Below are 133267 nucleotides of genomic sequence, written 5' to 3' on the forward strand. Positions count from 1 at the left end.
GAGTTGTATGTTATGCATGGGGCGGTGAGTTAGCTCAGTCAGTAGCGCGTATGCCTCACAATCCAAAGGACCCTGGTTTGATTCCCGAGTCCCACTAAGCAATGTTGTGTAATCATACTCTTCCTTCTAGTAAGAGGCAAAACACTCTGTCCCTCGAATAGGACAAAGTTGAGGTCCAGTGTGTGAGAGAGTCACAACTCATGCACGTAAAACGTCCCACTTCATTTATTAATTGCAAAGAGCAGAGTGTTTAACCCTGTGAAGTGGTCCCTCCGTACATACATACGCCTGAACCCCATGGAAGACCAGCTACTGCAGCTGAATATGGGCTATCCAGCCATCTTCTCAGATGGAAATGAAACAAACAAACACACAGATTCTATTGGACACACTACAAAGGCAGTGACCAATGTTGCTGGTGAACTGGTGGTAATGGCACAAACTTATACACTGGAGGCTTATAATACATGTAGCAATATGGATACATGGAGCAAAATGTTAGAAGTTTCATTTGTTTGATCACTGAAATCTAGTTGTGAATGTGCTTTTGAGATTGTTTCACCCACCATACACAATGATATGCATATATGAGACAATTGCACTGTGGTTTTTTGGCCATGGGCTAGTAGGGGTTAACTTGCACCCCCTTTGCACCTAACATTCATTGGTGTTTCCATGTAGCCCTTGGTCTGGAGGGTCAGAAAAATGATGTTAACAAAAAAAAAAGTTGGGTCCCAAGACCCGCCTCGTGACGTTTTGTGACGTCACTTCCGGAACGAACTTTACGCGAATATGGGGGAATAGCATTTGGGTATCATCCTAATAAAGTGGTCCCCATGCCTTTATTTTTCAATGATAACCAAAGATTTTGGTATTTCTAGATTCTTCAGAAGATGGGAAAAATGATGCAAAGCAAAGTTTGGCAATATAAGTCCTCAGATTGCCGTCATGGACAACGAAGTGGGCAATGATGTCGACAAAATTCAACAAATTTTTGCAAAATTTGTGCAATTTTTCAAGTTTCAGCCTTTAAGTTTGTATATTTTCGTGAAAAATTTGTTAAATGACTTGCAATTTGGTCTGGACACTAAATGAATATCCCTTTTTAGGAAAACAAAAGATTTTGGTCTAATTGTAATGCTATCGTCTTTTGTAGACATTCAAGTGCGCATGTGCGGTGTCTAGAAATAAGCCTCCCAAATGCCTTTTTTTTATGTCCAGTATCAAAAATTGGTTACAACTCATCTTTTTATCATGTACATTCACAAACTTAATCGTATTTTGCAATCAGCAATCAGTTGCCCCAAAATGAGAAATCAAAGGTGGCCATGGTTCTTTTTGATGATGACATTGGTCACGACATCGAAGATGAAGACGACGTCAAAGACTAGAAATACAACATAGCAGGGATTATTTTAGATCTCTATTAATCTCTGTAAAACTTTTCTGAAATATTGTAAGTCATGTTTGTAATTGGGTCAGTCATATATGTACATTACTTTTAATTCATTGTTGGTAATGATTTTATCAACATCAGTGTCTGATGGTTTGTTTATTCATTTTATTTCACTGAATTGATATTCATTGGATTAATACACTGTATGACCTAAACTATTTTGATTTTTTTTTACCATTTTCTTTCGAAAATTTGGCAATAGGGACTTGCAGGTCATTGACAACGAAATGGGCATAGATGAGGTCAACAAACTAAGTCAACACAAGTCTTCATGCTGATTTAGATATTCATTACCTTGTGGTTAATTGACTATATGAATTGGAATTTATTTTGGATATTAAAGGATAAGTCCAGCCTCATGTACATATGTACATGTAGGTTAAGTGAATGCAGCAATATTAGTAGAATTCCACATCGGTAAAAGTTTGGGAAAAAATGAACAATCCATTCAAAAGTTTTGAATTTTGAAAGTATCTGCACTGTCACTGTTGGATGAGAAGACTACTACAGTGCAATGTGTGATGTCACATTTGTAGAACAATGTATAAAATGTAAGGAAAATATAAAGAGAATTTCACAAAGTCTTATTTTTTGAAAAATGTGCATATTTCCTCGACATGTCAGTGACGTATATTAAGTAATTATTCTCCCTGCCTTTTGAAAGAGACAAGTCAAGTGCTCTTTACTTTGTAAGAAAAGTAAAAGTATGTTGTTTCTTTATATTATTTCTTTATATCGTTCTACACATGACAGTGACATCACAAGCTGTATTTAGTCTTCTCATCCAGCAGTGAGCGAGCAGAAACTTCAAAAATTCATACCTGTTAAACGGATTGTCTGAATTTCCTCAAACTCTCACTGATGTGTTCTACTGATATTGCTGCATTCACTCAATCCACATGTCTGTGAAGTTAAACTTGCCCTTTTAATGAATAGCCATCTTTGATTAAAAAAAAAACAGAAACAAATTAGACATTATTTTAATCCTGGCGTCTTCTGTAGACGTTCAGGAGGGCATGCGCTGAGTGTGAAATAAGAACCAAAAAATGTCCTTTTTGGTGACTAGTAAATTGATATATTAACTTGTCTATTTGGAGTAAAATCAGAATTTTAATCAGTTTATTCTAAATCATCGAACACCTGCTAAAATACAGTTGACTTCAGTGATAACGGCAAAGAGAGTGGCTCGATGACAAAATTCACATTGTAGGGGGTGTCGTTTAGGTAAATCCCAAATTCAACTGAATTTAGAAATTAATTCAAAATGACACTTAGAGATTCAAACCATTAGCTATAAGGAAAAAAAAAACCATCTGCATTTTGCCTTCTCAACAAACTCAAATCCTTTAAGGGGAACTTAGTGTATGTGTGTGTTTGTGTGCGTGTGTGCGTGTGTGTGTGTGTGTGTGTGTGTGTGTATTTGTTTGTTTTATAAAAGAGCCTGAGAAAGATCTAGAAACAATGGAACACCAATCTAAGTCTGCGCAAGTTGTATGATCAAATGCTTCATGGCAAAATCGAATATTCTAACCAAGCTCCAGGGGGCTTCACGAGCAAAGTTGGTTGCACTATGTACAAATTCGTATGCCAATTGACAACTTTAGTTGCCCCATATCGATTTTGAATGCCGATTTGCGATTTTGGCGGCCCTATATTCACGAAATTGACTGACCTATTTGTAATCTTTCATGCACTATGCGCAAAATAGATTTTCTTTAGTATACAGTGTACTTTTGCGTGCACCGAGTGTTAACTTGAACTGAAAAACCTATGTATTTCTTCAGATTTTGGATACGCTCACAAAAACCCCGCCCATACCAAGACTGTCAATGACAACATCTGTCAATGATTGATAAATGTTAGATATAACAAAAGACAATGAACTGCACCTTCCCGCATATTAGACTGAGCATAACTTTTGCATTTCATGTTGCCACATTACTATTGGGAACATACATAAAAGTTTCAATTAGTGTGATAGGGAAAGGTGCATTCCAATGTCTTGTTAATCATATTAGTACTTACAATAATTGACATCATTATGGTGACATTGACAGAATCTTGGCATATCCAAGTATAATCTGAAGGAAAAAGTATAGTAGAAAAATTATTACGTAATATATGGCATTCTTTTGTGTATTCTTTTAGTCACATATTAAGTGATGATCAGGGTGTTTTTGTCCCCGCCGAACGAGTTCGAGCAGGGGACTATGAAACGGGCTCCGTACGTGTGTGTGTCTGTCCATCTGTCCGTGTGTGCGTCCGTGCGTGATCAAAATCTTCAATTTGCTACTTCTCTGTCATTTATGATCCAATTTTGATTCTGTTTGCTTTATATGATAGCACTACATGGGAGCTTTGAAACTTCTACACTTCAACTTTCCAACAGTCTTTGGGTGCATTTATCAACTCCTTTTCTCGGCAGAAACAGGTTATCCAAACAGCTTTCAAGGAATTTTTACGAGTTGATAAACGCAAAGCTGTTTTGAAAGCCCTTTCGGAAAGCCTTTACGAAAGGGTGCGTTTATCAACTCTCCTTTCTTGGCAGAAACAGGTTATCCAAACAGCTTTCAAGGAATTTTTACGAGTTGATAAACGCAAAGCTGTTTTGAAAGCCCTTTCGGAAAGCCTTTTCGAAAGCTGCAAATTTGTGGCTTTCCAAACAGGTTTCGTAAACAGGTTTTCAGAAACCTGCACGCGTCCACACGTACAGAATTATCCCGCTAATTGCCGATCGAGATAACAGCAAATCGTGCAAACTGGGTCTCACAGCGCCCAATTCTCTATCACTGCCTGCGCGCACTTCCCTTTGTCCTTTGCAGGCAGAGCCTCGCTGTTGTGATGTGCGCATTGCATGATGGGATATAAAAACTCAAGATTCTAATCCTGACCGTTCACACGTACCAGCGCGGGGTGAATTATCCCGCTAATTGAGGAACTAGCGCAAGATTTCTTGGGATTAGCATCGCGATGCTTATCGCGCTAATTTTCGGGTTTTTTCTGTCCACACGTGCAAAAAAACTCGAGATACCGATTGCAATGCAAATCTCGAGATTTGTATCCTGCTAACTGGTGTACGTGTGAACCCCCCTTGTAGGCAGAACTTGGAGAGAAGAGATTCCTGACATGCTCTACAAAATTCCTCATTTCTCTTTAACTACTGAAGCAAATCAAATGGGGTTTTCTGTAAGATATGGGCAATGGTTTATAGTTTCATACCCTGTAATTGTATTTGGATTGATTTACTATTTTAAAAGCTATTGTTGTGGCGGGTTCCGTTGTTGTTGTTTTTTTTAAAGGACATACGATGTCCGTCGGGTTATCATGGTTCCGCATGCACTGTAAGTGAGAGATAAGGACGTGGAGAGAATTATTAAAGGAGATGAGACGGTCTACAGACGCGGTGATGGAGTTACATAATATGAGGGAGGGGGATTTCACCATTCAGACATGATACCAACATCCATCAGACACACACCAAAATCAAAGGGGTAAAAATGTACAGTAAATGTATTTCACTCTTGTTTCTTTATAACTTTTTGATTATCAAATATCAGATTCCTCTCATCAAGGGGAAAACTTAGAAAATAAAACTTAAAGTTCAAATAACATGTGCAATACATCGCAACTATTTATTGATCACAGTTACAAACTAAAGCCACTACGATTGTCACTACAATTACTATCTCTTAATATCACACCCTCTATATATTAACAAATTAAAGAAACATGTATAGCCATAACCAACAATTGCTGATTGAGCAGACATTAGTCATACATCAGTGGTGATTACACAACAGAGAGTACAAACAAGTTTTATATAACTGAAGACTACCAAATAAATTAATCCACAACTAAAAGTGGTTTATCTAACAAGTTATAAGCAGACATATACCATCAGTATTCAAGTATTGCTATCATCAGCAAATTGTACATTTAGTTGGTATTCAAAAGACTACACATCCCAACATACATAACATGCCCATTACATGTTCTTTCAGTTACATATACTACACAAACGTTACTGAAATAAATGTTGAAACAATACACTTTTCTAAAATATTGTTTATATGTCAAGGCAAAAGAAATAAAAACAACACACATATCCTTGCAAGTTTCACAGTTTAAATAAAAAAATACAAATACTGTAAATGAAAGTATAAAGGCAAGCAATGGAAGGGAATATTTCGAGTTGAGAATTCAGTGTTCTGACAAAATTCTGCCATCATGCAGCAAAATAAAATTGATACATACAATTCAGGAAATACTATCTTTTCGATAGTAGAACTAGATTGACACAACAACGGCATTTTAGGCTACATACATCAATCACAGACAAGTATGTTTAGACCCAACATCTACAGATATGTAACTACTTTGCACTCTCACAGAGGAAGCAAAGGAAGGGCTACATGATTCAATATACCGGTATTCATGTCCTATGACTAATAAAACTTTAGCAATGATGTGTGCATAATATATGGTGATGGGTGACCAAATACTACTGCATGTGTGACATTCAGTACATGAATATGAATAGAAAAATACATGTCTGCTGAAAAAGAAAAAAAAATATGTGTGCATTTAAGGGCCTGTACATAAATTTTGGCACCAATAACAAATCTGTGAACATTTAAAATTTCAATCCATAGAAACAGAAATCTGATGGGAAACGTACCTCCAACATAAGCCACAGCTTGTCACTGATGGGCAATTAATACAAGACATTCCATGCAATACTGTGTGATGTATATATAGTACAATAAGGTAGGGTCTAACATATTTGTACATGAACATGGATCATGCTTGTCACATGGTACGCATGCACTGACACAATAAGACAGGCAATAATGCTTGTGATGTTCATACTGTACGTGAAAATTTCACTTGTGCCACTTAGTAGGCAGCTGTGTACACATTAATTTACAGACACAATAAACTGAAACAAGATTTGCAAAGATAACTAAAACATAAAATTGTACCTCTAATACATTTTCACAAGACATGCTTGACTCATTACATTCTTACTGAACAGCTTTTTGAAGGAATATGTTTTATGGCTTTATGATGTAACATGTTGGCAAGACTGCATCACTGCAGAACATTAAAACATAAATATTGTACAAAGAATACTGATAGTTGGGATAACTCCTCAAGACAAAATCCACCTGCTTTTTTCTCCATAACAAAAAATTGACAAATTTGAAACACAACAAAATTCATTATAATTAAATTGTGTGGTATCAGGCACTATCCATATGTCGCAAATTAACATAATTTCTTAAATTCCCATTCTACATTTAATCATTTTGTATTCGCTATTATGCCCTGTATTACATTTTTGTTTTTGCTCGTTTATCATATAGTGTACTTCATATAGTTGCTGTTTACTATTGATTTTCATTCAATTACAGCCTGTTTTTTCTTTGGAACATGCAAGCTGAGTAACATATGTTACAAAAAGCAAGAACTTCTGCAAGCACATGACAGTAGCTGGGTTGCTCTGATGTTTTTTCTAACTTCCATATCTACTTAACAGACAGCCCTATCTACATCTTCCTTAACTAGTGTTACTGTGGGCTTCGAGTGGGATAAACAGTTTATATATAAAAATTGATATACATAATAAAAGGAACAGATATTGTAATTCATTTTCAAAAGCCACCACAATAGGTTGTTATTTGCCTTTTATTTCAGGCCACCAAAAGTTCCAGTCCAACGATTTTATTGGCTAAGAAGGGCCATCAGAGAAAACAAAGTTAGTGTCGAGCCCGGTATATACATATCTAGTGAGTATATGTGTGTGTGTGTGTGTGTGTGTGTGTGTGTGTGTGTATATATAATATATTATATATATATATATATATATATATATATATATATATATATATATATATATATGTATATACACACACACACACACACGTATATACACATACACATACATACAAACATATATATACAAACACATGTCAATGCCAAAAAAAAAAAAAAACAATACAGAATTTAATTAAATTGACATCTCACTCCGTACAAGAAAAGTGATAAATGGGCTTGAATACATAAAACGCCAAATGAGTTTTACACAAAAAAAAAGAAAGAAAAGAAAATGTGGTTGGCATGGTAGCTACTACTGACATGGAAGAAGAATCATACATGTACATTGATGCTGTACATGAGATATTTGTAGGATTGTTTCTTTTTGTGTTTTTTATTGCGATATGAGAACTGAAACAGTTAAAATTCTACAAATATTCCAAGTACGAGTGGCTAATGAACGTAGCATGCAAACAGATTTTGCTGCAGCTGCAAATAAACATGCATATCAAGTTTGTACGTCTGTCAGACCAGATGATTAGGCAAGTGAGTACAAATTTCTATATCTACCTCTGAAAAAATACCATTAGACATGATAAAGTCTACAAGAAACACTGCATACTTGTCCTCTTTCATTTCAAATCCTGCAATCATCAGTACAAAAACAAATAAAGCATTCACCCTGTGTCCACTCATGGAGACTTACAGTCTCCTTGATGCTTGTCAAGCATTCAAACATATTTAGCCTTTGAGCTTTCTTTAGTAAACACAATTCTCAATTCACAATGACAAAGAAGAACACCACTTTCACACAAAAAAAAATTGACATGGCCTGCACTCTGACAAAAATCAAGAAGATATCAAAAGATTTTTGTCTATTTGGGAATTATGAAATTACTTCTTTGATATTTACTTCTACCGGACCCGTTAGTGAGCTACATCAATCTAAACAGGAGCCTAAAAACATAATGTTTGGTGATGTATGGATTTTGTGTAGCATAATGTGGCAAATACACCTTGATAGCAAATCTTTCAAGAAGCACTATATATGTGATGCTTGGTCTTTGTTTTGTTTTGTTTTGTTTTGTCCTGTAAAGCTTGTACATGCTGCAATGGACCCTTAATCATCAATCATGATCCAGCACGGCATGCTACTACAGTGAAATTCTGTCACTAGAAGTCAATTTACATATTAATGCTGTAACACTTTGCTTGGATGGCACAGTCAGTCATTGTTGGTGTCTTTTCCTTTTATTTTGAAGAGAATACTGACCATCTTTCCCCTGTTACAATCCATGCCAGAATCTTTAAAATACTGTACTTGTTTCAACTGCTATACAAACTGACATGTGAGCTAAAACATCAATTGGCACCACAAGCACAACTGTTGTGTTTGTAAAAAAATATGATATGTAAATACTGGTGACACAATGTACATAGTCCAAAATGCTACATATGATTAAATGCTACATATCAATTGAAGTTCATTGAATATTTCCCTGATTGCTCTATGATTGTTATGGGATAATTGACAGAGTGCACAATTTCAGATAGTGGTTATCTAAATGAAAAAAGGAAGACATGTACCTATAAAACTTGGTTGGTCCTTTTGTCTTACTGGTCCTTCTAACAATAAAAACAGCTAGCACATTGAAAAAAATAAGGAAGTAAATATCAAAATTTCAGATGATCATTTTGAAAATGGGAAGACTTACATTTACAGTAGATAGAGAAATTATTTTGAAAGACAGCAAAATTTCCAAAAGAACACCAGAATGTCATCAAAGCACTTAATTAAGGGCAATAGCATGTGGCACAAATCACCATGAGTTGGTCTCATGATCACTAGGTCAGTGCAAAGAGAAGGTACTTAAATGGTACTGGTCCTGTAAATGTAATACTTATCAATCATAAAAAAGTGAGAAACCAATACTGCAGTTGTAGCAATAGCAATGATATACTTAACCTCAAACTCCTTTACTTTGTCCTTAACAACAATTGTTGGAACAACACATTGACACACATTTCTTCAGGCTGCTATTATGTTGACCCTCAAATAATCATAATGAAGACCTACACTGAGGAGTAATGAGGGCACTTTGACAGAAGCTCATGCTTTCAAAGGCATTACATATCTGATAGAAGAGATTTTCATCCCACATGTGGTAAGCTATTAAAGGAATATCACATGCAGTGCTATGCCATAGCTCTCTGGACCATCAAAATAGAGATGCTTCATTTTCCCCTTTCATGTATGCTGTTTAAATGAAGGATGCCACCAGTATATGATCAGCGCGATGACAAAATCACTGTGCAGTATCTCCAGCACTCTCTTCTGGTGCCTCGGCTGCCGTTGTTTCTTCTGTCTTTTCATCTGATTTGTTCTCTTTTGCATCAGATATAAGGAAAGATACAAATATAAAGAAATTCAAGCATAAAAATCAAATCAATCAAAGCCTGCTTTAGAATCTGTAACATGATTCTTTGCTACCCACTGAAAACAAATCAATATGCATGAACAAGTACCGTACCTTTCTTCTCACATGCAATAAAGTAAGGATTATCACTAAAATGGCAAAGTGCAACGAGTCACTGAAGAGATAGCTGTTCCCCTCATTTAAAAGCTTCTACTTCATGATCAAGTTCACTAAGAAGTTTGCAGGTATAGGTTTGTATTGCAAGTTGCAACAATTGCAGGTACCATGGCAACAGCAACAATAACAACCAATCCAATGTGTTCAAGTTCAAGTTGTTGCTGCAGTATCTGCAATTATTGTCACTATGGTTATAAACATCTCCGTGAAATGGGTCGCAGTATACATCTGTACACAAACATTCTGCTTCAGATTTATCTTGTGGAAAAGTAGAAATGATAGTGTGTGAAGTGATAAACTCATGTATAGGTACAATGTAGGTACTAATCATGAATGTACACATGTATGCATGTATTTATGTTCATGTATGTAAATGAATAAATTAACATAATATAACACATATAGACATATTTACAAAGATAGCGGTGCAAGAAGCTAAAATGCATAAACACGTTGGGGATAGTGTCTTGACTTATATCAATCTATCTACAATCTATATATCTATATATAAAGAAACAAACTGGTAATGCATTTTTAGCCAATAAATCATAAGTTTATTTGACTGTGTGTGTGTGTGTGTGTGTGTGTGTGTGTGTGTGTGGTGATCTCTCATCATCAAAATCTCTTCTAGAGGAAAACACTTCCAAGCTTGCAGCTAGAAATGCCCAGGCTTTCAGCAAAATAGCCATAAACAATGGTATTTATGCAAACACTGTAAACAGCTCCTAGTCATCATCAAAGTTAATCATGGTCTCTAAAGAAGTAAGTCTTCACTGAAATTGAACTTTGACTTTAGACATCTGTAGGCAGTTATGTCAATACTTTGACAAGAGTTAGTGTCATACCTGCAGATGCAGACTCGGCTGGTTGGTTGTCAGTAGCAGCCGGAGCACCCTCAGCAGCTTCAGACTTCTCCTCCTTCTCTGTTTCTGCAGCTGGTGCTGCAGCCTCTTCAAATGGATTCTCCCCTGGGCTGTCTGAAGCTCCTTTCTCTGCTGCAGCCTCCTTGTCTTCTACCTTGCTGGATTCTGTGTTATCCTCAGCTGTGTCTGTCAAAATCACAAATGGAGCCAGCAAAGCAAAAGATAAGGGATGACCAAAAAATAATATATAAAGAGAGACATGGAGAGGGTGAAGGGGAAAGAAGTATTCAGTATGAAGACAGACACAAAGAGATAAAAAACAATGAGGAAGATGCAACACAGATAGAGAAAATAATATAGAATTTTTAAAAAAGCAAGATATTTGACATGTCTATTAAATTGGAACGCAGCAAACATATGATGGTGTGGAACATAGGATGTGTAAGAGCACAGGATTTCCAAGAATTCCTTGCCTATAGGTCACAGCAAAACTAGAAATATTTGTAGCGGTTTCCAATATCTCTGTATTTTTTACTGGGACACTGACCCAAAGTGCATTCGGAGTTAGTCCATATTATTTAATATCATTTCGGGGAGTGCAATACCCATTTCAAGGTCACTGTTCACCTCTACTGTTGCCCTGGTGCTTTCTACAGTCCATACACTACTGTCATAAGGTCGGCTACCATTCCTGCTGGTGGTGCCTTCAGCCCCGTTGTCCTGTTTGCCATTCGGTGAGTTGTTAGGTATTTCATTATAGGCCCGTACCATAGTACCTACATCACGTCGGGGGGCTAAATGTAGCGGTTTCCAATATCTCTGTATTTTTTACTGTCTGGCTGCTGTCAATTATGCTGTCTGACAACCCAGCATTCAGTCAACATCCACGCGAACTTTCTTTGTGCGCCGGCACATGACAGGTGCGCACTACATTCTCCGCCTTTGTCATCGTGCCGAGGTACGCGTATTTCACATTCCAACAGTAGTCGGATTTTCATAAACACACCCCTTGTTTTGCTGTCACGGAAACAAACTACCAATTAGTGACGTCCTTCCTCCTTCAGCAGCTGATAAGACTAACTCTTCGCCTACATTTCATCTCCAGGCGGTGAACAAGTCTTCTATCACCACTTATGGAGAGCGCTCACTCACGCTCGATTTTGGTCTTCGTCGCACCTTTCGATGGATTTTCATCATAGCAGATGTGCCTACACCCATCATCGGGGCAGATTTCTTGCGACATTTTGGTTTGTTAGTGGATGTCAAACACCGCAAGCTCATTGACTCCACTACACACCTTTCTGTCAATGGTGTCTGCGCCCACAACTCTCCCTCCATCGTGAGTCCGATGTTCTCTCGGCCGGACGATCATAGGTATGATACTATCGTCCAACAGTATCCTATCACTCGCCCTACCTATGATCAGAAGGCCGGGAAACATTCGGTAACTCATCACATCGTTACCCGTGGACCCCCCGTGGCAGCCCGACCACGTCGCTTGGCAGCAGACCGCCTCACCATCGCCAAGGCAGAGTTTGAACACATGTTAGAGCTGGGTATCATCCGTCCCTCCAGCAGCAACTGGTCATCCCCACTACACATGGTGCCCAAGAAAACCCCGGGAGACTGGCGACCGTGCGGGGATTATCGCCCCCTCAACGCCAGGACGATACCCGACCAGTACCCAATTCCCCATCTGCACGACTTTACTGCCCAACTCCAAGGCAAGTCCATCTTCACTAAGATAGACTTGGTTCGTGCATACCACCAAATCCCAGTTCACCCAGACGACATCCCAAAGACTGCCATCACCACACCATTTGGGATGTTTGAGTTCACTCGCATGCCGTTTGGTCTTCGGAATGCTGCCCAGTCGTTCCAACGTTTCATCGATGAGGTTACCCGAGGCCTGCCCTTCGTCTTTGCCTACATCGACGACCTCCTCATCGCCAGTGAGTCCCCTGAGGAACATGAACGTCACCTCCATGCTCTGTTCGCACGGCTAACCGAATACGGAGTGGTCATCAACCCAGCCAAGTGCGTATTCGGTGCGAACGAGCTGGATTTCCTCGGTCATTACGTCGTACCTCGGCACGATGACAAAGGCGGAGAATGTAGTGCGCACCTGTCATGTGCCGGCGCACAAAGAAAGTTCGCGTGGATGTTGACTGAATGCTGGGTTGTCAGACAGCATAATTGACAGCAGCCAGACAGTAAAAAATACAGAGATATTGGAAACCGCTACATATTCATTGCATTGCAACTGAAGTATATAACCTGGGTAATCACAGCTGCAGGAGTTAAAAGCATACCATGACAACAGTCAAAAAGTATAGCCAGTAGAGTGTACAGAAGTCACTGAGGGCAGCATCATCAAAAACAGCATGTTTACAGATTTGACCATTATGCACGCAAGTACTACATTTCAGCAATAGCCCTCACAAAATCACAATCTGTATAATGAGTAGTGCACATAAGACATCCATCAATATATGACCTGTGGCCCCATGAAAGGCAGAACATTGGGATCAGCATCACCAGACACAATAGGGGTCTAAATCTCACCATGACGCAAGTCCACACAGGGTCAACAGGAGTTTTGAAGAAAAAAAATCAATCAAGAAATGTGGGATGAGTGGAGCACATACAAGAATCATATAACAGCGTCGTGACCTTTGACCAAATAAAGGTGGAACATTGTGGACAACAAACCAAAACAAGCAGGGCCTACAGATATCTTAATACTACAACAACAAAAAATTAAAATGGCAACAGACTTCTCAATACTAACAAAAAAGGTTGTCTTCCACAACTACACATTACTGACCCGAATTTCGACTGAATTGTTTCAAAATTGAGAGAGAAGTTCATTCCACAACATTTTGTATGATTTCTATGAAAATTTGCTGTTGCCGTAGCAACATATTACTCGATACTGATGAAAAGGGTGTTTTGAACATTTACACGTGATAGCAGTCCTACATGCCAAATTTCAGGTCAATTGCTTCGAAACTGTGAGAGTAGTTCAATCCACAACATTTTGTATGATTTTTATGAAAATCACTGTTACCATGGCAATGTAACACTCAATTCTGATTAAATGTCTTGCACATCTTCTTATGATAGTGGTCACAAAGGCCAAATTTCAGGTGCATTGCTCAAAATATGAGGGAGTAGTTGGATCCACAAGATTTTGCAACGGTCAAATCGACTGACCGACAGCTCGGCCACCCAACTTCAGAGTGATTCCTATATATACCCCCATACACAACATGTGAGGGTGGGAGTATGATAAAATCTGTCAAGAAACATTTCAATGTGATTGATGTCTGCTCACCTTGTGTTTTTGTCTCCTCAGCTTTTGCCTCAGCTTTTGCCTCCCCGTCAGTGGTGGGACCATTGGAGGTGGCAGCAGGAGTGTCTCCCTCCCCTTCTGCTGGTGAAGCAGCAGCAGCCTCGGCTCCGCCAGGCCCATGGTACTTGGGCTTTTTCTTGACAATGCCTGCTTCGATGAGACTGTAGCCCATTTCAATAATGGCTGTCTTCAAGTCCCTTGGCTCAATTTTCAGCACTTCTTTCATCTGCATGAACAAGGAATTCAACAGTCATCATTTTTTTTTGTACAAGAAGTCTCCAATGAAACAGAACAATACAAAGTTTGGAATTCTTATTGATTTCGTTTTCAAGTAGTACAGGTATATAAGGCCACTTTCATGGTATTGAAATCACCGTATCACTGTCTATCTGTCTTTCTGTGCACTGCAACACTCTTGCACAAGACATGAATCAAACAGATTTGTTTTTTCACTTTCAAACTTACTGTCAGTCATAGCAAGGGATGAAATATCAGTTTTGATGTCATATTTCAAAAATAAAAATAAAACCACAAACTCTCAATCAATGCTCTACACAGAAGGAACCTTTATAAATTTGGTCTGAAAGTTGGAAAGTTTTAGGCTTAACCCTATTCTAACTGGGCTATTTGAGACCAAGTTTATACTGGGGGGTGGGGTTAAATTTGACCCACTTCAGATCTCAGCCACCGTTGGCGCGATCGCTGCAAAATTTTGCCTGAACATAGAGCTGGATTTCAACTACAAGATTGTATAGTTATACAATAGATAAAATATTGATTATTCTATTTTAAGTTAATTATCAAATTTATGCATGAAATCATATTTTCACATGTAACTCCATGAAGAAGGCTGAAGGATTGCTAATTTTTGCATCAGAATTCCTCAAGACACAATTTTCTTGCAAAAAATCACAATCAAAATTAATTTCTTTTGTTTTTATTGTTTTGTTAATTTCTTATGTATTTTATTGTTTTTTGACCTTTTGTGTTTTATTGTTTTTTGCCAAAATATTTCACACACTTTTTCAAGCTATTCTACAATAGATTTGAATAATTTCAATGATTAAAAGCTACATTATCTAATTTATACCAATTAAAAAAAAACCACACAATTTGCATTCATTTGGATTTACACACAATATATCACAAATATGAGCTGCTTTTCGGCCGACATGCACATACAAAACATTACGTAACTTCAGAATGGTGTCACAAATTTTGTCTCATAATATGCGAGAAGCTTTAAAGAAAAAAGTTGTGTAATGGCGTGGCAAAATATTTGTGCGTTGCAGAATCATCGCATGAAATGTCGAGAGGTCGAGGGGTCGAGGGGTCAATTTGCTTTCAAAAGTGTGTTATTGGCAAAATTGCATATGAAAAGATGATTTAAATCTAGAGTGAATGTAAACAGATTCCGTTATGATTGATGATAAATTATCACAGATCAGTCACCATACCCAGTTCAAACTAACATATTTTGCTATATATGACTTGCTAGAATAGAACTGGTTTCTCAGTAGGCCTACATATAGTTGGATAAAGTTAAATCTAGTTATTTTAAGGGTGCTTTCCAAATACACAGATTTGCATGTTGATGTTATTGCATGATTGTTATTTGATAATATTAACAGATGTGATTAAAACACATTTGGTACAGCCATTCAGTATTCTTCCATTCACACCCACAGTAATGACTCATGTGTGGGTGGGGTTGTAGCTGAGAATTCATGCACTTTGAATCTATCTATAGATGAATGATTGCAACATCTGGAGTACTATGTAATGGAATCGACATGAACATGATGGAAGTTTCACTGACTGTATTTTAAAAAAAATGCCTGTGTGAGGTGTAAACCATATAACAAGTCTACTTAACGACAAGTTTGCCATTGTATTCCCCTGCCCGACCTGATAATTTACTAGAGTTCAGTTCTCATTTGAACACAATAGTTGACAATACAGCTGGCTTGAACAGGTGCATAATAAGAAGGAAAAGTGAGTTATGGGTGAGGTGTAACAATTAAAGCTCGAGTGGGTTCTCTGATAACTATGCCAACTTTGCCTTACAACCACTGACATGTAAAAAGAAGAAATCATCTCACAAGAGTGACAAAAAGGTTGTGCAAAAATTTTGAAGAATAAATCAGGACATTGAGAACCATGTCACAAATGTCAAGAACTAAAAGTGATTTGGAGAATCTAACATACACAGGTGTGCATGATGATATCAAATAATAAAAAGCAAGGCAGGCTTATACAATATTTACTCTGAGCACATTATGAGAGAAGCACTAAATTTTTTTTCTGGTGGCATTGTTGTTTACAGAGAAATGTTCACAAATTTCAGGTTTGCTTATTACGCAACCCTGACATGTATTTTAAAGGTAAACAATTCTTTTGCAAAGATAAATGAATAAAGGCCATTGGAAAGAAGTAAGTACAAACCACTAGTAAACACAAAGAAACAAAAACTAGAAATATCACTTAAGGTGATTAATACCCCCGCCCCGTGACGACAGTCTTACCCAAGGAATGATCTTTCCTTGATCTTCTGCCACTTAAATGTCGTTACCATGGCAACGCAGCTTCCGACACGTCCGAAAAATATGTCTTGCACATCTTCCCACCAAGACTATTGTGTGTGCCACATTTCATAAGCTTTTGTCAAAAACTGAGGAAGTAGTTCAATCCACAAGATCTTTCCTTGATCTTCCACCATTAATATGCCGTTACCATGGCAACGCAGCTTCCGACATGTCCAAAAAATATGTCTTGCACATCTTCCCACCCAGACCAATGTGTGTGCCACATTTCATGAGCTTCAGTCGAATACAGAGGAAGTAGTTCAATCCGCAAGATCTTTCCTTGATCTTCTGCCATTTATATGCCGTTACCATGGCAACGCAGCTTCCGACACGTCCGAAAAATATGTCTTCCACATCTTCCCACCAAGATCAAGGTGTGTGCCACATTTCATAAGCTTTGGTCAAAAAACTGAAGAAGTAGTTAAATCCGCAAGATCTTTCCTTGATCTTCTGCCATTAATATGCCGTTACCATGGCAACATACTTTCGGGTACTGTCGAAAAATGCGTCTTGCACATCTACAACCAAAGGCACACATCTGTACCAAGTTTCATGGAAATTGGGCAAAAACTGAGGAAGTAGTTTGCAACACAAAATTTTCCATCATTTTGGCTCATAATATGTGAGCTGTTACCATGGCAACATACTTTTTGTCACTGTCAAGAAATGTGTCATGCTGACCTATATCCTAAGACAAACATTCAATATTAATTCCATGAGAATTGGAAGAACACTGATGAAGCAGTTTTGCCATGAAGAATTTTGCCCTATATTTTACCAATAACATGCCGTTACCATGGCAACGCACTTTTTGCCACTGGGAAAATATGTGTCTTGCACATTAACACATTCAGATGAACATCTGTACCTAATTTCATAAAAATTGATCAAAAACTGTGGGAGGAGTTCGCGACGCAAGATTTGTACCCATTTTTGCCCATAATATGCCGTTACCATGGCAACGTACTTTTGGGTACTGTCAAAAAATACGTCTTGCACATCTACAACCCAAGGCACACATCTGTGCCAAGTTTTATGGGAATCGGTTGAAAACTGAGGAAGTAGTTCGCGACGCAAGATTTGCAACGGACCGACCGCCCGACCGCCCGACCGACCGCCCGACCGCCCGACCGCCCGACCGCCCGACCGCCCGACCGCCCGACCGCCCGACCGCCCGACCGCCCGACCGCCCGACTGTCCGCTGATTCCTATATACCCCCTTCAAACTTCGTTTGGCGGGGGTATAATCATGGTAATTGACAGAGAAAAAGATAAATGAAGATTTCATTCTATATGGGCTAGGGGAATGGGTGCACTGAAGAAAATGGAAACTATTTGGAAAAGCAAAGTCATCAGCAACCATATTTAATCCAAATTTTTATAGGTCATTCCATAGCATTTTCCCATTGCAACATATGGATACATGACTTGTATAATGAAACAGATTGACTGCAAGAAGTTGAATGCATTTTAGTAAAATGTACTATTACCACAGAATATCAAGAATCTCATGGAAAGCACACAAGACAAATGAAAACTAGAGAAGATTGGGTCAGAGCTAGTACTACATGAGGGGATAGTCAAGCAAAAGTTTCAGCATAATGGGCACATCATTAGAAAGAGTTATTTGAACAGGATTCCTAAGAGGAAAGTGGACAGCAGAAGAAGGCATGGGAGACCAATAACACTTGCGGTGAAAACACTTCACAAATACGCAGGACTGCATCCCATCAGGTAACAGATAGGGAAGACTGGTGTGAGCTCATCCATGTCAAGCAGCGCATCTTTATGTCAGCTGAAATGATGAAAGCACACATGCAACGAAGGCTATACACTCAGGGCATGAAATTGAGAGTACATTTACACACAGGGTAGAGAGGACAGTGTAGTTTGCACTGGAATTGCTTTGTTGGTATTTGATTTGACTTGATTTGATTTATTGGTGACCAACTATTCCACCATCACATTGGGGGTGGGGGGTGGGGGTGGAGTGAAAAAGGCTTACCCTTGTGTTGTCAAACTTAGACTCCTTGTTCCAAACTGACAAGATCATCTTGGCATCCTTGTTGAACCAACCTGCCATGCGGATGCAGAACTTTGGTGCCAACCTAGTTGGCACATTGTAGCCTGTGAGGAAGGAAACAAAATAATCCATATGAACTTCCTTTAGAGCAAAATAGACATTGCAACATATCTTTTCATTAACCTCTTTTCTTCTGGAACACTTAGGATATTACTTAGGATCCATTAGACATCTTGTAAGACTTAGCATTTTTCCATATTCTGACAATCTGTCAACTTTGTTGAATGACATATAATATGGTGAAATATACACCCATTATAGACACACTATGTACTTTTTCTACCAAAAGAAAAAATTATAATAAAATAGAAATATGAAAGTTATCTAAAGTAAGACAGAAGCATGGATGGTTTAAGAGATATTGATATTGATACAGAGGAGAGGAGGTAAGTTTGCTTCACAAAGAATAGTGTCTTAAAACAACAGTATGAGGGCATAGAAAACATGGAACTGGTTTTCTTTGAGTTCACACACAAATAAAAGATCTATAAGTCATTAATTCATTCAAAAGCTCTGTGAGTGTCTTTTTCAGAGACTGTAATGATTTAGATATTAGGACATGCTGTCATAAATGTACATTCATCATATACATTTGTTGTTGTCATTTTTGATAGTGTACATGTGTACATATTGAATTGACCAGATTACTGGAGAAGTTTGTATTTGTTATTAATGTTAAGGTTACATGTATATATGCCTGTGTACTGGGTACATAACATTTCCTTGGTGTTATGTGTTTGTATCAATACACACTGTGGCCAGGTGTTCTACATTAGCTATTTTATCCCGTTGAGGACGGACTGATTTTGCTACAACACGCATTTCCCATAGACACCTGCTCGAGTATACTCAGGACTCGTCCTCAGCGGGTTAAGGAATGATGTCATGTACATTAACAGACAATGAGTCAGGATAGGTGGAATGGTCTGGAACTTACAAGTACAGTAGCTCCAGGCTAGGAAGATTATTAGAAAACATACATGAATGGCCGCAGGGACTTATAAGCCACAGAAATTATGAAGGAAGTACAGACCTCCAAAACTTTTGCTCTGAGAGTAATATCACTTCTGGTTTTCTAAAGTGACTTGTTTAAGTTAGTGCTGTAGTACCTGTTGAGCTGTTATATTTTGTGGAGATAAGGCCTGGAGACATACAGTATGCCTGTGGAGAATTGATACACCAACATTTGTGGTCGACTCCATTTCATTCATGTGGATATTGCTACAATGAAACTGTGACTTGCTTGATAATTATACTTGCTGGATTATCATTTGCACATGACTGGATGCAGTCTTCATGACATCTGTCTTCTACATGTATCATTATGGAATTATACTTTGAAATATGTGCCCATTGATTTATATCTCAAAGGATCATTCATCTGTTATGAGTAATATTTTTCGGACATTTCCTGGGAATTATATAGACCTTGTTATCACTACTGTATGTGGAAGTACATGATTTTACTATACATATTACTAATAATCCACCTAAAAATTAATTCATAGCTCTTTGTGCAATCATTCTCAGTTTGGTTTTGGTCATTAAACAATACAAGGCCAAGGATATGATGTGAGACACTATATAAACATACTAAAACACTGCTCACATATTTCTGTTATCATTGTAAAATGGTATAATATCACAAGGACAACTACAAACAATATAATGATCTTTCAAATGAAATAAAGACATGCTGACTCACATTTTCTTTGAGACCTCATATTTTCTTCAACCTGTATTCATATCAGGGCGTTCTTTGATACAGGTAATACAGGTAATGTATACATGCATTAGACCCTTAGTGTGCAAAAGCACTTGGCTCAATTTGTTTAGTTTCTTTTTTTTTTCACAAGCATTCAGTAATCCCTCCACACTTGGCTCATTGTTAATTCAGCAAGCCCATTCAGATGTAGGAATGTGAGGTCCAACAGGAAGGCCATGGTGATACAATAGGATTAATGGGATTAGGTAATCTCTATGCTTTGATAGTTAAGTTTCCATCTGTGTCAATTGGTGAAGAAAATACTCCTGACTATCGTGGAATAAACACAGTAAGGTTAGGTTACGATAGTTAATTGTAGTTACAACATTTGATTAGATATTGCTTGGCAGCTGCTATGGTACCTCTGATCGTTACATGATAAGGTACATGCACTTTGATGTCAAATACAGTATGAGTAAACTGCACTATCTAGTCATGAATTAGGACATATTTACGCTCATTCATTTGATATCAAATGATCATTGTATGGTTTTTGGGAATAGATCACTGCATGGTTTGGGGGAATTACCTCTAATGATAATTAAAGGGCTCGTATAGTTTTGGTTGAGACCTAATTTCAGGTTTCTAACACTTTTTGGTGAGATGATGAGAAACCTCTCATGAAATATGAAAGAGCATGTAATTCTATGAGGTATTCAACATTTATTTGATGAAAATTGGTTTTGAAATGGCTGTGATATCCAAAAGAGAGCGATTGTAATAAAGTGTGGGACCCGCACTTTACTACGATTGCTTTGTTTTACTTTGTTTTTGGATGTTTCAGTCATTCCAAACCCGATTTTCATCAAATAAAATTTGAATTCCTCTTAAAATGGTATGCTCTGTACTATAATCATAAGTGTTTTCTTGGTATCTCGCAAAAACTTAAAAGCCCAACTGTCATCTCCACCAATACTGTACCATCCCTTTAAACTGTTGAACATAGCTCAGTATTCACTTATGTGTATGTTAAACCCCAGCAACACTGTGATGATCACAATTTTAAACACATTGAAAGGCTAATAATGACTTCCATAATTGAATTTTGAGTGAATATATTTTGTTAAGCACTGTAATTAAAGGGGAAGAAGTAAAGCATTTTTCTTGTATTATAGCTCATGCACATTTAGGGCATTTCACTCAAGAAATTATTGCCACTTGGATAATCTAAGATGACACCCTCACAGGCAACAAGAATGCCTGCTGTGGCAGTTTATTTCCTTACTCCTGTCTTATACACTGCAGGTGTCAGACATCTTCCCTGTCTGCTCTCTAGAAAATGTATAAGAATATCACAAATTCCTGACTTTCATATACTTCCTTTCTTCTTTAAAAGCTCCTTACAGTTCAAACTCTAAAAAGAATTTCCATTCATAAAGATGTTTCTTTGACAGCTTATAAAAGTTGTTACTCATACAAAATAAAACCCACTTTACTGAACATTTATCCCTACAGGCATCCCTATATACTCCAAGTTTCCACCTTTAACCCATTGAGGACGAGTCTTGAGTATACTCGGGCAAGTGTCAAGGGAAATGCGTGTTGTAGCAAAATCATTCTATCCTCAACAGGTTAACCTGGCAACAGAATTAAGCCTGAATGAAAAATATCCAGTTATCATCACAACATGCTGCGAAAGGCACAACACATGTAACCTGTTTAACAAATTTGGCCACAGATCTACAGGTGTCCAAGACACTGGTTATCTAAGCCTTCCATTCAGGGGCCTTACATGTCTTGCATCACATATCCCCTACAGCAGAGCCAGCAAACCCTCCCTGATCTCCTGTGTGGAAAGTTGGATTGCTTGCAACTCACCTTGTGGACAGAATTCCTCCCTCAGCACTGATGCTATCTCGGTCCACCACATGTTGCCACCACACAGGATATGGCGGTTACCTGCCAACAACAAAAGCAATGAAAATGAGATTTTACAATCTATGAAAGCATTACAAGATCCCTGAAACAGATGAGTCATTTTTATGCTGTAGCATCAACCTCGAAGCTTTGTATGGTGTTAGCACTGACTATGGGAATTCATTTCCACTCTGATAAAAGAACTTGAATTGGGTATGATGTGAGCTGTTGAGATTTTTCTTCATACAGGCTATTACACTTTAATTTCGATCACATGAAAAGCAAAGGAAAAAAGAATTATAACTTCAATGTTATCACAATATCTTTCGTCACTCCTTTTCTTTTTCCACATACAAACACTAGAGGATTGATACTTTGTATCTAAAAATAGTACTTGTTATTTCATACATGCAGCTATTTTCAACTGTTGTGATGTATGCTGAACTTGCATTCAGTGCATATTTCTTCCTTAAACCGTGGTCACAACTCATTGTACTTGCAAGTGCGTGCTGTCTACTTGCAAAAACGTGGACAAAATTTGGGGATCTGTATGTAGTAAGTATCGCCTCAGTACAGATTTTGGAGCACGCAGACACGCCGTAGCATTTTGATGTCATGAGGAACTTTTGCTACATTCGGACTACGGATTCACCGTAAGTAAGGGCAACGTACGTGCCCTCCACAGTAAACGTGCATAAAACGCACTGACTCCGTGCGTCTTTAACAATTTTCCTACCGTCACTTGCTCAAGGGACAGCTCACGTAGCACGTGCATGTTGAGCATGTGATAAGTGCCTAGTCCGTGCTTATTTGGCACTTCCGTGAGTTCAACCCTTCAAAGAGCCGCAGATCGTACCGAATAAGCACCTGCTCCACACTTACAATGCAAGTTGTGCGCACTGATTTCCGCAATGTACACGAGCCGAGACGACGGACGAGCCTCATCATTTTGTCTCCAAGATGTTGGCAATTAGGTATTCGTACTGTTCTACTTCACCTACCAGGCAGAAATGCCCTATAAGGATTGTGGGCTCGAAAAAAATCGCATACACAGAAAAATAATTGTTATATTATATGAAAGAGCTTTCAAAACTCCTATCGAATTGTGTCACAAACCAAAATGTCATGCTATAGGACCTTTCTGCCTGGCAGGCGATGAGTAATGATCACAGTTATTAAAATATATATAGTATATTTTGCAGAACATAAGACACAGTCCAAAACTGCTTGAAGAAGCAAAACATTTAGAAATCTTGAGCTCTGAGTGGTCAGTGCATGAAGTGACTAGGATTGACTTTAGAGTTCTGAAAAATTGTTACATTTAAGAGTTGCACAAGCTTGGTTAAAATGCATTGGTCATCACTGTTTTTGTAGAACAGTGATAATTAAGTCAGTACAATTCTCAGTTAAGCTGAAATTGAGAATGTGAATTTTGAAATTGAGCAAGGAAGAAATTACTACGATGGCAGTATTACCTTTTATAAATTGCAAACGTGACACCTTCAGACTAAGAGAAAACTAGAAAACCATAGGCCTACATTCATCGTTCCAGCAATATGTTGTTAATCTAGCTCAAGATATGTCTGGATGGCTGAAACGAACCACTGGCCACCTCTGAAACTGCGTGTAAAGATGGCAGACTTCATAACAGCAAATCATATGTTTATTCTCAGCTAATCTCTAGTGGCAGTGTGTCAGGCTATCTAAACCAAAATAATGTTTTACGATGTCATTGTATACGCTATATGTTTATACCTGATGTATTAACCCTTTCTCTGTCAGTGAGTCAAATATACACACATTTCACATTTAAATCTATGGACGTGAAATATGACACACAGAAGGTTAAACTGCCATGTACACGTATGGAGAAGACTCCATCTGAAGAACCTCGGAAGGTACGTGGTCCTATAGGCCTACCCCCAGCATCTGACGGGAAAAAAAAAAATCATCGCACTTGCACGCACTTACAACATGCGAGAGAGTAGGGATACCGTACGAGACCAGCACGTGTAATGATAGCCTCTGCAAGATAACATGGCAATCGCACGAATATTGTACGTTGTAAACACGTACAATTCACTTACCACGTGCACAACATATGATGCACGTAACCCCTCACAGCCAGGCGTGGCGTGCGGGCCACGTACTTACACCTTGCGCAACCGTGCGAGTGTTGTGCGTTGACATACTTCCTCCCTGCTCTAGTCACTCCCTCCCCACGTTTTCAGAAAAAATGTAAATGCTGTGGTCTCCGCCAAAAACGTACGGACTAAAAGCACGCATGGTGAGTTGTGACCAGGGCTTGAGTTCATGATGTACCACTGTGAGCAGTAATCTGCACTCTTCCCTGTCTAGTGCATTTGTAATCACATTTTCATGCAAATGTGAATGTTTGGAAAAAAAGATTGATGCTTTTTTATGCTATTTAAGGTTAATTACACAATATAAAGAATGAGTACAGAAGCATCAAAATTGTTATTCAAAATTCTGAAATTATGCAATTTTTAAATTTGAAAGTGGTTTATTCATTTAATTTCACTAAGATAGAAAAAGCAAATTAGAATGGTTAAAAACACAATCAACAACACATGCAGCTTCATTAGTTTGCAATAAGTGAACAGAATCTTTTGTTCAGGTATTGAATAATGTTGGCAAATATGAGTTAATAACTCCCATGTCAGCTTTAGTCTGGTAGGACAGTAGCTGTTGTTTTGATGTTGGATACACCTCATAGACTTTCTTACACTGCCTCATGAACTGGTCTCATGACCTGGCATCATAAACCCTTCACTGTTTGTTTGTTTGTTTGTTTGTTTGTTTGTTTGTTTTTTGCTGTCATGTTTCACTCTTAAAGTTGTGAAGAAAGCACAAAAAAGAGGCAAAAAACATGTTGCAACAAACAAGACAAACATTTCCTGTGCTGATCCATATCTCTCTTATGACCTAAGGAATGAATATAAAGCACTGATCCTCTCATTATTGCCTCACTTCCTTTTCCTATATGTTTCTGTCTAATATGAAAGATGTCACTTTTGCTTTCAATGTGAACAGCGGCTTTATTGTGAGAAAATATCACACTTTTTAATTAGCAGGAGTTCTACTCATATGAATTTGCCTATTATTCACGACTTGAGAGCTGACTGCAGGTACAAACAACATATAAGGATGTTTATTCATGCCAATAATTTTCTACATCAAATTTGTATCCATCAAAAGGTCATTTCTGTTTCATAAACATATTTGAGAAATCTCACAAAAGCATGGGTCTGTACATTAATTGGTATGTTCTAAATGTCACGAATTTACTATAAATCATCTTAGTCTGAAGTCTTGATGTTGGGCATCAATAACAGAAAGAAAAACATGTCACCAGCAAGGAGATCACTGCTCCCAATGCAGGTGAGATGCTTTTCTTTTTCTTGATTAAATCGATGCATTACTGCCCCATCAAGAACTGGGGTATTTTACTGTAGAAATCATCATCTTGCTGTCATTGGCACCTCTACCATTCTACTACATATCTTATACTAGAGAAAGATAATATAGAATGGGTTAAATTCATGTAATGAATTTGGACAAAATCAGAAAGAAATTCACATAAAAAACCTTGCCAATATGAGAGAAGAACAGGAATTCTAATCTTCTACACTGTGTTGCTGGTTAAAGAGTCAATCATAAAATCATCAATAAAGAGGTTTTTGGCAATTCCATCACGAAAATAAGTAACTGAACACAGCAGGGATCAAATAAAGGAAAATGCTTTCCCTCTACCCATTGGAATAACAAATAATAATCCTTATCATAAATGGATACAGTATGAAATCACTACAAATTTGGCTTCTAGAATTTGATTGGTTAAACACTTTTTACTACCTCAATTTCAAACTGATGACACACAAATAAATTTCTACTCACCTCATCAGTATCATCTCAAATCTACATGTCAATACATCACCATCGGCATCCACACATCAGAGAGCCTGCATCAGGGAGCCTGATCTACCTCATGATCTTCCTTACTTTAAGGAAACCCATTATACTTTTGCAAACTGCTTATAGCAACATAATCTTCCCCACATTACCATGGCAACAGCATCCACATGTGCAGCTAGATGAGCACTCACCTGCAGCCTCGGGGCACTTCATGGCAGCGATGTGGCCAGCTGCCACATCACGCACATCAACCAGGGGCAGGTTGACCTTTGGCACCATGGGTGGATTGCGTTTGAGCAGGCGCTTCAGGATTTCTGTGCTGGTGGACTCGTTGGAACTCAGAATAGGACCCACCACACCTACTGGGTGCACCACCACCAACTCAAACTTTTCATCCTCTGTCACACCAAGGAATAGAGAATGAGAGAGAAAGTGAGAGAAAAGACTATCATCACATAATTCTCTTGAACTATTTTCACAAAGAAGACCTTTTCCTTACATGTAGTCACTCTCAATATCACTATATATGTTTGAAATTTCATAGTAGCAAATATATAGATAGATAGATAGATAGATGAATAAATAAATAAATAAATAAATAAATAAATAAATAAATAAATAAATAAATAAATAAATGAATAAATAAATAAATAAATAAATAAATAAATAAATAAATAAATAAACAGAACCTGAATTCATCCTTTTCTTGAGGGTGGTAGGCATGTTCTCTCAGCTTTATATCCCATGAAATTTTGCAAAGAAAAAAAAACTAAACACAAAACCACAAAACTCATTTCTGTGAAGATTAAATATCAAACAAACTAATCAAAAATGTCATCAAATTTAATATGGAAAACATGATCATGGGAGGTCAAGTATCCTTTTTTTCCTGTGTCTCATTACCTTTACCTAATCTTGATCATTCAAATACTTCTCTTCTTTTTTCTTTTTTCTTTTATTTATCAGAAACATCAACACTTAAATACCATACTTGCCATGGTGTTTCCACAATCATTATTACTTTTTATTTTTTTATTCTATTTCACTATTATTTTTTTTTAAAGGCTTTGAGAAATCCAGCGTAATGCTGAGAAAATATCACATTCAGGGTCATGCCTAATACTGCAGATCTCAATGTTGGCTTGGATCCAACTGACTCCGGGAAGACTAGGCCAAAGTTTGGAAGAGGTCAAGTGAGATAGAATCCAAAATAATTGTGGCCTGATAAAAAAGGACAAGATTTTGTTTTTTCTCCATGGCCTACAAGCATGATTGTGCTCTTTAATCATGAATCCACTGTTTGTTCAAATTTACTTTAATGATGGTGCAAGAACAAACACTGACAAAGGTACGCTGTATACATTAGAAAATGACAAATTTAAGGAATCAAAGTCAACCTTATACTGTTCTTTTGTTAGATTTTGCCTCACCTCATCAAGTTAATTAACATGAACAAACAAATTAAATCCTTTATATATATATATATACACTGTATATGTATATTCATTTCAAAATACCAAGTGCACTATATCTATTCAGGTTTGCCATGAACATTTCAACATAAAACTCACCAGAAACTTTATGATTACTGGTGCTTCACAGTGATTTCAAACAGGCTAAGTCATTCTTACATATTAAATTCCTTAGTTCTAAGCTATGTAGTTATACAATACTTAAGTATAACCCTGCTCTATTACACCAGTGCAATGAGTAACTTTTAAGACATTTCTTGCCAAACTACACATATGATAGCATAACTTAAAGCTCTAGTACAAGGTCATAATTTGTAATGGATAGGTTTAGGAATTTATATGGCCTAGGAAAAAAGCAAAAACAACAGATTAAAAAAAAATACTGGTATCAATCAGCCTTGATGAGTGTTTAGGCATAAGATGCAAGTCAACCTTTGAGATTCTGCACAAAGTCCCAAGCTGCCTTCTCTGCTAGCGTCTTGCTCTTTGGGTACGGCGCCAGTTGGTCCACATCAGCTGGCCAGTCTTTCTCTGAATATTCCTGGTTTGCCAAGTTGCCTGCACAACAATACATGGGAAAAAATGATAAAGAATTGTTTTCTCTGCTCGTGCCAATATACCAAACATTTACAGTGCTCCCACACTTTAATTGTCTAGATCCTACACAGAGATTTGCTCTGGAGAAACCAAACCTTTTGAAAGCACATGCGCGCATATAGCATAGGATGCAGAAAGAAGTTTATTGCTCAGTTATAGGCATACTGGTATGTCACTGCACGTAAACACGATCATCGTTTATGCGCAAGTTTGCTCAGCAATATACATGTGGCTGTACTAGCTGTACGTAAACAATTAAGGTTGTTTATTACTCTGCGGGCACAAAATCAAAGAGGTGCATGCGTCTAGATCTAGTATTTATAGGGCCTAGACCTATGGAAAATGCATGTAGATCAAGGGGCCTATGTACTATAACAATTCTTGCAGGTTCTCAATGGATGCACAGGTATTGGAATATAGAACTCCAAATACTAAATTATTCCTCATTCAGTTCTATTCACCAAGGCTGCAGGCCGAAATGAAACAAAACAGCACTTTAAGTATCTGTCATTCTCTAATTAATCCAGTATAGTGCATAATAGAGCATGCACTATCTGTATAATAGTATTGGTAGGGGCAGATATGTAGCAAAAATTGGTCGAAATGCTCATATCTGGCAGAAAATGTGAAATTTTGCACAGAGGGGTATTTTGGGGCACTGATTTCAAAAATTGCTAGATCCATGAGATTTGACCACTGCACTAGTGGGTCCGCCACCATCTTGAACTCCAATGCAGCCACTATCACGAAATATTTAAAGATCCTTATCTAAGATCAAAATAACCTGTGGCACCAATATATTTGGTACACACGGGCTTTTTGACATGCTAAATTCAGCGTAAAAGGTATTTTAACATGCTGGGTTATAAAATGGAATAATGTGATGTGTCTGACAATTGGTATATGCCCACCATTTTGAATTCCAATATGACTGCCCAGATAAACATGACTGACATTCACTGGCATGCAAAAAAGTGCATGAATAATACTTAAGTAAAACACAGTACACTTTCACTGATGTCTCAATGTACATACAGCAGCCCGCACTCAGTGACAAATGATGGGTAGCCAAATTTTCAAACCCATGATAGAGATTCAATTGTGGAACCACCATGGCAACGCTCCAACATGGCAACCATATAGAAAAATTCAAACTGGCTGCCATGCAGCTTGTTACACATGTCAAATCAATCCATCATTGAAATCAGCATGATACCATACTTTTTTGTACCAGATTTCAATGACCTATTATATGTCATTCAGAACTCAAGACAGGGATCTTTTAATCTTTTGTCATGGCAGCCATATTTGAATTCAAGATGGTGGCTGACACAGTGGTCAGATCTCTTGGATCAGGCAATTCTTGAAATCAGCAGTCCCTAAAAATACCCTTGGCCTTATATTCAAAATTTCACACTGTCCGTTGGAAGTGAGCATCCTTTTCATATATCTTCCTCACTATAAATGGATCCACATAAATGCTCACTTTTTGAAGCATTTCAGAATTTTGTATTTGTATTGCTTCATGATACTTCAACTTCTTGTACGAATCGTTAATTCTACTTTGCAGTAGATTCCAAATTGTATAATTTGGATATGGAACTTGAAATGATTGAGAAACATAATTGATATTGACAACCACCTTTAACCAGATTTTTACCTCCACCTTCAGGTGAAACCTAGTCAGCGGAGGTTACATTTTCGGTTCTGTGTTTGTCTGTCTGTTTGTGTACATAATAATTTGAGAACAGATGAACAAATTTTCATCAAACTTTCAGAGTGTGTTCATAATGAGGTAATAAATAAACAACTGTTGGGGTCATGAGGTCAAAGGTCATAGGGGTCATAAGGGACATGAAATAAGCTTAATCTCCCAATAACTCAAGAAAGGATGATTAGATTTTCACCAAACTTGCAGGGTGCCTTTATAATGATGTGAGAAAGAAACTATTAAATTTGGGGGTCATGAGGTCAAAGGTCATAGGTCGCAGGGTCATTACGGTCATAAAATAGGCTTGATTTCCCAATAACTCAAGAATGGATGATCAGATCTTTACCAAACTTGCAGGATGTCTGCATTATAAAGTATTAGAAAGCAAGAAATTTAACAAAACCCATTTGGATCATGACGTCAAGGCATTGGATTATAAAGGACAAGCTCCCAATAACTCAACAACGGATGATCAGATTTTCACCATATGTACTGTGTAGATGTTCCTGTACCTCTATGTTTGCATTTAAGATACTGCCTACAACATGGTGATATTTAAATCATGGCTGCTTAGTGGCAGAGGTCTGCTTTCTTGGAATGCTATTCTTGTTTTACATGAATGTGAACATTGCAGTATTGGAGAACTGCTTGCATAACAACCATACTTAAATCTCAACAAATGGAAGTATTGTTATGCAATGCTTTTTTAAGCTTGCTGTTACATCTTTCCCCTTCTTATCCCCTATGTACTGCATACGCCATATATTTCGCGAGTCTAAATTTTCGCGAATCGAGAATTCCCGATGATTTCGCGAGTGGTTAAATTCACGATAGTGGAGTCTTGTGCTGAACAGAGAAATGTACAAGCGTACCGTACGTCACATCCACATCGGGATCAGAGTCAATATTTTTGCATGTCTTTAATTTCGCGAAAAGCACCTGATTCGCAAAATTCGTGAAATATTCGGCGTATACAGTACACATGTACCCTCATGTACATACACATACAATGTCATAAATATACATCGAATACATCCATAATGAAAAAAAAAACATATTACACCCTTGAAATATGCAAAATTCATTTAATATTTTCAAAGCTACGTGATTGCTCTCTCTAATCAATTACTTCTTGAAATTATAGTGGCCACATATAGTGTAAATCAGAGAAACACACAATGCACATTATACATGTGAAATTGAAAAGCTAGTATGGCAATTAGTTCTTCAAGATCAGGATGCACTTTGTAAGTGACAAGCGTCAAATATGCATGATACTCCCCATCACCTTAATGGCTTGGCTCTTGAATGGAAACCAAGGATGTGAAGGAGACAAATTAGCACTATGGTGAATTGGACAGAACTTTATACAAAGGAGTGAGAGAAAGAGAAGTGAAAGACAAGAGAGAAGCAAAAGATGACAAGAGCATTTAAAGAAAAGAGAGAGAGTTGGGGAAAAGACATTAAGAGAGTGAGAAAGCTTATTAATCATTAGATAGAGGGAGAGACACCATGAAAGTATAGACCAATGCTGTCAAAGTGAGGAAGAGAGAGAGAGAGACAGAGACAGAGAGACAGACAGACATATGCACAGTGCAGGGACATGTACATTGTTCTTCAAGGACATAATTATGCATGCAGTGACACAAGGAATATTAATTAATCATGAGGCTCCCCAAGTAGGCTGGATTATTCATAGCATCATGCATCTGCAGCATGAACACCTCAACATGTTCACGACTTATCCCAAGTGTGTACAGCCAGGGTTCCATGGGGGCAAAATGATAATGTGTTGGAGCATGCTTTGCTAACACGTGAGGGTGGCTCTAAAAAGAAAGCTAGCTGCACTGACTACTATGGTATACAGATGATATCAGACACCAAAAACCTGTAGCATCAAGTAACAAGAGTTTTATGCTGGCTTGACAAATTTTGAATTTTTTTTTGTGTGTGTGTGTTTTATTGATTTTCAAAAACAAATCATACATAAAATTAAAACAATCAAAGCAAAAAAACAAAACAAAACAAAAACATTTGACCTGAAGTGGTGAGCAGCATGGATTGTATTCCACTCTGACTTAAAAGGAAACTCTATGTCAAGCTGACTTTGATAATCAGAAGAAGTGAGGGGAACAGAGCAGTGAAAATTTCTTTTCTTCAGATTCCCCACCCCCCCCCAAAAAAAAATAAATAAAACAAACTGTAAAATAAATGGAAATCATCAAATCACATCTATTCTTGCACAACACTGTTGAAAGCTTCCATCATATTTTGCAAAGTCTATGAACTGCTGATACTATTGCCTAAAAATCTCAAAGATTGGTTTATGGATGCAACAACATTTTTTTTTGGCAACAGTTTTTCTCGAAAAATAGACATCAATACCAATTCATTCTTTTTTTATTCTGAACAGATTTCAAGCAAGAGGTACAATCAATTATTTCATTAATTGATTCACTTAAACAAATAAGGAAAAAAAGGTTAAGATATGTGTACAATTGCAAATGGAAGACTTGTAAATCACAGAAACCATCACCACATCTTATCTAATTTGCATGTATGTGGTTGGGACTGATATCACCCCTTCATCAAACCATGAAATTTTTATTTCCATTACTCTAATCTCTTTTGTATCATTTTAATGAAATTTCCCTTATCTATGTTAAAACCAAATTTATTCTATTCAATAAAGTCACTGGTAAAATTGAATGGAACTTCTTTGAAACCATTGTTGATACCATGGGAAGTCTTACTAACCAGTAGTAATGGCAACATTAAACTTTACAAAATTGTAAGTTACTTGACACAAAATGGAATGAATAAAAAATGAGCTATAGAATAAACCCTTCTTTCTCAGCTCTCCAGGGAACCAACTTGTTTCTTTACATGGTCATAGACTTTGTTCACATGTCCTACATCAGAAGCAAAGAATGTCCAGAGATTTAGCAATCACAGTAGTGTAGATCCTGGAGCAAGATTACAGTAGATATGAACAATTACACAAGCTTAGCAACTGTACCTACTGAAAAACATAGGACTTTTTTTTCTGAGGCTACTTTCCTTCCCATTGATGAATTATGATTTCCAAAAAACAAAGGGATTTCATATCACACCTCTTTGACAATACAGCTGTGGGGGTATTTAGCATTTCCACACATAAGCTTCACAGATCACCTGCTCTTTTAGGCGAATTAACATACAATTTTTGCCTAGAGTGTGCTTCTTGTTGCTAATGGATTTAAGTTTGCAGGAAAGAAATTCTGTTTTTAATTTACTTGATCCAATAGCCAATGGCTCCTTCAATAAGATTTTCACCCTAGCAAATATCTCTGAAATTGCAGGTTAATAAGATTTAAATCTTCTCTACGCAGAGAGGGGATAGCAGACATTCATTCTACAGTATGTGGACTTCACAGATGCATGGAAGGATGACTGACACACCACTGCACTGTCATTAACACACAGCTATCCTGGAGTCCTGCTGGAATGTTTGTCTGGGAATTATATTGTGGGTCTGGCACAGGAAAAAAAAAAGGCGATAAAGAAGAAGGAAAATACATGAAATGATGATGTATATGCCAGCCCATTTTATGGCCTAAAGGGCATAGACAGACATCATCTGGTCTGTTTGAGTGTACTATGCAACATGAGAACCCTATGCTGCAAGAGTATGTAAATGTTGGTGTCTAGTGTGAGGCATTCACTGGATTGCTGACTGTGTTGACAACATATCCAGTCAAAAGATGCAAAACATAGGCTGCGTTCATGCGAAACTAGAATTGCGTTTCTAAACACGTTTAGTCGCTAAACGTGTTTAAACGTGTTTAGATGCGTTGCGTTCATGCGATTTTTCCATTTAAACGCGTTTCAAAATGCCGATCTGAAACGCGGAAAAAAGGGCGTTTTGAATCATGATTCTGCCAGAATCACGATCGCAGAAACCGCATGAACGCAACCGTGATTTCAATCATGATTCTATGACGTCATTGTGTGCTGTGCGCATGCGTGTTTCATGGGGTATCCCATGCACAGCTTCTAGGTCTGTTCGCGCGCTTGTGTACGTCTTATGAATCGTGTGTTTTATTGGTACCATACTTGCACTTGTTTGTTTAGACATCAACGCCATACACCATTTCTATGCTAGTATCTAATGTTAACTGTTTAATATAATAATGCATGTAATTACTCTCCGATTGAGTTGATAAAAGTAATAGCTGCAGCGCTGTGTCTACCAAGGGAAACAATTGGAGAGATGAAGAATTAGGATTATTCCTCGATCTGTTCCTCCATCTGTGGGCAGAGCCTGAATGCCACAGCTTATCGGAAAGTATTCGACGAAATAAAAACGTAAAGGCCTGTACAGCTGAAATAAGGAGGTCTGGCTCGAGTTGCAGAGACAAGGTCAAACTGCGCAGTGCGCTGCGCAATGGCAAAGGATGAGCTGAGCCAGAATCAGCATTGCAAAAGCCCGCATGAACGCTCTTCCGCTGAGACCGTGATTTGAAACACCGTTTTGAATCATGATTCATGTTTGTGATTCTGGCTACGAAATTCGCATGAACACGGCCATAGTATACCCTGAACAAACAGTTGCACAAGAGAATAGAGAGAGAGAGAGAGAGCTGAGAGAGAGTGAGAGATAAGGGGGTGGAGAAGAGATGTCTTAAATAAAATTTACAATCACTCATTGCAAAGTAGCCCATTTTCTTCCACATGGAATGGCCACAGATTTGGAATAATTGTGACCCTCCATCACAAAACAAACAAAAAGTCACCAGACATGGATTTTTAGTTAAGAGAAGATTCTGAAAGAGCAGACTTTAAGCTTTAAAATGATGCAAAATTCAATTCAAATGGACTCTCCTTACCTATCCTAATATTGGAAAGAAAGCACGCATTCTGGAAAGTGTGAACTGAGAAAAGAGGCTCTGAAGTACAGGGTCTACTCAAGTGCCTAATCTTTACCAAGCCAAGCTAGCTGTGTGATGAATGGAACAAAAAACAGGATGTCAACCACTGGAGCAACAACAATAAAGGGATTATAAGATTAAGCTGAAATTAAGCATGCTTTATCAACACATTCTGTAGATGATTAAAGCCAACTTTCAAAGTAGTTGCATCATACTTTCCAAAGTTAATAGAGTTGAAAGTGAAGAGTATGGAAAGGGTTTTTCAAGAAATAAAAAGGGGACTCTTCAAGGCACACCTTTTCAAACTATTCTACCAGAAAGTGTTCGAGAAAAACTGCTAAAAACACAATTTCCTGTTAGTTTTATAATTCCAAACTTTAGTATAATGTAGAAGAAGACTTGCTCTTTCAGAAAATATAAAAAACTAAGGATTGGCTGGGTTGACCTATTTTACCTAATTTCAGTCCTCACACAAAATCAATGAGTGTGACTTTTTGTTGGTTTTGTGATGCACGGTCACAATTAATTATGAGGTCCAGCTGATATTACACTGAAATGAAAACAGGGTTATATCATGTTGTCAACTACCAAAAGTAAATCATTTTTTTTTCTCACACTGACATATTATATCTATGCCTTTGACACACTCCATATTCTGCTTTCTAAGAAATATTGGGGGAACGAGCTTTCCCTCATACAGGACCAGTACTGTGAAATTTACTTCCACATGAGCTGAAAGACTCAAACTCTGTAAAGTCTTTTGGGAGCCACCTAAAATCCCACTTGTAGTTGTTTAAGTCTGTGTTTTGAAGAAAGGCATTCATATCTTCTCCTTCTTTTGTGTTATTTTCAGTTTTTTTTTGCTCAAGTGCCTTGAGTAGTTAATCTGAATGGAAAATGGCATCATAGAAATTGTATGTATCATAATTATCATTACCACTACTCTACCATGGCAATGGATATTTCCATGTTTTCTATGTGTATTACGAGTACTTTCAAATTGACATTCACTACTGCAAAAAAAAAAAAAACTTTATCACTACCTTTTGTGCTTTCTACCACACATCTGCCATGTCAGTTTAAGGGGATCTATTCTCTACCTCCTTGGATATGAGTTAGTGGGAATTAAATTTCCAATCTTGATTTATTTGGGAATGATATTAAGAAATCAATGCAACAGATCATCAACAATATGGGTGATATTAGAGAATAGATGAGAAACTTGAAAACTACATTGAATATCAGTGAGTCATAGAAACCTGGAACCTCAATATGGTAACAAGATCACAAGAGATTCACATACATGTGTAGGAGAAAATTCTATGATCATTATGTACACAAAGAGATAAAAAACAGGATACATCTTTATAAAGGGATCAGTTTTCTGTTTTCCATGATATGCATCAACATCATTTCCGTATTACAACCTGCTTAGAGTTATAAGCATGTTCCTTTCAATTGTGGGAAAATTTAGACTTTAGGGACATACTAAAAGCAAAGCATATCAGAAAATGCTGCCTTTATTTCCTTGCAGCCCATCCTTAATTAAAATTTCATGAGAGCTGGGGAATTGTGGCTTTGATACTAAATTGCATGGACACTATCAAGACTTGATAGCTATGGAGATAGACCTTTGTTAATTATCTTAAGATATTACTGTGAGAAATTCATCAATGCTGTATGCCATGAACTTTTTTTCCTTTACCTGGTGGTACACTGTACAATGAGTCCCAGTCATGGCACAAGAGTCATTTGAAAGCTAAATGCTATGATGCTAAAACACTATGAAGAGCAATTCTGGCTAGAGCTAGAGGGGGGTAGGGATACTAAATATTACTTTGAAAGCTAGATTTGTAGCTATAAAAACTGGAAAGTGTCAAGCAGCAATGCACAGATGGCACAAATTGTATTCAGGATGTTGAATCTCAGAGTTGTTTATTTGTTTGTACCTCTTCACTTCTTAATTTTACAGTTATTGTTTTGCCACAGTTCTGTGGAACCCAAACTCAGCACAAATGCTGGTTGAATTGCACATTCTACACAAACCCACTTATACTATGTGACAAACACATTTTCCACTTTGCGTTTCTCACTGTTCAAGGTCAGAAAGAACACATTATCACAACCTGACAGCTTAGATAAGTTCATAACAGTAATCAATTTACCAATAACTGCACACATGGTCCACCAATGCAAAGTTTTCAGTGCTCAAATTTTTCTATCTGCTTCACACAAACAAGATATGCCGATCTTGTGCGAAAAGGCAGTAACGTCAGAGAGCATTTTTGCACATTTCCAATTGAAAATAAGGAGACAAAATATCCCGTCTTCTCTCTGAAATGTGTATTTGAATATCATCTCATCGAGTCAAGAATTCTTTGATATGATACTGTGAAAAACATTATATAGGCCTAGTCAGTTGGGGCAGGCAAATTTCTAACTATAGTTATTCTTCAAGATTAATTTGAAGTTTTGAACTTCAGAACTTCAGTGATTAGCTTGTATTCTAGATGGACTGAAAATTGGTGATCGGGGGGGGGGGGGGGGGGGGCGCAGAGGAGATGGCTTGGGTACGGATTGGGACTCACCACAGATTGCCAGTCCAGCACTGGTCAGGACCACTCGCTTTACTTTCCCATTGGCCACCACTGCCTTCAGGACATTGGTCACCCCTTCCACCGCCGGCTTGATGACCACATTCTCATCCGCAGGAACAGACAGGGGGAAGGGAGATGCTGTGTGAATGACATACATACAGCCATCCACTGCACTGCATCATGGAAAACAAATATAACAAAGAAAAGCAGCTGATAATGTTAATAAACATGATGAGGCGAAAAGTGAAAACAACAACATAAATAATTCTACCACTAGTCCTCCTACTATGCTACAACTAATTTTGATAATGGTGATGATGACGATGATGATAACGATGATGATGATGATGATGATAATAACAACAACAACAAAGAGACATCAAAGAACAAACATCATGATCATGGATGTTTGGCACTAATGATCTCCCGCTTTAGATGCTAAATCTTGCTATTTTGAGAAAAATACATATCCTGCAACTTCACAAGGTAGACAGTTAAATGTCAATGAATGAATTCATGATAAAAATTCTCTATTGCAACTGTTACTTGTCTGATAAACTGACATGGGAAAAGAATATGCCCGGTTTAACAGAAACCTGCATTCCAGATAGCAATAAGTATCTTTATGAATACTTTGAATCTTTATGAATAATGATCCCCTGTTGAAACCAACTCAGCTGGTCGGGGTTTTCCACCACATGATGTGGAAATAAATTCAATTCAATGCAATCCAGTTCAACAGTTCATTTTCACAAAAAACTCCCAAATTTGTTCTGGCCATGAAACTGTAATGTGGGTTTATTTCTGATATTCCATATCGGGACAATTCCCCCCCCCCCCCTCCAAATACTGGTTAATAATACGGTTAGAGTAAAGATTAGGGTTAGGGTTAGGTTTAGGGTTAAGATAATATTCAGGATCAAAATTAGGTCAAGGGTCTAGGGTAATTGTTCAGGGGGTACTTGTCCTAGAACTGTGATATCCACATGCCAGCCAACTGCAACAAAACATTACAACCTTGCTCATGATCTTGCTTGCTGAACTATCAAGTCAGAGCAAGAAGGTTTTATACATGGAGTTCCAACTGGCTGTAATTATTCAAACAATTGTCAGATTTCTATCGATGTACAAAAAGAATTCCACAGGTGCACTTGTGCCTTTGATGATCGATGTTCCAAGCCGCCATCTTGCTGAGCAATCTGAAGATTCATTTTGAACGTTATCATTACGTTGGCCATATTTTGCTTATTTATTTATTGAATGACATGAAATTTCACTTGATAATAAAGCATGTAAAACAAAAGTAAATTCCATTCAGAAATTTGCTCAAAAGTGTAAATCAGAGCTGTATTATGTGAAAATGTTTAAAACCGTACCATCCTAGAAAGCTGGTTTTATCACTTTTCCACTTAATTTCCCCAAATAAAACTAATATGTAATAATCTTCAAGTATAATTCTTTATTGATAGATATATCAGATTAGTGCCCGGGTACGCCCAGTCGAGTAATTTTCATCTTCATTTCACCATTTTTTCCTCAATTTCTGTTCGCGCATCCTCGTGTCTGTACCACCTACCTTTTATAAGAAGGGATAGCGAAAAGTAATTACCATCACAAAGACATATCTTCCTTTGAAAGTGGCTGGTGATTATGCAATGAGACACTGGTCCATTGTCTTCGTATTGGCACGGCAGATCCTGTTTGGCACATGCTTCAAATATTTTTGAGCTGCGGCTTCGAACATAGATCAAAAGGAATAACTCTGTTGTTACTCTATCTCTTTAACCTCCTTGGTCAGAGTAAAGCTTCGTAGCCTGGTGAATTTCTGCCAGGATTATGAAACATGATTCTATTAACAAGGTCTTTACTTTCAATTTGTAATACTTGTACCCTGATGTTTCACTCTTCTTTGAGATAGTTAAGTGAGGTTTTATTTCCTAATGGCTTTTCATGACAGACTGCTGTATGTTCCCATATATAAACATAACATAAAATATATTATAACATATAACATAACATAACATTTTAACATAATATAACATAACATAACATAAAATAACATAACATTTAGGATAACCCAACATTAACAAAACATAACATATTAAAACATCATGACCATATGTGTTGACATCACATGATGCGAGTTGTCATTTTATTAGTCAGCAGCTGAGCCAAATTTTTAAGAGCAGGCAAAGAATACTGTGAACATATTTTAAAAGCAAATTCTCTTTTTCAGATGCTCATATTGCAGATGAGTTAAAACAGAGCAGATGTGCAGGTGATCTCCATTTCTGTCTCATCTTTCCACTTCAGTGGAATCTTTTACAGGGCTATGAATGCCTGCATCTCAGACATGGTCCAAGAGACTTGCACGATTCAATGCTCCAGGGCTGATCAATCATGCAAGTGTGATGCCTTCATATCAACCTAGTCAAGTGTAGCTCTTGGTTATGCTTGTACCATTACAAGTTATACTAATACACTATAAGCTTCTTCAGACACCACCATTGCTGCTACAATTACAACATATAATTTGATATAATACATTTATGGAGTGCTTCATATAATGAATACTAAGAGAATCTACACACAGCAGTCTTCGCATAATCAGGTACCCCTTAATAGAGTAATCTGCTTAATTGACACACAGGATGAACAAACAGTTTTGAGGTGCGTTACATTCATCCGACAATCACATCAGCATTTTGATTAAATAGGCAGAAAATTTCTAGTTAAACCTGTTTATTTGCATAGTTTCAAGCAGAAGTCTTTGAAATGGGCGTAAATGGAAAATTCTCAAGAAACCTTAAGGTTCTGAAAGACAATAGAGCACTTAGGCTTAGCATGTTCAATGAGCAGGACATACACGATGGATTGGTCATATCACAGGCCAGTAACTAAGATTTTCATGGGGTGAAAAAGTGGACCTTTTGATAAAGATATCTGTACAGGGTGTATGTACAATGTATACATACATTTAAACAGGCTTTCAGACATGCAAAAAAGATATTCCTAGTTTTATGACATTCGTGAATCAAGAACACATGAGAAAGGGTGAATCGCCCGAAAATTTGTATGGCAAAATAAACTGTTGGTATTGACAGCATGAACTTGAGTTCTGTTCTTTTATTTCTATGTTATTGCACCAACACATGGACAACTTAATATACTTGTTTGGCAAAATAAACAACAGTGAATGAAGTGCTGACAGATATCAGGAAAATGCAAAGTGGACCCTCCTTGTGAGCGAGAGGCTCAATCTAACCCCCCAGACCTCTCCCCAGTTACAAGTCTGTATCATTACAAGTAAATGCAGAAAATGCATTTGCTTGTAATAAATTCTGTGAATGCCCTATATAAATCTTAGCACGAGCAACATACCTCTACATGCACAGTGACACACTGATCATTTCTACATGCATGAGCCTAGCCAGCTCTCAAGAAAAACGAAGAATACACTAACTCGGCTGAGACTCTAAACCTGTCTTCATTCCGTTAACTGAAAAATAAACTTTTGGTTGCAGTAGAATTGCAGCAGCATGTGACTGCATGCCAAGAAAAATAGTCTAGCTGCACATGACACATTATGCTAAGTAGCAAAAGCCATGCATGGGGCTCGGATGACATGATGTTGGGGCTACATTCATGCAGATTGTTTACAAATCTATGCTGCAGACTCACGTAAATGGGAAATAAAAGAAAGAGTATGAGAGAGAGAGTTAAAATCTTGTTGACAAGTCATATGACAATGTATGTCCCTGCTGCATATCATTAAAATGATATGAAAGTCAAAACAAAAAAAAGTTTGGGTTGTTGTTTTTTTCAACAAGATCTACATAACTGCACCACCATACAAGAGGCATTAAGTGCCAATTGCATTTTTGTGATGAGCATTGGCATGATCATGTGACTTGTATATAAACCAATAGGAGAGTTGCAGGTGATGACATCACTGCCTCTCTTTATTTCCACATAGGTTCGGTTATTGAGTGAAAATATCTGAAACTTTAAAATCCCATAATTTCAATCTAATGATTGACTTTGATAAGACTTCTTTCATTTTGTTTATCTGATTATACTCAAGTCATTCTCCTAAACTTTAACATGGTGTGAAATTTGCACTTTGAAGTACAAATGTCTTTTTCAATTGCATTAAATCAATTTTAGTGCAATAAATGTACTATACTAGATTTAGCATTATTTCATTTCAAATCTGACTTTCGCGAGGTTTTTATTTTCGCGAATTTCGCGAGTCAGGTGCTATTCGCAATATTAAAGACACATGAAAATATTGACTCTGATCAAGCTATGAATGTGACGTACGCTTAAATACATTTCTCCATTCGGTACAGGACTACACGATCGCTAACCAATCGCGAAATCGTCGGGAAGTTCCGATTCACGAAAATTTAGACTCACGAAATATATGGCGTATACAGTATTTCATTTTGTAGAAGACAAATAAACATCTATTGTGTGAACTTATAAAAGCATTATATTGTATTACATTATATCATATTGTACTGTATTGTTTTTTTTTTTTTTTTGCAAGCCACTATTAAGGACACATTGCATCATTAAAGGACAAGTTCACCTTCAGTACATGTGGATTGAGTGAATGCAACAATATAAGTAGAACACATCAGTGAAAGTTTGAGGAAAATCTGACAATCCGTTCAAAAGTTATGAATTTTTAAAGTATCTGCGCAATTACTGCTGGATGAGAAGACTACTTCAGTGTGTGATGTCACATGCATACAACGATATAATAAAAAATAAAAGAGAATTTCACAAAATTTTACTTTTTGAATAAAGTGCACATTTCTTGGACTTGTTACTGATGTATGTTAAAGAAAAATTATTCCCCTCGCCTTCTAAAAGAGAGAAGTCGAGTGTTCTTTTGTTATGTCAGAAAAGTGAAAATAAGGTGAATTTTCTTTATACTTTCTTTATACCGTTGTACTCATGTGACATCACAAGCTATAGTAGTCTTCTCATCCAGCCATGACTGAGCAGAAACTTTAAAAATTCTTAACTTTTGAACGGATTGTCGGATTTTCCTCAAGCTCTCACTGATGTGTTCTACTAATATTGCTGCATTTACTCAACCCACATGTCTATGAACGTGAACTTGTCCTTTAACTGACAACATGCTATGGCAGATGAATTTTTACTGCTTTAGATTCACACATATTCTTCAACACTCAATCACTCAGACATGAGCATGGCAGCTCTGAATGAAATTTACACATGATATTTAACTCATTGAAGACTAGTCTTGAGTATGATCAGGCAGGTGTCTATGGGAAATGTATGTTTCTGTATAGCAAACTCCATTTATCCTAAACAGGTCAAAAGCACGTGAGTTTGAAAACAGAAACGTAAAAATGACAAGTTGTTGAGCAAGTAGGAACCCAGAATTTGAGGAAGTTAAAGAGCTCTGCAAAAATCAGGAAATAATTATCTCTGCAAAGTAGGAAGGTAACAGAATAAAATGTAGCTATATGAATAGGAAGAAGGGAAACAAAATGAAAATGAGGAAGCTCGGATGATACTGTAATAACTGCTTACTCAAATCCTGTCATGAGCTTGACACTTTTATTTAGGACCCTACTCATGATAGAGCCTTTTGACTTTGCCTTATTTAAAGAGACTGTTTCTACTGAGTGATACAAATTTGAGGTGATGCAAGGTGATGCGAGATGATTCGCGGTGATACGCGGTGATGCATGGTGATGTGAGGGATGATTTCCAGTAATAACGCAGCGGGTAACTAAATTTGCAGTGTACCGGTACCAAAAGTCTTTAAATATTGGGAGATTTCGCCCACATTATTTATAATTGATCATCACGCACATAGCAGATAAAGTTAAAATACTAATACATATTTCATTTCTTGATCTAGTTTGTGCCACCTTGATTCTTGTTTACCTTCCCATATGGCAGTGCTTGCACTGTGACCTAAAAATGTGACTTCTGCCACAAGTTCCCTCGGTCTCGATCATCCTGCATTACTGCATACTTATCAGTAGAAACAGCTCAGGTACGCATAAAATACGAGGTAATGCTGGGGGCAAAAAATTCACGATGATCGAGAAACATGCTCAAAGGCAAGGCCTTCAGAGAAAACATTGATAACACTGAAAAGGCTACCCTGGGTAAACTAAACGTTGCAGGCGCTAACTAGGATTTTACTTTATTTCATTTATTATTTTTTTTTTTAATTTATTTATTTATTTATTTATTTTTTTTATTTGTGGGGGGGAGGGGGCTCAAAAAAAAAAAAAATAGAAAATGAAGCAACCAAACAGAGGCACAGAGTGGGAGGGGCATGGCCTTATGCAGGATTTTTTTTTTTTTTTTTTTTTTTTGGGGGGGGGGGGGGGGGACAGACAAAGGGACAAAGGAGCATAGCGACCATTAATTAAGCAGCAATAGCTCACTTGAGCCTTGAATTCTTTAATTGATGCCGCACGCCATAAAATAACCCAGGGTACCATAATGCCCATGTTTCAGCATTGTGTAACTCCATCTCATGTTTGTAAGATAGACATTGCTATATGACAGCCAAAGTTTAGCAATTAGAAAGAATTGATCTCTATGCCAATTCAGTACTGGTATGACATGTTTAATGTAATTACAATGAAAACGTTAACCAGAAAAGCACTCAGAGAGCGCAGACCTCCACTAAGATAGCCACTCATTTCCAGCTATACATGAATGCTGAAAGTCGCCCAATTTCCCAATAAGTCTTTTGTTTACGTCATCAGCTGTCAGTAGCTGCGCGGTGCCTCACCCCAGCACAGGCCTTAGTGCATGCATGTAAATCTCAAATATGTGCAGCTTGAACTCTCCAAGTTCATGGACCCTCTATGCCAATAGATCAAAAATCCTTCAAAAATTCACAAAAATTTCTGGATCACTACCAAAATTTGGTCATATGTTCCTTGTGTCATTATCAACTTTTCCTGCAAGTTTCATTCAAATCTGTTCACAACATTGTCAGTTATTTTGCACACAGACAAACAAACAAACAAACCAACCAATGCCAATGAAAACACTAGAAATGTCGCTACAGCGACTGGTTATACCCCCACCAAACAACATTTCATAAGCTTTGGTCAAAAAACTGAGGAAGTAGTTAAATCCGCAAGATCTTTCCTTGATCTTCTGCCATTAATATGCCGTTACCATGGCAACGTACTTTCGGGTACTGTCGAAAAATGCGTCTTGCACATCTACAACCAAAGGCACACATCTGTACCAAGTTTCATGGAAATTGGGCAAAAACTGAGGAAGTAGTTTGCAACACAAAATTTGCCATCATTTTGGCTCATAATATGTGAGCTGTTACCATGGCAACATACTTTTTGTCACTGTCAAGAAATGTGTCATGCTGACCTATATCCTAAGACAAACATTCAATATGAATTCCTGACCATGAGAATTGGAAGAACACTGATGAAGCAGTTTTGCCATGAAGCATTTTGCCCTATATTTTACCAATAACATGTCGTTACCATGGCAACGCACTTCTTGCCACTGCGGAAATATGTGTCTTGCACATTAACATATTCAGATGAACATCTGTACCTAATTTCATAAAAATTGATCAAAAACTGTGGGAGGAGTTCGCGACGCAAGATTTGTACCCATTTTTGCCCATAATATGCCGTTACCATGGCAACGTACTTTTAGGTACTGTCAAAAAATATGTCTTGCACATCTACAACCCAAGGCACACATCTGTGCCAAGTTTTATGGGAATCGGTTGAAAACTGAGGAAGTAGTTCGCGACGCAAGATTTGCAACGGACCGACCGCCCGACCGCCTGACCGCCCGACCGACCGTCCGCTGATTCCTATATACCCCCTTCAAACTTCGTTTGGCGGGGGTATAATAACCTCCTTCCATGGCATAGGCAATAATACCTATTACAATCATTGAGGGAATGACTGGGAAGAAACTGGCTCATTGAATTGTGCAAGAAATGGTCCTAGATAATTTCTGATCTTTCCTACAGTATCATTGATTATAATGACACACAAAAAAAGCTTGACAAAGTTACAGGGTTTTGAGGGAGTGCACACACTTTGATACTAAAGCATCACTTTCTTAAATGAAAACAAACAAACAGACAAACAAACAAACAACAGACACTTAGAATTCCATTTTTAATAATAGACAGGATTTAACTTCCAATAATTTACATTGGGAGACCCAAGAGTTCAGAGTGTTTTTGTTATTTTTTTTTTACTCTAGTGCTACAAAATTTTCTTGTATAAAAGCACTACAAAATTGCTTTCATACATTTTTTTTTTTGCAACCCAGGGTACAGCACTAACAAAACTGGTGCCCCAGGGAACAAAAATCTGCATCATTTACTGCTCAAATCATTTTAAAATCTAATAATTATCTAAGGACAGCAGCTGAGTGGAGAATGGTTTGAACATTGCGTGGAATTGCATAGGTGGCACTAAATTATGCAGAAACTATGATAATTTTTGAGAGTGATAAAAGTACAAAAGAAATATCCCTACAGTGACTTTTTTCTTTGAGGTAGTATTGTCAACAAAAGTCCAAATGCATTGTTATCTGAACATAATTTTCCCATATTACCTGGTAATCATTGTTTTTTTACATTTGGAGGGATTGAAGAAAAAACTGTTTACTTCATGGCTGGTCTGAAAGCTGATTGTCTGATTGCGCTAATGCTATACCATGTACCATCTGTATAAGTAAGTCGCCTGAGATTGTGTACTGAGAACAAAGTATTTTTGTTCAGTTCTGTTTGCAAGCCATGGAAAGTAGCATAACTTATGGTTGACTACAATATGAATACCATAAGCATAATATCATTTATGTCAATGTACAGATCCTGTGTACTCTCTTAAGTATTTAACAAGAACTGAAACCAACTCTAGTTCCTCTCAATTCACATTAAGCTTTCAAAGTTTTCAGAATATCAGTAGTCCTCATTATCATAACATTTGGAGTGGGTAGGGATAGTCTAAAAGGCAGAAGAAAAAAATGCCACTCCAGCTTACAACATAAGTTGCAAGAATTCAAGCAGTACTCTCAGTTCCTAGTGGATCTGACCATCTGATGGCTTCTACACAATAATTCAGTAGACTGTTCTCAAATGTGCGAAACAGTATGCACAGCTCTTGAAAATTGATTTACCTTAAGCTCTCCATTGGTCATATAATAGCTGGTTAGATTTCAGCAGGTGAGTGTGCAACTTCAGTCCAACTAAAATTTAAACCAGTCAAATATCCTTCAAGTTTCATTTCATGTTTTCAGCAGTTTCTCCCCATGCCACTAAATCTAAACCTAACAGTATTTCAATTTCAATTAAAGTGTATTAGCTCCATCATAAAAACATTCTCTAGTCCTATCATGCTGTGTTTCCTCAAGATGGAAATGTTGTCATGCAGGACTATCCAATAAAGGGAAGACTGTTCATTTTAATGGCAGGCATGGGTGGGTGACAGAAAAGAGGAAGGAAGATACTTCCTTGCAATCAATCTGTGCTCTTGAGGATCGAGACCATGGAGTGAATATAATGTGGACACTTTCCCCTCAAACATTGCCAAATGCACAACATCCGTCCTCACCAAATGCCCAAATCCTGACTTAAGTTTCATTGGTGTTGCCTAGCTGTGGTAACATGAGGAAGGCAACTCCCTAAAGAGTTTCTTGAACTTAAGTCATTAAATCAGCTTTTCCACTGACACTTTTTGTTGTTGTTGCGAAACAAATCAAGATGAATAATGAACAGCAATATGCACTGGGTTCACATTGAATACATAAAACAAAAACAAAAACAATCTACTTTTCATTGAATGTAATAGTAAAGAGCATGAATTTACTTGCAGTATTAGGAGTTGATGTGTTTGACAAATATTTACAATGACAGACGATCTGGCAAAAAATATGTTAGCACATCAGAGTAAGTGTGCAATGTTTGTGCCCATTCCATACCTCTTCCACGACTCCTCATTCTCCAGGTCTGCCTCTACGAGCTCCAATTCATGAGCAGCGTCTGGACAGAGTCCTTTGAGGTGCTTGATCCTAGCCTCATTGGCCAGGCTCCTGACTGTGCCCCTCACTGCACACCCTTCCTCCTGCAGCTGCTGTACAATGTGGGCTGCAATGTATCCTGATGCACCTGTCACCAAAACTCCTGGATGCACAAAGCAAGGTACAGAGGACAAATCAGGCAATGATAAATCACAATAAAGTGACACCATGCGACATCACCATATCAATCAAGTGACAGGAATGTGTCAATGCTTGGGCACAGTAAGAATTCTTGTGGATGGATCTTTGCATTCAGAGAGGAAAGGTGTGACATGATGGATGGGGATATGTGTGTAGATTCTATCCTCTTCTCATCCATTCATTCAAGAGATGCTATATATATTCAAATCATTTGTCTTTGAGGAGCTGTGAGGCAGCATTACCCTGTGTGGTTTTTTTCTACTACTACAAATATACCAAGTTCCTCAGATTTTCATTTGCATCATCATAATATACTCATGTGTCAAATTCTTTGATGAATCTTATTTTCAGTTCAACAGCTACAAATTTATGACGTGAGAATTTTACCTCATTTCCTCTTACTGCTTTAATTGCATATAACGTGCTCCATAAAGAGAATTATATCTTGCAAATGCTGAAAATTAAAGAGAAATCTAAAGAACACACATTGCAGATAAACATTAAAGGGGTTTCAGTAGTTCAAAGCCAGCATGTAATCTTCTGTGCATTCAGGGGCCACCTATTGTTGTGGGGAGTCCATTCATTGGACTACCAGTAAAGTCTCTTTTTATCACTCATTTTATAAAGAGTGTAACATTCTTTGTATTTCACACTATAAAAATTACTTTGTTCATAAATCTGGGCAAGATACGTGGTGACTTCTCACCATTACATATCCTCTGATAAAAAGGTAGTTAATTCTTTCAAATACAATGAGGACAAAATACTGTATTTCCAGAGTGCATACAACAAATGAATATTGGTTTTTATGCAACTAATGGCAGTTTCTTAAACTGGAGAAAAATTACACCTTGAGTAAGGTACATACAGGATATCATGTGTATTGGATAAAATACAGACCCTAAAGCTGTTGCAGATTGCTCTAGATTACCATTAATCTAGTCTTGTTTTTGCACCACATCATTGCCTTGCTTTCACATATTTAAAATCATTTAGGCCTAACTGTTTAATGGAGGCTGTCTCCACTAATGTCTCCCAGTCACCTAATAACAAAACATTAAGATACAGTTGATATCTTAGTTGCATTATAGAGAGTAATGTGATAAAGTCACAATTTTGCATGATAGATAATTATTTCGATGTATAATTTCAAACCTAGAGCTCCGCCCAACAAAACTACTTTGATGATGAAGGAAGATGATGTAACTTCCTTTGCAGTACTGACTTGGAGGATAAAATAACTCTCAATATTCTTAGCAACATCTTGAAAGGTTCTGAAGTATATGAAAAGACTCCTAAAAAAAAATCAATATAGATTTATCTATAGTCATGGGTTCCAAACAGGAAGCTATAACCATGTGAATGTCAAAAGCCAGCCAAAGTAGTGATTAGCTGATGATTAAAATATAGCAGCAATATTCATTTGATTGTGGAAGTGTATACATACTCTCTGTACTTATGCTTCTTACATGGATTGCACATAAGATGTTATCAAGTTCTCTTTTTGTCACAACTGCCCATGATCATATCACAGATGAATTGTCTCTTTTCCACAAAATGACAAAGGACATTTGCAACACATTAGTGTAGGCTGTTGCTTTCTATTACAAACAAGTTTTGGACGTCTCTGTTAAATTCCTTTCTCGCACAAGGAGATAGCAGTTTGCCATTTTCATACTTCAGCACTTGCTCTTCTGACTTCACTGGTCTACATTTATGGTCATAAGATGGACACATGAACATGGGAGAATAAAAAAGATTGAAATTCTGACACTGCCTGAATATCTTAAAGGGATGGTACAGGATTGGTGGAGCTCAGGATTTGGCTTTTAACTTTTTGCGAGATACCAAGAAACCACTTCTGAAATGGTACAGAGCATGCCATTCTAAGAGGAATTCAAAGTTTATTTGATGAAAATCGGTTTTGGAATGGCTGAGACATCCATAAACAAAGTAAAACAAAGCGATCCTAATAAAATGTGGGTCCCACATTTTATTAGTATTACTCTGTTTTGGGTATCTCAGCCATTTCATAACCAATTTTTCATCAAATAAAAGTTGAATTCCTCTTGGATTTACATGGTCTTTCATATTTCATAAGAGGTTTCTCATTTTCTAACCCGAAAATGTTAAAAACCTGAAGTTAGGTCTCAACCAAAACTATATGAGCCCTTTAATGCTACATGAATTTAATGTTCTGTATTAACAAAGTGGACCAACAACATTCACTTTGAAAACACTCATGTGTTTTAATATGATTATCAATTTGATCATTAAGCAAACATGCACAATGTTTCTGCTTTGAATACAATCTTCAACACTAAATTTCCTCTTTCAAAATGAAATCATGATTTTTAATCACATCTGTTGCATCAAATGTGGGAAGCTGAAACAATTTAGCAATGACTCCTATTAGAAAAGTAGTTATAATCACTCAATTAATCACCTAAAGCATGACTATTTTGACCTCTTTTTGTACAAACTGAGGAGAGTTATGAGTAAATGCCAGTTTTACCACTCTGAACATCTTAAAATGTTCAGTCAATGGTGTGCATGCAATACTGTATTCAAGATCTCTGTAGTACAAAATTTTGAATGGAATCTCCATGTTAAGGACGAATGTGATATTAAAGGTTTCTATAGCATTTTGCTACACATTTTTCCCCCTCTACTGTAATGTTCACAAGAGTCCCGTTTCATCATAAGTCAGATTGTAATGTATCACAGTTGCAGTTTTTTGCTCCAGCAGACTCGGGTATTATCTCAGATCAAAATCAAACTGAAAATCAAAATGAGAGGGTATTATGAAAACATAATGCGTATACATGTACAAGAGCCAGATGAATCATCAATTGATATATGGTGTATGAGATCCCTCATCTATACAATAAATCCCCCACAATATCACTATTGTAAATAATATGTTCTAATTCAAGATTACTCACTTCTATATTACATCATATTGCCATTTAATTAATTTTACATATCTGTAAAGCACATCATATTATAGGACAAAGACTGGCAAAACAATTGAGAACTTGCTTGTATTACCACATTGCCCTGTGCTCTCCACACCTTCAAATGTTCTGTTTTTCGTTATCATAAATTTTGTACTATCACTGAAGACCATTCCCACACTTTTTCGGATCTTGATGCAAAAAATATATTTCATTAGCACATGGGTACAAAAAACCCTCATTTGCCTGCGAGTGTATGACTTTAAATATAACTAGAAATGTCGCTATGGCGACTGATGCCTCCGCCATAATGCATGATTCTCCCAATAGTTGTATAGTACAATGTCTTCACAATGTGTGATGACAGTTTCACATAACTGGCAAAATATTGATATGACGGGTTTGTCAGAAATGTCTTGAATGTTCACTTTCCTCAAACTGGGTTTGCTACAATTGTCTTAGAGTGCAGGCACACATATTTGGGGAATTGAGGATTTTTACTTGACTTCTGACCGACCCTGTTATAAGTTTATGCATTAAGTAATTTTCAAGGTATGAAGAAAGAGTGTAATTACAGCACAAAATATATATTTTTTAATTTAAACCTGACTTTTGACCCTTAACCTTTGACCTTTGACCTTCTGGCTGGAAATTTCCCAGAGAATCTCCATTAGGTAATACACTATGTATATAATAAGTTTTAAAACTAATAATGCAAGCATTGCATATACTAGTTTATGAGGAAAACAGTAAAATTTTGAGGACTTGACCTTGACCTTTGACCCCTGACTATTGACCGATGACCCCTAAATCCTCTAGATAATCCCTGCCAGTCAGTCATACATGCATATGTACCAAGTTCCATGAAGATACATTGAACCATTTGCGAGAAAAGTGAAATTGCAACATTTTCACCTGACCTTTGACCTTTTGACCTTTGACCATATGACATGAAACTCTCTCTGGAGAATCTTTACGCAGTAGACATGTCTACACTAAGTTTCAATAAAATACCTTCGGCCATTGCATAGATTTGGGGGAAATAGCAACATTTTTAGCATTTGACCTTGACCTTTTGACCTTTGACCTCTTGCCAATGTCACTAAAATTTCCTCAACTAATTGCCCCATCATACATCATCCTTGGACCAAGTTTGGTGAAAGCTGCTTCATCCAGTTTTGAGTTATCACGTAAACAGATACATTTAAGGATTTGACCTTGATCTTTGATCTTTGACCTCTGTCCAATTTCACTGAAAAACTAATCATGTAATTGTCCCATCATACATCATCCTCAGACAAAGTTTGGTGAAATTTGCTTGATCCAGCCTCGAGTTATCGCATAAACGGATACAATTTCATGATTTGACCTTGACCTTTAACCTTTGACCTTAGGCCAATTTCACCCCAAATCTAATGAAATAATTGCCCCATCATACTTTATACTTGAATCAAGTTTGGTACAATTCCAATCGATATTTCTCAAGTTATCGCGTAAACGAATGCGGACGGACGTACGTACGGACGTACGGACGGACAACCCGAAAACATAATGCATCCGGCACTACTTCGTGGCGGAGGCATAAAAATTCACAGCACAAGCCTGAACAATGTTCGGTGCATGACCCAACCCAGACCTCACCCCAGACCTCGTGCTGCACATTATTTTTCATCTTTTCATGTGCCATTCGTACAAAATTTGCGAGGCAAATTAAGGGTTCCAAAATCCAAGATGGACTGTCTTTATATATGCATTGCAATGTGAATTGCAATAATCAGATATTATGTTGTGTCCACACATTGGAATTTTCTGTACTTGCATCGTATTGCAAAGAATATTATTTCAAAAAACCATAAATTTCATGTGTGTGCTGCATGTGCGACTGAACCTAGTACGTACTGTCACTATGGTATAGTTGCATTATCATTCAGTACTTTCAATTTCCATGCCTAAAACTCAGACTGCAAATTTGCAGAGAACAGAAATAGACTTCTGTGAAATTCAAATACACTGAACTTGAGTTGGTAGATCTCTGTAAAGCAAATTATTACCAAGTGTATGATGTACATGCATTACTTACTTGGACTGACATGAAAACTTGAACCATCAATCACTCCACAGTTTTGATACGGTATGGAGAAATAAACACTCAAGTGAACCTTTCAAAACTACTGTTAAGGTACTGAAAGGGGAAAAGATTGCAGAGAGTCTGCTGAAGAAGTATCACGAGTTTTCCAGTACGTGCCAATGCTGCAAGTTTCAGAGCTTATTCATGCATGATCACATTTGCACACATGTATATAACTCCAGTATATGGGCGTTGCCATTCACATGACAACTTGCATGACTGCACATACAGGAAACTTTAACAAAGTTGTATTGTCAAAGTCCCTTTACAAAGCTAGGCATAATGTATGCTGAATTAGGAATCCTTTAAACTGTCATGTCATAAAGCTTTGCTTTTCAGTGGATCACTATTTTCCATGATCGAATTTATTTTGCTCGCCCACGTAGTATTTGTACAGTGTTCCTCTTTATTACTGTACATATATGTTGTTCTATAATTTGTCTCGTATATTACATGTGCAATGAACAATATCATTTAATGACATGTATACATTGTACTATGATTTTCGTTGATTGGAAATAAACACACAGAGAAACTATTCTTTGACATATTCCTTTGAGAGGTTGAGTTAGGAGAAAGAGAAACTCAAGAATATCAAATCTGGAAAGAAAATGTCAAGGTGAAAGAAAATGAAATCTACATCTTTTGATACAAAAATCTCAAAGAAAATAATTACCAAATGAGTCTGAGTTTGGGACAAAATATGTCATAAATCCTCGTTGTCATAATCTGTAGTCTTTTATAGAAATATGATGTTATGTGAAAGTCATTACATGATCATAGCTGTTTCAATGACACTTTAGGCCTATGTTTGAATTATCATTACTCTGTGCAGCAAACTATTAGCAGTTATTACTGGAAAAGTTCTGTGTGGAAAGCAAGGGAGGATGTTTGTGATGTGGGCCATCTCACTTTGGTATTCCTCTGTATCACATGGGCAAGCAAAGACAAAAATCATGCACAGACCAAAAATGGCATTTCTAGACCAGAAGTTGAATGAAAACATGTACCAAGATGATAATCTTAATATAATTTGTATGGTGATGCTGAAATGCTGACTATTTTATAGAATTTCTAGAATTCAATCAACAAACATTCATCACATGGAAATACATAATGCAATGAGTTTAAATTATAAGATAATGGGTTTCCCTGTTTTATGACTGCAGTTATTGACTGATTCTCCATTTGAGAGAAAATGAATCCAATTGGTAATGACTCTAAAACATCTATTATTATCTGAGCTTCTTGGAATCCCTCATTTTAAGAAGAGGTCTATGGCCCCATGGGGTGTGACAAAATAAACAGAACTTGTCATCTAGGTGTCATACACACAGCAATGAGCCACACTATATATACACCTTCAAAACAGGCAATATAACTACTAAAGGACGATCATGCAAATAAAAAATGGAAAGCATTACATTGTAGATGGATCACATACAAGTATATTCTATGAACATTTGGATACATTTTCGTTTTTAAGTCAGGCCGGAAACAAAGACCCTTTATGTATGTTGCATGTGACTCAGACAAGGGGTCACAGGTCATGTGCACTGGCTGACTGCGAACACCTCAATTGATTTCAAATTGGTTTCCGTCATCAGTACTGTGTTATGTGTTCTCACGTGCTGTTCATTTTCAATACTACACCATACCACAAGTCCTATCTTAAATCTCATAGAAATCTCTCCCTCTCTTGTGACAATCAAGTGCCATGTTATTTTCATCTATTAAAGGGAAGGTAAACCCAAAGAGCAATGTGGATTGAGTGAAAGCAGCAACATTAGTAGAACACATCAGTGAAAGTTTGAGGAAAATCTGACAATCGATGCAAAAGTTATGAATTTTTAAAGTTTTGGTGTTGGAACCGCTGGATGAGGAGACTACTAGAGGATATGACGTATGAGTGGACAACAATACAAAGAAAATATAAAGGAAATTCAACAAAAATCCACTTTTCTAGAATTATGAAAGAGCAATGGACCAACCGCTTTCAGAAAGCAGGGGGAATAATTGCTACCCTTAACATATGTCAATATCAAGTTGATGGAATTTGTAATTTTCATGGAAAATGGATTTTTGTAGAATTTTCTTTATATTTTCTTGGTATTGTTGTCCACTCATACGTCATAACCTCTAGTAGTCTCCTCATCCAGCGGTTCCAACACCAAAACTTTAACAATTCATAACTTTTGCATCGATTGTCCGATTTTCTTCAAACTTTCACTGATGTGTTCTACTAATGTTGCTGCTTTCACTCAATTCACGTTGCTCTTGGGGTTTATCTTCCCTTTAATGCACAATCTGGTGTGAGCAATATTGATGACAAGGGGGGCATTTATCAGAATGTCTACATGTATATAGGCCTCAAATAATCGTCAGCTGAAAATCAGAAGGTTGTTATTGCAATATTAAAAGGGATATTGAGTTATACTAATCAAGACCACAAAGGCGCTATTTCACCCGATATTTGTAAAAATACTCATAAATCTACCAACTTCGATTAAATTAACTTTTTTATTTCATGAGAATTGATTGTTTCATTCTGAAAAATTCTCAAATCTCAGAATGCGATAGTGCCCTTCTGGTTCTCAGATGACGTAATGCAAGTTACATTTGGTTATACGGATAACCTTACACTAGTACATCATACAAGTTACATGGACACTTGCTCATGTGGTAAATGTGTTTCAATTTCTAGTTCTGTTTGCACACGTGTCCTATTATACTCTCCATGTATGAGTCATTGTAGAGAGACCTATAATATGAAGAAATGAAATTTTGACATCCCTCTTGATCACCTGCCAATCTGTGGTCTGGCTAAGGCTTACAGTATCATGTAAAAAAAAAGCTACTTTTAGCTCATGACATCCAAGATAATGAAAGAAAAAAAAAAGATACTGTGATGTCATAAAAAGTTAATCAGATGATAAATTAAACTGACACATTGCATACATGGCAGTCTGATCACATCTTACACTTTTCTTCAAATCAAACTGGGTGACATTTAAAGAGTCATTTCAGATAAGTGCACAGTTATCCTCTACATTTATAAGCAAGAAAGTTCCCTCTACTTCTAAACTGGTTATGGAACTGCCTTGGCATTCACAGACTCTTGGAACCACAATTATGGAGTTTGGAAGATCCCCTGGGGCATGATGAATCATGCATTGTGTGTGGTGACAGGAGTATAAAGCCAGAGGAAGGAAAAAGGAGGGTTTTATGGCACCACAGCTGAAATTCTTTCACTTTCCACCTCTTCTGAAGCTTGGAGTGTAGGGTCCATGCTTTTCTCCATTCTCTACATTGCACCCTGCCATCCAAGCATCATGAACTGAAAACCTGTATCGATAGACTAACTCTGCCCATTTTCATTTTTCCTCTTCTAGGAAGGTGACAAATGTAAGAGGGAAAATACAATTTGGTGGTCTGCTCATACAAGTTCGGGTTTTGTTCAATCAACTCTCAACATGAAAACATACTACAAGTACACTCTTGCCGGTATAGCAGATCGATGCCAAGTTTCTCAACTAGCTGGGAGTGAGAAACTGCGATCTATGAGCCTTTTCATTGTGGAATTAGAAATTGTGTAATTTGGCGCACACTTTTAAATACAACTGTACTTAATTGCATGATTCTATTATGGAGGATAGTTCTATGAGACATTTTGAATTTGAGCATTTTCTACACAAATTTTGGTCAAGGGTGAATGAGTCTAAAATGTAGGACTGACATGACTTTAGTAGATGGCAAAATTTTAGAGACCTCATTGGATTATCCATTTACAAAAGAAAATAGCTGTGAGATACAGCTATGCAAGTATCCTTTAGCCAACCGAAAGAATAAGGAAATAGTTTACCTTAGTCAATTCAGCATTTATAAGTGGACTTTTCATCTAATGTTTATTACTGATCTACCTGCCCAGTTATTTTTTGTTCTTTCGGGGAGGGGTGGGGAAATGATTGCTGGGAGGGTGAGCATGAGATGGGTTGCTGGTGAGTGAGAGGTATGAGACTTGGTAAGTCTGGTGGGTGATGTTTGTTATTGCGAAGGTTCAATAACCCCCAAATGAAAAAGGGTACGTTAATCAGAATATTTGTGGTGTTATTCCAAAAGTTCGGTAATTTGAAAATGAAATAATGTTCGTTATTCGGAAAGTTCATTAATCCGAAAATGATATAAGGTTCATTTTACCGAAGGTTCGTTATTCTGAAGGTTAGTTATTCCGAAACACACAAACTCCCTATACTTAGAGGTTTCTTTATCTAAAAATGATAAAGGATTCATTAATCCAAACATTTGTGGCATTATTTCGAAGATCTGTTACTCTGAAAATGAAATAAGGTTTGTTAATCCGAAGATTCATTAATCCGAAGATGAAAAAAGGGTTTGTTATTTTGAATGTTTGTTATTCCAAAGGTGTTTCTAAAAATGAAATAAGGGTAGTTATTCCATGGATTCATTATTCCGAAGGTTTGTTAATCTGAAAACTAAATAAGGTTTGTTATTTTGAAAATGAAATGAGGTTCATTAACCCAAAACTTGAATAATCTGTGGCATTTTTTTTCCCTTTGAGTGACCTCTTACAGCAGTTGTATCTATATCATGCATGGCTCATACTGATAATGTGGAAGAGGGGAAGGGTGCAATATGGAGGAGGGAGGGGAAAATAATTCTTTCTTCGTTGACAGCAATTACAGATTATGATTGTATCAATTCGTCAATGTGTAGTATGTGTATTGTGTGTGTTTGAATACATGTCTGTGTGTGTATGTGTATGAGTGTGTGTGAGTGTGTCTTCATCGTGTAATATCCTCCCATCTAAAAAAAGAAGAAGAAATAACAACACCACATTTTGTCACCAAATGAGGCTTATTTCAGTTTTTGGAATCATGAACTGTCTATTTCATTTTTGGATCAATGAACCTTCAGAATAAAGATCCTTATTTCATTTTTGGACTAATGAACCTTGTTTCATTTTCGGATGAACAAACCTTACGAAGAACAAACCTTCAGAATAATAAACTGTAGCCAGTCTTAGATAGAATTCACCACAAAGATCAACCCATATAGTGTGAACACAATGGGGAGAAGTACAAAGAGGTTAGGAAATATTTTTAAAAAAAACCCAGCAACAACAATATGTGGGGTATATCACCAAACACAATCTTCCATGGGCACTGTGATATTTGCTGCCTGTTTTTGACATGACTCCACTTCCATTTTGAAGGTTTGTTCTAAGTACATACCCTCTGTTTCTTCATTTTCAGCTTATCAAACCTTATTTCATTTTTAGATTTAAAAAACCTTCTGAATAACAAACCTTATTTCATTTTTGGACTAATAAATATTTGAAATAATGCCACAAATGTTTGAATTAACAAACGCTATTTCATTTTCATATTAGCAAACATCAAGGTATACAAAATTTGTATATTTTGGAATAATGACATTTATTTCATTTTCAGATTATTAACAAACCTTCAGAAAAAGGATCATCATCCATGTGGTTACCCTAGTTTACATGTGCCAGATAATATTCCAACAACTGGATGGGTACTTTGCAGCCAATTTGTATGTAATGCACAAACTATTGTGACTTTCCCCATGATATTTGTCATTTTTTACTTGAACATTCATAGATTTGTTGCTCTGATTGGACACGCCTCCTTCATCAAAATGACTTTCTCTTGGAATCAAAATGCCCTCATGCAAATGAAAGGCACTAGGGGAACAACACATGCATTACCTGGAAAGTAACTTTAACATCTGGATTTTGTGTGTGTGTGTGTGTGTGTGTGTGTGCATGTACTTCATTAACAGAGACACAATGATACACCATCTTGGCAGCTAGTTAACCTACAAGGTATACACCGGGCTTGGAGACTTACCTGCATGCATGACCACTATTGTAAGACAAAAATAAGAATCAAGTGAGCATTGAAAGGCATCATTTTTCTTCTTCTTCTTCTTCTTCTTCTTCTTTTCTTTTCCAGAGAAACTTGTCTAAAATGAACATAAAATCCTCTGCATATCAATCTGGAAAAGAAAGCACTTGTCATTGTTGTCAATTAAATGACCACACATAGATAAGAGTATATGGGAGGATGTATTTCACCAAAGCTGAAATACAGAAAACTATAAACTGGAACTGCATGCAAACACATTGCATACAATGAAATAAATTCAGCAAATTTAACAATTCCAAGATATTGCATTCTACTTGTTATATACTTGCCAATATATTCCAAAAACTTTTCTCATGTTATTTTGTCTCAAAAACTCTGTCTCCCACCTCACGACTGTCTCATTATTAAAACATGAAACCATGCTCTGACTAGCAGGTGTCGAAGAGATTACGTATTGGAGGATACCTGATTTGGTCGAACAAACTCAACACAGACATTCTGGATCACAGGTAAAGAAAAGTTCTACTCCATGTTTAAAGGGACTGTACAGTACTGGTTGAGGTGGGGATTCATTTTTTGAACATTCCTAAGTGAGATAATGAGAAACCTCTTATGAAATATGAAAGAACATGTAATTTTAAGAGGATTCAACGTTTATTTGATGAAAATTGGTTTTTAAATGGCTGAAATATCCAAAAAAGTGATAATAAAAGGCGACAGGCCTTGCCTTTTATTAGGATCTCTTTGTTTCACCTTGTTCTTGGATATCTCGGCCATTTCAGAACCGATTTTCATCAAATAAACTTTTGATACCCCTTAGAATTGCATGCCCTTTAACATCTCATAGAGTGGTTTCTGAATATCTCACAAAACGTTAAAAGCTAAATCCTCACCTCAACCAGAACTGTACACACCCTTTTAAAGCTGTATGCAATAAAAGACAACCAGAAATGTGGTTGTTTCTATTACAGTAGACCAAAAGAAGCAAATACCAGCTCAAAGGGTGATATCAGTGACTGATAATATCACTGTTGTGTGAAATATGCTTTGAGTGAATGTTCCATACCTTTTACCACTGATTTGATAAAGCTCAATTTCCATTTAATTTGATTTTACTCCATCTATCACAGTCATCTTGAGTGAGGAGCAAAGTATAACTTCAATAACTTTATCTGATAATTTATTGATTGAACTGCAGTTAACATTGTATGGTAATGTTCTGAATATATCTTATATAAAATCTTCAATAAATGAGCAAACATTTTGCAGCAAGTAACAACCTGACATTTGAGCATAAAGATTCAAAGCAATCCTCTTTTAAGAACAGAGACTGATAACTTATCTGTCATAACCATCAACAGAATTTACTGAGTTTGGAAATCTATAGATGTAGACTCATCATTTGAGACCATGTATTTTAGATGTGCACTGCTCATTGCTTACCAATGTATCACTGCACTGTCACTGGTGAAACACATCACTTTTACCAAACAGACTTACAACCACTGTCATCCATTTGCACATGAGAACAACAGCAAAGATATGGGGGAAGTTGGAAAGTGATCTATCGTGATGCCCAAGTGACAAGGAAAATCCTTTAAATAGAGTAAATCTAAGAAAAGAACATGTCCTATTAAATGAAGGGAGTTTCTACAGTGCTTTTATATCTATTATTTTCATGTTATTGCAGCACTCAAGAACAGGATGAAATATGTCTGTGATCAGATCTGATCCTTCTTCATATAAACTCATTGAAATACGTATATTTACTCTGGTCCAGACATGAACATGACATGCACACAATATAATATCTCCATTCAGTACTGTACTTCACAATTATGAATTCAACCACTCGCAAAATTGTTGGGAAGTCCCGATTTGCAAAAAATTAGACTTGGTAAATATATGGCATATAGGACCTACAGTATTCTTTACACTCTTTCTGGGCTTCAGGGCTCACACGGGTAAAGAATTTCCCATAGAGACGTGTGTTAGAATTCCAAATTCAAACAATTCCATAAAATAGTAGCTCAGAGAAATGAGGTGTTTCATCTTCGGTAACTTGAAAAAGTGAAATATACTCTTTAATCCATCAAATTTCCAAGGGGGGTCCTTCAGCTCAACAAAGTTCAAGTGTTTGCAAAGCCAGACTATGAGTTCTTTTTACTAAAAAAATTACATATTTTCTGTACATGCACCCAATCAAATATAGTCCCTTCAAATTCCATGAGAAAAGCTTTCATCTTCCAACCAAACTGCAGTTTGTAGAGGAATTCAAACTCAATATCTGCAGCTATTCATTTTCTGCCAAACTGCCTTATCTGATTTTTAATCAGTTTTTTTTTCTTCATTTATTTGAGTATCTATGGTACAATTTTGTGATGCGATCAGGGATATTCCATTTTATTTACAGGTGCGACCCCTTCACATCACCTGAAGAGTCCACTGGCACGTTGCCCAGTCTTACCTAGCCTTTTGCCAAGGATTCCCCTTGCTGTATGGTGGTACGTGAGCGAATGGGGGCAAGCGAAGCGAGCTCAGCTGAGTTGGACAGCGTGAGGTCCTTTTGAGATCTGATTTGCATCTTTATATTAGCCCTTTGAATCACCGATTTTTGCTCTCCGGATTGGGATCGATCAAAAATCAACCAACCAGCGTGTCTGTCTTCCCTTGCCCGATTTGCATACGGCGAATGCATGCCACAGACCTCCACTGGTGGTCGGTGATGCATGCGAACAGGCCGGATAACGCCAAGAAGAAGAATGGGTGCGGAGCGCGCCATTCCACACGCCCACAAAGTATATATGTATTGTTCCTCCTAATGATTGTATATATAAATATATGTTGTTATATAATTTATCTCGGATACTACATGAATCTTTTGCAAATGTTTGAACAATATTGTTTCATGACATGTATACTTTGTACTACGTTTTGATTTTCATTGATTGGAAATAAACTATGATTGAATTGAATTGAATTGAATTGAATTCCATTGATCAACCAGAACCCATTGATATGACTATCAGTAGGGGGTCATGTGTCAATCAAAGTCATGAATGATAATGTGTGAAGCAGATCTCACAAGTCCCTCATGCTGTCACACTCGGCTGGGATACAGCAAGAGGGCCTTGACAAAAGGCTACTAAAGCCTTACCTGAATGTTGTTCAGGCACTTAACCATTGAAGCTGATGTAAAGAATTGTGAGAAATGCATCCATATCACACACATACTCTGATCTTCATACATGTATACACAAATTAAAGCATCATGTACAGATCTGTTATGTGTACAGACCTTGCACAGCTGACAATAACATCTGAGCTTTTTATTCAGGACTGTTGCTTAATTGGGACATATATAAACCTTACAACATTCCTACAGAATTGTCCTGGTTAAGCAGCAGAGACTGTATAGAAAGAGAAGGTAGAGTAACAGAAGGGAGGGGGAGACAGGGAGAGAAAATGAGAAATGGAGATGCTAAAACATTCTACAAACTGTTTTCTTTTCTCTCCTTCCATGCCCCCAAGGAGGGTCTTTCTCACATTCCAGCGACTGACACCTGAAACTTGTGCGACCCAAAAACTCTGGCAAATCACAAAGGGTCATGAGGGTCAAAATCAGGTGGAACAGAACACTTCTGCCATGTCACTTGTTGACATAGAAACTGTGCATCTATGTACAGGTTGCTCAATGTTTTAAGCATAAAGATGAATGAATGAATGAAAAATTCCATGTACAGAGACGTAAATCGTGTGGTTTCAATGAAAGGGGGACACCCCCCTCCCACACCCTCGCAAAGGTAAAGGTCCAAAAATTGTGATTACGACCCCCCCCCCCCCCCCCCCCCCGAAAAAATCCTGGATATATAAACCCCTGCTAGCCTGTTCACTATTCACAAGAAGTAGGCTTCTAACCAGGAAGAATGTAGTATATAAACAAGTTTTTGAGAGTATAACTATACAAGTGAAAATAACAGAATACAAGAAGTCTTTATTAGCTGAATATATCTATATTTTCATTGATGTGCTTTACTCTAATAACTGACTAATGTAATGGCAAGAAAAGGATATCTAAACAACTATTAGATGTCACTTCAAACAAGATTATCCACAAATGAACATGATGAATAAAACCTATGCCAACACTCGATGCAAGTAAGTTGCTGTCAAATTTGTTCTTCTTTGTTACACAACTATAGTGCTTTCCATGAAAGGTTACTCAGTACGACATTTAGTGACACATGCATTTGGCAAACAGGTTCTGCCTACCGCATCTAGCGGATGTATTAGATTGTCTGAAGAGGTCTGCAATGTACAACACTGATAACATATAGAGGAGTCTGTATTCATGTTAAAGGGAAATCATCTTTTACCCTTATGTCATTTTGGAAAGTAATATACCTCACAAAATTTACCTTAAAGGGGAACATTTTTGCTGTGTATTCCCAATTTTCACAAATCATGACATATACTGCCATGGTCTCTATTCGAGGTGGCAGTAAATGCATGATATAGCTCCTTCATTAGAAATTGGCATTCAAAAATAAATAAGATAATAGCAACTGAAATTGGAATTAAACTCAATACAAAATATGTATCTCCAGAATTTTCAACAGTCAATGATACAGCCTTCAGATGAATTTCCAATACAGATGAACTTCTCCTCTAAAAATAAGAGCAAATGATCTCAAAATTGTCTTATTATTTGATAGCATTCAGTACATCAGTTTCATTTGTACTTCCAAAGAGTTCCATATTCACAAGAATACATTTTAACAGAATTCTGTAAATGCTATTGGTTCCAGCTAATTCATTCACAAAAAAGGTTTAATGCAGGAGAAGGGATGAAAGTGTATAGGGTATATTTTATTCTAATTACATGGTGTATATTGGCATGGCAAACACAGACTATGTACACAGTGTATCAGTATGAAAGTGAAACATGGCTAGACACTGCATCCAATGAGGCCAATGGAGTGTTAGTAATACAATGACAATGGACAGATAATGAAGTGAGTAATACAAACATGATAAGTGAATGACACAAGCAGGATCAAATGATATCAGCTTCACAGGCAAGAATGGCTAGTGTCTAGTCTGCAAATTGTCTGTACATGATGACACTTGAGTGGAAGAAAGAGATTAGGAGAGGACCTGCACTACTCCTCTATAACAATACTAAATATAATACAATATAGATATCATGCAATAATATTAGAATTCCAAATGTAAGTATACCTGAATAAACAACAACAACAGAGCTAAAGATATACACACTTCAGTCATTCCTACAGTTTGTGTTATATACTGCTCTACAATAAAATCATCCCTCCTATAAATTTTTGTACACAATCTTTTGCAATACAATACAACTGAATTGGAGCTTCTATTGACCCCCCAAAAAATAATCTTTTGCTCATCTACTAAATCCTGAAAAGCTTGCCTTTCAACATCTGATTTCACAGACTTCCCCTTTTTCATGATTACTCTAGTCCTTCAAATACAACTGGTATTCACACCATTAAACTGCATTATACATTTCACTCCAAATTAGCAATAATACATCCTTTTATCCTCAAGCTAATTTTTTTTTTTTACTGGACCCTTTTAGGTTATATCTTTCAACAACAGAATCACTCAAACAAAGAGCAGTTTACAAGATTCAGCTCCAGAACTGTAAGTCAAATTCCTCTCCGCCCCTCCCCCCTAATTTTTCTTCTTTGTGTATGTGTGTGTGTGACGGCTACACTTGTTACAACTGAATCATTTCAGATAATAGAAGGTGATGATATTTGAGTTTTCATGTGGATAATAGATGTCTGCATCACAAACCAGTTAAGTGTGTGTGTATGTGTACTTGGACAGGAAAAACAAATCTAGTTACTGTCCAAATTTATGAGAGAAGCAATGCTGACTTCTTTTATTTTTCACTGGGCAAGATGAATATGAAGTAAAGTATAAGGTCTGAAAACATCAATTTTAGTGTGGATTTCTGATGCATCAGATGTAACAGGTATATCCGTCACTACTTCAGCTTGTGTGAGTCTCCACAAATTTAGTGCAGCCCCTTTCTCACTGTTTTGGTCTTTCTTTTCTTTTCTTTTCACATCTTTGCCTACTATTATTATCCTCAGCCTAAGATTTCCCTAGCCTCTTTTCTCATCTCCATTTTAAGTCCTGTGATATCTGTGAATCAGGGAGTACATTAAATATTGATGCTGTTTTCAATTGCATACAAATCTGTATTATGTATACTGCAATAAATGTTAGCAAGACAAGGATTCTTTCACATCATACATGTAGATGGTACAGGATTGTTAAAAGAACCTGGAGCTCATCACTCTTGTCTGATGAGATAGCAAATGAATACCTTCAAGAAGATGGCATAATCTTACATCCCTCATTTTAACAGGAGGGATGTCGGGGTAATATCGAGGAAATTACCCTAGCTGGCTCAGGTATAATTTGACAAAAGCTACTGCGACACCGTCTGAGCAACATTTTGGGGAGACTGCTCTAACAGGCAGGGTAAAAAGATATTGCCTGTACGTTGTTACATTAACTCTAGTTTGGTAGGCCCTGTGAAAATGGGGCTTGAGTCATGATTCCTCACCACCAAGACATTTGATTTAAAAAAAGAATATAAATGAGAGGAAGATAACAACATAGGCCTAGAAGTTTATGTAATCAAGACGTAGTACGTGAGTCAATTTTGTCAAATCCAACACTCAAAGCTTTCACTCCTGCCAAGGAAAAGAACCATGGTAAGTGATTGAATTTGCTTGCAATTAAGTTCAGATCAAATTAGATTCTTCAGTAGAACAACAAGGACAGTAGTTGTCAGATTTATTGCTATTATTATCATTATTATCATCATTATTACCAATCATTATTGTTATTACCATTTAGACTTGATAGAATATAAGATGTTTATGCCCAGTTCTGCAAAATGACTCGTATTTATACATCACTGCAGCTGTTGCGCTGTAGAGCAAATTGCAAAATCTTTTCGTTCTTTTTTTTTTACCCTTGTAGTGATCCCAGTCACTCTTTTATTTCACCTTGTTCCATTTCTGACCTTACTTAAAAATTTTGCCACAAAGTTGCTTTGATACAGACAGTAAAAAAAGCATTAACAAATAAACATACAAGCATATTTGAACGAATTCCTGCAAAACATATTAAACAATATAATGGAAGACAAGCTATCATATCACAGGCCTGATACTATTTCCATGAACTATCTCACAGACCTCTTCTTCTTCATGTGATTCCATTCATTGTTCCTTTGGATCACAACTTTCTTTATGGACAGTCAAATTCTTGCTTGAATTTGGCGACATCAAGATCACAAAGGCAGATCTTTAAAGGGGAAGTTGTGAAAGTATATGATATGGCAAAACAATGGGTATGAAAGTTTCTCCTCTCATTGTTCAGGACTATCAAAAGGAAAGGTAAATAACGCACTGCAGCTTCAATAGAAAGTAAAGCTTGCTGTTGTCTGTATAAAACACATTTCAACCATTAGCCTCTAATACCACTAATGGAAAACTTCAAGTGGCTGAAGAAATCATAACTAATATGGAGCTATGATGCAATTAAAAAGCTATAACTAGGTAAACTGCTTTACAAAGCAGATTATTTAAGCAGGACTTTTACACAAATTTATTGACCTCATCACTATTTTTTCTTCCATCCTGAAAATTGATCCACTATTGTGGATCACCACCACAGGGTGATGTAAAGATTATGGGATTGTTTAAAATCTTCTCCTGACCTATCGGCTTCCCTAAATCCTAAAGAAGCTATATATTCTGAACATGTGTTTGTCAATTTACAGTTTAAAGGGATATCGGAACTTCTGTATAGGAATTCATAAAAGTATCATAGGATAAGATGGAACAGTCAATGAAACTGGTCTCAGACATAAAGTTATTCTCCATGACAGAAATATGACACACAAATAATCCATTTGATATATATGACAATTCCAAATAAATGAATAGACAAGTAAAAGATGGGGTGATAATTATTGCATAGCTTGACCACTGACACATTCCCTTATCTCTCTTACTCATAGACCCCGTTTACAGAGCGGGGCTGGGCCGAGCCGCGGCCAAGCCGTGGCCGAACCCGGCCTCAAATGCGGGGCCGAGCCCCGCAATTCTGTCCGTTTACAGTGCCGGGCTTGGCCCGGGGTTTTAATTCAAACCTTTCAATATTTTGTCGTAGTGGCGCTCTGCTTGGAAACATATGCAATTTGGTATAGTCTGGTTTCCAGACCCTTTGCCAACTGGACTCTGCGGCGACGAAGTTACCACCTTTGCCGAAGGCAAAAAAGGCCTTTGCCAAAGGAAAAATCCTTTGCAGGACAGAACCACCTTAAACTATACTAGTTTTCGATGTTGAGGGCATTAATACAACGTATCCTGAATAGCGAAATAGTACGGGCAGACGGTCTGGAAGCCAGACTAAATTTGGTTCCGCATTTGGCCCAGTTTACGTTTACAGTGAGAAAAGGCCGGGCTCCAGAGACTACCTCCAGAGCTTGGCCAAATGCGCGACCGATTTTGGCCCCGCATTTGGCCTTTTGCGCGTTTACAGTGAAATGAAGGCCGCGCTCGGCCCTTTCACTCACTGTAAACGGGGTCTAACTTCTTGCTCTAAGACTCACCCTGGTTGTCCAATAAATTTGCACAATTTGCACTACGGGTAGTCTGGATTGCAGGCTGAATTAGCATTGTGTATGTGTGTGTGTGTGTGTGTTTGTTTGTTTGCTTGTTTTTTGTTTTTATCTGGAGAAAGGGTACTAGATTTGCTCTCTCCATGTATTTCCAATCTGTCACATTTTGCAAGCTTACACTGCATCATTTTTTTATTACAGAATTATCAATTCCTATTAAAAAAATAATGACATCATGTGTGCCTTACTAAAAATCAGGGGTGAGCCATGTTGGAACTGCAGCTGTACATCTCCTCCAGATTATCTTCTTTTAAATGCTTGAAATTAATGGCTCATTTGGTCTATTCCAGTGAAAGTGCAGGGAAAAGAGTTGACAAGTTCCTACACTGGAAAAAAAAAAGGATCCTTTGCCTGAGACTACTAAGGTGAAAAGAATCCCACTCATTTGTAAAGAAAGACTACAAATTACATCACATTGATTCATGCATTCATTAAGGCATGCCACTGCCAGCATTGGGCGTTAACCCATAATAAATCTGACAACCTACAAACAAATATCTACTCTTGTTGTGAGAGAGGTGATTGATAACTTCTTGACAAGTGGTAGTGCACATTACACTACTGAGCATTATGCAGCCTATAAAGCAAGTCAACATGTAGCCATCATCTTTATACCAGAATCTCTAATATTCAATGACATTGCATCTACCATGATGTCAAGCAGAAATCCAGAATATTGCTCTTTCAAATGTGAAGGTAGGCCTCCATTTCTGAGTGTCCTTCATTCTTGCCTTTATTCTTGCATTTTTTAAAATATTTTAAATGTCCTTGCAATTGTACTCATTGTAAGATATGATGGCTCCCTGAAAGAGAAATAAAAAAAAATCAAAACAAAATAGAATAAGACTTCAAGAGGAACATTAATAACATCCTCAACTTTCTGCAGGTTCAGCCCTTAATAGATCATTCCCATCTAAAGGGGAGGGGGGAGGGGAGGGGAGGGGAGGGGAGGGGAGCGGAGCGGAACGGAGGGGAGGGAAGGGGAGGGGAGGGGGAGGTAGGGAGTTGGAGGTATATTGGGGGTACATTGACCTTTTATCCCTGCAGCCCACCCTAAAAAAAAAAAAATGTTCTGTGTATGAGATGCTGTTCAGACAGAAAACCAAATGAAAATATCCCAAAATCTCAACTTTGTAAGCTTATATGTTTCATTGCTACACGTATGCTCAGTTTAGTGGCACACAACATGGTGTAAGTTATCACTCAAATAATTTGAATTGGTGACAGTAGATTTAAATGTTAAGACAGTGGTGGTGTGTCATATCTTATTTGTGATAAATGACCACGATGACTGAACCGATAATCTTTTTTTTTTTCCACAAAGGAAGTATCTCCCTTTTCATTCATTGTCCCATTGTCCTATCTTTAGTACAGTTACTTTCTCTTGACCTTTTATCCTATCATTAAATGCATATAATTGTCTTTTTTATTTCTGAAAATCATACCAAATCATATAATGATAAGAGGTTATTTGCCAAATTTATGGCTGGAAAATGAATTTTTCTTCAAAGTTCAGTGACCTTTGGCTTTGCTGCTTTTGTCCCAAACTGTAATTGGCACAATTTATGAAACATGTAATACGTAAGCCAAGTACATTGTACAGATAAAATACAGGAAAGAGTTGAAACCTCTAACACCTTTGCAATTTATACAACATTGTTTCCTGAGAAGAAATTTGCTGGAAAGAAATCCTCTGAATAGAGCAATAAACTTTGTTTTGTAAATATCACTTGACTTCCTGAGACATGATCATAAAATCAATGTAATCATGTGAGAGCCTTGAAAAGGCCATAGTTGTACATAAACCTTTTCCTGTGTCAATTAGAATTTCCATCTTTGTATTACAATCACCAGGAAAAAAAAAAACTGTGCAAAACAAAGCAGTGAGTGAAATGTTAGATCTTTTTACTTCTTTTTTAAGTCAAGTAGGTATTTATAAAATCACTTCATTTCCGCAAAGCCTACAACACAGATGATACCTGGTGAGATTTTCACTTTCCGAAACATTTTCATTCCATTTCCTCTCAATTCACTTTTTCACATTACAATAAAACCATCACCAATATCAGTTTAAAGCTCCTTCCTCTTTCAGAATAGTGTACATATTAAGCCACTATCCTGTTGTTATCAAGTCCTGCCTCGGATGTGTTATCACCTGTCAAAAAGCTATACAATTATTGTATAGGCCCACGATTTGGAAATACAACTGTGCTCTTTCAATCATATTGAGAATTGAAGTATTTGTTTTTATATAATTCATTCATAATATGAGAGCAATCAGACAAGTAACAGGAATTGCATGTCAGCATACAGATCACACACTCTATTTTTATATTGTCTTTATATTGTTGTCCATGTGATACATAATACGTCATAATCTCTAGTAGTCTCCTCCTCCAGCCATTCCAACACTAAAACTTTAAAAATTCATAACTTTTGCATCGATTGTCCGATTTTCCTCAAACTTTCACTGATATGTTCTACTAATGTTGCTGCTTTCACTCAATCCTCATTGCTCTTTGGGTTTGGGTTCCCTTTAAAGGACAAGTTCACCTTCATAAACATAAGGATTGAGAGAATGTAGCAATATTAGGAGAACACGTCATTGAAAGTTTGAGGAAAATCGGACAACCCGTTCAAAAGTTATGAATTTTTGAAGTTTTTGTGTAGTAACCGCTGGATGAGAAGACTACTGCAGTGTATGAATAACTTAAATGTCACATGCGTACAACAATATAAGGAAAATATAAAGAGAATTTCACAAAATTCCATCTTTTGAAAAAAGTACATATTCCCTTGACTCGTTACCGACATATGTTAGGGGTAATATTATTCCCCCTGCTTTTAGAAAGAGACAAGTCAAGTGCTCTTTTATTATGCGAAAAAAGTGAAAATATGTTGAATTTTCTTTACATTTTCTTTATCCTGTTGTACGCATATGACTCACAAGCTGTAGTAGTCTCCTCATCCAGCGGTTCCAACACAAAAATTTTAAAAATTCATAACTTTTGCATCGATTGTCCGATTTTCCTCAAACTTTCACTGATGTGTTCTACTAATATTGTTGCATTTTCTCAATCCTTATGTTTATGAAGGTGAACTTGTCCTTTAAGTCAACAGTATACATGAAGCAACCACAAACACCCCTCCTCAAGTTCAAAAGAAATTGAGCATAGACAGTATCCCGTAAACAGCATTTTTGATCAGTGTTTTAACATGCTGATTCTATCCTCACAAATTACGGTTAAGCGCACCCTTATGTGCTGGCATGTACCTGTTTTAATTCTCTTATTCCTCCAGTTTTATGAGGTCAGTCAGATGCTATTACACATACTGGGTAGATCGACCGACAGTAATAAATCTCAAGTTACTGGCTATAGCAAGCTCACATGCACCATAAATCCATGCTATCTTTGTATTCAAACTAAATAGCTTGACTGCATCTCACACATAAATTAAATGCAATAGGTCTTTAAGGCAGGCTTACTTACCTCAAAGGGTCAAATATTTGGGATGCAGCTTTTTTACTTTCCTGCAGTCTACTTACTGTATTCATAAATCATTATATCTAAATACACAAAATATGCATATGTGTATCCCAACTTTCAAAACTTCTTTATTAGGAGAATACTGATTTCATAGAATATCTAATCATCAGTTTCTTATCACATGGTAAACATCTTTTTTCAAGGACTTAGATGATCATGCTAATAACAAAAATATATTATCAAAAGAACAATTAGGGAGAAGTGAGTTCAAACAATGGAAGAGGAAATTTTGTTATTTGATACAACATAATTCAATTCAATTTAATCAGTATAATTACATGTACCTCAAATTATCAGAACTTGCAGAAAACCACGACTCTTTTCCAGTCTAGATAAATGATACCGGTAATCCATTCGGTTTATCCACTGCTTTTCTGCATTCTTGGCATCCACGGGATTATTTCAATGCAGTTAAAATGTATCAAGCTTAGGAGCAGAGTTTTGCTCTATGAATTTCCCAAGCTATTTCACACCATACCTAATTGCTTTGATCATACAGGAAAAAAAACACAAATAGAATGGTACAAATCTATCCAAAATTGGTCCTAAAATAGGAAAAGTAGAGGAATTCAAAGTTTCAAATGAATTCAACAAATATTTGGACAATTGGAGTAACCAAACATGCTAATACATAAGGGTGATGACATCCCTTTACTGATCTTCCATTTATTTACATACAAATCTGCACTAAATTCTTTAAAAAAATGAAATCAAGAGAAATACTTGCATGCTTCAAATAAAACTTGATTTGTTGTGCTATCAAAATGGCTTTTTTGGGGGGGAGGGAGAGGTTATAGTGTCAAAATCATACACACATACACATACACACAAAATGATTTACATGACATCATCTACACATGAACAACAGGGAAATCTGTGAATATATGACGTCAACACTGCTGCTATATGGCATACTGTTAACATTATGTGGCAAATATGTGTGACAAATTAGAATTCCATAACATTTTCAGCTTGGGCCCTTGGCCATTTCAGGGATCAATGTCAATATATTAAACATGGCATGGAATTGCACACCATGCAAATCTGTGAATGTACTGACCTCAGTGTTTTAGTAGATGTTTAAAAAGGCAGACAATTATATATCTGTTTATCAGGGTTTTAAACTGTATTCCTATGAAAACAAACATGAAAATGAAAATTTCATATGTCTTCTTCAAAGCGTGGCATTGGTCACTACCATGGATATAGCTGAGGTAATGATTTCTTAACTCATAACACTCGCATTGGTTTGGGCACAAAAAAATTACACAAATATTATTTTTGACTGACAATAAACTAGCTAAAAAATCCATTCTCATCAGTGATCATTGCTAGTTTACTTCAAACGTACTCTGGGGTAACTAAAATTCGATGTAACAGATACAAGATTTCAATTATATTTGATGTCACAGAGGATATTTTTCTTAAACGAGGATTTCTGTGTTGGTCTATATGTGAGACTTGTGAGGCCATGACGTCATATCATCTAACTTGCATAATATGTGGTTGCTTCTAATATTGTCATTTCATGAAAACATCTGAAACTTTGAATTCCATAACTTTATTTAAGATATGATTTAACAGCATGAAGCCTTTAGTATTTTCTCTGGTTTATTTCATTCCATCTATTGAAGTCAAATTGAACATTGTGTGGAAATGCACTTTGAAAATAAACTTTTAATTGTGATCTAGAGCACAAAGCAGTCATGAATTACAAGGTCAGACCACTCTGAAATATACAAGGAAGAAGTGTGAAGTACAAGTGGAAGAGAAGAATGGTGGAAGCTGTATAAGCACTCCAAAGTGCACACACAAAAGGCAAAATGAACAATCTCAACTCTAGCATTTTTCCATCTGAAGTGAGAGTGAGAGTTGGTTATCTATACCCACTCATATATCATTGATTCTACTACAGAAGGAAAAGATTGATATAGCTACATCTGTGTGTATATATGGCATATTTGGGTGGTCACCGCCACACTATGAAAATAAGGAAGTTAAAATCAAAAGTTTACATGGCATCACTAATGCAAGCATTGCAACTGAGAGCTTAAAATTCAGTGAACATTCCCAACATTTGTCTTATGATGTTTGTGAAGACAAAATTATGAGACACATCTTGACAGGAATGTTTAAAGGGAAGTGTTGTTTTAAAAAATGGATAAAAATGGCCCCACAAATTGTGTAGGCTTACTGTATCTCACCAAGTGTCATAAATAGGCCCTACATTACAAGTGCATTGACAAGAAGGAAAATTGCAACATTTATATTTATTAGAGAATACCTAAAAATGATTTAAAGGGATTGTATAGTTTAGGTCGAGACCTAATGTCAGGTTTATAACATTTTTTGGTGAGATGATGAAAAATCTCTTATGAAATATGAAAGAGAATGTAATTTCAATAAGGATTCAACCTTCATTTGATGAAAATTGATCTTGAAATGGCTGAGATATCCAAAAAAGTGATCCTAATAAAACTGACTTTTATTCGGATCTTTGTTTTATTTTGTTTTCAGATATCTCAGTCATTTCAAAACTGATTTTCATCAAATAAACATTTGATTTCCTTTAGAATTGTATACTCTTTAACATTTCATAGAGTGGTTTCTAAATATCTCGCAAAACATTACAAGCTCAATCCTCACCTCAACCAGTACTGTACTGTCCCTTTAACTATCTGACTGGTCACTTGCTAATCATGTGACATAGGGCCTTCAGTTAAAAGTACCATTGCACACTGTTGCTGTCTCATGGTTCTACTCATTGACTAAACTTTAAGATTGCTAACTTTTGAGAGCGTCCACATGGTGCTAAACTACATGCCAATCATCGAGAGTTAAGTTTTCGACCTAAACTTAAAGTTTAGGAACAGCGTGTGAACCTAACCAGTGTTTTCTTGTTGTTCAACTGTCTGTGCATTGTGCATCATGAATGGTGATTTACTAAAATTTGTTCCTTGGCTTTTCTTGGTAGCTGGTCATGGCATTCAACACATGGTGTAAATGCTGTTAGAGTTTGAGCAAAATCCCTCCAATTAAAAGTCTCTTCTATTTGGCTAAAAATCAAATTTTCAGCTGAAACTTTATCTAGGAGTGCACAGTGGCAGTAAATTTTATAGGAAAAGCAGAACTACAAAAAAAAAAATGAACATGGAATGATAGTGGTAAAGGGTCAAATGTCATTGTATTTTTGTTAACAAATATTTTTTTCAGCTATACTTTTCACTGGAAATTGCTGGTGATAATGACTGTTCAGGAAAAGGGAGGAAATGAATACTGTAAAACATGATATATTCGCGGCACGAAATTTTCGCGAATTGGAGCCGACGGCCTTTTTCGTGGCAAGAAATTTTCACGAATTTTCACTTGTGTTCAATGCGTATAGTGGAGATAAGAAATTTCGTGTGCATTTTACTTTTGCGAATCTTGGCCCTCGCGAAATTAAAATGCATGCGATTATTCCTCGTTTTACAGTATGCAGTTGTTGCATGAAGATTATCTACAGCGTACAGAAGTGATAAGTCAGAGGTTTAAAAATTCACTGTACTTTGGTTACAAATTTAAATCTCTTGCCGCAATTGAAGTTAGGAATGCCCATCGACTATATTAACTCATAGAAAACGAGATGTATGGTACGTTAACACGACAAGCCTTAACCTCGAGGTTAGGAAACCTCGAGGTTAAGCTTGTAGTTAGGGACCGTGAAGACGCACTCGTAGTTAGCTAACCTCGAGGTTAGCTCGATGTTAAGAGCCATGAGAAATCTTATGGTTAGCACTCTAACCACGAGCCGCAGGGGGGGGGGGGGGGGGTGTCCCCACTCGTAGTTAAAGGACAAGTTCACCTTCATAGACATGTGGGTTGAGTGAATGCAGCAATATTAGTAGAACACATCAGTGAGAGTTTGAGCAAAATCGGACAATCCGTTAAAAAGTTATGAATTTTTGAAGTTTCTGCTCAGTCACGGCTGGATGAAAAGACTACTATAGCTTGTGATGTCACATGAGTACAACGATATAAAGAAAGAATAAAGAAAATTCAACATATTTTCATTTTTCTAGCATAACAAAAGAACACTCGACTTCTCTCTTTCAGAAGGCAGGGGGAATAATATTACCCTAAACATACGTCAGTAGCACGTGGAAGAAATGTGCACTTTATTCAAAAAGTAAAGTTTTGTGAAATTCTCTTTTTATTTTCCTTATATAGTTGTACGCATGTGACATCATACACTGTAGTAGTCTTCTCTTCCAGCAGTGACTGTGCAGATACTTAAAATATTCTTAACTTTTGAACGGATTGTCCAATTTTCCTCAAACTTTCACTGATACATATTGCTGCATTCTCTCAATCCTTCATATGAAGGTGGACTTGTCCTTTAAGCACAGTGTGGACACAAAAATCAACGCACTCAAAGGGGCAGGAATTTAGCCTTGAGGTTTCGTAACCTCGAGGTTAAGATTCGTCGTCGTGTTAGGGGCAAGAGCTTAACCTCGAGGTTAGGGCTTGTCATCTGAACTTAACTATAAAGAGACAATAAGTTGCCTGAAATGGCAGGAGTGCCCAGTAACAATACCAGTTAACAATGCAACAGATAAAAACAAATTGGAAATCATTTCATCAGAGCACAAAGGGTTAAAGGTCAACTCTTCGTCAGTTCTCAAGATCAATCAAAGTGTAAAGGAATGGCCATGTAGACCTATACAAAATTAAATGATAAATTGCATGCAAAGGCAGACACATCTTGGTTGACTGCGGCTACTGTAAAATGCTCTGATTCTAACAAGTTTTCATGGCTTTTAGTACAGTTGCCCAGCAACTCTCACCATGATGTTGCGATTTTTCTCTGTCAGTATGAACGACTGTTGGGAGTATGATTCATTGAAATCTAGGCAGGCAGAGATTTAATACTCTCAAGGGTACAAAGTTGTGACAAGAGTAGAAAATCAGGAATCAGGAAATTGTGCAGAATAAATACCAAGGGAAGGGGGAAATGCAGTATAATGAACTTGTTGGGAAAGGAGGAAAAAAAAAACAAGTTACAGACAAACACATCTGGGTAGGGAGGTTGCACAGACACAATTAGGGAGATATAACTTGTGTGTTACTTGCATCTCAAGTGGAAAAAAAAAACAACAACCCAGAAATGCTTTAATAATCTGTTGTCAAAACATGAACACATAATCACTTTTATCCCTAGGGAGCCTCCAGCAAAGTCAGAAAGACTTCTAAGCAGCTCAGAAAGGGAGAGGGAGATAAACAGAGGGACTCAGAGAGGAGAAAGTCAGATTTCAGACTGCACAGAGAAGGTTGTGTGATCACAAGTACAAAATGCCTACAAAGGTTACATTCACTTTATGAACAAATTTCCTTGAAATAAAGTAGCAGATCAGTGAAAACAAAAATCATATTGGACAGTAGCCTACTTGGCTAGTTGTATGCTTCAGTCTTCAGAATTTATGCAATAATATATAATGCTTCCTATATGGGGATTGATTTTTGTTGACTTTGTTTGGAAGAATCAACTTCTGTCAATGTTAGAATTGCATGTTTCTGAAAACACATCACTGGCAGATGTTTCTACAGGAGAGATATGAAAACAGGAAACATGGGACAATTAAGGAAAAATCAGACATATAACATACAGTGTAACTACGCATAGAGATGTATACACAGGTTCCCATTTTCCTACTACTTAATTGCACCAACATACAGACAAAGCTTCTGGGTGCCTAATAAATCCCAAGTTTGATCAATGACAGTCAGTAATTACACTCAAATGGTCTCTACTACCTTTTCTTTGTTCTTAGTGCACAATTTTGCTAAGCAATCAATCACTTATTACATATTCATGCAGAATCTAAAGAACATCAATTTGAGTTAAAATCTTTAACAAAAAGGAACTAGAGATTGTAATTTGTCATCACTGACAAATTAAGGTGATCCGATTTTTTTTTTTAATCAATGATTCGAGTCCTGATCGTAATAGGCATGACAATACAAGTTTCATCTGTGTTTAGAGACATTGGCCGTGTGAGGTTTGGATTCTCATTTAGAAAAGGGAGTCATATCTGCCATCTTTGGTACCAATTCTGTATACACTGAATAACGAAGATACAGCAACGAATACATATGACCTTTGACCCACCTTTACACTCCCAAGATGGCATCTGAGGAAAAAGTGGTTATTTTGTGAAATGATTCTTGCGACATCGTCTATATTCGTGTGCAAAATATGGCAAAGATAGGACAGGTATTCACCAAGATGCAAAATGCAAAGTCTTAGGTACAACATAAAATCTGGGAGAAATTCACCGAAGCGTAAGTGAGAGCTAGTGCTCGATAAAGAAAAGCATGTCAATTTTCACATTTAAAAAAAATCCCTCCCATAGAGATAACACGTCATAACGAAAATACAGAAAGAAGTACATATGACCTTTGACCTCACTTTGCACACCCAAGATGACGTCTGAGCAAAAAGTGATTAGTTTATGAAATGATTCTTGTAACATGGTCTTTGCGTGTGCAAAATATTGGAAAGATAGGACAGGTATTCACCAAGATACAGGATGAAACATTTATGACCTTTGACCCTGATTTACATACCCAAGATGGTGTCCGATCAAGTAGTTGTTATTTTATGAAATAATGTACGTGACATGTACTAAACATGTGCAAAATATTGGATTGATAGCCATTGTTGTTGTTCATCTATTGCACAGAAAGTAGTAGAAAGAAAGAAAAATAAAGAAAAAATATGTTATTTTATAGAAATTTGAAGGAGAAGCATAAAAAAATCAGAAAAAGATAAAGTAAGGAAAGGGAGATTAAGATTAACTAAAGAAAAAGAAGAAAAAAGTGTTTAAAAAAATTTAAAAAAAATATTGGCAGGGGTGAGCCTCGAACCAGGGACCTTAGGATTACGAGTCGGATGCGCTACGCAATGACCTATTTCATTCTCCATAGGCCCTGTGTATTAAGCAAAATGACGCTGCATCGAAGCCTCGTGCCATTTTCAACCAAGTTTTTCGACGTGATGCCGACATTGTATGAAAAAATGGAGGGCACACTTACGATAGCCCAAAGTCTCAGCTACAACATACTAAAATCTGGGAGAAATTCACCGAAGCATAAGTGAGCTAGTGCTCGAAAAAGATAGTCATGTCAATTTTCACTGCCAGAAAAACTGCTCTCCAATAGAGATAACACGTAAACTGGTCAAATTTGACAATATTACTTTCAATCCATTTTTACGAGGTGATGCCGTCATCCAATCAAAATGTTTTAATCATATTAATGAAAGATCATTTAATAAGCTACAACATACTGAAATCTTGGTGTAAATTGGCAAAGGATAAGTGAGATACGCTCGAGTGAACTTGAAATTTGATGACGTCATTTTGAAAATTTACTTTTTTTATTTTATTAAGAAATTTGATATCTTTTGATCATTTTGCCAGCATCGTCAACCCATGAAATAACATGTACAACTCATCAGCTTTCAGAATATGTAAAGAAAATGGGGGGTTACCGTCCATCCTGACGAGTAAAATCGGATTTAAAATTGGCGTTTTTTTTGGCATCGTTGCACTGTATATCGCCATTGACGCGCGCGCGGAATTTCAACTTTGACGGGCCTGTATGACGTCATATTGAGTCGGATTGACTTGAAACTTGGTAGAAATATTCCTTGACATTTTAGGCATCCGATTAATGTAAAAAAACGGGAAATTTCCATTGCATATGAGCTGTGTGTGCGAATATGTGCGCGCGCGTACGCGTCCGTCCAATTTTTTCAATTTTTCAAAAAATGCTCCAAATGGTCTGAAACGTGTGCAAAAAAAAATTGAGCTCGATTTGAGCATACAAATATTTCAACGCGCGCGTACGCGCACGTTTTAAGATAAAATATGAATTTTGAGAATATGAGTAGAATGCGCATAACTTGAAATATATGTGACGTAAATTTCATTTAAAAATTCCATTCCATTAATGAGATATGATTGAGAATGTGTTTTCATATAATGACGTCATAGTGACGTCACGGTCGACTGATCACTTTGATTTTAGTTCGATTGCCGTCTTTGGGAGACGATACATATATGGTATAATTGTGAAATTGATAGGAGGAGCACTTTCTGAGCTAATCGATACACAACTTTTGAGGAGAAATAAAGAAGAAGAAAAACAAAGAATCCGTACAGATACAGAAGGTGATCCGAGAGGATACTCGGATCACCTAACAAGAGTGAGAACACCTTTACCTCTCTCATGGCAAAGAGAGCTATGTGGAGGAGAGGTGTGTATAGAAAAAGACAGACAATGAATGACTGCATGATGCTTGAGACTGTCAATGGCAGACATTTTATGCAAGTCTGTTATGAAATTGGTATAGTGATTCTGTACAGCAAGCAATGTCTGAAGCCCATGTCAAACTATGCCAGTGCATATTTCAATGAAGTTCTGTGCACTGTCACTTTGTTCAGCGAGTGCTCAAAAGATGCTGGTACTCTTTGAGCACACTGATGCCCTTTACTGCTCTCAAGACCAATGAAATATTATGCCATTATGGAGCACCTGACATCCAGCAGTAAGAAGGGGGCAAAGGAAAGCTGTCTCATGTTTCATATGACTTTCAATTTTTCATGGTTTTATACTGGTTGCAGTTCCTTATCCATCCTGGATGATTCACCCTTCTTATGGGCGATGTTGTTTTCAATAAAGTATGGGAAGGGGTAGCTTTTAAATTTTCTTCCACATCTCTTTGTGTGTGCAGGAAGGGTCAAATAAGAAAAATGAAAAGCAGCTTGAAATTGAGTCATATGACCTCAGTTTCATTGCTGGTTTGTTTCAAATACAGTATTAAGTATCAACAGCCTATTCCAAATGCTGTGCCATGTAACAATATGCTGTATATACCTGCAGTTGTCTGCACTATGCTTTTCTCATTATCATAAGTTGTAAGGATTGCCTACACCTCCATTCTTTTCCACATTTTCATAGCGCTTCAGCAAGTTTCAAGTGCTTTCGGTACTGATCTACTTCAGGAGATTAGTCTCCCAATTTCAGCATCATTTTTTTTCTTTGGATGTGAGTGGATACGCATTCTTAAGGGCTTTTTACACTTGCAAATTTTTGCTTAGTCCTGTACCAACAGTGGGGCTAAGGGGGGCCTTAGCCCCACCATTGGTACCGGACTTTCCTTAGTCCACTTTCTGTTTACACTTGTTTTTGCCAAAGTGGGCTAGCCACATCGATAATCCCGTACTATCTGGCCCTGCAAAACAGCAGGGTTAGTACCGCAATTGCGGTGCCAAGCAAGCAAGTGTAAACAGAACTAAAAAATAATCTGGGGCTAAGCGACGGAGACGAAGTCCGACCCCCCACTGACCAATCAGAAACGAGGTAATCAAGTGCTGCCGATGCGTGTGTGTATTTGTACAGTGCACAGCGTAATCATGAATATTCATGTGGTTTGCAAAGTATGGGGCTAAGAAATATGAGTGTAAAAAGGTCAGTTTTCTCCTTAGCCCAGGACAAGAGCTTAGTACGGGATTTATTGGCGAGTGTAAAAAGATGAAAAAATTGGTATGGGACTAACGATAGTCCTGGGTCAGAGAAAGTACGGGGTTAAGAAACACAAGTGTAAAAAGGGCTTTACATGCAGTAATTTGAGAACACAGCATCCATTTTTACATCATGTACCCCTGCTTCTTTGTTGTTTTCCATAAACTTATATTGTCTTTATTGCATTACTTCCATGAGGAGTTAGAGTGGATATTGCCAGCACCTATGCATGAAATTCATCATAAATGTATTGATTTGCTGATAAGGCTAATGACTTGGTCCTGATACCAAATGGCTCCATGAAAAACTGTTAGAAAACAATCAATACAGGGATAGACAAAACTCAGAAATATGACTTGCACTATTTTTTTTTAACCTGATACTAGGCAGAAGTTGGGGATATGTGCCATAACCTCTATTCTATCACTAGTCATATCATACAGAATCATAACATTAAGGTTCTTCAAAAAGAGGCGGTAATATTGTTGGTATTTGGCTGTGGTGTGCTCACAAAATAGAAGCCATAACAGACCAGTTTTTCCCCTCAAAATGTCTGCGTGTATATGTTTGTCTGTCTACCCCTCCATCTTTTGCTTGCTCTCTCTTTCTCTCTCTTTCTATCTATCTATCTCTTTCTCACATAGAAACACATATGCATACAAGCATTGACAATCTCTTTAGTTGGCAAGCCATATATAATATATGTTTGTTGTTTCTTCCTATATAAACAAGGTACAACTGTATATCATGATCAATTAATAGTAAAGAACTCCTTTTTATTATCAGTCTAATTAATGTCTACTTACATCACATATTTCAGAGGGAAATGAAGTCTGTTTGACTTTATCACCTCAAAGAAATTCTTTTCAAACTTAGTTTCTCAGTTTTTGTTGTTGTTGTTTTTTCTGCCACTGGCAAAGTTTACAGAAACCTTATAATATTTGAATATTCAAAGCACCCACTCATTCCCCCAGGTAACAGATATACTTTAAGTTGGAGAAGGATTTACAAGTCTTTTTATTTGTTGTTGTTTTCTTTACCTGTTCAAAAATCTCAGAAAATACCCCATGAGAGACTATTGTTACATGCCTGATTCACTTCATTTTGGAGCATATTGTCATGTAAGACTGCCATTAATGAGGGGATTTTTAGAACACAATGTAATTCTGGCAAAAGCTCAGAGGCTTTAGTAACCACCACAGTCCTTTGTGTGCACAAAAGTTATCACCAATGTGTGAAGAAGGGACACTCACAATCACACAGCATGCAATTTGAAAGTAACTGTTAACAGGCTGATGACTAGCATAATGGGCCTCCTGAGACAGCACAAGCCTACTCATGGGTGTGTTACAGCACCTATCAATCCATGACAGTCCACGTACACAGCCTTGCACGTACAGGATCACATCAACTCACTCATTTGCATATTCATACTGCCTGTTGAAAAGCTATAGGCCTATTGTGAAAATCAGCAACATAACTCCAACATTTCATAACTTCCTTCTTCTTCTTCTTCTGGTTAAAGGACAAGTCCACCTTCATAGACATGCGGATTGAGGGAATGCAGCAATATTTAGTAGAACATATCAGTAAACGTTTGAGGAAAATCGGACAATCCGTTCAAAAGTTATGAATTTTTGAAGTTTCTGATCAGTCACTGCTGGATGAGATACTACAAGAGCTGGTGATGTCACATGTGTACAATGATATAAAGAAAATAAAAAGAAAATTCAGCATATTTTCACTTTTCTCGCATAATGAAAGAACACTTGACATGCCTCTTTCAGAAGGTAGGGGGAATAATATTATTCTCAACAAACGTCAGTGACAAGTCGAGAAAATGTATACCTTTGTCAAAAAATAAAATTTTGAGAATTCTCTTTATATTTTCCTTATATTATTCTATGCATGTGACATTATACAATGTAGTAGTCTTCTCATCCAGCAGTAACTGCATAGATATTTTAAAAATTCATAAGTTATGAATGGATCATTGTCTGATTTTCCCCAAACTTTCACTGATCAATGTGTTCTACTAATTGCTGCAGTCACTGAATCCACATGTCTATGAAGGCGGACTTGTCCTTTAAGTCTGCCTCCTTCAATAAGCTGAAGATTCTTGCAGACTGTTCCTTGATTCTCATCTACTATAATCATAATCAAATCTGTTTGTAATTATTTTAAAAAAAGTCTTTTTTATCAGACTAACTTTCAACAGGTCTGGAATTCCCCTTTTACAGGTCGATTTCAACCATGGAAGAAAATGTATTATTGTCTATTTATCATTCAAAAGGCATTGCATTAATCAGCCCTGCTTTAATGGAAACTTGCAATGGTGTGTCCCATTCCATGACAATTATTAAGGTAAAAATTATGGCAAAGGTATTTTGAATAAAAGCCATCATAAACCAGCAGACTGGGGAATTAAAAGTCAAAGTAAAATCTTTGATAAATGACATTGATGAAAGCATACATGCCAGTGCATCATTTACCTCCTGGGTGTAACCCTTACTGCACTTCATTCGCTGATTGGTATGTATGATCAAGTGTTTTCTTGGCACATTAATGGTTGAATGAATTCATTAAACCATTTCGCTCTATGTATAGCTCCTTCCATATATCATGATTATACCACTCAGACATTGAATTGATACTTGACAGGTCTACGTACTATACATTGAGATGCCAAGTTCAATAATCAAGTACCGGTATTAAAGGACAAGTTCACCTTCATAAACATAAGGATTGAGAAAATGCAACAATATTAGTAGAACACATCAGTGAAAGTTTGAGGAAAATTGGACAATCTGTGAAAAAATTATGAATTTTTTAAATTTTTGTGTTGGAACCGCTGGATAAGGAGACTACTACAGCTTGTGAGTCATATGCGTACAACAGTATAAAGAAAATGTAAAAGAAAATTCAACATATTTTCACTTTTTTCGCATAATAAAAGAGCACTTGACTTGCCTCTTTCTAAAGGCAGGGGGAATAATATTACCCATAACATTTGTCGGTAACGAGTCAGGGGAATGTGTACTTTTTTCAAAAGATGGAATTTTGTGAAATTCTCTTTATATTTTCCTTATATTGTTGTACGCATGTGACATCTAAGTTATTCATACACTGCAGTAGTCTTCTCATCCAGCGGGTACTGCACAAAAACTTCAAAAATTCATAACTTTTGAACGGATTGTCCGATTTTCCTCAAACTTTCAATGATGTGTTCTACTAATATTGCTACATTCTCTCAATCCTTATGTTTATGAAGGTGAACTTGTCCTTTAACAATTACAAGTCCATTGCTAATCATGTTTGTCTCATTTCCATGGACCAGCAAATAGTATGAAAAACCATATATTTCAGAATCAAAGTAGGCCTTCTTGTTCGAGAGAAAATGTTGTATCTTTACTGGTTACCACCCCCCCCCCCCCCTCCACACACACACACACACACACACACACACACACACACACACACACACACACACACACAAACACGCCCTCCCTTGCCTATCTGCATACAACAGATGGTGGAACTAGAAATAAAATGACAGTTCACAGTGTACAGTAATCTCGAGCCTAAATCACTTGATTCTCCCGTGAAAACATGTTTTTGTGGTCTCACATAAGGAACGCAAGTCTGATATCATCTTTGCGTAGTTTTTGTCAATGAAATTGCGCTAAAATCTTTGAAATGTCCAGTGTAAAACTACCGGCCTCACAACGATCTGTGGAGCGGAGACAGTTATTCGCGACACGCCTTGGCTTCCCCGATGCTCTCCTTTCGTTTTCCACACCCAGCGCCTCTCAATCCTTTGTTTGTGTGGTCGGAGGCCGCACATTCTCCGAGCGAGCCGAGTCGATGTCGCAACCACAGCTGTTCGTATCAACGGCGACACAAAATGCCATCTCTACATATTTAGATTAATATCCCTTTGTACACTGAAATGTCAGAGAGGCATCCATCCCCACATTCCTCGTATTCAATAAAAAATAAGGACGACTAATTTTGTCACTTACTCTGAATTTCAGTATTTTCGGCCATTCTGAGTCGTCTGCTTCACTACAGCTGTCCACGCACGTTTCAGCACACAGTTACCAGACTGGTCACTTCTCAAGAATAAACTCAACGAGTGATGCAAGCGCGTACAAGTAATGAAGCGATCGATAGAACGTGTGTGTGGTATCTGTACAGCGGGTGTCTGCGCGTGCACGACGATCTTACGACAGGGAAAGTACTAGTAGTCTAATTTGGCAGACATGACAGATACTGAATGGTGAAATTAAAACACAAAGTGCGATGAATCTTTAAATGAAAAGTTCAAATTTAGGTCCTGTGGAACGCAATACCTGGTGCTTTACCGAATAAGCAAGCCCCGTGGACCCACCTTCAAACTTCCATGCGATATCATGCGATTTACTCCAATGAGTACAAGTGAAAGCTAGGAAGATATTGAGATGTAATGATGTAAAGCTCTGACACACAAAAAAGTGGGCCCTCATTTGACCGTAACATTGTAAGTTTGAACTCGACAGCACGTTGATCATCTTTGAACAATGATATCGGTGTAGGCCTACATCCCAAGAACTATATGGTCAATAACTCATAACACAAAGGGGTTTGAAACAGTGGAAATGGAACACTCGTTTTAAAAAGCAAACACATATTATTATGTACACACTTTCTTTTTTTTGGGGGGGGGGGGGGGGTGGAGTAAACCACTTCTGGAACTCTCAGCTATTTTTCTCAACTCATGCAATATTCAAGTGTCCACCATCCTTGCCTCCATCATGATCAGCACCATCTCATCTCCCGAGACGTGATTCTTCATCTCGATCGTCGCCATTGCTACCATGCACAATTTGATCACTCAGTATCATGATTCTGGGGTGCCTTCTGTAGGCCCAAACTGATATGTAGCTTGAATTTTACAAGAAGTAGCTTCAAGCCTCTTTTCGTCCCTTCGATCCTTATCTTTCTCTCTGCTTCTTATTGATAAATACAGAACCACCCTCCCCCTCCCCCCCCCCCCACACACACACACTGATGGTTGAATGGCATGTCAGGCTGGCACATTTTCCTTATACAAAGGTAAGGCTGACCGTTTTCGACAAGAAAGATAATACTTTTAAAAAAAGTATATGATTTGTAACTTTTTCCATGTTTGCAAGATCGTTAGCCATTTCTAGATTTTGTTGTTGCTGTTATGTGCCAGGTTTTTTTTTTTTTTTTTTTAAATCGTTGTCATCATAATTATCATCATTGTTGATGGTGAATAGATTCTCACGTGGGGAGGAAAACTGACCTGGGTAGAGCGTTCTGTCAAATTACGGTACCTTATAACACCTCAAAAACCGCATCCTCAAACTTCATGCGTAAACAGGAAAAACACTAAAAGTGTTACACATTTTGCAATTTTTTATTGTTTGCTTGGTCATTAGCTATCTATAATCGCCTTTATACAATGACACTTTACAAACAAAATACGTATAAAGAGGAAATTAAGCTATGCCGTCGGTTCATCTTCAATTTTGATTGGTGAAATATAAAGTGAAATCAAACAAATTGTGGTTTTGCATCCAATCAATAATGAAATAACAAAATTGTGGACTTCAAAACTTTCATTTATGACTTAATCTTGGATTTTGGTTGCAACAAAAGATGAGATGGTGATGTTATCAAGTCGCATCACTCCCAAGAACTCTTAGAAGTAATTTAAACCGATTTAATATGTTTGTATAAAACAACCGGAATTTAGGGAAGAACTGTGTGTAAAAGGCATAAAAGAAAGGAAACTTTTGAAGCAAAATGCAGTTTTGAATAGTTTGATTGTTTCTTAAAAACGCAATGTGAGACATGAATGTACCATATTTCATTATTCATTTTTTAGTCTAATGAGCAATGTTATGTTTCGACCTCATGAGGGTTTGAAATGCTATTTCGGGAGGCTATAAGTCCCTCGACTTCGTCTCGGGACTTATAACCTCCCTCACTAGCATTTCAAACCCCTCGGGTGGAACATTCGGTATGTTCCCTCCCCCGCCAGTCATCATCTATATATTGTATATAAGTGCAGTTGGTTTTTGTGTGTGTGCGTGTGTGTATGTGTTTGTGTGCTTGAAATGATAAGATTTGCTTCCTCTCTGTCATTTCTGGGCCAATTTTGCTTCTGATTGCTCTGACTTATATGGAGATAGGTAAGGGCTCTACTTCAACACAGAAATCTGAAATTCATTAATTATGCAAATTTATGCGATTTGTGTGGGGAGGGGTCCTAATGGGGCCCAAATTGTACATTCTCATCTTTTTCTTGAAGATGCCAAGATGAATTTTCACCAAACTTGGCAGGTAGCAACCCTATCACAAGGGGGATAGAATCTCATTCCCATCATGGAATACGGGCACCATGTGATGCCTTACCTGGGGGCCCCATGGGGGCCTAAATTGGGGCCTGAATTGTAAACTTTCATTTTTCTCTTGAAAACCCCATGATGAATTTTCACCAAACTTGGCAGGTAGCATCCCTATGGGGATAGAATCTCAATTACATCAAAGGGCACCATGCCCCACCTGGGGGTCCCAGGGGGGCCAAACCCACCCCCAGTAAGGAATATCTTATAAAGATTTTCTCTAGAACCAGAAGTGATTGAGCTAAGTGATTGAATCAGTATATTGATGACTGTTGTTTCAAGTTTGTTAATGGCAGAATCAGGCGTGCCCCCTCCCCTTGGGACCCAAGGGAGTGGGGTGGGATGGGCCCAAATGGTGATGTAAATTGCACATGTTCATGATCATTGAAAACCCCTTGATGAATATTCACCAAACTTGACAGGTATAGCATGCCAGGGGGTTAAGATCTCAATGTGCTCCCCTTGGGGTACCGAAGGGGGCCTAATCCCCCCCCCCCCACATTAAGGAATATTTACAATTCTTCTCTATAGAACCACTGAGTGATAAAGCAAAGTTACTTTGAGTTTGTACATTGATGACTATAGTTCCAAGTTTGTTTCATTGCAGATCCAGGGCTGCCCCCCCCCCCCCCCGACTTGGGGAGGGGGGGGGGGGGAGGGATCCAAATGCGGACTTAAATTTTCATCTTCTTGCTGAAAACAACATAATGGATTTTCACCAACTTGGCAAGTAACATTCCTAGGGGGGTAGGATCTCAAGGTGTTTGAATGGGCACCATACTTTCCTTGGGACCCCAGGGGGTCCAACTAACAAACCTCCTAAATTACGGATTTTTAAAGAATATTCTTTTCTAGAATCGAAAGTGATAGGGCTTTAAGTCTCCTTTTTCCCCAACTGCGTAGTCTAACAATCTATAAAGTACAGTGTACTTGGTAGGTATATTTACCAGTGTGATGGAATATGCAAATGGCACAATTCCCCCCAACTCTCAAAGCTACCCCCGGGTCTCTTGTTTTTTCCAGAATTGAAATTATCGAAAATGTTACTTCTCCTACATTTAACAGTGGGTTTTGATTCTGCTTGTTTTATCTGATAGGGCTTGGTTAGGACTATCGATACCAAAGTTCAATAAAGAATTCTAAAATTTATAAATCATGCAAATTTATGGAAACGTATGCTCATTTTGCAATTTTTTTTCAAAAATAGGCGAAAATGCTACTTCTACATCTTGCAGTGAATTTTTATTCTGTTTATTTTATCTGATAGGGCTTGGATAGGACTACCAAACCTCAACACAGAATTCTGGAAATCATTTATTATGCAAATTTATGCAAATGTAAGCAATTCTTCGGTTGTTGTTTTTTTTTAATACTACTTCTACATTTTAAGAGTGTATTTTGATTCTGCATGTTTAATCCGATAGGGCTTGACTGGGACAACCAGAATTCAATACAGAATTCTGAGACGCATTAATCATACAAATTTATGCATTTATGCACCTGACCCACACTTACTTGCAGCTTTGGGACCCTACTCCCTAAGAATGATCCTCAACAAGTTTGATTTCTGAAATCCGCCCACTGGTTCTGAAGAAGATGAAAATGTGTTTTCCCCCTTGCCCCCCCCCCCCCCGTCTCCAACGGATACCCTAGGTATTCCCATAAACAAATTAGATTCTTCAGCTCTAAAGATATCCACGAACAACATAACTTGAGTGTAATGCTTTTTGGTCTGCAGCACAAATTTCTACCTATTTCCCCATGGGGGCCACATGCCCAACATGAACAACCTTAGGACCCAACCCCCTACGGATGATCCCCGCCAAGTTTGATTGATATTCGATCACTAAAGTGGTTTTGAAGAAGAAGATGAAAATGTGTCCCCCCCCCCCTTGGTCCCACCCCTCAAACTTTCACCCCCCCCCCATCTAGGGGCCCAAGGGGGCCATCTTGGGTCTTGCCATGAACAAACTATATTCTTCATTATAAAGGTATCAGCATACCTAGACTGTATTGCTCTTGTGTCTGGAAAGAAGATTTTTAAAGTTTACTCCTTTTTTCCCCTTGAGGGCTCTCTCCCTGGGCCCCTCTGGGGGCCCCATGCTCCACATGAACAACTTTGGGTCCCTACCCCGTTAGGATGATTGAAATTTGCCCTCTGGTTCTGAAGGAGAAAATGAAAATGTTTGTTTCCCCCTTGGCCCCCACCCCTCAAACTTTCACCCCCCCCCCCCCTCTAGGGCCCAAGGGGCCATCTTCGGTCTTGCCATAAACAAACTACATTCTTCATATTATATAAAGGTATCTACACACAACATATCTAGACTGCACTGCTTTTGGGTTCGGAAAAGAAGATTTACCTCTTTTCCCTTGGGGGCCCTCCCCCTTGGCCCCCTGGGGGCCACATACTCCACATGAAAAACTTTGGGTCCTTACCCCCTAAGGATGATTCCCACAAAGTTTAGTTGAAATCTGCCCACCGGTTCTGGAAGAGAAGATGAAAATGCAAAACAGTTTATGCAAGACGCACGACGCACGACGCTCGACAGACGACGCACGACGGACGGCGGACGAAAAGCGATCGCAATAGCTCACTCGAGCCTTCGGCTCGGGTGAGCTAAAAAAAGTGTCTTGCTTGTCTTTACTGCACAACCATATCACCTTCCTTGACCGTATAATAACTCTCAAGAACATCCATGGGTTATTAGTTCAGTCACCAAAATGTGCAGATTGTCCAAAATGTGCTGGCAAATCCACTTTTAACTGCACATTTTGGTAACAGTTGATCCCGCAGGTATAGGTGCACTATCGGCACGTTTTAGTAACATTCTTTTTTTTAAACCAAAATGTGCAGTTACCAAAATGTGCCGTAACATACTTACGGCACATTTTGGTAAATTTACCAAAATGTGCAATTTTCCAAAATGTGCCGTATATATGAATAACAGGGTGCATGCAAGTGAAGTGTGCAAGGTCCCACCACACATCCAACACGTCGAACTGGAAACCATGGAACACCAGCGATAGTGCAGCTGAATATCCAGCCATCTTCTCAGATGGAAATGAAACAAGCTTCTATTTTGTTAAGATTACCGCTATATACAGTAGTTTAGTTTTTGTCGTAATTCGCATGGTAAAACAAACAAACAAACAAAAGAAAAACACACACACAAAGAATGCAATTCCGTGAAGAACAAACAATCATGTGTATACCTATACCTTACATTACAACAATAATATTTCCATTAACAAAACAAGCAAACGAGCAGTACGTATACCTGAAACAATGAAAACGTGCTTAATTTGCAGCGGATTGATGATATCAAAATAGTCACTGAACAGAAAAGAGAACTACGAAAATAATGAAGTAATCTACACAGATTTATCTATACTACACAGTTTCAAGTCGGTACATCGCCTTGTTAGATGGTAATTCGTATCAAGTCTCGATAATGTATAATAGGCCTAGTGAACTCAAGAACAATTCCAGATATCTAAGTGGCAACAATTTATAGCAGGAAGGACAAGCGGAAGAAAATATAAACACTATAAGAGGACAGAAATCATAGAACGAACTGTGGACGGGGAGTCAGAGAGTTGTATGCAGAAGGCAAACACAGTGACGTATAAATACAAATCACGTGGTGAAATTGTACTTCAAGATAAATTTGTCCCATCAGTGATTATGTTTCCGTATTGCATTTCATTATCGAATATGCATGTGACTGCTAATGGGTACCTGCTAGAATGCGAAAGTCTAAATGTCGTAACAACCCTGACCTGACTGACGACAGGGCACGGTCAACAGTTATACCGTCAGGAAGAGGCTGGTTCCCTGATTGTAGTAAATAAGAACACATCTTCAGATTCTGTTACAGGTACCCTTTATTCATTCATACATAGTATACAACAATCGTGATTATGTAAAGCTTTTCTCGTGTCAATGACATGATGTGCAGGATACCCATCAGCAGTCATCACTTCTTCTGGCCTCATCTATTGCACTGGCTTTAGTTTTGTTCGATTTATTTTTTTCTGATGTGTTTGTTAAATTTTATAGATCAGCAGTTGCGATCTTGCAAATTTCATTTGTACAGAAGACAAATTGAAGAAAACTCATACCTAACCAGATTGGTGCCAGGTAAAAATGGCAGAGGTAAAAATGGCAGAGGTAAAAATGGCAGGGGTAAAAAATGGCAGGGGTTAAAATGGTAGAGGTAAAATGGCAGAGGTAAAAATGGCAGAGGTAAAAATGGCAGGGGTAAAAATGGCAGAGGTAAAAATGGCAGAGGTAAAAATTGCAGAGGTAAATATGGCAGGGGTGAAAATGGCAGAGGTAAAAATGGCAGAGGTAAAAATGGCAGGGGTAAAAATGGCATGGGTAAAAATGGCAGGAGTAAAAATGGCAGAGGTAAAAATGGCAGGGGTAAAAATGGCAGAGGTAAAAATGGCAGAGGTAAAAATGTCAGAAGTAAAATGTCAGAAGTAATGAGAGCGATTTCGTCAGATATAAACGTATGAAGAGGTTGTGAATGATAACCTAGCCAGAGCATACTGTACTTATCGAATTATCAAATCCAAATTGCAAATTTGAAGAATATTGATTGAATTATGTTTTAAAAAGATTAGGGCACTCTCATTATTCTGAGTTTGATTCAAGTGCAGTGGCGTAATCTGTCTGTGTGCAGCCTGAGAAATAATAAACCAGCTAAGAGCCTAGTAGGCCTACGGTAAATTATTTTTATTATTCATTATTATTATTATTATTATTATTATTACTATTATTAGTAGTATCTATCATTATAAGGGGGTTCCAACAATGCTGCAAAGCCCTTAAACAGTATAATCTTACGTTGTTTCGCCCAATGAAGTTATCACACACACACACACACACACACACGAGCCCACTTTTGGTATAAACATATACGCAGATATACATACTCTCACATACACACTCTTACACAAACGAATTCCGCTCACGTCCAGGCTAGTATATTGTCATTATTTTTCATGTTTTGAACTGTTTAGTGTAAAGAAGTGAAGGAGACATAGTCGAAGCAATTTTTCACCTGTTTGTTTGTTTTTTGTTCATTTCCATGTAAGAAGATGGCTGGATAGCCCATATTCAGCTACGTTAAGCTGGTCTTCCATGGGGTCCAGTTGGATGTGAGGTGGGACCACTTCACCGGGTTAAACACCCTGCTCTTCAACTGCTCTTTGCGATGGATGAATGAAGCGGGATCTTTTACGTGCATGAGTTGTGACTCTCTCATACACGGGACCTCCATTTTATGTCCTATCCGAGGGAGTTCAATATTATTTTCTCACATTCAGGTTTCGTAGGAGCCTATTTATCTCACAAGGCCTGATCACGACATAATGTAGAAGTAAAAATACAAAACGGAAAAAACAAACTGCTGCAGATGTATGGGCAGACATAAGTAAGCTCTTGCAAAATATATTATTACATTGTTCAAGTATCACATGGCGCAAAAACAAATAAGCTCTCGCAAAATATTTCATTACATTATTGTTCAAGTATCACATGGCGCAAAAACAAATATCTCGAAGTTTAATGAACACTTTGTGGTCACTTTACAAACTTATGCCTATTAAGACTGGAGACGAACTTTAGCAATAAACTGTTCTAGTAAGAGTAAAAACTGATAGTTTGCCATGGGATTTCTTTCAATCATTGTTGAACGAATCCGCAGGCGAAAAAAATGTAAATGTTTGATGCCTTTCAAACTTAGCTGTTGCTCCAAAGTCAGATTCCATTATGTTATCAACATGGTGTGTTGCTAAAGATTGGTAGATTCAGCCACCGAAAATGACGTTGTTCCCTCGTTGTACAACAACAGTAAGAAAATCCACCCCAATCCCATCCAGGTAGATTGAAATCACCGCCTATGACTATGATAGCGATTCAATTTACACAGGGATCGCTGAAGCTCTGCAAGAGTTAGACTCTCTTTACATGTGCCGCGGGGAGAAATGTAACACTGCCCTATTAAATTTCTCCCAGTGGTAACAGAAACAGTAAAAGATCCCTGCTAATTTTTCATACCTGTATGTCTGTTATCAAGCAATTTTATTTTCAGAAGTGTGCACACTTTTTAAAATACGTATTAAAGGGATCATATAGTTTTGGTTGGGACCTAATTTCAGGTTTCTAACATTTTTTGGTGAGATAATGAGAAACCTCTTATGAAATATGAAAGAACATGTAATTCCATGAGGAATTCAATGTTTATTTGATGAAAATTGGTTTTGAAATGGCTGAGATATCCAAAACAGAGCGATTCTAATAAAGTGTGGGACCCACCTTTTATTACGATCGCTCTGTTTTACTTTGTTTTTGAATGTTTCAGTCATTCCAAACCCAATTTTCTTCAAATAAACTTTGAATTCCTCTTAAAATGGTATGTTTTGTATTATTTCACAAGTGTTTTCTTGGTATCTCATAAAAAGATAAAAGCCCAATTCTCAACTCTACCAAAACTGTAGTACCCCTTTAACATAGTATATAGGACCTACCAGATCTAAAGTAAGTTTGATATTTTACTGACAAGATACCTGTAGAGCTGTATAGTGGTTAATATGTCCATTTTCAGGTGTACCGAGGCTCATCTTTTTACTGATATAATTGGATTGTTGACTGGCCGAGCATTTTTCAAGTTACATGAGTGTCCCATTCTCCCCGTGTCCCATTTTCCCCCGGTCTCCCCAGTGCTTTATTTCAGGAGAAGGCACGAAAAGCGCGTTTTGCGAAAAAGGTGTCAGAAACATGAAGAAGAAAAAAAAATCTCTGTCACTTTTACCTCGTCCTCTTGCATTTCAACGACTAAATTTTTATCAATGACATTTTTATCTCTAGTGTTTTGACCACTGACATTTCGACCACTGACAACTTTACCTCTGCCATTTTTACCACATAATTATTTACCTCTGCCATTTTTACCGCTGCCATTTTTACCTCTGCCATTTTTACCTCTGCCATTTTTACCTCTGCCATTTTTACCTCTGCCATTTTTACCACTGCCATTTTTACCTCTGCCATTTTTACCCCTGCCATTTTTACCCCTGCCATTTTTATCCCTGCCATTTTTACCTCTGCCATTTTTACCTCTGCCATTTTTACCCCTACCATTTTTACCCCTGCCATTTTTACCTCTGATGCCATTTTTACCTCTGCCGTTTTTACCTCTGCCATTTTTACCCCTGCCATTTTTACCCCTGCCATTTTTACCTCTGCCATTTTTACACCGAACCATAAGATTGCCTTCACCCCGCTGCTTGATAATCTATTGCTTTCAAAGTTACTTATAAAGTTTCACTCTCCTCAATGTAGATATTCTTCATGAACTACCGTTTATTTTGTCATCACCTGTGAGCGTTTTCCGCCTTCATATACCAGACTTAACAGTAACACACACGTGGAACAGGGGGTGACGATACCACGATTTACCTATTCATTTTTCCCACACTGATCGAAAATTTCAAAATATTTCACAATGAGTATGCACCAGATCCCTAAATTTCATAGAGCAATAAAAAGCGCCCTCGTGTGGGAGAAGTTACCCCCCCCCCCCCCCGACCACCATGAACAAGAGGGGATAGATACCACGACTGAGCCATTCACATTATCCCTGAATGTTGATTTCCTTACTTTCTTTTTCTTAATTTGAAAATTTTCGAAATATTACACAAAGAATGAGATCGTTATATGCAAAAGCGCCCCCCCCCCATGTCCACCTCCGTTGCAAGAAGGCGCACACGTGGAACATGCAAGAGGTAACTGATGAGACGGTAAGATTGAACTATTCTCATTGTTCCTGAATATTTATTTTTCTCATTATTCTGTTTGAACATTATACATTTTCCAAATATTCACAAAAAGTGCACACTTGATAGATCAATTTCAATTCTAGAAATGCAAAGCCCCTCCCCCGTTTGTATGGGAGGGGGAGTTACTCTCTCTCCGCTCTACTCTCGCTGTATAAAGTTTCGAGTAAGTTCTGATGACAAATGATGTAATAATATGTCATATGTATTTAGAAGTCCGAACAAAATATGAAAAATTGAGCCTTTTACTTTGAGTTTGATTATTCATGCATCAATACAACTGTACATTTGATACGTCGTTGTTGAACATAATTGAAAAAAAACAAACAATGCAAACGTGGATGGGGTATAGAAAATTTTCAGTTAAACTAAATGTTGGTACAAACAAAAGTTATCAAGGATTACTTTCTTGATAGAACATGTACTTGAAAGAAGATAATGGTAGTCGGTGATGAATGGAATACTTCTAATGTTGATAAAAGACAATAAATTAATCAGTCACAAACTAATGAAAGAACATGGCGTGAATTTAGAGGGAGAGGGGGAGGGAAAGGGGGGGGGGGGTATAGCAATACATAGCACACTTAAACAGTAAGATCCCTGCTCCGGCATGCTATTTAGATCGTTCATCAAAAAAAAAAATTAATAAATAAAGATACAGAAATGTGGTCAAATGCTTTATTCGACCTGAAAAAAGGTAAGTATCTTGTAGTAGAAAGGGAAATCAGGGAACTAAATTAATATGTAAACTGTTAAGAATTAGAAGTGTGGACCAAAGTTTTATTCGATATCATAATACATTTTTTTTTTCGCATGCGCTATTATAAGCACCACAATGTATGGCAATATGACTGGATCCTATACCTTCAACAGTACAGTCCAGACATTCCCTCCGGCATTCCATTCAATTTATCACTAAAACGATCCATTTTGCTCTTTGCAGATAAATTATGGGTCTCTCTTTGCAAGTACGAGCTGTGGAAGGAAGTTAATTCTTAATTCACATCTTTCTTTTTCCTTTTTTCAATGAATGGATCTGTTCACACAAAATGTTTGCGCACAAAACGTGACATTATCGATGTAGTTCTGAAACTGCGGTATTCACATAATATACGGTTCAAAATTCTTAAAATAAAGAACCGTGATCCCCATATCCAAACTCTATGGAAAAGAGGCGCGCATGCAGCATGGAACATCAAAGCCAGTGAAATGCCAAGGGTTTATGGCGTAGAGTTTATCATGCTATAGAATCCATATGCTATTCGCACAAATTGCAAAGAAACTCCACTTCTTCTCTAATACAACACTTCCCTGGGGGGTCATCCCACGAGACCGACACCCAAGAGTCATACGGTCCACGAGACCGACATCAAAAATAGGTCCATGAGTCATACGGCCCATGAGTTATAAGGCTCACGAGTCATACAGCCCATGAGTTCGACACTAGACACAAAAGGCTCACGAGACCGACACTAAGCAAAGAAAGCCCACGAGACCGACACTACACAATAAGGCTCACGAGACCGACAGTACGCAAAAGAGGCTCACGAGACCGACACTAGGCAAAAAAAGCCCACGAGACCGACACTAGGCAAAGAAGGTTCACGAGACCGACACTATAGGCAAAGAAAGCCCACGAGACCGACACCTAGGCAATGAAGGCTCACGAGACCGACAGGATGAATAGCGCCGTCTAGATGTCAATTACAAACATGTACCTGTACAGGGTGTTCCACTAAGGGGGAAATTACATACTGGCGGGTGCAAATTCGCTACGCTGTTCAGCGAAAGATTGTTACCAACTAATAACAGCACCATCTACGTATCAACGGCATTAATTACGTATTTCTACACGTGTAGCTTTTAGGGGGCAGTTCTGTCACGCTACGGGGAGCGACATTGTTACCATAGAAGAATGAAAAAGACGAGTGATAGAGAACAAGAGCAATGAATGGTTTACTTTTAGATGCCATCATGCTTATATCTAATAGGCTTTCCTAATTTCTGCTTAGACGGTGGACAGGATCTAAGTTTTTTACCCTTTTCTGTCTCGCTTCACATGTTAAGTATAAAAGGCCTTATTAAATATCCTTTCTTCCTGCTTTTACCCGCCTGCTTAGAGTTCAATTTGTAATTTTCTCTTTAACTTTAATGTATGAAATTCAACGGATGAAAACGGGTTTTTTTTTTTTTTTTTTTTTTATCGCGGCGATTCACCTCGATTTCAGTAGCTTGTGTTTGTAGAATTATTCGTCTCAAATTGAACAGTACGTTTTTCATGAAATAGGAAAGTTACTTTCATGGATCCATCTTCTTTTTCCGAATTCTTAACGCTGCCTTAACCCTATAAAGCCCAAGCTATTTTGACCCCTTCCAGGCCCAAGGGGGGGGGGGGGGGGGCTCATTGTGCCCCCCTACATAACTTCTTTATTATATGATGTATGACCGTCATATTTGGCACATGGGTAGAGCAACTCATGTTCTACATGACCCAACATTTGAAATTTCTCAGGGTCACTCACTGAGGGCGCTATTTCCCAAAATACAAAGAAATACATAGGAAATACGCTGATATCATGTTTTTTCTATTTCTTTATCCCCAGTATATATGTTTTTATTTTATATCAATCATTTTCATATTTACTACAAAGGAAGAGCAAGTCAACCTTCACTATTTGTTATGGTTGAAATTTCTCAAGGTCTAAATGTGGGGGCGCAATTCATTACAATATAAAGAAATGTATGAAACCTATAATGTATTTCTTGGAATAAATACATATGTTGGTATCACATTTCATATTTCCAAAATATTGAAATTTTGAGTTTGCTGATTTATGATAAACAAATTATATTACAGGTAAAGCTTGTGTAAAGATAACACAAAATAAAAGGGTATTCTTTGGAAAATGCTGTATTTTCGATTATTTCTATTATATCCATTGTTTGATGCCTATGTCATATAAGAATAAAGGAAATAATAAGAAAACCATTTCAGAGTAACTCACAACCACTTAACCATTTGGTCCTTTGGCAAATTAAAGCCAAGAAAACTCCCATTTCATCAATTATTATATTGTTAACTGAAATTGGAACAGAAAATCATGCAAAATCTGACGAACATGGTTGTCAGTTTACGGTTGCCATGGCAACCAGCAATATTGGACATAGCTAAATAATACATCAAAATGTTCGCAATAAGATTTTAGGAAAAGTCACCAAATTTGGTTGAAATCGGGTAAAGGGTGTAGGAGTGGCAAATGAAAATATGGTAGGGGGCACAATGTGCCCGCCCCCCCCCCCCATGGGCTTTTAGGGTTAATTGACGATTACATGGTTTTTTGTGATTTTTTATTATTTCAACACCTTTGCAGATGACTAGGCCCCCCCCATATCATATAAAGCAGGTGTGCACTACAACATTGACCATTTTGTGAATAATTTTCTTGTATTGAACTTCATTTTATACCTGGGTATTTTTCTAGGTTGGTTGATCTGAATGTCGACATCATTTTATTTTGTTTTTCTAGGTAGGTATACCGGTATGGGCTCTGCAGATAGGGAAACGAGGGTGTTTTGGCATCTTCGAAAGTAATGTTGAAACATCTCATACACTTTACTGAATTTTGTTCCTTTTTTTCACAAACACTCACATACGCAAACATAATTAAAGATCTTAAACCGTTCAGGGAATGAGGGAGGGCAATGAATGACGGGGTAATACCCTAGCATCTCTCCTTTTCCATCTCTTATATCTCTTTACGCCATTATCTGGACACCCTATACAAAATTGGTCTATAGGTGGAGCTCTTCATCCTGTCGGTCCAGTGTCGGTCCTGATCAGTGGTCCTGGGGGGCGTTTCATCAACGAGTTCGTCGGAGGTTTTCACCGACAAATTTGCTATCAGCCAATTAGATGCAAGGATTTCAGTAGCTCCTTGCGTCTGATTGGCTGATAGCAAATTTGTCGGTGAAAACCTCCGACGAACTCGTTGATGAAACGCCCCCCAGATCCTGTGTCGGTCTCGTGGGCCTTCTTTGCCTAGTGTCGGTCTCGTGAGCCTCTTTTGCCTATTGTCGGTCTCGTGAACCTCTTTTGCCTAGTATTTGTCTTGTGAGCCTTTTAAGTGTAGTGTCGGTCTCGTGGGCTTCCTTTGCTCGTGAGCTTTTATGTGCGTAATGTCGAACTCATGGGCTGTATAAACTCGTGGGCTTATTTTACTTGATGTCGAACTCATGGGCTTAATTAACTCAGTGTCGAACTCTTGGGCTGTATAACTGGTGGGCTGTATGATTTGTGAGCTGTATGACTCGTGGGCTGTATGACTTGTGAGCTGTATGACTTGTGGGCTGTATGACTCGTGGGTGTCGGTCTGTCCTAGCGGGTAATTGCCCTTGAGGGAATTGCCCAAGGGGGGTAGTTGTCCGGCGGGTAGTTGCCCTAGGGGGAAATTGTCCTGAGGGGTAATTATCCTTGTGGTAGTTATCCGGAGGGTGGTTTTCCAGGAGTATAAGCGTTCCTAGACCCGAAAAAAGAGAATTGAATAGAAAACTGTTGATTTCATAAGATTACAAGCCTATAAGCAAGAACATTGAATTGAAAAAGAGAATTGAATAGAAAACTGTTGATGAAGCTTTAAAAATCCCTTCCTCCTCATAACTCCCGAGATATAAAGATCTTTTCTCTCTTTTTTTTAGTTGTTGTAGAAAATTGTCCAAATATTTCACTACTACAGTATTTATGTCATTAGGAATAAACTGTAATACACAACCAAATTATCAAAATTTGAAAATAATACGAGAAACTTCATTAAATTGCAAGCCTTAGCAAGAAAATTGAATTGAAAAAGAGAATTGAATAGAAAACTGTTGATAAAGCTAAAAGAAATGAAATAAAATGGAGAAAATAATAAAAGCGAGGCAGAATTCACTCTACGGAGTCTATTCACGCTCTCGATAAGCCAGCGGTTTGCTTTCTAAAATGGCCGCTGTTGGGCTCCATGGCTTACTGGTAATACTACTACTACCCCTGTTAAATCGCGAGAGTAGACCCTCTTGGAGCACTTCTGACATTATCTTCTTTGGTGTAGGATTAGCGCGACCAGACGCCGTACGCGGAAGCACGCACAGCGTCCCCGTGCTCGTGCGCCAGTACAGTCTCGATACTTGATTGTACAGCGAGGCTACACCGCGAGGCTACTTTGTAGTGTAGTTGGACAGGGCTAACGGCTAGCTGTAGAGCTGTGTTGGATACAATCACAGTGTATCCCACAATCATCCTCTCTCACCTGCGCGAAGCGGAGATACCGTATTTCGTCCTCAAAATGAAGCCTGTGGCCGTAGATGAAATGTTTCCAGAAGGGTCTGGACCCTATGTAGATCTCGAGGAGGTAAACAGAAATATCAAGACCTTATTCGTTCTTTTTACTATACAAAAAGGACCTTAACTCTAATGTAGAATGTAGGGTCTGTGGATGTGGCATCGATGCGCTGTTTTTGAGTTCTGAATTCTGGCGTCATCGGTACTGTTTTGTATTGTCCCACCCCTACTAAGTGGCGTTAGTTCAAGTAATCACACATTGATTGCTATGAGTACGAGTATGATGTGGGTGTTGATTATTACTTACTTTACTTGGGTTTACTTGGGTGTATGTCAGTCCGGGAAACCCGCTCATGAGGACCGCCCCCGCGTACGAGGATGGTCCCTCCTCATGAGGACCTCCCCCCGCCTCATGAGGCGTTCCCCGGGGGGCCTCATGAGGCCCCCCATTCACTTCTTATTCATCTCACATCTGACGTATAAATTGTCGCAACTTTGCACGGTGATTTTTTGTTACACACACATGTCCACTATCCATGATGAAAAGAAGAAAAAATCCTGTCTGTTTTTTTTTTTTAAAATCGAGTTTTAATCACCCGATGCAGAGCGCGAGCGCCCATCAAAACACGGGCGCCAGCGCGTTCGCACAATGCAAGACTGCCGCACCTAGCGGCCTGATCCGACTAAATATTTTCGATGCTTTTTTCTGCGGCTCTCACCTCTCCGCGCACGAATCAGCCTCGTGAAGCTGAAGTCTGACATCTTTTTACACAAATTCGTAACGAGAAAAATTAAATCAGTACTAACCTGATCTTGTCCATATCAGTTCGGGAAACCCACTCACAAGGGGGGTCCCTCCTTATAAGTAACCCGTCCCCCTTATAAGTAACCCTGTCCCCCTTATAAGTAACCCCCGGGGCACCCCTTATAAGGAGTCTCCACGCTTTTTTGCAATGCAACGCGAAAATGAAAGGACTGCGGCAATTCGCTTGATTATGTCCATAAAGCTTCACAAGTTTCCTAGTTACTCACGAAATTTGAGCAAAATCGGTTTGAGGCATCATATCTAAAATCATGGATTTAAATGCGATGTCAAACGACCCATGCGAATGCTGAAATGCGAGCGATTACTGGCGTGAGTGTCGCCAGGCGCGGCGGCGCGGCAATGCTTGAGTGCAGACGTGGCGACTGAGTCCTGCCACTCAGTCGCCACGTCTGCACTCAAGCATTGCCGCGCCGCCGCGCCTGGCGACACTCACGCCAGTAATCGCTCGCATTTCAGCATTCGCATGGGTCGTTTGACATCGCATTTAAATCCATGATTTTAGATATGATGCCTCAAACCGATTTTGCTCAAATTTCGTGAGTAACTAGGAAACTTGTGAAGCTTTATGGACATAATCAAGCGAATTGCCGCAGTCCTTTCATTTTCGCGTTGCATTGCAAAAAAGCGTGGAGACTCCTTATAAGGGGTGCCCCGGGGGTTTAAATCTGATACTTATAAGGGGGACGGGGTTACTTATAAGGGGGACGGGTTACTTATAAGGAGGGGCCCCCTTGTGAGTGGGTTTCCCGAACTGATATATTCCAAATTACTATTCCACACTGATAGAGTAGGTGGGTAGATGACATACTCCAGTTTGTTAGCAAAATAATCACTTTGTAGGTATGACGAGTTCACTTTCTTCGTCAATTCCGCCCACGATGCCGCCGTTTGGGCGCTTTTTCTGGAATCATCCCGCGACGCGACGTACGTCGCATCACATCACGCATCCAGCACATACAAGTACCAGACTGGTATGTGCTGGATGCGTGATGTGATGCGACGTACGTCGCGTCGCGGATGATTCCAGAGAAAGCGCCCAAACGGTAAGCGGGCGGCGGAATCATGGGCGGAATTGACGAAGAAAGTGAACTCGTCATACCTACAAAGTGATTATTTTGCTAACAAACTGGAGTATGTCATCTACCCACCTACTCTATCAGTGTGGAATAGTAATTTGGAATATATGGACAAGATCAGGTTAGTACTGATTTAATTTTTCTCGTTACGAATTTGTGTAAAAAGATGTCAGACTTCAGCTTCACGAGGCTGATTCGTGCGCGGAGAGGTGAGAGCCGCAGAAAAAAGCATCGAAAATATTTAGTCGGATCAGGCCGCTAGGTGCGGCAGTCTTGCATTGTGGGAACGCGCTGGCGCCCGTGTTTTGATGGGCGCTCTGCATCGGGTGATTAAAACTCGATTTAAAAAAAAAAAAACAGACAGGATTTTTTCTTCTTTTCATCATGGATAGTGGACATGTGTGTGTAACAAAAAATCACCGTGCAAAGTTGCGACAATTTATACGTCAGATGTGAGATGAATAAGAAGTGAATGGGGGGCCTCATGAGGCGGGGGGAGGTCCTCATGAGGAGGGACCATCCTCGTACGCGGGGGCGGTCCTCATGAGCAGGTTTCCCGGACTGATGTAACTACACGCAGCCGCTTCGTAAAGCGACAGCGGCTGCACGTCTATTCCTTCGCAGACGTTATTTTGCTCAGCGGTGGGTGTGCGTTTCCTTCATGAGTATCGTGGAAAACTAAAATATAACTAACCAAGGGCAAGGAATCCCCGTAATCTATGATAATCATTCAAATAATCGGTATGCGATTTTTTGTTTAATTACGTCAAAAACTCACCGAAATCCGTGGCTAAAGTCAGGTCTGTAAACGTCAGTATCAGTCCGGGAAACCCTGCTCATGAGGACCGCTCCCCTGTAAGAGGACTGCCCCCCGCCTCATGAGGACCCCGGGCCGGGGTTCCTCATTATACTGACCCTGGGGGGAAGTCCTCACGAGGATCCCTATTCACTTCTTTTTCATCTCACATCTGACGTATAAATTGTCGCAACTTTGCACGGTGATTTTTTGTTACACACACATGTCCACTATCATGATGAAAAGAAGAAAAAATCCTGTCTGTTTTTCTTCAAAAATCGAGTTTTAATTCAACCGATGCAGAGCGCCCCGTCAAAACATGGGCGCCAATGTGTTCGCACAATGCCAGACTGCTCACACCTAGCGGCCTGATCCGTCTAAATATTTTCGGTGCTTTTTTCTGCGGCTCGCACATCTCCGCGTGCGAATCAGCCTCGTGAAGCTGAAGTCTGACATCTTTTCACACAAATTCGCAACGAGAAAAATGAAGTCAGTACTAACCTGATCTTGTACATATATTCCAAATTACTATTTCACACTGATAGAGTAGGTAGGTACTCCAGTATGTAAGCAAACTAATCACTTTGTAGGTATGACGAGTTCACTTCCTTCGTCAATTCCGCGCTGTCCGCTAATTTTTGCCAGTTTTGGCGCTTTCCTGGAATCATCCCGCGGTGCGACGTCACATCACATCACGCATCCAGCACATCCAGACAGCGCGCAAGCTGAAAGATTTTCAGAGCGAACTTGCGTGCTGTCTGTATGTGCTAATGGGGATGTTGTGATGTGATGTGACGTCTCGTCGCGGGATTCCAGAAAAAGCGCCCAAAGTTTAGCGGACGGCGGAATTGACGAAGAAAGTGAACCCATTTTACCTACAGAAGTGATTAGTTTGCTAACAAACTGGAGTACTCACCTACCTTATCAGTGTGGAATAGTAATTTGAAATATACTGTATGCACAAGATCAGGTTAGTACTGATTTCATTTTTCTCGTTACAAATTTGTGCAAAAAGTTGTCAGACTTCAACTTCACGAGGCTGATTCGCTGCGCGGAGATGTGCGAGCCGCAGAAAAAAGCACTGAAATATTTAGACGGATCAGGCCGCTAGGTGCGGCAGTCTGGCATTGTAGCGAACACGCCGGTGCCCGTGTTTTGATGGGCGCTCTGCATCGGTTGATTAAAACTCGATTTTTGAAGAAAAAAACAGACAGGAATTTTTCTTCTTTTCATCATGGATAGTGGACATGTGTGTGTAACAAAAAATTATCGTGCAAAGTTGCGACAATTTATACTTCAGATGTGAGATGAAAAAGAAGTGAATAGGGGTCCTCGTGAGGACTTCCCCCCGGGGTCAGTATGAGGAACCAAGGGGTCCTCATGAGGCGGGGGCAGTCCTCTTACGCGGGAGCGGTCCTCATGAGCGGGTTTCCCCGGACTGGTATTGCTTCACTCCTCATCTATATAGTCAGGTCGCTTAATGTAAAAATTTGGGCTTACCGTTACAGAGCGGATAGAAGCACCAAATTTGGAGAGGTGATCCCCGAGGACCTACTCATTAATATTAGAGTAGGAGCCCTCTGGAATTTTTCGGTTTTTAGGATGAAAATCCTGAATTTTGATATTTCTTTGCAATATGATATACTGTATTGCGTAAGTAATAGGTCGCTTAGCGAAATTACCATTACACGGCAGATAAAAGCATCAGAATTTTTTTCACACGGATTCCTATAGGACTATTAAACAATATTAGAGTAGGAGCCCTCCGGGATTTTTGTAGAAAAACACTAAAAAGATCAAATTTCAAAATGGCCGACACTTAGTTGACAAAACCTTCACTTTTCATGTCATATGGGTGATACGATGACAATATATTTCATTTGTTTTTTTATTTTTGGTTTGCTTTAGAACCTTTCTTGAACATTGCGTTAGGAGCATTATATTCTTGCGTAATGTAAAGTCTCTGAACTGCTGGGGGAGGGGTAGGGCAAAAGGGGCGGGACCCCCCCTTTAATAAAAAAATGGTTGTTCACTTGTTCTTTTGCGTGCTTTTTTTCTCGTTTTGCTCTGTACGCGGGGGATAAAAACATTAACTTTGGCGCACGGATTCCTTGAGGACTAGGAAACAATATTAGACTAACCACACACACACACACACACACACACACAAGATCAAATTTCAAAATGGCCGACACTTATGGCAAACCCTTCACTTTTCGTGTGATATTACTTATATATAGATAGGTAATACGTTGACCGAAAGATCGGTCTGTATCTGTCCGTCGGGGAATGTTCCGCGGAGACTGCGTCTGGCTTCACGGATCCCCTCCGTATACAGACCGAAGTCAGTGATCCCAGCTCCTGTGTGGAGCAACGCGCACAGATCAAACGTTACGATAAACCAAATTTCAGACAGCTTTTTTACATTCAAACAAGTTTGACATGACATGACACATTATGCAGCAATATTTGGGGTTAATTTCTCACATTGTGCAATCGAAATACTCACAGTAACTCGGTTATAATGCAGAAATTTTATCCATATCGCAACATCGCCGTTCGCTAGCCGTAGGTCGCCATTTTGAATCTGTAAACCAATCACATGCGAGGTACGTGTTTTAGTAAAAAAAACACGTAGAAACTACTGGTACCTCGCATATGATTGGCTAATAGATTCATACTGTATGTTTCTGCAGTTTGAACGTGACGACGCGACGGGCTGGTTGATGTGTGTTTTGCGTTGAAAATTCTATCGAAATATTGGATTATTCATTAATCTGGTGAGTGTAGTCTATTCTTGAATAGTTGATTTAACTATTCAAGCTTAAATTTGCCGACCTAGGGCCGTGAATTAGACGCAATCGAGAAGGGTGAGGTACCTCACCCAATTTTCCATAGAGACAGTGGTTAAGAACATCCACACAGCAATGGGTACTGCAACCTTCCGTCTGTCTACGGAGGACAGCGTTAATGGGAAAATATAAAAGAGTCCTCCGGACAGACGGATATTTCTGTCTAGGTAATACGATGACATATCTTTATTTTTGGTTTGGCTGAAAACCTGAATTTGGACATTGCGGTAGGAGCATTGTTTATATTCTTGCGTAATGTAAAGTCTCTGAACGGCTGGGGGAGGGGTAGGTCAAAGGGGGCGGCCCTCAACTTAAAAAGTGGTGGTTCGCTTGTTCTGTTGCGTACCTTTTTTTATCGTCTTGCTTTATACACGGCGGATAAAAGCATCACATTTGGAGCACGGATTCCTCATTAGAGTAAGAGTCCTCCTGCAATTTTGAAGGAAAACACGCACACACACACACACACACACACACACACACACACGAAATCAAATTCCAAAATGGCCAGCACTTATATGGCAAACTCCCCGTTTTTCATGCCATGTGGGTGCGATTATAGAACCTTGATTTGTGCCATTGAGCTGAGTGTGTAACAAAGCTTTCAACAGTTTCTTCACTCCCAAAGCAGAGTTCAACTGGAACAGCATTAATGGCTCGGAACTGTTCAGCATTGGACATGAATGACTTGTAGGCATCTGTCTTGTCACCACTTGCCCTTGAACTCTTTAAGAGACACTTTAAGGGTTGAGCGGTGTCTTGCTGGCAAATCACACAACGATCCCATGCACTTAAATACCATGATGGATCACATTCTTAAAAGTAAAAGTATTGGAATGTAATCCAATTATTGTAAAAACTTTGATATTCATCGCATCATTTCACTTACGGTGGACTGGAGTAATGTTGTCATGCATTTGTTAGAGAAGACATTTCTGGTACAAATTGATCTCTAAGTATGTACTCATATAATATTGCCTTGGAATGTTACAGCAGAAAGCACATGTAAATGATAAAGGTAATCCTCTGGGGGAAAGAAGGACATTATACAGACAGTTTCTTGTAAAGCGACTATGATAGTCAGTTAGTTCCTTTCCTGCAAAATAAACCTCCCTCAGCATGCAAACGCAACTTTAAACATCTTTATCCAAATACAAATATGGCCAGCACAACTATATGACAAGACATCGTGTCTATCTTTCTGCCCTCATTTAGTACAATTATCTGTAAAATTCCCGGTAAAAGATAAAGCTCACCCATAATCTCAGAAGGGAAATTTTCTGGTATACTGGGACACATATCAGTGGCACAGTAGCAGTAGAATGCACCCCCTGTTATAGCAAACGTCGTCGGGACCCGGCAGCTTTTTTCCCTGTTATATCGACAATTCGATTTATTATAAACAGAACAGTAATGTATAGAAAGATAGATGAGAGTTTTGGGACCTGATTTTTACTTAGTTGTTACGAAAATTCTTACCGCCTTTGTCATAGCGGGAGTTAACTGTATCCACAAATAAATCTTACTGTACACTGAAAAATTATTTCAGTGTAAAATGATTCTTAGATGTCTCAGAGCATGGGAGTAGCAGGGGTGGATCCAGGAATTCCGTGAGGGGCAGAGGCGCCTTTACAAAATTAAAGGGGGCGCATGCATGCCATCCCCCTCCATTTTTTTCTTTGTATTTCTTTGTTTTAACAAAGAATAGAAGGGGCGCGCCCGGTGCACCTCCATGCACCCTGACCCGCCACTGAGTAGGAAAACTTTATTTTAGAAACTATCTTCTGTCTGTTTAAACTGTATACATTATATTTGATTAGTGTATAATTATATGTATATAATATTTGATCAGTAATTAATTCTACCAACTCCATGTTTCAGATGCTTTGATGTTGATCATGGTCTCAAGTTTGGATTTATGTTTTCAGTTCCATGACAAATAAATCAATTCACAACAGATCTGAACTTATATGTTATCACATTCCCTCACTTACGCAATACCGTATATACATCATATTATAAAGAAATATAAAAATTCTGCATTTTCACCCTAAAAATCGAAAAATTCCAGAGGGCTCCTTATTCTATATATCAATGAGTAGGTCCTAGGGGATCACGTCTCCAAATTTGGTGCTTTTATCCGCTCTAACTAACGGTAAGTCCCAAATGTTGACATTAAACGATCTGACTAAGGGAATGTGATAACATATAAGTTCAGAGATCTGTTGTGAATTGATTTATTTTGGAATTTGGTTTTCGTGTGTGTGTGTGTGTGTGTGTGTGTTTTCCTTAAAAAATTGCTGGAGGACTCTTACTCTAATGAGGAATCCGTGCGCCAAATTCGATGCTTTTTTCCGCTGTGTTCAAAGCAAGACGAAAAAAAAAAAGTATGCAACAGAACAAGCGAACCACCACTCTTTTAAGTTGAGGGCCGCCCCCTAGCCTTTGCCCTACCCCCTACCCCCAGCCATTCAGAGACTTTACATTACGCAAGAATATAAACAATGCTCCTACCGCAATGTCCAAATTCAGGTTTTAAGCCAAACCAAAATTAAAAGATATACAACCTGTATACTAATATTGTCATCATATCAACCATTCTATAAGTAATATCACACGAAAAGTGAGGGGTTTGCCATAAATGTCGGCCATTTTGAAATTTGATCTTGTGTGTGTGTGTGTGGTTAGTCTAATATTATTTCCTAGTCCTCAAGGAATCCGTGCGCCAAAGTTTATGTTTTTATCCCCCGTGTATGGAGCAAAACGAGAAAAAAAAAAAAAGCTTGCAAAAGAACAAGCGAACAACCATTCTTTTTAAGGAGGGGGGTGGGGGGTCCCGCCCCTTTTGCCCTTATACCTCTCCCCCAGTAGTTCAGAGACTTTACATTACGCAAGAATATAATGCTCCTAACGCAATGTTCAAGCCAAGGTTCTAAAGCAAACCAAAAGTACAAAAACAAATGTAATATTGTCATCGTATCACCCATATGACATGAAAAGTGAAGGTTTTGCCAATTAAGTGTCGGCCATTTTGAAATTTGATCTTTTTAGTGTTTTTTCTACAAAAATCCCGGAGGGCTCCTACTCTAATATTGTTTAACAGTCCTAAAGGAATCCGTGTGAAAAAAAAAAAAATTGATGCTTTTATCCGCCGTGTAATGGTAATTTCGCTAAGCGACGTGATTATTACTTACGCAATACAGTATATCATAATCCACAAAGAAATAGAAAAAATTCAGCATTTTCACCCTAAAAATCAAAAAATTCCAGAGGGCTCCTACTTTAATACTGTTTAATAGTCCTAAAGGAATCTGTATGCCAAATTTGATGCTTTTATCCGCCGTGTAATGGTAATTTCACTAAGCGACCTGACTAATATGTGTGTTATTTGAATGGCATTCACTCTCCTATACTACAACGTACCGGGTAGTCGGGGCGGAAGTGATGAGCTAGTCGGGATGACCCATAAAAAGGTCAAATCATTGCCGGCGCAGCACGTGCGGATACGAGTGCTGTAGCTTTACGTACGTAACACATAAAATGCACGGGGGCACGGGGGCACGGGGCGTACGTAAAACGCAACCACTTCCGGTTCCGCATTGTGTGGTAGTTTGTTGATTTTGTGAAGCTCTCGAAAGAAAAGATGCCACTCGCATCAATCTACTCAGAAAAAATTCAACAATAAGGTCTTGATACCAACAAAAACGCCGAATTCAACTCAACCATCAGGAAAATATGCTGTAGGTGAGTGGTAAAAAATTATCTTACTCTTAAAATCAAACAAAATAAAAGGCATTTTATGTGATTTTGCCGTCAATAGTGACGATCGTTTACAACGTTTAGAAACTAACACATGTCAGACCGCTGTGCTTCGCACAGCGGGTCTGGTCAGGCTAACTTAGGTGTAGAAACGTAAAGCATCTGCCTATGTGCCCCTCGTCACTGTTTGTCTCTGGTATGGGTCGCATGACCAAAGCGTTGTGAGACAGGACGCGTTTCACATGGAGTCACTTTGAAGGGGAAATCCAACGATTTAGCAAGTTAATTCTCTACGCCGTTTTCAGAGTATGTTGTCTAGTATATCATGAGGAGTCTATATCAAGTCTTTGAGGTAAAGGGTGCATATTCTATGTAAAATAGATTAGTTTTCATGCGGCAGCTTAAGTGTCCGAAAACCCAACCCCCCATCATACTTCATAATGGGTGGTTTTCCCAATGTCTCTGTAGTAGTGCAGTGCCGACTTGAAATTGAATTTGTTTAATTTTTTACACTGGTGCAGTGGTGGCTGAGACTGCTGCTTCTGGTAGAGCGTTCCAGTTATTTATGCTTCTTGCAGCAAAGGCATTTTGTCTCAGCTGCAGTCTAACTCTTGGTTTCTTCAGCTTCAATTTCAGGCTGTGGCCTCCTGGTGTTGCTGCATTCAACCTTGACTGGACAAGTATGTCTAATTCCGCGAAAAACTTTTCTTTTATAATAATCCTGGCCTGTGGGCTGTAATGACATTTGCTGGGTCAGTTTTTTGCTTCTTTAGACAAACACCATTGATACATGTATACGCTATTGCGACGGTTTTCAACCGTTCGGGTTAACGCAACTTCGACCCAGATCCCCCCGCATAAAAATGGTTTCTCATTTTTTCCAGCTTGGTTTTCAAACCAATCTGGAAAAAATATACACAGGATTAATCAGTAAACATTTTGACTCACCTCTTCCACTGTTTCCTCCTGTTTTCTGGTTGTTTCCTCCACTTCTTTGCAGCGCTCACCTAATTCATCGCCGCCTTCGTTTGAAAAATGACTGCAACGAACGTCTATGGCAAGCCAAATGCTCCATACAATCACTATATCAGTAAACATTTATTGACTAAAAGTACTAGTAAGTTGTTCAGAGCGCTAAATTTAACTTCGTAATATTGTGAATGTACTCTCACTTTTGACAAAACCAATTAAAAGATAATCATAACACAGACACAATATTACGAAGTTAAATTTAGCGCTCGATATGACAACCTTACTAGAAGTAGTACTTTAGTCAATAAACGTAAGTGTACCGATATAGTGATTGTATGGAGCATTTGGCTTGCCGTAGACGTTCGTATTGTGGTAATTCAAACGAAGGCGGCGATGAAATTGGGGAGTGCTGCAAAGAAGTGGAGGAAACAACCAGAAAACAGGAGGAAAACAGTGGAAGAGGTGAGTCAAAATGTTTATTGATTAATCCTGTATTCTCTCCTGTATATATTTTTTCCAGATTGGTTTGAAAACCAAGCTGGAAAAAAATAACCATTTTTATGCAGGGGGGGGGGGGGGGGGAAACTGGGTCGAAGTTGCGTTAACCCGAACGATTGAAAACCGTCGCAATAACGTATGTATCAATGGTCATCGAGTCTAAGAAGCGAAAAACTGACCCAGCAAATGTCATTATAAATGAGAAGTTTTTCGCGGAATTAGACATACTTGTCCGGTCAACATTCAACCATGTCAAAGAATTGAGTAAATTTACTGTCAAGATGATCTATTCCCTTTATGATCTTGAAAATCTGAATGAGCTCGGCTCGTTGTCTTCTGTATGCGAGGGTGGGTAGCTTGAGGATTTTCAGACGCTTTGCGTATTCCAGATGACGTAGGTGGGGGAGCAATCTTGTTGCCCCTCTGTTGTACTTTCTCAAGTAGGTCTTCATCCTTTTTGAAAGTAGGAGACCACACCATATTGCAATACTCGAGTGTCGGTCTTATTAGTGCTTTGTAGTACAACTTGAGCCATCCTTTCTCATTCAGCGCCGAGAAAGATCACTTGATTATGATTCCAAGTTTGACATTAGCTCTTTTGGCAAGCTCAGCTGTTTGTGCACTGAATGTGAGGAATCTATCACAGATGACTCCAAGATCTTATTCGGAGATGTCCTGAGTGATCTCCTCACCATCCTCTCCTGACATGGTATATTGATGACATGGGTTACTTCTACCATAGTGCACGACTTTATGTTTGGTCTCGTTGAACTTGAGTTGCCATGTGCATGCCCACTTTGTTACAGCATTTACATCATCTTGCAGCACATCTGCATCATCTTGGTTATCGACAATTCTGTATAATTTGGTGTCATCAGCGAACAATTTCACTCGAGATTTGGCCACCCTCTGGTAGATCATTTATGAAACAGATGAAGAGTAATGGACGTAACACGCTTCTTGGGGGATACCACTAATAACTGGATGTGACGTAGATAGTTCCCCATTTACTCTAACTCTCTCAGATCTTCCAGTGAGGTATAATGCTGTAATCCATTTCAGAAGGTACCACCTACACCATATGCTTCTAGTTTGTGGAGGAGTCGCTGGTGTGGAACACTGTCGAAGGCTTTCTGAAAATCCAAGTATAAACAGTCTGCACTGTGGCCATTATCAATCCATCGAGTCCACTCATCTAAAACCTCAAGGAGTTGTATTGCACAGGATCTTCCTCTACAGAAACCATGTTGATCATTGGTCAGTAGATTATGCTCATGTAGGTGTTTTTCCATTTCTTTCCTCACCAATTTTTCCATGATCTTAGATGTTACTGAAGTCAAGCTCACAGGCCTATAATTGGCAGGATCGCTTTTCTTCCCCTTTTTGAAGAGTGGTACCACTGTGGCTTGCTTCCAAGATTCTGGCACAGTGCCGTCTTTCATCAACGTGGTGAAGATGATTTGAAGTGGTGTGCAGACCTCCTCGTGGACCTCTCTCAGCACTCTAGAGTGGATTCCATCCGGACCTGGTGACTTGCTGATGTCTAGCTTGCAAAGCAATTTGCCTATGTCTCTAGCACTGAATTCCATCTCTGTTAGGTCAACATTGGAAATTTTAGTCAAAGTCAGCAGTGATGTGAGATCCTCAATTGTGAAAACCTTCCCGAAAAAAGTACTAAGCATATCAGCTTTCTCTTGATCTGTTTTGGCCCATGTGCCATCCGGAGTCATCAGTTCGGGGATACCTGTGTTTTTTTAATTTACTTTGACATGACTCCAGAAACTAGTTGCATTCTCTTTTACTTCCTCAGCAGTTTTGTTTTCAAAAGCTGCCTTGGCTCGTCTTACTTCAGCTGTCGCTCTGTTTCTGTAGGTGACAAAGTTTTTCCAGTCCTCCTGTGCTCTGCTTTTTTGATACCTTTTCCAGGCCTTATGTTTCAAGTTGATTGCATCCACTGCCTTTTGGTCCATCCACATTGGTCTGTTTCTAGTTGGCTTTCTTCGCAATGGTACAAAGTCTGAGATACACTTGAGTATGACTGTTTCAAAAAATTTCCAAGCTTCCAGTCCAGACAGGTGAGCTAATTCTTCTGCCCAAGTAATGTCTTGTAACGATTTCCTCATCTTATTGTAGTCACCCTGATAGAAATTTCTGGTCTGTTTAACCTCTTCTGGTTCGGTAGTGTTCATTGCCAACTTGAGCCGCAGTGAGACATGATCGCTCATCCCAAGTGGTGGTCCAATGTTTATGTCTGCTAGAAGGTCCTCATCTTCTGTGAATACTATAGGTCCAATATGTTAGAAACTTGGCCTTCTGTGATTCATGTAGGAGTTCGTACATGTTGGAACAGAAACAGATCATCAATACATTCCACGAACTTTAGAACATCCTCACCTCCAGAAGAAGAGCTGCCACTGTTCCAATCAATGTTCTTGAAATTGAAATCTCCTACTATTACCAAGTGGTCATATCTCTGCTCACATGCCATTCTCAGATGGTTGCATAGCTCAGAATTATTCTCTTGACTACTGGATGGAGATCTGTAGATACATCCAAAGAGTAGGACTGATTGATTTGTCTCTATTTGCACCTATACGGATTCCTCAAACTTTCCTCCTCCGATAGTGACAATCTCACATTTGATTGAGTCTTTGACATAAACTGCAACTCCTCTTTTTGACTCCACGTGGTCATTTTCCATGAAAAGCTTGTATCCTTGTATCTCAAGATCACAAGGTTGAATTTCATATTGCACATTCTTAATAGGGTAGACCTCTGTTATAGCTATTACATCCGGTCTCTCAGCCAATATATACCTATTCAGTTCATCTGTCTTGTTCAGCAAGGAATCACAGTTTGTATAATACATAGACAAGGGAACTTGATCTGCTGTTTTTCCCTTCACATGTGATCCTTCACTTTCCATGGAAACTGCAATATTTGGCTTAGAATGAGCTGGCTTATGCGATGCTCCATCCAATATTTGGCTGCTTATTGTACTGTGTAAGTCCTCACATATTCCATAGGATCCGCTTGATTGATTACATGATACAGCATTTAATACTTGGCTCTTCACATTATTGCATGGTTTACGCCTGCGATGACATGATTCACTAACTTCACATGGTGCTTCACAAATTCCACACCTTGCTTGACTAATTCCACATGGTGCTTCACTAATTCCACAAGGAGTTTCACAAATTTCACTTGGTGCTACACTTGATGCTACACAGGTGCCAATGACTTTCTGTGCTCAACAATCAACAAAGCATTACCTGTAGGTGCTTGTGCTGTGCTAGTAAAAATTTTCCTTCCAGATTCACCACTATTGACCGTGTGTTTCACTCCCGCTACGGCGAAAGCTGTGCTGCACGATCTTTCCTCTTCGTATCACCAAGTTTTCCTCTCCATTCCTTTTCCCTTTCTTTTGACTCATCTCTCAGTTTTTTGTACTCGTTTCTTTCGGTTTGAGTTCTGTCACGAGATATCTGCACTGAGCTATCAATCACTCCAGATGTCGTTCGTGCTACTGTATACGCTATAATTTTCGCGTACATAAATTTTCACGAATTGTCGCTGTCACACATTTTCGCGAGTGGTTAAATTCGCGATTGGGGGACCAGAGAAAATATGAAGTGGCAAAGAAAGTGTGAATTTTCAACTTACTAGCAAATAAGAATGACACTAGTTATACACTGCATGAAAAAGACTTGCCAAACTCTGCGAACTAATAAGTTAGAATTCAACATTTTTGAAGTGGTTAAGTCCATCGCGCTAGATTTCTGACGAGTGGTCCCCTTGCGATAATGGATTGGCTCTATACAGTATTCGTAAGTAGACGTGGACGTGCGTAAACAAGCTTAGCCAGTATGGTCTGTTTGGTAAGCTGTGACATGGTATACTAATTTAGTACTGAAATGTTCGTATCACCAAGTCAAGGGATTCATTTTGGAAGGTAATATTTTCGCGTGTTGTTAATTTCGCGAATAGCTCCCGACTCGCGAAATTCGCGAAAATAAAACCCCCGCGAAATATATAGCGTATACAGTATTCTCAGGATCTCATCTCTCTCACTGGTTGACCTCATCGAATAATGACTTTCAAAGGCCGAGGTGACCTGTCAGACTTCTTACCCAGTTGATACATGGTCCTTATCTTACAAGTATTTCCTTCCACAGCTTAAGAAATGACTGATTCAACCTTTTTGAAGTCATCCTCCTTCCTCGTGTCAGGATTTTTACTCTCAGACTCTGGTTACCCAAAGAAGATCAAATTTGTTTTACGTCTCTCACGTTCCTCCATCTCCTCGACTCTGTGCTCTATCCTCTTCCATTTTTTCCATTCTGTTTAATGTTCTACCGCTTCGTCTGGTAGGGTACGACTGTTACATCTGTGACTGTGTTCCTCACAAATTTTCTTCACTTCATCAAGCCTCTCACCCATCCTTGAATGATTCCTGTCACATTCGTCCTTGTAGGCTTTAATCTCAGTCTTCAATCCACTGACATCCCTTTGTAGTTCAGCTTGCTGTGACTGGAGCTGTGTCATCATTTTTAGCATATTTCCTGCTGTATTGTTACATGTCCTACAGTACCAGTGGATAGAGTTAGGTTCCTCCTTTATAATGCTGTACAGCATGCTGGACACCAATTGACAATTGCTGTGGAACCAGAAGTTACATAGTTCACATTCAATTGCCATATCTTCATCTGTGACGATTTGATCACAGCTTCCACATTTAACATGATCATTGTTCGCTCCTGTCTGTCTCATAGTTTGAGAATCAACATCTGAAGTTTGGCTTCCTTTGCTAGATACCCCTTTACTGCTGACAGATGTCTTCCGGTTTGACAGCTTGGAAAATGTTATCACTGCAGAACCCTCCTGACTATTGCATGTAGATCTATTTGATCTTCATCTGGTCAATAACTTCTCACATTTCAGTATTCAGCTCAGCAGACATTGGGTCTAGACCATGTATCATAATATCATACACATTGTAGGCTTTGTATAAAGTGTAAAGTTTATGTGTGCAGCTTACCCTTGCAAGTAGATTCCATTAACTGATGGCTGCCAACTGTAGAGATGCACTTGAGTATGAAGCTTATGCACATCAGTTGTCACATAGTATATAATATAATCCAAAAATCTTACCTTGCTTCTGTTCCATAGATAAAAATACACCTTTAAAATCTATGATGGCTGCCAAGTGAAGACATGTGCTCAGGAGACCAAGTCCTCAAAGTACAGTGTGCTTCTGTACTATTCATCTCAGTCTCAGTCAGATTTTCAGCTTGCTTCTGTTTTCCTCAGTCTGAAACTCATCTTGATTCTGATAGTGATACTCTCAGTCCTTCCGAAAATAAAAGTTGAAGACCAAAGGAAAAAAATGGGAGAAAGGGAGGACGAAAGATGCTATGCTGTGGAAATCGGCCCCACCGCTGTATCAATCTCGCGGTAAACGCCATTTGGTGGGGCTGCATTCACGAGTATTGTACTGTGGAAGAAAGCCCCACCGCCGTGCTTATCTACCGATGAACGCCACACGGTGGGGCTGAATTCACGAGTATAAACAGGCGAGCCGCCGTAGTATTAGTACGGACACGCAGTGGTGGGGCCTATTTCACGAGTATGCCAGCTTTGGTTTGATGTAGGTAGATGAATTATATGACAAATCTATGATTATGGCAGTAGCTACTTGACTTGTAGAGCTCTACTTGACTTTTGCGTGCAAAATATAGCCCTGCTGCTGTGCGCTGTACACAAGCAATGAGAAGTGAGAGTGCTTCCGTGCTTCACACGGCATCTGGTCGGGCTAGACCTAGGTAGAAGCTAACCCTGCCCTGGGGTGCTCCTTTTACAGTTGTAAACTGTGGGAGTGTTTGCTTTAATTGTATGATCAGAAAAAAAAAATCATAACATCAGGCACCTGTAAAACTAAAATTGCCCTATTTCACCAGCAATTGGCAGGTTGTTATACTACAGTATATGCTTTTTATCTAACTTATACATTTTAAAGGGGAAGGCTAGTAACTGATCAGTGGGAATCAGTGGAAATGCTTGGAGATGATTGTTCCAATCCTTATGGGATTCATTCAAGAGTTCATTGTATATCTATTGTTGTGTGAAAATGATTTGCTTCAGAATGGTCTCATATTCAAGTAATGTGCAGTTTAATGCTTCCAGGTTAGCGTCCTGGTCAGTGACGGAGCATTAATCTGCACATTACTTGAATATGAGACCGTTCTGAAGCAAATCATTTTCACACAACAATAGATATACAATGAACTCTTGAATGAATCCATAAGGATTGGAACAATCATCTCCCAGCATTTCCACTGATTCCCGCTGATCAGTTACTAGCCTTCCCCTTTAAGCAGAAATATGATTACAAATCCAAAAACACATTAATCATTAATACAATTTGACATTTAAGATATAACATATAAAAGAATCCAAGGATACCATATAGAATGTGTTAACTGTTCTAAAACCTAACCAAAAATATGACTCTTCATTATTAAACTTAAATTCAGATATTGCACATCTCATACAGTAACTTATAAACATAATCTATCATTCAAATATAGGAAATCTTGTGTCAAGTAGTTTTTGTTGCAACTGATTTACAGAGTGCCCTTCAGTAACATTTAGCTAATGACCACCAATTATTCAGTGTTTATGTAGTAGCCATGATAGAAAATCATGGGCATGCATAGTCAGGTTGGACTCGAACCAATGACCTCCCAATTGTTAATCTGAATACAATGCCTGTCTAGTGAGCAGGAGATCATTGACTTGAGTTCAGCCAAATCAGTATTGACTACTGAAACATACAAAAGTAGGCTCTATGAAAGTTGTGTATCAATATGCTCTATGCCTGCAGTTTATAATACTTCATGCCCTATTCTGTAGATAGGCTGCAGTTTATAATACTTCATACCCTATGCTGTAGATACAATTGTAGGCTGTTCATTCTCAGACTCTACATAGCCAGTGACCATTCAAGGCTCAACACTAGCAGTGGCTCAGTAAACCTGGGGCCACCAGAAATAGATGCTGGGCCACCACTTTTTAAGGAAAGATACAATGTATGTGTTGGTGGCCTGACTGGGCCACCAAAATTCATTGTCAGGCCACCAAAAGAAAAAAGTTAGTATCAAGCCTTGCCCTTAAATTGGGAATAGGTTGATGAAAAAGTACAAGTGTGTAGATACATACTGCATAATTTATGGCACTCTTGTTTCGTGGCTAACCCAGAAAAACTCTGTACAGTGCACATGTTCTGTGAATATGATTTTACAATGAGAGTTCCGATGTGTTTTTTTCCTCTCACTAGAATGAGCATCATAATTGTGATACAAACTTTCTTGAACACTGTAATTTGTGTTATGATCTCTTTCTCCTGTTTGCAAATGTGTCTAATTACATCACAGGCTGGAGGAACAGCAGGTCTCCTTATGGATCTAGCAGCCAATGAAAAAGCAGTACATGCAGACTTTTTCAATGGTGAGATACACATCTGGTAGTTACGTATGCACTCTCCATTTGTTTGATTAACATGTGGCATGAAATGTCATATGTCCTAATTTTGCCTTTCCCTCAGAATTTTTATCTGCTGTAATAAGAGGAAAAATTACATTTGTGTAGATACCATCCAGACCACTGTATACCCTGTTATTTTCGCTTTATTATCAATACAGATATTTTTTGCTAATAAGGAGGTCACAGGCATTTTCACGTGATGCTGTACTCGTATTTGTTGAGTTGACACAAAGGCCTTCATGAGTGTACTATAACCTTAGCTCAAAGTAACATTTTCGCATTTGTAAAATTTGTGGTCCAAATGTTATTTGCAAAATCCATGAAAATTAAAGCCTTGTGAAAATAACAACTTATAGAGTACTCTTGAGAGGAATTTTTACTTTATTTTAACATTGTTTGTCAAGGTCAAAGGCCCCCCCCCCCCCCAAAGTTGTTTGATTAAAAACAGAACCATTGGAAATTCATGGGTGTTGTGTTTATTTCCTTTTTTAAAGATTTTTGTTTTGTTTTGTTTCTTTATGAGTCAAGAAGGTGCGTGTGTGTGTGTGTGTGTGTATGTTGGGGTGGGAGTGACTGCAGTCCCCTTCCAGTTCCATGGCCCCTGTTATGAGTGCAATAATGGAAAATCTTACCAACATAAATGCAGCCATAGGGACATTAGCATGAGAGGAATTTGTCAGTTTATAGTACTGTGTACATGTATATGACGTATTGTGTTCTAACTCTTCTATATATTTTGTAAAGTTGGGATATCAGTTTAGTAGTGAATGTTATATGATTGTGATGTATTAATGATAACTCATCAGTCATGTTGTTTTCAATATGATAAAGGTGGAAATTTTACACAATCATGTTTTTTTTATTGCATTTAAAAGTTAATGTCAGTGTATTTTACATGTCCCTGAAAAGATTCCGCACATATTCTTTTAAATATGTTCAAAATATTCATATTCATGGTCAATTGAACATATGTACTTTGATGTCAGATTTGGCCAAATATCACTCTTCTTGAGGCAGGATCAGAAAAGGCCCAATTTTTCCTTCAATATTTCCTCTTCTTAAAAAAATGCATCCATCTAAACATCTGCATGTAACTCAAAGTTCAGTTACCGGTATCTCGATGGGAAAATCTCCAGTCTCATTCAACTTTCATGTTTCCCCCACATGTTAAACGAAGCAAAATTCCAACTTCACTCAGCTATTCCCAGACAAAAATAAAAAACAAAAACAAAACAAAATGAAACAAAAAACAAAAAAAACAAAAAAGTTAAACGTGCAGGGGTGGCACAAATCTGTTCACACTCGATCATAAATACTTCATGATCAGAATGATGTCACGTCAAACGCAATACATTGTATGCGAGAATAATACCCGGACACCTATTGTACCTGTACACAACATTAGCGGTGGCCACAGGACACTGCAAATGGATGTTGGACCACCAAATATCTAAAATGGCTACCTTTTGGTGAATTATATTTTTTAATAGGCAACTAAGAATCAAAGTTGATTGTTTCATTTGCATGAACAGTGTATTTCCAGCCACCACATTTCTGTTTCTGGACACCAAATTTCAGATTCAAAAATTTTAGTGACCCTGGGGCCACCTGCAAATAGCCTCGATATATGTGTCGTGAACACAATGCACACAGCACTCTATAGCCATGAAATGCTTTTGGCAGCATGATGTTCCACAGGGGCCGTGTGGAAGAGGAAGTTTTTACTCTTTTCTCCACGTAGCATGCGTACTGTATGTTTGAACAAATTCATACCTTGCATACAGATACTCATATATTCTACAGACACACTAAAGTGCAGGCACTGAAGAGTTCATGCAAGTACTTGGTTCAGCATGGATATCCTATAACTCTTGTATAACTTTTCTTCTGTTTTTTTTTTGTTGTTGTTAAGGAATTCAAGTCTGTACTACCAGAAAATAAAAACTGGTCCTCTTCTACTCCATAAATTCGGATTCTAAATAACTTACTGTGATGAACATACATTTGGCATTACATGTTCACAAACCATCTTGAACACCAATAAAACAGTCTGTAAAATAAGTCGAGGTAATTTTGACGTACACAGAAGGCAGAGTTTGTTTTTAAAAGTCAAACCAATATGTTCAGTTCTGACAGATTTGAGTTTAGCAAGGTTGGCTGTATTTGTTCTAGTTTAGTGGAGCGTGAAGTTCACATAATTTCCACATTACAAAGTATTCTACATGTATATGCAGTGCGCTCCTGTTATAATGAACTTGGTCATAGTAAAGTAAAAAATCATGTCCCAAAATTGTTATCTGTATACCTATATATACTTTATTGTTTGGTTTTATGGTGATGATGAAATTTCAGTATAACAAAAGAAAACTGCCGGTCCTGAGGATTTTGTTATAATGGGAGTCACCTGTATATTGGTAGTGCAGGAATGATCTATTTGTCTCAAGCCAAAATGGCTGTCCTAACATCTTTGTTTAATCTGTAATTTTTTATTTTCAGATTTTGATGACCTTTTTGATGATGAGGATCTATCATAGCGGATGTTTGGATGTGAATGCTAGACGTATCCTTCTTTCTGACTAATCTTGTTGGAAAGCCTACTGGCCTCTCGCTGCAAAAGGAGTAAGAAGAAGAAGAAGAGCTGATGAACGCCAAAGATTTGATTACTTACCATGTAATTCTAAGTGAAAAAGGAGAGAAAATCCAAGGCGTTGTTGCTGTTTTATTTTTTGGTGTCATGCCAGAGGCAAATCACACAAGTTATATAATGGCTGTGGTTCTATTGGTTGAACCCGAGGATTCGGTCACACGTTGATCTTATCAATGTATGTACCATGTCGCATGCCACATGAAGTGAAAGAATGTTTACATGGCTATGTCATTTCCAGTCAATCAATGGTTCATTGCATGACAAAGTAAAAAACAAAACAAAACCATCCTACAACCCCCCCCCCCAAAAAAAAAAGAAAAGAAAAAAGAAAAAAGAGAAATGACAAGCGCCCTGACTTGATTGGTTCCATTGGTCTTGTAAATCTTTCCATACCTTGGTAATTTGTAGCTCCTCAAAAAATTAAGTACAATTTTATGTGGGATTTGCTTGAAAAGATTTTTCTCTCAGAATTTATCAATTTTGCAGCTACAGTAACTGGAATAAAATGTTATAGAGCTGAAATAAATTGACGAGTTAGGGCGACTGCTTATGTGGTTGTTAAACTGGAGATTGCCTGTAGACCTTTTCTGTCCTATAGTAAATCATACTCCTTGGCGTATAGTGCAATCACAAGGTTATTTCTTCCCTTTTCTGTTGTCTTCATCTGCTGGGGGGAGGGGGATGGATATTATAAAAATTCATATTTTACTACACTTACATATCTACCATACATATTGAGGGTTGTTATGAGCGGTGCAATGTGTGCATTAAAACTTGCTCCGCTCACTGCATAAACGTGTACATAAGCAAAATTTAAAATTTAACTAATGTACATGTATGTAATATGCTCTCTATTCTTTTGATTTGCCTATGCTAAAATTGGTATATGTAATGAAAAATATGAAATAGAAAAATCTGTTGTATCTGTTCTGTACTTCACCTCTGATCTTTGCTTGTATAATGTAATGAGATGATGTACAGATTTTCATCCATTAAAAGAGCTATCATTTTATAAAGAGATATGTTATGCCAAAGTGTATGGTATTATGTTCTGTATTTTCCCCGTTAGGAAAATACACCATCCGTCATTTATTTTTTCATGGGGTAATGAAAGTACTTTGAGAGTAGCACATGCCTTCAATTTAGAATTTCTTTTGTGGCCATATGTGTATGTGCATCATCTCCACCATGTTTACAGCTAGCACAGTAAAACTTTTGTGACTCGTGCACAATGCCCACCAACTTTTGTTGTACTACATTTTCCTAAATTACACTAAGCATTGCAAAGTATTGATCCCTCGTGTTTTTTCCCCCTCAGGATAGTTTAGTGTCTGAAATAATTTCATTCATTGGGCTGAGAATTCCAGTATTAGAGTAGAATTTCCTGCGTATGAGAAAATGTAACACACAGGATGTTTTGACTAACCCATCAAATACTTCGCGTATGAATGTGGCGTCAAGCATCGTATGATTACATGTACTTAAAACATGTTAGTCAGATCTAGGTATACAGTGGAATCCAATTCTCGCTATCGCCAATGACGTAAAAAGTACCCGGATGTTGATTTAAGCGTCATTTACGGTGCATTATGGGATAGTCCGGTAGCAAAGTCACTTCCGTTCGTACGCGCGTGATACGTGACTAATGCTATTTACACACACAACCGACTGTATTCTACGTGTACTTCCGGTTTTCTCGACTTGAATTACAGCTTTAATATGATTTGAAATTTCTCCATTCTTAAGAAATTGCTGTTAATACGACTTTTGGTTGTTGCTGCGAAGCTGCCATGTGTTGTTCGCACGACAATAAATGAAAAAAATCTGCAGAAATAGGACCCTTACTGGCATGCGAGACGTGACGTGGCCGCGTGGGTGAAGTTTGCGGGTGACTCCACAGCGCAGTACGTGCACGCGCGACTTACTAGTAGTGGTAGTACATGTATTATAGTAGCACTAGGTAGTAGGCCTAGTGCCTACGTACATTGTACGTACTTACTTGGAAGAAATTGCTTCGGAGACAGGATAAGTTCGAGATCACTGTTCGTTCCCGATTGTGTTCGCGACATTTCGACAGAGAACAAATTTAAAAAAAAAAGATGGGCATTCCATGACGATATACTGTATCAGGTGGGTGAATATTTTCCAGCATATTTTCAGCGTATGCAGAGATGACTGATCTGTGATGTACGCCGTACCGGTATGTGTTAGCTTATGCGCTGCGTGCAGTGAGTGCAGGTGCATGCTAATGCAAGGCCGGCCGCCGGCGGGGACTAACAGTGTACGAGTATGACAGGCGTGGGGCCCGTTGCATAAAACTTACCGTTGAATTTCAATGGTAACTACCGTCAAAATTAGGCGTCACAGCCAATCAGCATCAACAATTATAAAATTTACCGCTAATTTGAAGACTTACCGCTAGAAAGGAGGGGTAAGTCCAGCTGTAGGGTTTTATGCAACAGGGCCCAGGCCACTCGCTGGCTCGGGCGGTACAGCGGCCTACTGCGTGGTCGGCGCTGCGCTATAGGTCAGGTACACGTACGCGCACGCTAGCGTTGTGCAAATTATGACCCGCGCCGGAAGTGCCCTTGCTACCAAGTGCACTAAATCTTGACGAAGAAGCCACATCCGGGTACTTTTTACGTCATTGGCGATAGCGAGAATTGTAATAGGTCATAGGGGCAGTCTAATTTACCTTATTTTATCCAGACCCTCGTATGTCAGCAGGAAATGCCAGGGAGATATACTTGTATGTGTAATTACGCTCGGTGTATTCTTGCAGAGAAAAAAAAGAAATCTTGCTCTCAATGCATGTCCAATGTTTTAGAATTGACATATCGCAGTTGGGACTGCCTTTCATTACTGTACATTCTTATCCACCAAGCAAATCAGAGCTCAGATAAAACAGAGCACACATGTATGAAGGATAGTCATTTATGGCTTACTTACTGTGATAATGTAGATAATTATGGTTGGAGGACTATCAAGTCGATATCCTCTTTTAAAGTAGTGCTGCCATCTGTCATGGGCCAAGATGTGACTTACAAGTCCAATTCTTGAGGTGCACATTTAGGGGCATTGTGTTGGCACTGGAATGATCCAGTAAATGGTGCAGAGATGGAAGCTTTCCTTTTTTTTTTCTTCTTCTTCTTTTTTTTTTTTAGCACAGGAGATTGGTTCCTGTTGTCTTCAGAGGAGGAAAGGACTTTTTTTTTCTAAATAGAAACTTTTTAATAAAAAGTGGTTATTTAACAGTGGTTTGCTGGTTTTGACATGGTGTGTGATTTTGCCCAGTTTGGTTCATATTTTCCTAGTGATGTCCACACAAATTCTCTTTTTTTTAAAAAATTAATTAATTTTTTCCCCCTGGAAATCTATCATGCAATAAAACTTTGCATTCCCATAGGTAACACATACATTATGTTAGTTGACACCCTATGATTTACCAGGATACCTTGTTAAAAGTACAATCCTCCTTGTACTGTATTTGAATTCACTATAGTTGGACTCCCCTGGTGTAAAAGTGGGGAAATTTTACACTGATAAAATTTCATAGATTAGCACTGATTTAGAAATTACATACACTGTACATGTATAGTGTGTTCAACAGTACAACTTGTTAATACTGTACATTTATGTACATGTATATATATGTATAATACAGGGTAAACTCGATATAACGAGGTCGGAACCGAGTCGTTTTCCTCGATATAGCTGATATCTCATTATATCAGTATGCATGAAAAAAAAAAGCATAACATGAAGACATAAATTTGCACATGTGGGACTACATATCACGTTTCAATTAATACTGATAATCTGGCAATTGAATGTATGTGAGAGATTACTCACCTTTTTGTGTGAGAAGAGGTTTTTTTCCAAAGAAATACAATATCTAGAATGTTTTTCTTAAAGGGAACCCAAACCAAAAGAGCAATGTGGATTAAGTAAAAGCAGCAACATTACTAGAACACATCAGTGAAAGTTTGAGGAAAATTGGACAATTGATGCAAAAGTTATGAATTTTTAAAGTTTTGGTGCTGGAACTGCTGGATGAGGAGACTACTGGAGGTTATGATGTATGAGTGGACAACAATACAGTGGAAACTCGATATAACGAGATGGTTGGGACCGAGCCATTTTCCTCGTTATAGCCGATATCTCGTTATATCAGTAGGCATAAAAGAAGGCATAAAATAATGACATTAATTTGCACATGTGGGACTACCCATCATATTTCCATCAATACTGAAAACTTGGTATTGTGTGTGAGGGAATTACTCACCTTTATGGGTAAGAAGATGTTTTTGCCAAGGAAATCCAATATCAAGAATGTGTTTCTCATTAATTGTTGATGTTTGAATTTGTGAATTTATATAGCTTGCGATTGTATCAAGATCGTCTGTGGATTGGTATGTGGTTATCGTATGGGTGTGTGTTGTGTGGAAAGCTTGAATATGGTCTGCACAATGCTGTGTGTGTATGTGACACATTCTGTATGTACATTATGACTGCGTGTGTGTGAAGACGGGGAATTCCCTAAGTAGAAGGCCAATCACAGCATCAGATTGCCTCACACCTGCTAAACGTCATGATGATGTCATGTATACATATGGCCGTCCCACCACGTTTTCTGCATGTATCAGTGTGCGTGCACACACACACTTCACACGTACAACATGCAGTGCTAGCTGGAGTGCACTGAAGAAAATGATTATGTGTGTACAAGACAGTTTTTGGCGCATCAAGCTTTACAATCTCGGAAGATGATAGCACAGGCGAAGTAAAGCTTTACCGAAGGCATTTTGCTTTACCTCGCTATAGCAGGTTTGATTTACTATGTTTTTCTTTGTTTGGAAGTCACAAAATTTATCTCGTTATAGCAGTTATTTCGTTATAGCCGATCTCGCTATAAGAGTAGCATTTTACATAGACTTGTGTGGAAGGAAATTTGGGACCGAGAAAATTTCCTCGTTATAACCGATATCTCGTTATAGCAGTGTTCGTTATACCGAGTTTCCCCTGTATACTGTAAAAGTGGTTTCTTTCGCGTACAGAAACTTTCGCGGTTTCCATCGGTGCCGCCTTTTTTGCGTGTGTTTAAATTCGCGGTCGGTAATGATAGCGTTGTAACAACCGACGACTTCAAAACATTTTCGCATGATGTTAAATTCACGGTTCAACCTCAAAGCGCGAAAATAAAACCACCGTGAAAGAAACTACTTTTACAGTAAAGAAAATATAAGGGGAATTCCACAAAAATTCATTTTTCATAAAAATTACACATCTATCAACTTGATACTGACGTATGTTAAGGGTAGCAATTATTATCCCTGCTTTTTGAAGGCGGTTAGTCGAGTGCTATTTCTTAATGCTGGAAAAATGAATTTTTGTGGATTTTTTTTTTTAATATTGTCTACTCATACGTCATAACCTCTAGTAGTCTCCTCATCCAGCGGTTCCAACACCAAAACTTTAAAAATTCATAACTTTTGCATTGATGGTCCGATATCCCTCATAACTTTCACTGATGTGTTCTCCCAATGTTACTGCTTTCACTCAATCCACATCGCTCTTTGAATTTGGGTTCCCTTTAATGGATGTTCTAATTTGTAAATGTATAGTTTGCATGCAATCGTGTCGCGGTCATCTGTAGACTGTGGATTGGTATGGATGTGGTTATGGCAAGCGTGTGTTGCGTGTGGAAAACTGCATAATGCTGTGTGTGTGTGTGTGTGTGTAACACATTCTGTATTTATGTACATTATGCCTGCGTGTGTGAAGATGGGGAATTCCCTAGTAGAAAGCTAATTACAGCATCAGATTGCCTCACACCTGCTGTACGTCATGATGATGTCATGTATGCAGAGCGGTACATTCTAGCACACTCTCTGCATGTATACATACAATAATTATGTGTCTTCGCACAGGCGAAGTAAAGCGTTATCCGAAGAGATTTCGCTTTTACCTCGCTATACCAGGTTTGATTAACCATGTTTTTTGTTTTTTTTTTGAAATCACATAGCAGTTATTTCATAATAGCCAATCTTGCTATAAGAGTAGCGTTTATACACACACACAAACACACACACATATATATATATATATATATATATATATATATATATTTATTTATATACTGTATACACTCTAAAAAATACCTAGTCAGATATGACTAGAATCTCGTCGTATTTGACTAGATTATAGGATCCCAGGGGCACTTACTCTTTTCTAGTCATTTTTACTAGAAAAAACTAGTCACAGATTTTGAGTAGAAATCTAGTCAATGTTTATGACTAGAAAATCTAGTTGGTTTGACCGGTTTCTAGTAAAAGATGATTAGAATATACTGATCAGTTATTTGACTAGATATGTAGTCAGTGTTGTGATTCATGAATCTAGTCAAATTCAACTAGTTTCTATTCAAAATGACCAGAACATCTTTTCAATCTCACCAATCACACATCAGTCACAAATCAATTATGAATGCTATGACAAATTGTGTAAGATTTAACTGACACAACTGCATATTTTATTCTGAACCAATAATCATCGGAACATGCTACTCGTAACACTGAGTATAAAGCTTGCAATGAATACAATGTATTGCATTGATTCATGAACATTTATGATTTTTCATTGATTTTCTTTCATAACTCTCTCTTTGCAAATTGAAAATTCAGCATTATCAACAATGTGTGTAGAATACAAGGCATGTACACGAACGTTTTTTTTTTTCCTTCAAAATTAACATTCATTTTCACTCGGTCTTCCATGACATTCTACCTTGTCACATATCTCAAGTTTCCTAGATCATAACAAACGAGGCATCATGTAAACTACAATAATCAGGCTTTCAGTTGATAGCACATTTAACAATGGCAAGTTAATGATGATAGAGATCTAATTGATCGAACATGGGCTTACAAAAAAAAAAATGTTTCGGATAAAAAGTTCACATAGACAATTTGATAATTGATATTTGATAATATTGAGTGATTGATTTGATCAGGGAGCCCCACATACACACAGCTCTCCTGCATTGCGTTTGCACGCCCAGTCAATCAGCGAGTATATACATGTATAGATAACGGGGATCAAATATTTGAAAAGAGTCAAAAAGTATGATTGTTCTCATTGGGTACGCTCAAACCCGGCCATCTTTGATCTCATACACAATGCTGAATCATTGTGCTGACTTCCATTCGGATTGTAGATTCTGAAGTTGAACAATAAAACAATGAAATATTTTTTTTGGCTCATATCTCAAATTGCCAATGCTGATGAAGCCTTTTTTGATGAAGCATTTTTCTGAGGAAGATGACGGTTTTGAGATTTGAATTATGTTTAACTAAAAATGTCGCTATGGCGACTGGCATGCCTCCACCATATCACATTATTCTCCATTAGGTGCAGGACATATTGCCAGTGTAAGACCGTATGTTACATGACTGGTACATAATAAATTTCTGGTGATTATACACAAAGTTCCATGACAGTACTTAAGAGCCACTTTCAATATATGGATGAGCACAATTTTAGCGTTTTCACTTGACCCAAAACTTTTCCTACACAATCATTGTGCATTTTAATTTATTTGTGTATATTCATGTATGAATATACATATTTTCTCCGTATGAATATGGAGAAAGTAGTATAATTTCAGCATTCAATAATGCAATTTTAGCATTTTAAGGTGACCTTTGACCCTTGACCTTTGATTTCATGTCCCAAAACATCCACAGAGAAGCAATGTCAGGCAACACATGTACATTGTATATGCATTACGTTTCATGAAGATACCGTGAACCATTTCAAAGATATGAAGAAAAATGTGAAATTTTAGCACTGTCACTCGACCTTTGACTTTTGACGTTTGAAATTACGTTGTTACTCCAACAAAGCATAGAATAAAAACGAATCAACCAAATATTATGATCTTGGTGTCATTTTCTTTTGCATCATATACACTATTTAATCTAGGTAACACAAAAAGGGCTTCTACAATTAGGCCACCAAAATCGACCATCCCTCCTTATTATGGCCAGCTCATATAAACCTGGACAATCCCAAAGAAAATTTCCACATGCCACAATCCACAAAATCAACTATATCTTCAGAAATAGATATGTGTTGCAAAAACAGATCAATATACGATGTTACTGTTCAATGAACATTTCAATTCAGCGCCCTAGCTGGTGTACAGTGGAGCCCTTACGGCTTTACTCTTGCTCAACGAAGTTATTAAGCAATACAACAGAGGATGTTGGTGGACCATCACCCATTCCCAGTCCATACACATACTTTTGCAAATATGATTTGGACTGCACTGCCAGCAGTAGTTGATGTCCAACACATAAGTAAGTTTGAAACATACATCTATTGCTTTCAGCAGAGATGTGCAAGGGATCGCATCTCCTTCAACAGCCACGAATGCCTGCTCCGGATTCTTTCTCTTCCCGAAGACCAGGACATGAGGTTCTCGTTTCCCTTCCAAATACATAGGCAGGTTCGTCCCATCTACATGTAAAAAAGCAAATAAATAAATTTCTCTAATAGCTTTAATAAGAGATTAACAAACAGATAAAAGACAAATATTCAAAATTTTGATCCACAACCAAGGCATAAAAGAGAAGTGCTTTTGAATAATCTAACCAATATAAAAACACAAACATCAATCAGTGTAACAAACATGAATTCTATTGATACCATCATAAACATTGTGAGATTCATTCATTTTCTGAATTTTGAAAAAAATATTGCCAATGGAAGCCCCCTTCATCTACATGATTTTGCCATGCCACTTTTATATCATTTTTTTTTTTACATTTCCTTCTGCACACCTCTATCTTCAGCCCTTCACCAGTTTATGGTTTTAATTTACTTGATCTTGCCTTACAATATATCAAGCAGACAGTGAGATAATTCCAGCTGCAGTAAACTATGGACATACGAAGCACATTTTATTATGGTGACTGTTATTGTTATCATTATCATTAGTAGTAGCACTAGTGGTAATACTGTTATTAGTATTCTTATCATTATCATTAATAAAAATTCCATCGATTACTTACTAAATGAACAGGAATCAGCAAGCATTTTCAGAGCAATTTGACTATATGGTGAATTAAAGGATAACTAAATGTCAATTAAAGGATAAAAGGAATGTGTTCACTTGACTGAATATAGATCTCAAGTGACAAATATTTCATAGCATGTCAACTGACCCATTCACACAACACAGGGTATTGCACTATTTTCAGTGTTAGATCCCTATTTCTATCATCACCTTCTCGACATTGATGAATGCAGGCATGCTCTCTTCCATAGTTGCACGCTGTACACTTCTCTGCCCCTGTTTCTTCACCCCAGCTGGAAACAACAGAGGAAGAACCTGTAGAGTCAGGTTGCTCTTCTCATCATCTAAGGAGAACACAAACATTAGCAAACAAGTTCATGAAATGTGGCACGTGGAGTTTCATCTTTTTAATACTTTCTCTCTGTAAAAATTCAAATGACAAAGAAGATACACATTTCAATTCCAATCATCCCTTATAAAGGTTGCATTCTCTAGAGGGTTGCATTTTTCTCAATCTATTACCAAAATTAGTTTTATTTTATTTACTCATATCAGAGTTTTTAATTTTAAATCTTTATCAAGACTCAGGAAAAGATTCATATTTTTCAAGGATTTCAAAAGATCAATAGATTATGTATCAAATTAAAGAACATTCAATGGTCTTTTAACCTGGTATTTGAAACAAAGAGAAACTTAATGCATGAGTGAACACATTCATTTTTCTCTTCTAATGGATTCACACCCCCCCCCCCCCCCCCCCCCCCCCCCGTCAAAAAAAAACACAACTACTACAGATGAATCCTCGACTGCACAGGGTCAAAATTTATGTCTCCACCTTTGCCAGATCAGGAATATGACAGCGTCAATTTGAAATGTATTACACAAAGTGGAAAATAAAATCTTCTTAAATGACGTTGCGTCAGGCCCATTTCATATTGATCTAATGGTTCTCAACTCTTAACCCGATTAAGCCCGGGCTATTTTGGCGGGGCAGCAGCTCGGGAAGGGTGTGATGTGAATAACAAGTGTGTTAGGCAAATAGTGGCTGCCGGCCAGATCAAATAATGTCAACGGTGGGCGAGGTCGAAGGTCATTGACATTACGTTTGCGCGTAAACCATGCAGATTCCCCATCTATAGGCCAATGTTGTGATCCCAACTCTAATATGATCGTTGTCCCTCTCATATGCAAGTATGATTCATGTTTGATCCACCAAATAAATAGTTAGCACAAGAGTGTCCTTTTCACATATATAAACGCAATGAACTTGACCTTTAAATTTGTGACCCCAATATCTGCTTAGATCATTGTCCCTCCCATATAATGCATACACGAGTCAAATGGTTAAGTTCCCGTGAGAATTGTGCTATTTTCATGTAATGTGATACCTGAATGTGAATCTTCGACATTGAGAATCTTCTTCCACTGCACTTGTTTTTCTGCATATTCCAGAACTCTTGCTGACATTTTCGGCCATTTTTCGAAGAGGGCATCTGCAGAGTTCACTTTCGAAAAGTATCCGAAAGTCTTGATCAACCTGTGATATATAAAAGCAGAAGTTTAACATGTAGGTACTTTCATTATAAAATTAACAAACCCCAATCATAACTTATGCATCATCAAAAATGGGATTTCATGATTAATTATTTAAAGATATTGAAAATTTCATGGTAAGAGCAAAGGGAAAACATATAGGATGTTCAAAATAAGACATTTTGGGATCAAAAGTCAAATTTATCCATTTATAAGAGTTACCACCTTATCCTACCTCATTCTCAATTACATTTTGGAAATCCTCTGGAAATTCATTTTTGAAAATGTATATCTTTAGGGATAGAATTGAAATATTTTAAGTTATGACCACTTTGATCCTGATAGGTGCACAATATTTAGGTGTCCTAAAGGATACTTTTTTGTTTAACTTAAAAACTAGAAATGTCGCTATGCCACTGGTATGCCTCCGCCATATCACATTATTCTCCTAATGGGTACAGTACATATTGCTAGTGTGAGACCATAATATAACATGACTGGCACACAATCATTTTCTGGGGATTATACACCCAGTTCCATGACAGTACTTAGAGCCACATCAGTTTGTCGAATTTCCCTTTAGATATGTCAGTGTCATTAGACTTTTAATTCTAGACTTAATTATAGTACATACACAGCCCTGTCGCTCAACCGGCTCCGCACGGCGTCTGGTTGGGCTATTCTAGACTAAGTCTAAAACTATTTTACACGCAAGTGCGCGCTTGCATAGTGAATGAGTGTGGACCTATTTCACGATAATGCCTCTAGAGCTTCTCACTATTTAGGGATCTACATGAAGGCTAGACCTTTTGTCTGGAACTGGTGGTAGTTTCTACAGTAGACCTATAGATCCGAGGTCTAGGCTACCATTGTACCAAGCGCAAGTGTCAGATCTATCACACAAATGAGAAGAGGACTGAAAGGGCTTAGACTAGCAAAAATGAATACATTGTAGTTAGAAGATCTAGACTAGATGTTAAATTACCAAGTATTGTTAGATCTATATTGTATTTGACTATATTTCTAGCTTATCGTATCAGAAAAAGATCAAGCAACTAAGACTAACTGCTAGATTCTAGTACGGTACACGCAAGTGCGCACTTGCGAAGAAGTGAATGAGGACCTATTTCACAATAATGCCTCTAGACCTAGTACTTTACCTACATCCTTACACTATAGATCTACTAGAGTTCTTCTACATGAAGGCTAGACCTTTTGTCTGGTACTACTGGTACTGGTAGATAGGTCTAGGTCTACACTACAGTACAGAGACTCGATAGATAGATCACCGGTCTATAGGCTACCATTGTACCAAGTGCAGTTAGAACTAGGTGCCAAATAGATCTTGGACCGAAGGAAAGAGGACGGGTGGGGACTGACAGGGTTGAGCCAAAATGAATTAAGCCCCCTAAAATGACGGAGATCGGCT

At 38.0% G+C, this 133267-nt stretch overlaps 1 protein-coding gene across 1 annotated transcript; it reads right to left on the reverse strand.

Annotated features, from left to right (window-relative positions):
• Positions 1-8088: 8088 nt before the first annotated feature.
• On the reverse strand, positions 8089-84827 carry LOC139711880 (uncharacterized). The gene is made up of 10 exons (XM_071623729.1): positions 84703-84827; positions 47583-47784; positions 37590-37771; positions 28216-28341; positions 26503-26709; positions 22337-22417; positions 18676-18797; positions 14068-14311; positions 10713-10916; positions 8089-9659 (listed from the first exon to the last, which is right to left on the reverse strand). The coding sequence occupies exons 1-10, from the start codon at positions 84725-84727 to the stop codon at positions 9580-9582; spliced, it is 1473 nt and encodes a 490-aa protein (XP_071479830.1). The 5' UTR covers positions 84728-84827; the 3' UTR covers positions 8089-9579.
• Between the last annotated feature and the right edge of the window lie 48440 nt (positions 84828-133267).

Source organism: Diadema antillarum, unplaced genomic scaffold, assembly GCF_040938485.1.
Source record: "Diadema antillarum isolate AM-2024a unplaced genomic scaffold, OU_Dant_1.0 seq00001725_RagTag, whole genome shotgun sequence".
In the NCBI taxonomy this organism is placed as follows: Eukaryota; Metazoa; Echinodermata; class Echinoidea; order Diadematoida; family Diadematidae; genus Diadema; species Diadema antillarum.

Bases quoted from the DNA above. Each gene is read 5' to 3' on its own strand.
- LOC139711880 (XM_071623729.1), bottom strand. From the start codon at position 84,727: ATGGCCGAAAATACTGAAATTCAGA. The intron at 28,342-37,589 runs GTGAGTCCCAAT...ATTGTTGTGCAG, and splicing joins TGCTGGACTGGCAATCTGTG to GCAACTTGGCAAACCAGGAA. The intron at 10,917-14,067 runs GTGAGCAGACAT...TGATTTTGACAG, and splicing joins TGAGGAGACAAAAACACAAG to ACACAGCTGAGGATAACACA.